This window comes from Wyeomyia smithii, chromosome 3 (genome assembly GCF_029784165.1).
Source record: "Wyeomyia smithii strain HCP4-BCI-WySm-NY-G18 chromosome 3, ASM2978416v1, whole genome shotgun sequence".
Lineage (NCBI taxonomy): Eukaryota > Metazoa > Arthropoda > Insecta > Diptera > Culicidae > Wyeomyia > Wyeomyia smithii.
The window spans coordinates 169,763,443-169,879,891 of record NC_073696.1 but is presented as its reverse complement, the minus strand read 5'-3'; the positions used below and the strand labels follow the sequence as shown (position 1 = coordinate 169,879,891).

Genomic DNA, 116,449 nt, shown 5'->3' with positions numbered 1-116,449 from the left:
AGAGGAGCGGTTATCATTGTATGGGGAACCCCAAGCCACGCCATGAGAGTTGAAGTCTCCCAAAATCAAACGTGGCGAGGGAAGAAGTTCTATTAAATCAAAGAGCAGCCGTTGCCCAACCTGTGCTCTGGGAGGAATATATATTGAGGCAATACAAAGCTCTTTACCTTGTATTGTCATTTGACATGCGACAACTTCGATGCCTGGAATCGAGGGGAGGTTAATACGATAGAAAGAATAGCACTTTTTAATCCCTAAAAGTACTCCTCCATATGGGGTGTCTCGATCAAGGCGAATAATATCAAAATCATGGAAGTTGAGATCAATATTTGAAGTAAGCCAAGTTTCACAAAGGGAAAATGCATCGCATTTGTTTTTATTTATCAAAACTTTAAACGAATCAATTTTTGGTAAAATACTTCTACAATTCCACTGTAAGACAGAGATAGAATCCTTCATATACGCAGTTGAATTAGGCATCGAAGGATACAATCGCTGCAAGGAGGGGCCATTGGGCAGTCAACTGCTTCAAAAATGATCTAACTGTTGGGAGGAATGCTGTAAGAAAAATTTTAATTGGATCGGGTATGTTGAAATTTTCAAAAATCCAGTCCACAATGTCAGAAAATTTCACTAATCCAGAGTTTGTTTCATCAACTGGATGTGCAAAAGGAACAACTGGGGTTTTAGATGTTCCTGGCAGTGCTGGGAACTCCTTCTGGGACTTTAAATTTGCAAGCCCAGGAGGAGTTTGCTTCGGTTTTTCCGCAGCACTGTTTGGTTTGTTCGTACTTTTCATTACACTTTGGGAAATCTTAGGACCTTTACGGGGAAGTTTAGGAGAAGAAACATTTTTCCTCTTCCTAGACTCCCCAGGATTGGCATAAGATGTTCCCGCTGATGAATCGTCAGTATCGGTTTCATCGGAGGGCAACAGATCAAAGGGGTTCGATGTTATGGTAGAAGTGGTCACGGTCTTCTTCAGCATCTCAGCGTAAGAACGCTTTGAACGCTCCTTAAGTGACCGCTTGATTTTATCTCTGCGCTGCATGTACACCGGGCATGTGGAGAGCTCATGCTGGTTTTCCCCACAGTGAATACATTTTTCAGCATTAACACTGCAAGAATCTTCCGCATGAGTCTCCCCACACTTGCTACATCGTGCCTTATTGCAGCAGTAGGCGGCTGTGTGGCCTAACTGCTTGCAATTGGTGCAATTCATAACACGGGGTACATACAATCGCACAGGCAGACGAACCCGGTCGATCGAGACGTGGCTAAGGAGTGCAGATCCGGCAAACGTAACGCGGAACGAGTCTGACGGAGTGTAAACTTTTTTACCGCCGACGAGAGACATGGACCGCAATTGCTTACAATCCAAAATCTTCGCCTGTGTTTCGGTATTTTTGAAGCAACCGGTTGCGCTTTTTAGGATACACTCGACAGACAGACTCGAATCGGTTATGACACCGTCGATCTCCACGTCTCGTGCGGGTATGTAAACGCGATACTCGCGTGTGAAGAGCTCAGAGCAAGCGATAGCATTGGCCTGTGCCAGATCACTGACCACGACACGGAGCTTGTTAGGTCGGACCTTGGAAATTTCGGTCACGGCCTTGTACCCCTTCGTCAGGTCTTTTGAAATTTGCAGTATGTTTAATCGCTTTGAATTCACTCCTGCCTTTGGACGAAAATAAACAGTATAGCTGCCCTGTTGAGATCCGTCCGGGTAAAGCCTGGGGCGAGGGGGGACTGGAGAATGAACAGGGGAGGGGGTAACAGAAGGGTCAGGGTCAGGGGGGTTCGGGGATGGTGGCACGGGAGGCGAGGGATCTATATCCATCGCGCTAAATGTAGCGCACTAGCGAACTAGCGCCGACAAGAACACGTATCTCTTTACTTCTTCCTTCCAGCAGTGGTTGTCCGATCGTTCGAAGCTGCACCCAAAGCAGCCAGCAGCACCAGTACAGCCACCAGCAGTGAGCCGGGTGTGAGATCACTCAGCACAGCGACACGGACTCGACTGTCAACTGATGGAGTATGTGTGTCTAATCACAAATGGTGACTTCTCAACACTGTTAGAAATTTGTAATTTTAATTGTTAGGATTTGTTTGCTTTCGCAATTAGGACTTATCATTCGTAGGGATTTAAACCTACTTGTCAGAAAAGGGGAAGTAAACTTACAACTAACTTAATTGCTAACTTATTGGCTATAAAGAGAGCTTATCGTAGCAATTGAGGATTGCAACGATTTTTGTCGAAAATTGTTAATAATTTTATTTGACATAGCTTCTAATGGTTCAACACCAGCAAGTCTATGTAATTCGAGTGTACCAAACCAAGGAGGACGCTTCAAAATCATTTTCAGAATTTTATTCTGAATCCTTTGGAGCGTTTTCTTCCTTGTTGAACAGCAACTTGACCAGATCGGTACAGCATAAAGCATTGCTGGTCTAAAAATTTGTTTGTAAATCAAAAGTTTGTTCTTTAAACAAAGTTTAGAATTCCTGTTAATGAGAGGATATAAACATCTCGTATATTTGATGCACTTGGCTTGTATACTCTCAATGTGCTCTTTGAAAATAAGTTTTTTATCATAAATTAGTCCCAAGTACTTAACCTTGTCGGACCAACTCAAAATAACCCCATTCATCTTGACAACGTGATTATTGTTTGGCTTGAGGAAAGAAGCCCTAGGCTTATGCGGAAAAATTATCATTTGAGTTTTAGAAGCATTGGGAGAGATTTTCCACTTTTGCAAGTAGGAAGAAAAAATATCTAAACTTTTCTGCAATCGACTGCATATGACACGAAGACTTTTTCCTTTTACGGAAATGCTTGTGTCATCGCAGAACAATGACTTTGTGCATCCTGGAGGCAAATCAGGAAGATCTGAAGTGAATATGTTGTACAGGACTGGACCCAAGACTGAACCTTGAGGTACACCTGCTCTGACAGGAAATCTATCAGATTTTGAATTCTGATAGACAACCTGCAGAGTTCGATCAGTAAGATAATTTTTTAAAATTTTGATTAGGAAAATTGGAAAATTAAAAGTTTGCAATTTCGCAATCAAACCTTTATGCCAAACACTGTCGAATGCTTTTTCTATGTCTAAAAGAGCAGCTCCAGTGGAATAACCTTCAGATTTGTTAGCTCGTATCATATTAGTAACTCTGAGCAATTGATGAGTTGTGGAATGCCCATGGCGAAATCCAAACTGTTCATTTGCAAAAATTGAATTTTCGTTGATGTGTGACATCATTCTGTTAAGAATAATTCTCTCAAACAGTTTACTTATTGAAGAAAGCAAACTGATTGGTCGATAACTTGAAACTTCAGCTGGGTTCTTATCCGGTTTTAAAATGGGAGTAATTTTTGCATTTTTCCATAATTTGGGAAAATATGCAATTTTGAAGCAGCAATTGAAAATTTTCACTAAAAATTCCATTGTGCTCTCAGGGAGATGTTTGATTAGTATATTAAAGATTCCATCGTCACCAGGTGCTTTCATATTTTTGAAATTTTCAATAATTGATTTAATCTCATTCAAGTTAGTTTCAATTATTTCTGCAGGTAAAAAATTCTGGGAAGAAATTAAATCAAATTGACGTGTGACTTCATTTTCAATTGGACTCACAAAATTCAAATTTGAGTTATGAACACTCTCAAACTGCTGAGCAAGTCTTTGAGCCTTTTGTTCATTGGATACAAGAAAACGTTCACCATCTTTTAAAACTGGAATAGGCTTTGAAGGTTTCTTAAGAATCTTCGACAGCTTCCAAAATGGTTTTGAATATGGTTTCAATTTTTCAACTTTAGTCTCAAAATTTTGATTTCTCAGAAGAGTAAATCTATGTTTAATCTCTTTCTGTAAATCTTTATAAATAGTTTTAAAAACAGGGTCACGAGAACGTTGATATTGACGTCTGCGGACATTTTTCAAACGAATTAGAAGTTGAAGATTTTCGTCAATTATTGATGAATCAAATTTCACTTGAGCCTTTGGAACAGAATAATTCCTGGCATCAACAATTGCACATTTTAATGCTTCCAAAGCGGAATCAATATTCACTTCGTTTTGCAAATCAAGCTCATTATTGAAATTTCTCTCAATATGAGTTTTGTATCTTTCCCAATTAGCCTTGTTATAATTAAAAACAGAGCTCATAGGGTTTAAAACTGATTCATGTGATAAAGAAAAAGTTATTGGAAGATGGTCAGAATCAAAGTCAGCATGTGTGATCAAATCACTACATACATGACTTTGATCTGTCAGCACCAAATCAATTGTTGAAGGGTTTCTTACAGAAGAAAAGCATGTAGGACTATTCGGAGACAAAATAGAATAGTATCCTGAAGAACAATCATTGAATAAAATTTTGCCATTGGAATTACTTTGAGAATTATTCCATGAACGATGTTTAGCGTTAAAATCGCCGATTATAAAAAATTTAGAACGATTTCTGGTGAGTTTTTGTAAATCACCTTTAAAATAATTTTTGAGCTCGCGTGTGCATTGAAATGGTAAATATGCTGCGGCAATAAATAAAATCCCAAGTTCAGTTTGAACTTCAATTCCCAAAGTTTCAATAGCTTTCGTCTCAAGATGGGGAAGAGCACGATGTTTGATTCGGCGATGAATAACAATTGCAACTCCACCGCCGGAACCCTGAATCCTATCATATCTATGAACCACGTAATTGGGATCATGTTTTAATTTTATGTTAGGTTTCAAAAATGTTTCAGTAATTATTGCAATATGCACATTATTTACTGTTAAAAAATTAAAAAGCTCATTCTCATTGGCCTTCAATGAGCAAGCATTCCAATTTAATATTTTAATTGTTTTATTTAAAATCATTGCTAAATTTTAAATTAGAAACAATTTTAATAGTAAAATTTGTGCCTATTTGAATGGCTTCAAACATTGATTTTGCCTGCAACATGGCGTTCATAAGATCGAACATTGCCTGTTGCAAAAAAGAAAGTTTACCTGCCGTAATAGGCCCCAGGCAGTTGACATTAGAAAAAATATTTTCGGCAGCAATATTAGCTGGAGTAATAGGTGTACAATTATTTTCTAGCGTGTTTTGCTTACCCATATTAACGGTCATTTTCGAACTACCAACACTAGGCGGTATAATGTTCGAACTACCTGTAACCTGTGCATAAGTTAAACGGGTATGCAAAGGAGTAGGTAAACTATGCGTCACTGGTACGCTTGGAGAATTTTGTTTTGAAGTTAGTTTTAATTGAGAAATTGAATTTTGTTTACCTTGCCTTGCCTTAACAATTGCTAAACGGACTGGGCATTGATAAAAATTTGACATATGGTTGCCGTTACAATTCGCCCAGCGAAAATTTTTACTCTCTTTCACAGGACATGTGTCCTTTTTGTGAGAAGAGTCTCCACAATTAAGACATTTTTGGTCCATGTTACAGAATTTGGAACCATGGCCATAACGTTGGCAAGTACGGCATTGGGTGATATGCTTTTCACCTCCGCCATACTTCCTATAAATTTCCCACTTTACACGCACATTATACAAAGCATGTGCTTTTTCAAAAAAGTTTAAGTTGTTAACCTCATTGCGGTTAAAATGAATTAAATAATTAACAAGGGAAATTCCAGTTCTCTGACTGTTTTCGCCTCGTGATTTTTGTTTCATTAGAATTACTTGGGTAGTGGCTATGCCAAGTAATTCTGTTAAAGTAAGTTTGATCTCATCAACGGTTTGATCGTTGGTGAGACCTTTCAAGACAACCTTGAACGGCTTGGCGTTCTTGGTGTCATATGTAAAAAATTTGTACATCTTGTCAGTTAAATACTGAACAAGACGATCACGACCCTTTACTGAGTCGGCTAATAAGCGGCATTCACCTCTACGGCCAATTTGATAGGTAACTTTAACGTCAGAAACAAACGTTGAAAGTTCCTTTTTGAATATATTAAATTCAGAAGAAATAGTTACCACAATAGGTGGAACTTTCTCCTTTTTTAAAGATTTTATATTGTGTATAGTTTCATTATTGGTAACTTCCATTTCACCAGCTTCTTGCTCAGGCAAAATATCAAAAGGATTGTCACTACAGACACTCGAAGTGTCAGAAAGAGATGCCTCTCTTTTCCTCCCCGCAGCGATGCGAGGTTTCTTTTTCCGTCCAGCCATTTCAGGTGATACGAAAAAAGTTAAAACAAATATTAAATTCAAAAGTAGGTAGTCTTGAGAAAGACTGATGGGAAATAACTTTCAGGTAGTCTTTAAAAGACACACTGACAAAACACAAACTTTGAAGCTATAGGCAGTCAAAGACCAGTCCACAAGCAACCGAAAAAACGTCTGATCTGTAGGACAGTTCAAGACGCACTGACTGATGGCCTTGAATAATACACTCTTTTGTTTGGCTATTCGTACACACGGACCGGATTGTAATAGAACGACCACTTTGCACGTCCGTTTCTGTCGAGTGTTCGACGCGGAATGAATTAACAATTTATAACAATATAAATTAATTTCACTCTAGTTTGTGTCTCTCAGCACAGAAATACTTACTTTACCATCTGGGAGATTGGTCTCGAGGTACGATGCTGGCCTAACAAGTCAGTCGTCGTAGGTTCGAGTCTCGGCTTGAGAGAGACTGTTAGTGTCAGTAGGATCGTAGCGCTAGCCCTGCAATTGTCCTGTAGCACCAAGGCTTTGCTTTTTTACTTACCAAACAGTCCCAAACCGGGGTGTGGCCTTTACTGTACCTAAGAGTCGTCTCCATTCCACTCGGTCCATGGCTGCAGTTCGCCAGCTCAGCAGTGTGCGTAGGGTCCGTAGATAGTCTTTCACCTGATCGATCCACCTGTCACGCTGTGCACCTCACCGTCTCATCCCAGAAACCATCTTTACCGATTTGTCATTCGAAATATCTACGACTTGTAGAGATGGTCGGGTTTGATGTTTTTCAAACCCGTACCCGACCCGAACCCGAATTTTTTTTTTCGGTCTAAACCCGAGCCCGACCCGAACCCGAAACTTTTTTTTTTCGTTCAAACCCGAACCCGACCCGAACCCGAAAATTTTATTTCTTCGAAACCCGAACCCGAAATTGTGAAACCCGAACCCGACCCAAACCCGAGATTTCATAGATTTTATAGTCGGGTTTCGGGTTTTCATACCCAAACTTGACTTGAACCCGACATTTTCAAACCCGAACCCGAAAATATTTTTTTCACAAAACCCGAACCCGACCCGTACCCGACACTTTCAGAAATTTTCAAACCCGAACCCGACCCAAACCCGTCGGGTACGGGTCGGGCTCGGGTTTCGGGTTTGAAAACCTAAAACCCGACCATCTCTAACGACTTGCCCAGCCCACCGCAACCTCCAAGTCCATGTCTCACGGCCGTAGAAGACTAGCGGTCTAATCAGTGTCCTGTAGATAGTTAACTTGGTGCGGCGACGAATTCTACTTGATCGGAGCGTTCTCCGGAGACAATACATTCGCGATTTCCCGCCATAATGCGCCGAAGAATTTCTTTGCTGGTATCGTTGTCGGCAGTGACCAGTGCGCCCAGATACAAGTACTTGAGCTCCTCGATTTTATCACCACCAATTTGAACTTCTCGATGAACCCCTTCCTTTCATGTACTTCACCATACTAATCCGCGTATCTGCCATCTTCACAAAGGTCCGAGATACAATGTCGATATCATCGGCGAAGCTAAATAGTGGAACCGATTTTTGGAACATCGTGCCACTCGTGTTAATCCCCGCTTTTCTAATCACACATTCCAGGTCATCCAGAGATCCAGAGATCATTGATCATTGAAAGGACTCGAGAGTGCAACAACTGTGGTAGAAAGTAGACACTCAGGGCCAGGCTTGTAAACGGTCACTATTTCCATTTCATCTCGCTTCCTTAGCGTGCGTCACAGTCGGCTTTCGCTCGTAAATGTAAAACAACCAAACCATCGCCGCTCAGCTCACAGAAAGAAAAGGATAGTCAAACGCAGCGTTGCCAGGTATCCAGATTTAGCTGGATTATCCAGATTTTTGAACATGTATCCAGGTAAACTTAGGCTTTGATGTCCAATTATCCAGATTTTTCATGGATGATCCAGATTTTATCCAGATTTTATTTACTCTGTTCCGCAAAAAGGTCATCGCTTAAATTTTGGCGCGAAAATTTGCAATTTCGTCACCTCAAATTTTGTGTACCCCAAGACTTTTATCCGAAAAATTACCCTTCACCCCACGAAATGACTGCCAGATTTTTTCCAGATTTTTATTTTGCCTTTTCCAGATTTTTAAAAAAATGACCTGGCAACCCTGGTCAAACGACACTCGCGTATCACAGAGATGCACACCGTCAATCGTTTAGCGATGTTATTTCGGTCTATTTCTGTCTACTTCGTTCATTTATGTTGAGAAATATAATTACAAGATCAATGATATAAATAATTTCCAGAATACACGCACTCAACGTGCGTAATTCTCATTTCTAGAAAAAATGTCAAAATATGTTTGAGGAAAATAACGTCGTGATGGCGATACTCATTTGACATGTTTGTTCAAGATTGTATTCAGACAGCGAGCCTTGGTAGCGTCAGAGGAAGAAAAACACGATTATCGCAGTGAAAAGTGGTTCTACCGTGACCATTTCGAAGCCTGCTCAGGGCACACTACTTCCAAAGCTGCAAAAACGTGATCGAAATTATTTTGACCCAAAAAAAAAAGATTTTAGAGTCGCAGTGTCTTCAGTAAAGTTGTTCCATTTGTTATTCTTCATATTTTAGAAGTTGCAATTTTGTGATTAATCCACTCATCAGTGAGAAACGAATTTTATTGCTCTCATTTTGCAATACTTAAATCCGCTTTGTTCGGCAAAGTTAAAGCACATTTTTAAAGAAACAATTTTGTTGAAGATGTCATACGTTTATCTACGTATTAAAATGGACTTTTGTGGAGTTTTCCATAGATCAATTGTTTTTAATTCAACTTTTTATAGTGATTTTCTACAATTTTTCATATTTTTACGGACCAAATAACTTCTTTGAAAAAGTTTATTTTTTAAATAATGCACTTATTTACACTAATTACTTTTTACTTTTTCAGCAAAGTTATTTTATTAATTATTCTTTTTTTTATAAAAGCTAGAGTTCTGTGATTAATCCACCTAAAACCTAGAAGCGGATCTTATTTTTCTCATTTTTGCATATTAAAATCAACTTCGCTGAGTAAACTTGTAGCACATTTTGTAAAAAACAACTTTGTCGAAGGCACCATACTTCTATCTGCCAATTCAACTAAACTATTATGAAATTTTCTTCAGAATGCCCTTTAAAATATTTTTTTAAATATAACTTTTTATTGTGATTTTCCAAAATTATCCAATGTTCTACAATGTTGTTTACTATGATAAAACACACAAGTTCACCGAAGAAAGTTTGTTTTTATCCTGTATATTCATTTAGTTATTGAAGATTTTTATAAGAAAAATGATGCTGTTGGTAATAAAAAATCGATAGAAGTGTTTCCGAATTCGCAACAGAATATATTTCTTGCAGCTCAGAATGCTGGTCGACTAATTTTTCATTGCGCCTCACGTCTAGTACTGCTATTTTCACTGCGGGCCTTTCATACACCCCCTTTGCCGTATGAACACAAAACTTCCGCACGTGACCATCACGATTGGTAACTCCAATGGCACGGCCTTTCGGCCAGCAGCTTCTAGGATGTTCCGGATCTGCAATCATCACAATGTCCCCTTGTTCGATTGGCTTAACATGTTTATACCACTTTAAACGACTAGTTATTTCTGGTAAATAGTCTCGAAGCCATCTCTTCCAGAATTGATTCGCCAGCATCTGTGATGCATGTATCACCCGTGCCTTAATGCTATAGAGCTATTGTCTAATGAAATCAGCGGTTTAAATCCTCCGGAGCTACCTATCAACCAATGATTTGGAGTGAGAACAGGGGCGGACTCATCATCTACAGGGACGTAGGTTAGCGGCCGTGCATTAAGTATCCCTTGATTTCAATCAGAGAATTTCTAAGTTCCTTTTCATTGATCGTCTTGGCTGCTGAAGCTCTACTAGATTCAGCTGGAGGATTGAAACTCCACGAGGTTGATGTCGAGAGCTCTGCGGCCATCCTGTCTTGATCCAGCTGTTGTAAAACTTGCCTCAGTTCTTTCTGTGCGCTGATGAAGTTCGTCCCTCTATCACTGTAAAACACTTCAGGTGTTCCACGTCGGGCAATAAAGTTGCGCAGAGCCATTATGCATTAGCTTGTGTTCAGAGAGCTAACTAGTTCAATATGTATTGCGCGAATAGTAAGACATGTTAGCAAGACCCCCATCTTTTCTCAACCCGCTTTCTAACCGAAATTTCGAAAGGGACGAAATAATCAACGCCAGTATGAGTGAAAGGACGTTTACACTTAAACGCATTTCCTCTGTAGTAGCATTAATTTTCTGTGGAATCTGTGGCCAATCGGATTCGTTGTTCCAAAAAATGTGGACCTTTGTACCATCTACTATCGATCGTCAATAATGGTTGCCGTATCCATTTAGTACCATTATCAGCAACTTCCATTTAGTTGGAAACCATCTCCAATCTGACAAATCGGACAGTTCCAAAATTTCACCCACCCGTGCAGCCACGTATTGGTTGTATCTGCGATGGTCTGCACTCAGCCACGAGAGCGTGTTTTTTTAATCAGATCAGAAAACTCAACGATTTATTTCGATTGACAATCTCATGCTAACGGTGTTGGCAAGCCTAGCTTCTATAACGGCGGCTTGAAGCTCAAGTCTGGGGATAGGAACGTATTTGAGTGGCGAGAGACGGGTTTTTGCGCACACGAGCGCACATTCTACTGTGTCACCTTCAACGTAGCGCAGGTATACTACAGCCGCCATTCCGCCCTCGCTTGCATCTACAGAGGTATGTAATTGTATTTCTGTCTGCTCTCCAACCTTTATCTGCTGTCTATAACAGCGTGGTATCTTAAGATTTTCAATCTTATACAGTAGTTGTAACCAATTTACCCACTTTTCAAACGACAAAAACGGCTGGTTCCGTTTGATTTATTTCACTTCTCCACAGAAATCTCTGACAGTGTTGGTCCTCTGCACGTATTCGAATTTGATGAAGCATTTCGCGAATGTCGCCGCATATTGTGAAGCGACACTCACGAAATTTGTATAAAATGGCTGGTAAGGAGGTTGAGAGATTTGGACCCGTAAGTAAAGTAAAGTTCAAAGAGACCCCACGAGAAACGGCTGCAGCATCCCAGACTAGTTTAACCTTGCTCGGCTTATTGGGATTCGTAAACGGAAAGATTGGTAAGTACCATACGCGTTCGTAGTTGACAGTAAGTTCTTCGCTTGTCAGTTTCCGTATTTCGCGATATAATCGTCTTATTTTTCGTCTAGCACTCGGGCTAAGTCGGGATCTTTTTCCAATCGTTTCGCCAGACTATAGTATCGCTTTAGCGCCATTTTTTTGCTTCCTGGCAGTTTTATACGATCATGCTTCCAGAGCAGTCCGTCCTCGTACCGCGTACGGGTGACTTCTCTGAGCAGTTCAAGGGTGCGTTCGTCGTCGGGCTATGACATTACGTTTGTTTGCTTAAAAATGCCGAGACTTTCAATAGAAAAAAAAAATCCTTTACAGCGAGATCTATCGAAGTTTTATCTTCGCATTTACACCCGCATACGTGATACGTATAGTGAACCATATTCATTTGCTGATTTTCTGGCACTTCACCGTATACAGTCCATCCTCAACGGGTTTTTATAGCGGTAGGTTGACCGACCTCGCCTTCGCGGCTTTTTCTCACCAACATAATACTAGCGTTCTGTACTCCGATTGATAAACGTGGTCGTACGTTTTCATAGGATGTCACCGGAATTTTATTTAAGTAGTTTTCCTTTCCTTTTTCCTTTTATTTCGAAGTTGATCCATATTCAGCGATTGATATGGAAGCTGCAATTCTTTCACGGTACGAACATTGGGGCTTATTACGGGAGTCACTTCACGGTGAAATGACAATCGTAATAGGCACAGTGAAAGTGATTCCCACGCGTCTTTTTTCACCGTGACATTTTTTCCCTTCGTTCTCACAGTGAGGTGACATCCGTAATAAGCCCCATTATCTAGTGCAAATCGTTTTCTTCTCTACCTGAAATTTCTAGTCTAACTTTACGTGATTCGTTTTCAGCACGATGTGTACCACCTGTCCATTTCAGACGTAGCAGGAATGGCTCTCCGGCCAGACTTAGCTCGTCAGCAAGTGATTGATCCATATGGGTGAGCGAGGATCCATCATCAAGGAACGCGAAGCAGTGAATTGATACGCCAGAGCCATATACCACCACAGACACATATCGAAATAATACTGGACTCGATTCGCTTTGGTGGGTGTTGCATGGCTGTTCGTAGCATTGCGGCTTCGGGCATACCTCAGCATTCATATTTTTATGAAGCAAGGGGTGGTGTTTGATTGTGTATCCTTGTACTCCACACGTTTTAGGCTCGCATGTTCTTTTATGTTGTTCCAAGCATTTTCGACACACTTTCGCTTCTCATACAACAGACCACCTTGCGTCATAGGGAAGTTCACGGAAGTGTGTGCATTTTTCGATGAGTTTGCAAGTTCCTTTGCAAACGACGCAAGTTTTCACGAAAATGTTTGCTGTCAAGAATGACGAGTCATTGCATTCGAAACTTTTTGTCACCTTAGCAAACTCCTCCACGTTATTTTGCGATTCTGCATGTGTATGCACGAATGCTTTCGACCTCTTTTGATTTGATGCACTCTCATAGTGGGATGATAGTTCTGCAACGGCACAAGCATCCTCGACAATGAATAGATCCAGTTGCTAAAGCATCGTGAATCGATTTTTTGCAAATCTCTGGAGTATCTAGCCCATTCCATGCTTTCCTACTAATTCGGATAACATTGACACATCTCGCGTGTACTCCTCCGCCCACAGGTATCAATGGTCAAAGGTTTTGTACTGCTGAAGCATAGTCGATCATTTTGTTTATTGAACCTGCTCTAACAGGCGGCATAGCCAGAACTTTTTCCTTGAGTGAGTGAATCACGTATTGCGGTTGATCGAAACGCATTTTTAAAACGCCCTCGCCCTATCTATCGTTAAGGGGTTATATACCTTTTTGGTCAAGAAAAATGAGGGAAGTTTAAATTTAATGCACCATTTTCATTGCATCAAAGTGGTATTTTTCTGAAAGTACAGTTTATCAACAACAAAAAAATACATTCGATTTTGAGATATACTAATTATTACTGGAGTAATGGCCGTTTCCCCGAAACGTTATTTTTTTGCAGAGGCTTGCGGTGATCCTGATAGAGGCTCAACAGGTCAACCGAAATAAAAAATCTCATATTATTTCATTAGTTTAGAAGTGTGCCGGGTCCTTGAACGATCGCTTTTATGAGTATTTTGTTTTCAGTGCAAACGGGAACGTTTTTCCCAAAAAATGCACGTTTTGAGCGCTAAAAATTGCATTAAATCTTTTTTTGCGGCAAAATGTAACTATATGTTTCAAAAAGCGATCGTTCAAGGACCGGCGAATTTAATAACGAAAATTAAAAAAAAAAAAGATGAAGGAAATCGGTTCTGTAGTTTTCCCGCAATCAGGATCACGGCAAAGTCATTTTTCGGAAAACACTATTCCGAGATAATCGCGTGTAAAGTTTCGAGTTTAGCTTATGCGGCCGTGGCGAGGCGCGCTGCAAATCGCTCTTTCTTCCTATTGCTCAGATCTTTATGAAAATTTGTGAAAATTTTCTCAAGCTGTTGTATTTGAAGATAATGCAATAAAATTTTTTTCGGTTTTTTGAAAACGAAAAAGGTATATAACCCCTTAATGGATGTAAAAGTAGGCTCTGAACTGCTGCGAACGCGTCTCCTCTCAGGCAGTTTCTTAGTCGTGCCATGTTCTCGTCTTATGTGTAACCGCACATTCTCGATGTGCTCTCGTAAGTCGAAAAAAGTAGCGGCCATTCCTCAGGATTCTCGTTGAACGTTGGGAGATCTCTAGCGACGACTTGTCGAGCAGCTAGTTGATTACGAGTCAGGCTGCAGGCAGGCTGGCTGCTGAATGTAGCGTGGAGCTTTTATTGGGAACAAACTTTCAGTTGTCAAATGTTCCCGAACTGCTGTCATCATCCGATGATTCCTCCGAAACAAATTTATCACTGTGAATATTATTACAATTGATTTGATTGTCCACTTCCTGGTTACTGAGCCACCCATATTTTTCAGAGGGAATATTTTCTTCAGAATCCGTTTCTGATAGGCCGTCACACATGTTTTATCTAGCAAAGATTATTCGGTATCAATTTTTTGCAACTTCAGCTTTAGTATAGCCTTGGCTGAGCTTCTTGATGTGATTGAAGCACCCGAAGCCTTCCTAGTAGCGCGTATAGAGGTTTTCGTATCGTTTTTGCCTTTCTCCTAGAAAGGTATAGCAATCACTGAAAAAACTAAAGGTATAAAAGTGCTCAAAAGGGCCGAATGTCGTATATCACTCGACTCAGTTCGACGAGCTGAGCATTTTCTGTATGTGTGTGTGTGTAACGCTCTCCCAATCTCACTTGATTTTCTCAGAGATGGCTGGACCGACTTTCATGAAATTAATTGCAAATGAAAGGTCTATTTGCCCCATAAGACCCTATTGAATTTTATTGTAATCGGATTTCTAGTTTAGAGGTTATGTATCAAAATGTAAAAATCACGAAACATCAATATCTCTAAAACTACACAACCGATTTGAACAAAATTAATTTCAAATGAACGGGCTACCTAAAAACCCTTAACTTTTGAATTTCATTAAGATTGAACATGTGGTTCAAAAGTTATGGAAAGAAACGTATTCTCGAGACTATTTAATCTCACTCATGTTTCTCAGAGATAGCTGGACCGATTTTCATAAAAACGGTGTCAAATGGAAGGTCTAGTTGTCCCATAAGACCCTATTGATTTCTTTTGCAATCGGACTATTACTTTGCCTGTTATGTTTAAAAATGTGAAATCCAGCTATGAAAAGTAAAATATTTACAAGACTACTTAAACTCACTCACTTTTCTCAGAGATGGCTGAACCGATTTTCACTAAATTAGTGCCAAATGAGAGGTCCAGCTGCCTCATAACACCCTATTGAATTTAACTGTAATCGGACTGTAACTTCGTCTATAATGTATCGAAATGTGAAAATCACGAAACTTCATTATCTCAGAAACTACACAACCAATTTGAACAATATTGATATCAGATGAACGGGCTAGTTAAGGGTTAACTGATGAACTATGATTGAACAAGTGGTTTCATAATTCGGCTGCTCTATACGTTCCCATTTCATTCGATTATAATCGAACTTAAGCAACCGTTATATATAAAATTGTTAAAACAACGAGTCTATTATCTCAAAGATTACACGACTTATTCAACATAACTAGCGTCATACGAATGAGTTATCTCTTAAACTTACAAACAACTAACTTCACAACAACTTGATATGTGGTTCAAAAGTTATGGAACGAAAAAAATTCAAAGACTATTTAAAACTATACCTGCTTTGATCAATATACGTGGACTCAACTTAATTCTAATGCGGTTTCGTACTATTTGAACGTTCCCGATATCGCTTCGTGAAATTGTTCGAAATTAAGTCATTTCTCTTATTTCGCTATTTCTTAAGCACTAACATTACGTTAAGTTTCATATTTTATACTTCAATTACAACATCAATATTTTAGAACCCAAAGAGTGTATGTACTTTCATTGGATTGAAGCGTCCATGTAAATTTATTTCTACAAATAATAAATTTGAATGAGAAAGGCTGGGTCTGACCGCTAGGTGGATAATTTAGGTTTTTTTAGCTCTGGATCTGCTGTGCTACACCCACACAACTAAAATGGTGCCAGTCGTCACAAGCGTCGCATTGCACCATTCTGCTGTGATCTATAGAGTTACACGTTCGACAATTGTGTCCGGTATTGTGAATAGACTCTTCTTCGTCACGCCGAGAAGTTTTAAATGAGCAACCTCGCAGCTTCCGACCGGTTGGGTTTGGGAGCAGCGCGACATTTAAAAGACTTGAACTTTTTTTTTCTGTGTGGACTCATCACTGTGACCAGTGCTTAGATCTATTGTGATATTGCCCAGGAGTATTCTGTACTCCGCACTTCATATTATTAGCAGTAACACTATTGAAGTAAGTGATACGCTTATCATTCATATCAGTGCCTGTGTGTAATTACCTTTCCTTTTCAAGCTTACTGCTCTACTATACCGAGCCTCTGTCCATCCCAACAATATCACCTAGTTACAATTCCCTGGAGAGAACTTTCATATGTTACTCACACCAGTTTTATTATAATGGGACTTATTTTTGTTAGAAGGAGTCAACATGGGTCTGTAGAATCCAGATTGAAGGAAGGGTACGTGGTGGGGAGCCTGAGAATAAACCCATGCTTAAAGTCCTTTGACAAGCAAATGGCCTGATTCTACTAAGATTCGAACCCACGACCACCCGCTTACCAAAGCGGACTCTGTAACCTTGCGGCTACGGAGCTCCCCAAGACTTGAACTTAATCTAGCATGTTTCTTATTTTAGTTAGTTGAGAAGAAGGTTTGTGTGCGGGTCGATTCGCGCACTAGCATTAGCATGAACATCAGAGCTCTTACCTGGTTTCGCGGTACTAGGTGAGTCCTTCACTGAATCGGACATCCTTTCGTTAGACGAATTTAAAAGATGAAATAATAATCATAACTAATACCCTACACACTTAGATATTATCACCGAGTATGGTAAAATAAATTACCGAGATTTCAACAGCTGAGATCTCGGTAAAAATCTCGGTAATACATCAAAACACCGAGATTCTGTAAAAGCAAAAATCAAAAACCTGTCAAACTTTAACGAGTTTCTCGGTAATGTAAAATTCACTAAGGTACGTATTTTGCGATTTTTTTTAGATAACCCAGAATATGATTTAAACGATTAAATATACAATTTAATTTATTAATTACTAAGTCAACTGATTCAATTAAATACAGCATTGTTAAACACTAAAGAGTTTTATTGCTTCCAAGAAATAAACAAACATCTATCACTCTGCAACTTCCATCCTGCGAAGAGAGTTGATAACCTGCGAAATTGAGTGAAGAAATAATTAATCGTCGAATTTTCTTTGTAGCAAAAAAAAAGATCTGAGAAAAAATAGTGTATACTCACTCAATATTTTAGTTAATCAGATCATTGCAGATTTCTTTATATAATAATAATCAGCCGCAAAATCCGCTCCTTTTTTACTAAACCCGGACACGAAAAACCTGTTAGTGTGTGTCCTGAAACACGCGTTATTCCTGTTAATTTATAAGAAGCGGTGGTTTTGGAAATCATTTAGAATAAATAGCGAGAAATACATATTGTGGCGCCAGCACTAAATTGAAGTTCGGAAGTCAGACTTCCGAACTTTCTTCCGACTTTACAAACACATAGAACAACTGCGTGTTCACACAACAAGAAATGCGGAATGATTTCAATGTATTTGTTTTTATAAACTGGACTGACAGCGCAGTGGCGGCTGAGATGGTTGCAGTGTTGCGAGAACACCAAAAATAAACATCGGAAGTAAGCCTGACTGCCAGTTTATCAGCGACATTTTTATAATTTTTATTTAAATGCACAATACTGAAGTGCGAACGAACGGAAACACGTTTTTATTGTGAAAACAAGGTAACAGTAGATAATTTCAGGTGTAGGTAAACTGTAATAAAACAGGTAGCGCAAAGGTGGTAATAACTAATGACGTCATCAAACTTCAATACTCCTCCTTTATTTCCACCGTCGCATCAAGAAACTGCGCGTCCATAAGCCCCATTTTTCTTGAATGCTTGCGAATCTCAACCGCCCCCAACGGTTTTGTTAATGCATGTGCAATCATTTCCTCCGAGCATAGGTATTTTAGTTGAATAATACTTTTCTCGCATAGATCTTTTACAAACATTTCTTTTGTTGCAATGTGTTTTGAACGTTGATTTATTCGCTCCGAACCCACAAACATAATACAAGATTGGTTGTCTTCCTGTAGAAGAGTTGCCTCCGTCTGATGAATACCGAAGTCATCAAGTAAACGTCTCAACCAAAGAGTTTCTTGAGCAGCCTCGCTGAGCACTACCCGATCAGAAAGAAAAAACAAAAATGTAACAAAAGCTGTTAGTTTGTTACGGAAAAACCCTTACAGGCTGTGTTTTCAATTTAATCCCGTTAGGTGTTAAAATAACAAAAATTATAACAAAAATGATTCTACCAGTATCAAATCAAACACATATCAAAATTTGTTACTAATGTATCAGCTTTCTAACAGAATAAGATAGGATATAGAACAGTATAATAACAGGGTGGCCACTCAATCGGGAAAACGGGAAATGCGGGAAAAAGTCGGGAATTGAATTACATCGGGAAAAATGCGGGAGAAAGTCGGGAATTTTTTTATTTAATCGGGATTTTGTTACCAAGATTTTTCCAAAGTATTGTTATGATGCAATTACAAATGATGGAGAAGTTAGAAGTGCAGGACTGCAAGTTGGTCCCTTGAAAGTCACATTTTTCTTCAGCAGTCAATTTTTTAACCAATGTGTATGTGTACTCTCTCACCTTAGCCTTTTACTCACACACATGAATCATAGGATATTACATCTACATAGGCTGATTACTATACTACATTACTTTTCCTGTTTCATTTTTTTTATTTTAATATATATATATATATGATTATTAGATTATTATAATATTAGTATACGATAGCAATTAAGTATGGTGAATATAATCCTGCAAATACGTTGGCTGGCGTGTTGTCCGCTTGGTTCTTGGCTCAGAGCTTGTTGTAGATTCACATGTCTGTTTTTCACTGCTTGGGGTTGGTCCTGATGATGATGATGGCTGGTTCGTATCCGGTTCAATGGTTGAGGTTTCAGTATCGATGTTGATGCGCTGTAAATGAGAAACGTGCCTGCGATATTCGACTCCAGACTCTTCTGAGGCAACCACGACATCTCCGCCTTTTCTTTTGATTACTCTAAATACCTCAGGATCAAAATTCGATGACAACTTGTTGGCCTTCGTCATCCTTTTCAACAATACTGTATCTCCTTCAGCAATATGATTCGGTCTAGCATTACGTCGCTCATCGGCATATGTTTTTCCCTTATCTTTTTTCTCCTTGTCTCTATCAACAACTTCCTCATCAATATCCTTCGGTTGAATGGATGGAACCTTATCACGGATATTGTAACCAAGGAGCATTTCCGATGGCGTTTTTCCAGTTGTTGAGTGGGGGGTGGAACGATACATCAGTAAATACTTATTCAGTTCCACTTCCCAATCAGCATTGGTTGCCTGGCTGATCGTAAGCCTCTTCAGAATGGATCGATTTTGTCGCTCCACTTCACCGTTTTGTTGCGGCCAATATGGAGTTGTATGAATTAGCTTGATGTCCTTCGAAACACAATAGTCTTTGAACTCCTCGCTTATAAATTGTCGACCATTGTCCGCTGTGATGGAAAATGGGTTACCGAAACGAGCAAATATCGGGTCCAACCGCTTGATGGTCTCAGCAGAATCTGTTTTCTTCGTAACCTCAACCTCAATATAACGGCTGAAATAATCCACCACCACTAATAAATAATGCCCCGAAGGTAGTGGGCCCAGATAATCAATTGCCAAGTGATGCCAAGGTGCAGATGGAAGCTCTCTACGCTTCATCGGCTCAGGAGCAGCAGGGGCCGCTACTAGTATACATCCTCGGCAGTTTTTGACGTATGCTTCAACTTGTGTATCTAGTTTTGGCCACCATACCTTTGCTCGAAGTCGTTGCTTCATCAATGAGATGCCCGGATGACCCTCATGCGCCAAGTCAAGTGTTTGCCTTCTCATGCTCTGTGGCATAACCATTCTTGTTCCACGCAATAATATTTTTCCAGCGAAGCATAGCTCAGTCTCAAACACTTTGAAGGGAGTGGCATCGTTACTCCATACACCCTGTTGCAAAGCAATCTTGACAGCTTTGATTGAGCTATCCGTTTCCGACTCTCGCTCAATATCGGTCATTTTCAAAGCAACTGGCGCAGCATTTAAAGTTACCCAATGTATGTAATGGTCCGTATATGTATCTAGAGTTTTACCGTCCAACTTAGTTGTGACCGCTAACCGTGATAGGGGGTCAGCTATATTGTAATTGCCTGGCCGATAAATAACTCTTACTTTATACGCCTGCAACCGGACCACCCATCTCTCGATCCTCGCACAGGGTTTCGATCGCGGTCTGAAGATAGTTTCTAATGGTTTATGGTCTGTGATCAACTCAAATGAACGGCCATACAAATAGAAATGAAACCGTTCAACCGCCCAAACTAATGCAAGGGCTTCTTTTTCTATTTGAGCGTACCGCTTTCCAACGTCTGTCAAACTTCGACTGGCGTATGAGATAATTCTTGGGCCTCGGTTGTTAATTTGGATAAGGACTGCCCCAAGACCAACTGGGCTTGCGTCAGCGATCAACTGAGTGCGATCACAATGTCAAAGTAACCCAAAGTTGTAGGGTTTACCATGGAATGTTTCAGAGCATCAAAAGCTTTCTGATGCTCCTGGTTCCAAACGAACTTCTGTTGCTTAGTCAATTGCCGGAGAGGATTAGTTAAGGTCGCTAAATTCGGGATAAACTTGCCTATATAATTGACTAAGCCCAAGAAACTTCGAGTTTCTTCTTTAGAACTTGGTTCACGGAATTTACGAATTGATTCTAATTTATCTGTAGCGGGTCTAATTCCATTTGAAGATAAAATATGTCCCAAAAACATCAGCTCAGATACTCCATACACACATTTGGCATCATTAAGCTTAACATTCATCTCTCGTAGTTCGGGCATTGAGTATTAAGCTGCTAAAATTTTCTTAGTTGTACCTTTTCCAAACGTGTATCGTGTTCCTGTCTGTCAGATCCGTGTACGATTACATCGTCGATGAAGTTTACGCAACCTTCAGACCCACTCAAGACCTGTTCCATAATTTTCTGGAATAGCTCAGGGGCGCAACTGATGCCAAACATTAGGCGAGTATACCTGTATAAGCCTCTGCGTGTGATAAAAGTTGTTATTTCTCTGGACCTTGGGGATATTTCCACCTAAAAATAAAACTCAATGTTTCCAAGAATCGTTTTTATTCATTGAGAATTTACACCAAATTGACAGTTGGCCACGTCTCTATTTTTTTTTTTTTTTGTATCCAAATAAAACTTTCCTATATTTAGTAAATGTTTGAAACTCATTTCTCCCTAACGTAAATCTTAAGTCTTCACATCGCGCGATTTAGAAACACTGTCAATTTGATTTCAATTAATCGTCGTTAGCCCACCTGATGAAAAGCGTTTTCTACATCAAGTCTTGAGAAAACTTTTGCCTTTGCGAGATCCGGAAGAAAATCCTCAATCGTCGGCAATGGATGATTCTCCCTCTCCACCGCTTCATTAGCCCGCCGCATGTCGACGCATATGCGCACGTCGTCTCCTTTAGGAACGACGACAACCGGAGAAACCCATTTGGAAGGTTCGTTCACTTTTTCGATAATTCCTTTGCTCAGCAATTCATCAAGTTTAGTATCCACCAGTTTTTCTAATGCGACAGGAATGCGTCGATATGGCTGGATGACTGGTACAACATCTGTCTTGACGGGGATATCGATGATCACGTCCTTAATGGTGCCTAAAGGACTGGTTTTGTCTTCTGCATCAATCTCATTGATCGTAGCATCTATTTTTAAGATTTCCATAACCGTTGCCGTATCGCGACCAATCAGGATCTTTCCACTTCCTTTCACCACATAAAACACAGCCGAAGTGATCCGTTCACCCACTTTGAGGGTAGCAGTAAAAGCTCCGAGCACTGACAATTCCTGTCCGCCATAAACTTTAAAGATCTTGGATACTTCCCGTGTCTGGTTACTAACAACCACCTTTTTGAACTTCATTTGCTCCCAAATGACTTCGCTCAACAGATTAAACTTTGAACCCGAGTCGATTACCGCTGAAACAGTAACACCTCCTATTTCACATTGCACTTTGCCATCGTTGTCGGTGGTCGTCACGTTAAATACATATTACGTCTCAGTATTGACAATTTGGTTAACCGTACTGGAACCTTGATTCCTGGCCTCATCATTGACACTGTCAGCCACCTTCGAGATAACATCACGCTTAACAACGGGTGGCATCGAATGCTTCCGTTTGCGGCACTTTCTCGCGAAGTGATCACGTCCATTACACTTATTGCATGATTTACCCTTCGCCGGGCACTTTTCATCCCGTGCAATGTGTCCAAAATATCCACATCGATGACATTCCACTTGCGTCGTTTCCGTAGAGCGCTTTTTGTAACCGTAGGATGATTTTACTTCAATTTTGTTCACTTCATTAGGTTGGGGTTTTAGAGCTTCTCTGTTGAAAGATTTTTCTTGAAAGGCCACCGTCTCGAAAATTTTCGCTATTTTCAAAACTTCCTGTAAGTCAGCATCGCCCCGTTTAAGTAGCTCTCTACGTAAAGCGGCCGACTGGCAATTTTCGATGATTTGATCTTTCACATTTTCCTCGACTCTATCGCCGAAGCCACACCGCTCGGCTTGGACACGCAATCGAATTGTGAATGCATCAATACTTTCCTCAGCCTTCTGTTTTATTTGGCGTAATAAGTGTCGTTCGTAAGTCGAGTTTTCCTTCGGAAGGAAAAATGCATTCAGCTTTCCAACCGCCTCTTCGTAGCACGTCATGTTCGGTGTATAATTGTTTACGTTTATCAACAGGCCGCGCATGTCATCGCCCGGCAAGTCTGGCAACGTATCGAAGAGCTGCTGAACTGTCGAGCCGGCGTAATGCAACAGTAAGTCTTTTTTCCACTCATCGTCGTTGATTCGGCTCGCTCGTGCCATCGTTTCAAACGACTTCAACCATTTACGCCACTCGATACCAACGTCGTCGGCAGCGATGGAAGAAAATCGTTTCTAGCGATTTTTGAATACATATAAATCTCCTTTGTGATGCATTAACATCTCTGTCAGTGTGCGATACACATTTACTCTTCTCACATTTGCAAGCAGATCTATGTGTAAGACGAGTTACGAGGATTGCAAAGTGCACCATGTATATAGTATCCCTGCTGGCGTACTCTCTTTCTCTTCCTTCGCACTATTCGCCTCTTGTCGTGACTGCTAACAACAACATTTGTATCTAAATGTGCACAGCTGAGTATATGGGGTTAGTCGCAATATCATTCAGCCAATGATTGAGATTTTTGTCAAAAAGAGAGTGAAAAAAAAGTGTGTTGTCTCCTACTCCCATAATGAGATTGTTTTGGTGGCAGGTTCAAGTTCCCAGTTGGTTTAGAGATCTTGCTTGTATAAAACGTGTGTCAGGATGGACAAAAAGGTAGAAAAGGTTAACATATCCGCAAAAAGTTCGGCAAGTTTTCGCAGTAGAGAATGGCGGTTTCAGATGCGAAAGGCGGAGTTCAAAATATTAAGAAATTATTTAATGAAATTGATCGCTAGTCTTTCGAAATAACCTGTATAATGATATACACTATAACTAGCATCGAAAACATTATGTTTCATTAGGGTGGTTCATTTATTTGACATAGAGTGGTTTATAATATTGTGTAAAAATGAGTATAAAAAGAAAAAAATCACTTTTCACTCAATACCAATAGAAAAATTCCTGAAAATATAATATTTGCTACATCATTGTCGTTAGGGTGGCAATGTTTAATTGGAAAAAAATACCATGTAAAATGGCAAGATATTTCAAAACAAATTTACAAAATGTTTCAAAAAACTACTCTGTGCAAAAAAATATAACTCAACCAAAATAAAGATTGTGTCTCGCGGAAAATGTTGAATGCTTCCATGTCATTTACAAAATCACACACGGGAGGTGCACGGAATTTGAATAATGTTTTCTATTCCAAGTGTCTTGAAAGTACATGAAACGGTGGATACTGATGGAATATGTTTTTTTGATTTTGTTTGAAAAATATACTCTCTAGGACACTTGTACTTGTTTATGCGAATGCTGTACCAGTCAATTTATTCGTTTTATTTAGGGGCCGTCCACATACCACGTGGACAGATTTTTAACAATTTTGACCCCCCCCCTCCCCCCGTGGACAAATGCCCATATGAATTATAAAATTTTTGTAAGGACCGTGGACATCACACAAAGCTGTCCACGTGGTATGTGGACAGCCCCTTACCACAATAATGTCCTTCGCCAGGGATAGGGATCTCAATCAATAAGCAACACAATTGACTCGTTGTTTCTGAGTTTGCGTCGTTTTGACAGTTCAACCATACATTTTCTGTCAAGTTTACATCATCAGAACATGAACGTGCCCATTGGCTGAAACTTTGCATAGTCGTTTTCATAGGCAAAAAATGCCCTTTTGTGCTATAGGTTCAATTTTTTGAAACACAAGTCATATTGAAAAACTATTGAAAAATGCTGTTATGATGGTATTGATGATTACCAATACTTTTAGAGCCAACACGGTTCGTTTGAGCGGTGTGACGTCTTCGGCAAAGTTGTAACTCATAGTTTTGTTTTCCATAAAAATGTAGACTGTAAAAACATATTATTGATTTTTTAAAAACAAATTAAAAGAAAATTAAAAATTAATTATCCAAAACAGCCCATTTGAAAAAAATCGATTTTTTTTATAAAAACTTCGAAAGATTACCTGAACAACGAAACCGGTCATGGAGGAATCAGAAAAAGGCTATTTTTTTTTCACGGGGTACATCTTTTTTGGAAGTACAAAGTTATTATTTACAACTTTGCCAGGTACACTATGACAATCAAATAAACCTTTTTGACCGTAAAAATATTCTTAATTCCTCATACAGTGCTCTATTGGAAATTAAAAATATGTCTACAGTCGAAACGGTTTGTTTGATTGACATAGTGTCTTCGGCAAAGTTGTAGATAATATTTTGTCCTTTCAAAAGAAAAAAAAATTTTTTTTTTCAAAAGACGATAACTTTTTTTTCTTAACTTCTAAATGGTCGGACTGGTTTCATTGTTTTGGCAATCTTTTGTAGGTTTTATTAAAAAATCAGATTTTTAAAAAATGAGCTCATTTGAATACATGATTGTTTTTTAATTTTTCGTCTTATTTTATTTTTCAATAAATGATTTTTTTAAATGTATTTTTTTGGAAAGACAGAATTATTATCTACAACTTTGTCGAAGACGTCACACCAATCAAACGAACCGAAGTGCTTTTTTATTTTATACTCATTTTTCACAATATTATGAATTATGATGTATTCGATGCTACTTATAGTATATATCATTATACAGGCTATTTCGAGAGACTAGCAATCAATTTCATTAAATAAATTCTAAATGTTTTAAACTCCGCCTTCCACAATTGAAAAAACGAATAAGTCCCAGAGAGTCGATTTTTGCAATTTTTTTTTCAGATGACACCAATTCTCGACGTTTCATGCGTTTCTAAGTCATTTGGCATCAAAAACCATCGAAAACCGATTTTTTTTTTGGCTATGAAAATACAGTAATCACCCGATTATATCAGTATCCGATTTTATCTGCCCCCGATTTTATCACCTTTTTCGCCCAATTTTATCATCATATAACATTGTATGTCCACCATCTCCGAATCTCGCAATCATTTACAAGTGCCAGTTCCACTGTCAATTAAGATACAAACTTTCGTCTTTTAATGTCTGTAGACAGTATCCTCGATTAATTTTTATTTTTAAAATCATTGGTGTTGTTTCAACTACTTCATCGATTTTTTTCCCTCTCTAGTTTTGCTCAGGCCTATCGGTCCAAAAAGCCAGGGATTGTGACTGTTAGATACGTTACGTACGTCATCGATTTGTTTCTGCTTCTGGGTGAATGAAGAAAAAGTACAAAAAGTCTCAATTTTCATGTGTTTTGAAATGTACTGAAGAGATATTTTGTGAAAGGGCTATCAGTAAACCACATAAACACATTTTGGGTCATTTCTGATCCCTCTTCCGTAACCTTAGAAAATAGCTGAAACTAATTTTTTGAGCTGCTTGAGATATGTATGACACTAAGAGAACAACTTCACAGCTTTATGCAAACACTAGTACCTATCCTACGAACTAGTAGTGAAATTTATGTTTTACTTATATGAGAGCCCTCCCTCTTCCAGAGGAGGGAGGGGTGTCAAGTGACCATTGACATATTTCTTACTCCTAATAACCTCACCATGTCAAATTTGGTTCCATTTGCTTGATTAGTTTTTAAGTTACGTAGAAGTTTGTGTTATATTTGTATGGAAGCCCTCCCTTTAAGAAGAGGAAGGGGTCTCGAGCTACTCTAATAACCTTTTCCGGACTCAAAAACCCCTACATAAAAATTTTCACGCCGATTAGTACAGTAGTTCCCACGTCTATAAGGATCAGAGAAGCAGACAGACGGATAGAACTGCTTTTTCATATGATTTGATTTCTTGTAGTAATCAAAATCGCTGATTTTACGTGTTAAATTATTGGTTTACCATCTTTTATAACAAAATAATAATAAAAAAAAAATTCCCGATTTTATCACTTTCCCTATTTTATCACTCCAAACATCATCAAGGGGGTGATATAATCGGGTGATCACTGTATTTGCAATGGTCGACTAAATTGATTGCCCGGTTTTGTGATGGAATTGCTCTGATATGAAACATGATGGTGCAACATCGACGTGTTATATTACAAATTACGTAACGCTGAAAATCTAGATTTCAGACCCCCCCCCCTCCTATGTAACGATAGGTAGCGTTCGACATGACTCCCCCCCCCCCCTAAAATTACTTACCACTAATCAGTCTGACTCCTCTCCGAAATTTTCAATTTCGAGCAAACATGATAGTTACGTAACTGTCTCTACTACCCCCCCCCCCCTCCCTCCCTCCTACGTAACAATAAGTAACGAAGTGATTCTTTGTAAAAAGTCAATCCGAAAGGAAACGATAAAAAAATAAAATATTACACGTAGGTACCCTGAAACTTATTGTTGCTTGAAAAGAATTATTGTTATGTTTACTAAAAATCTTAGTTCAATACGACTAAAAAGAATTTAGCTTTAAGAGATAGGTTCAAGCATTTGAGTGTCTACTATTAATCACGCAAACTATGCCAAGCTTGCGTTTTTTAAATTTATTTATATCAGGTAGCCACCTTCTCTCTCTCTCCTCTTAGCACTACCTCTGAAATTAATATGAGGAAAATGTTCCATTCACCAAACCATAACCAAAACGAGAGGTAGATAAATTTTTCGGCATAACCGCAAGCTTAACGTAGGTTAATTCGGTTAATTGAATAATAGCAAAGTTTGGTACCTATTAATTTCTGCATTACCTGCTTAAGCAGCCTTTTTTTTAAATGAATAAAACAAAAAAATATTATATAATATCATGTTTCACACTACTCCAGCAGTTTTTCATTAATTGGTGTAGCAAACCTGCTGAAAACAATCGTTGCCCAAGTAGTCCGATAGCCTAAAATAACTCTCCCTCCCGCCGTCACCGTACCACAGCATTGCTATTGCGTCACTGTGATGCGAAGGGGACAAGTCAAGTTTATTATTCTCTTTTGCTATCGTTTTTCCTCGTGCGACGAGCCACGTACGGAGAAAAAAACACAACGAGTTGCGCGGATCATTCTCTTCTAAGAGCTGTATATAGTCTAGTTATGTATTTATTATTTCCGAGTGAGCAATGCATCAACATTTTGTTACGTACTGAGAGGATTCAAGTTTATTCATTACTTGAACACATCGCAATCTGTACAGTTTGGGACAAAACGACAATCGGGTCATAATCGTTTCGTTTCCATCGCTGGTCGTCGGTATGAGTTGCGTAATCGAAAGCTTGCAATTGCAATCCAAGAGAGCGGATCATGTCTGTAAATAATAAAAACACATAGACAAGAATTACCGCTCTGTACACATCCCAAACTTTTTTTTTTCTTCTTAAATCGACGATACTGGTGAGTGTGGGCGAGAATGGAGAGCAGTGAAGAGTAGTACAAAACATCACTGGTAGCCGAGTTGAACCGAAACGAAGGTTTTGACATCAGTCTCAGGGAGAAACAAGAATAAAAAAAACCGCTTGCCTCGTTCAGCGTGGTGGTAGTTGTAGAACTGTACTTTTTCTTTTGTCTCTCTCACGATTTCAACTCCGTCGCTCACTCACTCTCCTGCCATTTTTCGACGATTATATTTAATGTTCATCATACACACACTCTCTGCCTTTGCAGAATGGACTGGTTACCGTCATATGCAAAGCCATTTTTTTTTCCTTCTATCTTGAAGTCTCACTGGCGTTGGAAATTAATCTCATTTTTTTTCCGCCGTCTATTTCAGGCATTATTATCCCGTTCACATTTAAGCGATGGTTCCGTCTTGACATTTTCCTGCTATTTTGCAGAATAGAACTAGACTTCCAATTTTCCGCATTTAAGCGACAGTTCTATTTCGACTCAATTTCCTGCCTCTACGCAGAATGGAATCAGACTCAATTTTACCGCATTCAAGCGACTGATCCATTTCATATACGTTTCCTGCTATTACGCAGAATGGAGTCAGACTCAATTTTTTTTACCGCATTCAAGCGACTGATCCATTTCATTATCATTATGTCGTGATATTATAAATTTGTACACCTTTTTTTTCCTATACTCACCAAATGAATTCGCCATTTTAAATCCTCGTCGCCAAATGTAGTATCGAGGTCAGTCAGAGAGGAAATCAAACACGTCGTTACCGATTGCTGTCTAAATCACTACTCCCCTTTATTATGTGTACTCTCTCACCTTAGCCTTTTACTCACACACATGAATCATAGGATATTACATCTACATAGGCTGATTACTATACTACAAGCATAAAACGTCGAAATCTGGTGTTATCTATAAAAATTGAATTGACTCTGTGGCATTTCTCAAAATGGCAAAGCGAATTGAAACCGGGGTCGAAAATCGGCCCGGAGTCTGGGAATGGAAGTTGCCAGTTTATCGAGAAAACGTTTTTAGTGAGAGAATCAATCATAAATTCTCATATGTACAATAGAAATTGTTTCAATTTCTAACAGCAATGCAAAACAAGATTCACTGTACAATCTTACTAACATTACTAGTTATTAGTAGTTATTTGAATAAACAAATTGAGGATGTGACACACAGTTCTGATTCTCCAGTTTTTCAAATAGATTTTTATTTCAGCTAGTCTTTTTGAAGAAATATTTGGCGAACTCTAGCGAAACTAGCTACCATTTCCGTTTAGAAACTCAATGCTGGTGAAAAATTGGGTTTGGGACGAACTTGCTATGCGGGGCAGTTAATTGTGAAAAAACATTACAAACTTGCCCTAAACTTGAACATTATTACATTATTTTGGAATTTTTTGAAAAACTAATTTTTGGACACATTTCAAATTCGTATATTTTTCTGTAAATTATACAATTTGACTCAAAAAAACCTGAATTAATCCACCTAGTGGTGCAGAAACCTTTATTATACTAACTATTACTTTATACATATTAGGCCAGTCAATTACAAATCGTATACCAACGTAAGTCCAATTTCAATAATGAATGAAATGAATTTAAAAATTAGTTTTCAGAACGTTAACCAAAGACGATCATTGAATTAATGCTTGACGTGGTTTTCGAAATAATATGAATGTTATCACTGGAGTACATGAATCTTATTTTTTCGATCACAAACCAATTTTTAAATGCTGGCTAGAAGCAATTAAATTTTTTTTGAGATAATCGAACGTGGGGAAACAGTAATAGATGCTGATTTCACACTAGAACAGCAAGCATGTATGCTAGTTTAATGCGGTTCTGCTTATTCGCTTTATTTTCAGAAATCGCAGAACCTAGATTCATGAATCAGCATCAAGTTTTTTTTACGAATTGAAGCAAACTTCTACAAACCTGCTTTCAAAATATAGTTCAGAATTATACAGGAAAAAAATATAGCTATTGATGAAAGTTGTCAATTTAATTCTATCTCAAATGCATTATCTGAAAATGAAGGCTCTCCACGATAATTGAGAATTTTGGATTTTCAGAGTGTAGGCGAGAACATTATTCTTTTCGAAGGCCTAGGCTGTATGAAAAAATCCGGAATAAAGACTTTTCAAATCTTGCTGCGATAACGAGAAGTGGAATAACATGGATACTTTGTTTGTACTTAGTCTTGAATTAGAAAGCAATATTTATATCTTACATGAGCATATTGTATCATTCATAGAGATAAGTGACTTTTCACCTGCGCACACTAGTAAACGTGTAGAGCCATGTAGAGTTGCTTCAACACTTTTTCCTTATTTTGCCGATTACGTTCATCAACTAAAATAGATTCCTGGTCACAAATTTAAAACATAAAATAAGTGTTCAATTGAAGAATTTTACAACTAATTGTTTTACATTTGCACACTGTGGGATCAGATTTTACTACAATGCTTGGCTCCCGAAAGCTGTAAATGTTTCTTACTCTTCGCAAATCTAGGTTCAACCTAAGACAAGACGCGACAGCTGGCTTCTTCTTTTTCTTTTCGTAACGGCCGTCATCCCCGTCGAAATTTTTTTGAACGTTCCATACCGTTGATGCCAGAATGATTATTTTTAACAACTTCTGCAGGTCAATGAAAATATATAGGCGAATAATACTCAATTCTTATTTATTGTTTTATGTTCAATGAAGCATACTTCTATTATCAAATTTTTTCTTCCTAAGTTTCTTGGTACCCAAACTTTTTCTTTCTAAGTTCTTGGACTTCAACCGAAATAGTAATAAACGATTAATCAATGCATTTTTAAAGTTATAACAGTGAAATACATTACTCGGTAATATCATGTATCTACCTTGCATACTTTTGCATCATTATTTATGAACAATTAAAATAGCTAAATTCTGACTCTCCAGCATCACTACTTTAAAGTGAAAAGTAACCTCGTTGTATTTTCTACGTGATGATTGCGTTATCGAATTCAGCCAATAAGCAGCCGGTTCAAATTGGTTGAATGTAACGGTGACCAGCTGTCACGTCTTGTCTTAGGGTTCAACGTACAATTTAGTATATATTTTATAAGAAGTGAGCACGGAAGCTTTGGAAGATAAGGAGCTAAGTAAGCATTGCAGTTTCTTCTAGATTCTGGTTCAAATTTTCAAGATAAAGCTAAAGGGTAATTTATTTACACCAGTTATGACGCACTATGAAGAGTGTAAAGATTATGAAAAGTTGTCGATGATAGTTGGTTTCCTTTGAGAAATAAATAGCGATACGAAAATAAGAGGGATACAGAAGAAGAAAGAGCAGTGAGAAAGAAAAATTATACTGGAAGTAAAATATCCCATGTCTAAAATATACTTTGGTCAAAACTCTACAGTTCAAGCAACCAATAAAAGATCGCACTCAGTATGATTTTCAAAGAGCTCTGGGGTTTTCATTTAAGCATGCGAACATCAAAATCGGAATAAACGTTCTGTAAAAAGAGTGTTTTTTTATTATTTTTCTTTTTTTGGGTCGATTTTAATATACTACACATATAAACAACATATTTACACATACATACGTACAGGCACACAAACACAAACATGCATAAATTGTTCAATTCGTCGATCTAAGTAAACTGGTATGTTGTATACCCTCCGGTGGCTCTCCGTGCCATTAATTTTACCTTAAAAGTTAAATGTCTCTTATAAAAAATACTCTTTGATCAATATTTTAAAATCTAAGCCACTAATCAAAAATCCACTCGGTAGCATTCTGGGGGAGCACAGTAGCTTTCGTTTGCGTATAAGATCATTAAAATCGGATATTGCGTTCTGTAAGAAAGGTGCGTTAGTATTTTGCGGCACATACATACAGACAACATACATACATACACACACACATACACACACACACACATACACACGAACAGACATTGCTCAGTTCGTCGAGCTGAGTCGAATGGTATATACGATTCGGCCCTCCGGATCATGGATCTATTTTGCGTTTTTCGACCGATTTTATAACCTTTGTTTAGTATAATGTTTAGTATAACAAAGGTAAAAAACTATTTTAGATGTAAATACAATCAGAAAGGTTCTTAGAAAACAGCATAATCGTTTGCGAGGTTTTTCAAGAAAACATTTTATTTATTTTATTTGTTGCTGCATACGACTTTTTACATGCTTTTTGTTTTGCAACTGATCTTAGGGTACGATGCTGGCCTAACTAGTCAATCGTCGTAGGTTTGTGTCTCAGCTCGAGAGAGACTGTCAGTGTCTGCAGGATCGTAGCGCTAGCCCCGCAATCGCCCCGTACACTAAACAGTTGGCTGCTAAATCTGTGGCCAATAAACAAAAATACTTTAAATATTCTAAAAGCCAAAATAATTGATTGGTGTGATGTTTCAGGCAAAGTTGTAGATGGTAGTTCTATTTGAAAAATTGATTGAATATCTCAAAAGGCTTATTTTTTTAATTCTAAGTTGCCAAATGTTACAACGTTGATTATTTGAACACGGAAGGATTTGTTTGATTGGTGCGATGTTTTCGGCAAAGTTGTTGGTAGTAGTTGAGTATTAAAAATATTCTAAATTAAACATTTCAAAGAGCTGATTTTTGAAAAATATTATATTTTTTAAAAACTGCATACTTTAAACTGAACATTGATGATCATGGAGAAATAAAAACTAAAAATTCTTTAGAAAAAAATCCTAATAAAAGGATTTGGGAAAATTTCAGGAAATTTTTTTTTTTCTTGAAAAGTTTAAAAGAAATTAAAAATAAATTTGTCGATTTCCAACCCCAGATTCTTCGACCCCATTTGTAGAAAACACCCGTTTTGAATCCGTGACAGACTGCGTAGCCGAAACCCAACCCAGAAAGCAAAAAATATATTTAACCTGTTTACCATGGAAAGACAAAAGTTGCATTTTATGTGACTAATCAACTGTTTGTGTAGAATGTCCCGAGCAAATTCGGTAGAAGTGATATGCGCTATTACTTCCAATTTAAGGTTCAAAAATTGGCGTTCAATTGTCGATAGAACATAACCTAGTTACTTTTTTTGACAATCGGGAATTTCTTGCAATCATGCGGGAAAAAGTCGGGAAAAATGCGGGAACTCGATAATGTAAAATGAGTGGCCACCCTGTAGTATAATAACAAACATTGTTAGAAACAACAGGTTTTGATAAAAACGAAAAATTAGTGAGACTTGTTACAGAACTACTTCATTTCAGGTTTTGTTATTATAACTCATTCAGATTCAATTTTGTTATCAAAATTATATGGAAAAATAAAAAATTGTATCAAGATATGTTATTTGTATCTTGCGTTGATAGTATTTTGTAATTTTTTAGTTATGCTCTCCTGATCGGGTATGTACTCTGATTCCAAAGAGGAAAGTGCTACTGTGCTCTGCTGGCGACTTCTCCAGGAAATTGCTGCTCCAGCTAAAATGAACACATATCCGGATGTTGACTTTCGGGTACCGCGATTTTCTGCCCAATTCGCGTCTGAATATCCATAAACGGAAAACGATGATCCATCGAAAGATAACTTCCAGTTCATAGTTCCGCGTAAATACCTTACCACTCGTTTGGCGGCAATCCAGTCAGCCTCGGTAGGCTGATTTAATTTCCGTCCTAAAATGGAAACTGCAGCAGCAATGTCTGGCCGTGTGTTGACCGCGACATATAGAAAAGCTCCTACCAAACTCCTATAAGCGATGTTGTCAGCTAACGGTACGCTTTCTGATTCGCCTCTAGCGTAAAGCTCGTCCATAGGTGTACGTACAGATTTTGCCTCACCCAAACCAGGAAATGGTCCAACACTACAAAAGGTAGATGGACGAAACGACTCATTCCAGAGTTAGCATGCTGGATTAATAGACGCCATGGGGAAGTAACCTTCAATCTGACACAGATCCTGTCAGGCCATGGCTGCTTTAGGCAGTACCTGCATAGGTTCGGGTACGCCGAGTCCCCTATGTGCCCCGCTTGTACGGGTGCGGAAGAAAACGCGGAGCATGTGTTCTTCACATGTCCGCGTTTCGAGCGGGAACGGTTCGAAATGCTGGCAATAAGTGGGATGGACACCACGCCAGAGAACATCGTGCGTAGGATGTGCGAAAATAGGGAAATCTGGGATGCGGTCATCACGGCCACATCACAGATCGTTAGTATTTTGCAGGGCTCCAATCGACGGGAAACCATCGATGTGCCCCAGTTAGTTAACAGTTAACTAACTGGCCTGTATAGGCTGCTCTGCTACCCATAGAGGTAAGTGCGAAAAGCACGACGGGCCCTCTCCCTGAAGTAATGCCTAACGGCGGTCCCGGGGAGACCAAGGGCTTTAGCTGTTCAGCTTAAGGTTGCTCAGCATGGGTAAAAGCACCTAAACCAACTCTTTCGGACATTAACTGTATGTATCCTCCTAACGAAATGCTATATTTCCCGGCTAGGCGCTCGATTTCCAACCCCAGAAAGTATCTAATTTGACCAAGACATGTTATATCAAAATGTTTACTGAGCTCTTCCCAAACTCTATCTGTCTCTTTTTCATCCCCACAGCTGATTACTATATCATCGACGTACAATATGATATAGATTTTCTTTTTATTCCTCTCGCCAACAAACAGGCAAGGGTCAGCCGAGCTTGCCTTGAATCCGATGTTTCTGAATACATGTTCTATCGTCTGGTTCCAGCAACGAGCGGACTGTTTTAGCCCATATATACTTTTGCGTAGACGACACACTTTTGTTTCCTCTCCAGCAGCTATAAAACCGGGGGGCTGCTTCATATATACTTCTTCGTTGAGGTGACCGTTCAAATAAGCAGTTTTAACGTCAATATGCTTTAAAATCATTCCAATATGCCTAGCAATCGCGTGTTCTGAAAGTAGTTTGCTTCGCAACTGGTGCGTATACGTCCTCGAAGTCCAAGCCTAGTTTTTGACGAAAGCCCTGCGCCACCAATCGCGCCTTGTGCTTAATTACTTTGCCATCCGCATTTCGCTTAACTTTGTATATCCATGGACTTCCTATTGCTTTTCGACCTTCTGGAAGATCAACAAGCTCCCAAGTATTCAGTTTCTCATGCGCTTGAAGCTCTTCTTTCATTGCACTCAGCCACTGTTGCTTTTGATCACACAATGTTGCTTCTTTGTACGACTAAGGTTCGCTCTTCTCCTGTACCTGCACTGTATTTATTTCTTCGATCAGTCGTTGAGGACGCGTAGTTTTATTTACACGCTTTGATCGTCGTAGAAAATCGTCACAAGGAAACCCTTCGAAATCTGATTCATTAGGGTCACTGTCTTCAGCAAATTCATTATGCACTAGCGGTAATAAAATTTCTTCTTCATTTGGATCAGCCTCATCCACCTTTCGGACGCCATCAGTATTAATTTCTGTGAAAACAGCAACCCGTTGTTTTACCAAAGCCAGGATCTGAGTTGTCAAGGATATCTCATAAATAACAACCAGGCTGACGGCTTCTTCTGTAGTACATGAGCGTCGTTACTTTGGTAACATATAAACATCCTGGGAGGGTATAAAAGCAAGAATTTTCACCCAGGAATAGTTAGTTCATTTTCAACTGTACCAAGATACAGATAAAATAAATCTGTCATTTGTAAACCGGTCTTTTCTTTCTGTTCGAGTATTACCAACAAGAGGTTATGGGCACCCCGAAAGAAGCTGCACACAGAATTCCCCAATATTCCGGTGGACCTGGATTTGAGAATTGGAGTTTTCGCGTCAAAATGTACCTGAATGCGGCTGCCGTACTGCAGGTGCTGACGGAAGACGTTCCAGCGGCGGAAGCGGAGAGAAAGATTTTTCTGGAAGTGGACCGCAAGGCAAAGAGCTTGATCGTCGGGTTCCTGGCTGATGATGTTCTGGAGGTTGTCCGGGACAAGACTACCGCCAAGGAAATGTGGACGAGCCTCAACGAAGTTTTCGCCAAGAAGTCGGTGGCCAGCCAAACCCTACTAAGAAAACAGCTCGGACGTTTGCGAATGAAGGAAGGGACATCAATGCGATCCCACCTTCTAGCGTTTGATGATTTGTTCCGGCAACTAAAAACGGCCGGTGCAACGCTTGTGACTGGAGATCTCGTGTCCCAGCTTTTCTTGAGCCTACCGGACTCGTACGATACATTAGTGACAGCGCTGAAAAACATGAAGGAGGACGAACTTACCCTGGACGTGGTCAAGCAGAGGCTTTTGGCGGAAGAGCAGAAACGTGCTGATCGAACAAGCGATTCAACGAGTAAAAAACCAGCAGCGTTTACAGGCAAGCAGCAACGCAAGCGTGATGGAAATAGTAGAAAATTCAATGGGAAATGCCACAAATGCGGGAAACCAGGTCACATGCAGAGAGATTGCAAGCAGAAGGAAGCGCATGTTACTACAGGGCAAAATGCGGTTAGTTTCATGGTGAATCGGGCAGGTGCGGCGAAATAAAATGGTGAAACGATCAATTTCAAATTGGATTCCGGAGCTACGGACCATTTGGTGAATGTCAAGACGTTTTTCGACTCGGTTGACAATCTGTATCCCCCGGTTGTGATTAACGTGGCGAAGGATGGCCAAAATCTGGTGGCGAGGCAAGAAGGCGAGAAGAATGGATACAGCAACCATGGCGTGCTTCTTAACGTACGAAGAGTGCTGTTTGTACCAGATCTTCGTGACAACCTGCTATCGGTGAAGAAATTGGCGGCTGGTGGTGTGGAGGTGCTGTTCTTGCAGAACAAGGCGGTTCTGAAGAAAAACGGCGTTGTCATAACAACGGCGCCGATGAAAGGTAACCTCTACGAGCTTGACATCAAGGTGATTGGATCCACTGCAAATGTTTGCCAAGTAGACCAAAACGAATTGTGGCATCGCCGCCTGGGGCATCTCGGTCAAGGTGGAATGGCCAAGCTAGTGCAGAATGAAATGGTAACCGGTGTGAATTTCAAGCCGGGACTGGATCGATTCTGCGACGCCTGTGCCCAGGGCAAGCAATGTCGGGACACTTTCGATGGAACAAGGAAAAGAGCAAAGCGACCCCTCGAGCGGATTCATTCCGATGTCTGCGGTCCAATCGATCCTCCAGTCTGGAATGGTTCCAGGTATTTCGTGTCATTCATCGACGACAAGACACATTTTGCCATGATTTACCTTATGAAGAGGAAGTCGGAGGTCTTCGAGAAGTTTCTGGAGTACGAAGCGCTGGTGACTGCGCAATTCGGTTTGCGAATCTCGAAGTTGACGGTAGACCAAGGCCGAGAATACTGTTCGACAGCACAAAAGAAGTTTTACAAAGCTAAGGGTATCCAGGTTGAAGCTACCATCGCATACACGCCTCAACAAAATGGCGTTGCTGAGCGATTCAACAGGACGCTTGTGGAAAAAGTACGAACCATGTTAATTGATTCGCCAATGCCAAAGCAAATGTGGAGTGAAGCAGCTCTAGCAGCAGTTTATTTGATCAACCGTAGCCCGACAGCAGCAGTAATGGAAGGTACTACGCCGGCCGAGTGTTGGACGGGATTCAAGCCGGATCTATCAAAGCTTCGGATTTTCGGATGCATGGGTCCCCGAGCAACTCCGGAAGAAGTTAAACGCCAAAAGCCAAGAAGCAATCATGATTGGATATGCTCCAAATGGTTACCGCCTTTGGAATCGTCAAAGTAGAAAGATAATTATTGCTCGTGACGTTCGTTTCGACGAAAAATGTTTTCCGTATGCCTCTGAGCTTAGAAAAGAGGAGAAACCGTTACTGATGTTGCCGTCGTACGAGCAAGAGGGGGATGTTGAATCAGAAGTTCCTGAAACCGAACAGTCAGAAAATGAAAATGATGGCTCAGGTGAAGAATCAGCCGAGGATCCTGAGTGGAACGAACCAACCGAACAGCAAACTGAACAGTCCGACGCGCTCCCTTCACCATCAGAAAGACACAATGCTAATGGCGAGTTGTCGAGGCACAGTGAACGAGAGCGCAGGTTTCCGGGTAAGTTGATAGATTATATCACTGGTTTCCGAGAAACCTCTGCCTCGTTGTCTTCCCCCCTAGACGTTCCTCAAACCTTCCAAGATGTGCTTACCCGAGAGGATCGCGACGAGTGGCTGAAAGCCATTCAGGATGAGCTGGACGCAATGGTACGCAAACAAGTGTGGAAGCTGGTACCATGCCCCTCAAATGCCAAACCGTTACAGATCAAGTGGGTTTTCCGAGTGAAGGAGGACGAGCAAGGACGGGCAGTGCGCTACAAGGCCCGACTCGTTGCGAAAGGTTTTCTTCAGAAACCAGGACTTGACTACGATGAAACGTACGCTCCGGTGGCAAAGCTCGCAACAATCAGAATCATTCTCGCAATAGGCGTACACGAAGGCTTCTTCTTCCACCAGATGGATGTGAAGACAGCTTTCCTTCATGGCGAGCTGAAGGAGAAAATCTACATGTGTTCCACGCAGATCGACTTGAACTGTCCTACAGTACGGTCGCATTTTACCAACAGCTCGAGGCTAAGTCTTAGACTACCGAGAGATATTAAAATATTGTTTTTCGCTTTCAACAGGCAATCTTTTTAAAAGACTACCTGTTGAAAGGCAAAGTAATAAATTTGTTTTTAAAGTTAACGAGTGTTTAGTGAATTAATTTGGTTTGAGATATTTCTACTCAAATTCTATAGTGAAGTGAAAGTGTAGTGAAGTTGTCCAGTTATGCCTGGAAAAAATAAAAAAGCCCGCTTTGATGCGGCATCAAGGAAACGTGAGGCATCTCCCCCAAGTGACACTGAAATTTCGACTAACAGGTATGATATTCTTTCTTCTGTTGGGGATCTAGAATTCAAAACTTCTCATACTGAGCATAAAGCCGTTATGAAAAAGGTTAAAGTTCCACCTGGTATTTGTAGCAAACTTTAAAGCATTTCGATCAGAACTTTCATCATTTCTATCGAATGTGAAAGTTAATTTTTAAATTGGTCGCCAAGGCGAAATTCGTATTTTGGCCGAATCTTTTGATGGTAATAAACATCTTTTACAGTATTTGACTGAAAAGATGTATAAATTTTACTCTTTTGATGCCAAAAACGAGAGACCGTTTAAGGCTGTGTTGAAAGGTCTCTCAAATGATCAAAGTATTGATGAAATCCAAGATTGTTTGTCAGAATCACTTGGTTTTGCCTCCAACCAAGTAATTTTGATGAAACGAAAGGCAAATGCCAAAATTTTTCAAACTGGAATACACCAGGAAAATTACTTAGTACATTTTGATCGTACTAAAGTACATAATTAAAAATGTTTAGAAAAAGCACGTGTTTTATTCAACGTGCGAATAAAGTGGGAAAATTTCAAGAGACATGGAGGAATCCATAATCTTACGCAATGTCGGAATTGTCAAGCCTATGGTCATGGAACTCGAAACTGTCATATGGCTGCAAAATGTATGATTTGTGGTGACACTAGTCACACGAAAGATATCTGCCCCGTGAAAGAGATCACTAATAGTTTCAAATGTGTAAATTGTGGGGGAAATCACAAATCTAATTTCTTTAATTGTCCTGTAAGGTCAAAAATTATTGCTTATAGACAACGTAGGAATTCTAAACAACCTGTTGTCAATGTGGGTAATCAAAAGACTTTCAGTACTGTTCAGGCATCACCAGCACTTTTATTAGCAGGTGTGTCTGTAGGTAATAATTTAAATTCAGATAACAAATTTCAGAAAAATAATCAACACCAGGCTGTTCATATGTGAGTGTCCTTTCAGGTAATATTTCAAATTCAAACAGTAACAAACCATTCGTGTTTGGTGCTGAAAAGTCAGCCAGTATTGATTTAGGTAATCCAACTCCCGAAAAGATTGAATACCTACAACAATTCATGCTGCAGCTAATGTCCGTTTTGTTGAACTGTAACTCGATGTACGAGGCTGTTCAAGAAGGTATAAAATTTACAACTAATATTGTTATGAAATTGAAATTCAGCAATGATTTTAAATAATGCTGTAAATTTTCTAAATTGGAATGCTCGCTCTTTAAAAGCGAAAGAGGACGAATTTTTCAATTTTTCAACAGTCCACGATGTGCATATTGCAGTTGTGACTGAAACGCTTTTAAAGCCAAATATTAAACTAAAAGAGAACCCAAATTTTATAGTTCATAGGTTTGATAGAATTGATATTGCCGGTGGTGGAGTTGCAATAGTTATCCACCGTCGAATAAAACATCGTGTTTTACCCCATCTTGAAACCAAAGTTATCGAGAGTTTGGGAATTGAAATAGAAACAAGTATTGGCATTTTATTTATAGCCGCAGTGTATTTGCCTTTTCAATGCACTGTTAAGCGAAAAAATTGTTTCAAGGGAGATTTGCAAAAATTCACAAGAAATAAATCTAAATTTTTAATCATCGGTGATTTTAATGCGAAACATCGATCTTGGAATAATGCTCAAAGCAATTCCAATGGAAAAATATTGTTTAATGATTGCTCGGCTGGATTTTATTCAGTTTTATTTCCAAATGATCCTACATGTTATTCTTCTATTAGGAATCCATCTACAATTGATTTGGTACTAACAAATCAAAGCCATTCATGCAGTGATTTATTAACTCATCGATTCTGATCATCTTCCCATAACATTTTCTATTTCCCATGAAACTATTTTAAATCCCACTAGATCTGTGTTAAATTATCACAAGACTAATTGAGATAGATATCGTTCTACGATCGAGGAAAATTTGAATGATGATATTATTTTACAAAGTAGTGCTGACATTGACAGAGACTAAGAAAATTTTAGCAGCTTAATACTCAATGCCCGGAATTTATCAGTTCCTAAGGCAAGAGTGAAATTTAATGCACCAATTATTGACAGTGAACTTCAACTTCTTATACGTTTGAAGAACATACGGAGACGTCAATACCAAAGATCTCGTGATCCTGCTTTGAAAATTATTTTTCAAGAATTACAAAAGGAAATTAAACATAGATTCACTCTCTTGCGAAATGAGAGTTTCATGAGAGAAGTTGAACAACTAAAACCTCATTCAAAACCTTTCTGGAAGCTTTCGAAGGTTCTTAAGAAACCCTCGAAGCCAATTCCAGTCCTTAAAGATGGTGATTGCATTTTTCTAACGAATGAACAAAAATCTCAAAAACTTGCTCAGCAGTTAGAGAGTGTTCATAACTCCAATTTGAACGTAGTAAGTCCTATTGAAAATGAAATAAACCAAAAGTATGTTCAGATCACCACCCAAGAATTTCTTTTCGAAGAGGTATTGGAGACAAACTTGAATGAGGTGCGAACCATTCTCAAAAAATTCAAAAACATGAAAGCACCAGGAGATGATGGGATTTTCTATATCCTCATCAAAAGACTTCCCGAAAACTCTTTAAATTTCTTAGTAAAAATTTTTAACAGATGCTTTGCACTAGCACATTTTCCTACGAAATGGAAAAATGCCAAAGTCACTCCAATTTTAAAAAAAAAAAAAAGAATCCAGCTGAGGCATCAAGTTATCGACCAATTAGTTTACTTTCCTCTATTAGCAAACTTTTTGAAAGAATAATTCTTAATAGAATGATAACACATATTAATGAGAACTCATTTTTTGCAAATGAGCAGTTTGGTTTTCGCCATGGGCATTCTACTACTCATCAGTTACTTAGAGTAACAAATATGATTCGAACTAATAAATCTGAAGGCTATTCGACTGGAGCTGCTCTTCTAGATATAGAAAAGGCATTCGACAGTGTTTGGCATAAAGGTTTAATAGCTAAAATGTCAAATTTCAGTTTTCCGCTTTACCTCACAAAAATGATACAAAGTTATTTAACTGACCGCACTCTTTAGGTTATCTATCTAAATGGTAAATCTAATAGATTGCCTGTTAGAGCTGGTGTGCCTCAGGGGAGAATCTCGGGCCCAATCTTATATAACATTTTACTTTTGATCTTCCTGATTTACCACCAGGTTGTGAGAAATCTCTGTTTTGTGACGATACAAGCATTTCCGCAAAAGGAAAAAGCCTTCGTGTTATATGCAGTCGGCTTCAAAAAAGTCATACTTACAAAAATGGAAGATTTCCCCTAATGCTTCAAAAACACAGTTAATTATTTTTCCTCATAAGCCAAGAGTTTCATTTCTCAAACCCACCCATAACCACGCTATTAATATGAACGGTGTGGTCTTAAATTGGTCTGATCAAGTTAAATACTTAGGGCTAATTTATGATAAGAATCTTACTTTCAAGGAGCACATTGAAAATATCCAGTCAAAGTGCAATAAGTATATCAAATGTTTATATCCTCTTATCAACAGGAATTCTAGACTTTGTCTCAAGAATAAACTGTTAATTTACAAACAAATATTTAGACCAACAATGTTATATGCAGTTCCCATCTGGACAAGTTGTTGTGCAACCAGGAAGAAGACACTTCAAAGGATTCAGAATAAACTTTGAAAATGATTTTGAAGCGTCCTCCCTGGTTTAGCACGAACGAGCTCACTAATGTAGAAACATTAGAAAATATGTCAAGCCAAATTATCAACAAATTCCGACAAAAATCGTTGCAATCCTCAATTGCAACGATAAGCTCACTTTATAGTCAGTAAGATAGTTTTAAGTTTATTTTAAGTTTCGTTTTATTCCTTTTATTCCTTTTTTTTCTTGACAAGTAGGTTTAATAATTTTCCTACAATTACATTATCTTAACTGCGAAAGCTAATAACATTCAATAATACTAAAAAGCGTACAAATATATATAATAGTGTTGAAATGACACCATTTGTGGCAGAACACACAATACTAATTCTGAATAGATATTTTAGTACATAAATAAATCATTACAAACTCCCCCCCCTATAAAAAAAAATACATGTGTTCCAGACGGAGTGAAATCTGCATCGGGAATGGCGTGCCTATTGCAAAAGTCGCTTTACGGACTGAAGCAATCACCGCGATGCTGGAATCAGAAGTTCACCGCTAAAATTGAAAAGATGGGATTTGTCCGGTCGAAGCGAGACTACTGCTTGTATGTCAGATACCGTGACAAGGACGAGCTGTTTATTATCCTGTACATTGATGATCTTCTGATTGCGGGACGAAAATTGGCTTCCATCATCCAACTAAAAAAGAAGCTGTCATCCGTATTTGCCATGACGGATTGTGGCGAACTGCGGCATTTTCTTGAAATGCGCATCGACTACAACCATACTAAGGGGTTTTTGAGACTATCGCAAGCAGCCAGCATCATGAAGGTTTTTGATAGTTTTGGCATTAGTAAATGCAATCCGACTAGAACTCCGATGGAAAAAGGTATCCAACTGCCTACTGGAGGACCCAATGCTGGTGAACCGTTCCGAGAGCTACTGGGCAGCCTGATGTATATCATGCTCTGTGCCAGGCCGGATATCTGTTGATATCTTGGTCGATTCCAGCAGCAGCCTTCAACCGTACACTGGAATGCGTTGAAGCGAGTGGTACGATACCTGAACGGGACCAAATCCTTAAATCTCGTTTATCGAAGGAACACCGAAGGAAAAGCTCTCGTCGGTTATGCTGATGCCGATTGGGCGACCGACCTTCAGGACCGGAAGTCGGTGAGCGGCTTTATCTTTACGGTGTATGGGTGCACCGTATCCTGGAGTAGCAAAAAGCAGTCCACCGTGTCGCTTTCGTCGAGCGAAGCCGAATACGTCGCTCTCAGCGCTGCAGCAACCGAGGCTGTGTGGATCAGCGGGGTCCTGGAAGATCTTCATATGACTGCAAAACCTGTGACAATATATGAGGACAATCATGGATGCGTTTGCATGGCCAAGAACCTGGAGAGTAAGAGGACGAAGCACATTGACGTGAAACATCACTTTATCCGGGATCTAGTGGCAAGTGGAACCCTGAATATCGAGCCAATCGGAACCCATGACCAACTGGTGGATCTATTCACGAAACCGCTGGAAGGCACCCGTTTCAAGTTACTTACGTCGAACCTAGGCATGTCGGATTGGGAGGGGGTGTGAAAACAGCAACCCGTTGTTTTACCAAAGACAGGATCTGAGTTGTCAAGGATATCTCATAAATAACAACCAGGCTGACGGCTTCTACTGTAGTACATAAGCGTCGTTACTTTGGTAACATATAAACATCCTGGGAGGGTATAAAAGCAAGAATTTTCAGCCAGGAATAGTTGGTTCATTTTCAACTGCTCCAAGATACAGATTAAATAAATCTGTCATTTGTAAACCGGTCTTTTCTTTCTGTTCGAGTATTACCAACAAGAATTTCGCTCAATGATGGTGCTAATCCTTTGTTGTTTCTATACCAGCAACCTCCTCTAGAAACCTAGCATCTCTGCTAATTGTTATACTGTCTGTCGCAGGGTCGAGAAATCGATATGCTTTTCAACCTTCAGCATAACCGACAAAAATCATACGAACGCTTTTCTGATCCAGCTTTTTGCGTCGTTCTTTTGGCACGTGCACATATGCAATCGATCCGAAGATGCGTAGGTAACTGTAAACTGGTTTCTCACCAAACCACAGCTCGTAAGGTGTTTTTCCAGTGGCCGACGCAGGCAGACGATTAAGAAAATAGTTGGCTGTACATACTGCTTCGCCCCAGTATTTCTTCTCCATAACTGCACTCATGAGCAAACAACGAGTCATTTCAATCAACGATCTGTTTTTTCTCTCCGCCTGACCATTTTGCTGAGGACTGCACGGTGCAGTTTGCTGCAAGATTATTCCTTCTGCATTAAGTAAAGATTTGAGAGAATGACTCGAGTATTCTCCTCCACCATCAGTTCTAATGACTTTCGGAACTTTTCCAAACTGTGTTCGAGCCATGTTGATAAAATCCCTTATTTTATCTTCAGCCTGTGATTTTGTCTTCAGCAAATAGATCGTCGTGTAGCGACTAAAATCATCTATCATAGTCATAACATAACGGTTGCCACTTGGCGTCATGACTTCAATCTGGCCGCACAAATCAGAATGCACAAATCTAAAATTGCTTTCCAATTTGATTGCGATGCTTCAGGAAAAGGTATTCGTGAGAGCTTACCTTCACAGCACGTAGCACACACTGAACGAATTCCGCAATCCGTAAGATCCAAACCTCTCCCAAGACCCTCTCGAACAATTTTAACGATGTCCTGGTGATTTCTATGTCCCAAACGAAGATGCCAAATATGTTGCCATTCCTTTCGATGACCAACATCCACTTGCAATGATCGCTCACCGTGAACTTTCAGCTGATAAAGATTTCCCGTTCTTATTCCTGTGACAGTAACATTTCCATCCTTAACGATTCTACATCCAGTTTTATCAAATATTACTTCGTATCCTTCATCGGCGATTTTGCTGACAGACAAAAGATTGTTTTTCAATACCGGAACATGTAGGACATTCTTGATTGTCAAATGTACACGGTCACCCGTATCGTTGACAGCACCCAACTTGCTAATGCCCACACCGCCTGAAAACACTTTCTCCCCACCCGCGAGACAAACATTTTCTTGATGTGATGTGTCGACTAACGTTAACATGTTTACATTTTCCGTCATATGTGATGTGCATCCAGAATCTATATACCAGACTTAACATATCGATTTGTGACCCATACTAAAACAAGCTTCCTGATCATTGTTCGATTCCACTTTGTTTACTTTGTACGATTGGGCACCTTCTTTCTGAAAAAAACCTATTTTTTCTGATCGTTCTTCAATTTTCGACAGTCGCGCTTGAAGTGCCCCTCATTTCCGCAATGAAAGCACACCTTAGGCTTAAATTTACTGTTAATCTGCAGCGCCTTTTCCGGAGCTGGAAGCAGTTGTTCCTCGTTCCGCCGTCGCTATTCGTCGTGCAGTCGACCCTTCACAAAATTAAGTGATAACTCCTCCTCCGGACGCGACTCAAGTGACATTATGAGCATATCGTATGACTCCGGGAGGCTAGACAGTATAATGGCAACTAACCAGTGATCATCCATTGTAGTTCCTATTCCAGCCAAACGATTCACCAACATAGTGATTTGAAAGAGATGCTCAGCCATGAGATAAACCTTTCTGCACATAGATTTTCGTTCGTGGTACTGCAGCAAAGAATTCCACATTTCATTGGTCGTGGCCTTTCCCATGACTTGACACAGCTGGGTATCTTCCAACGCCAGTCCAATTACAAATTGTGCAATTCCATCTTGCAGTAACCATTCCTTCGTGGGATTTTTTGGTATCTCTCCTTCCAAAACGTCTGCTAAACCTTTTTCACCGATAATTAATCCGATTTTATATTTACACAGGGGCCAGTTATGATCCACCAATTTTTCTATTCAAGCTTTCTCCGCCATTTTGTTACCCGAAAATAGAAAACGTATTGCCGCGACGACCGAGAACGTTCGACCAAAATGCTAACTTTTTTTTCGTTTAGTATTTCTACCGCTTACTAAATCAACTTCCTTCGCTACTTGTGTCCGGGCCCAAAACCTGTTGATTTATAAGAAGCGGTGGTTTTGGAAATCATTTAGATTAAATAGCGAGAAATACATATTAAAGTGCGAACGAACGGAAACACGCTTTTATTGTGAAAACAAGGTTACAGTAGATAATTTCATGTGTAGGTAAAAGTGTAATGAAACAGGTAGCGCAAAGGTGGTAATAACTAATGTCGTCATCAAACTTCAATAATTCTGACAGCTCAGTTGTCAGAAATCTCGGTAAGAGTGTTTTTGTTCGACGAAATCTCGGTTAAATAATGTCTGGTTTCCGAGATTCGGTATTTTAGTTTACTGAACTCGGAAGTTTTCGGTTTTACGGATTTTTTTCGGTAAACAATTTTACGATATTGCGGTAAACATGTTGAGTTTCCGATTTCTCAGCAATTTTTTACCGAACAACGGTAAACTAAAATATTTTCAAGTAGTTCTGTATTTTACTTTACCGAGAAAGCATTACGCAGTTAAGTATGTATACCTTGAGTTATTCTACAAAACTTTAAATAATTATAATACGCAAAAAATACTATTTCAAGAACTTAGAACAGATGCAATAATTTACTTACATACATCACACAGGAGACAAATGCCTATATCTGGATTGAATGATGTTTTACTTAAACTTCAATATATAAATGGTTTAGTCTGCAGAAATATGCAGGTTTTGAAGATAGCTGTTAGTAAATTAGTGCATTGTTTTAACAAAAATCATCAATAACCAAAGCAATATGAGAGATACAAATAAACTTTGCTTGGTAATAATGTTTGTTTCGTTATAGCAAACAACATTGTAGAACACTGAAAAACTGTATAAAATCACTACTGAATGTTATATTTAAAAGGAGGGTTTTCAGGAGTAAAAATCCATTTAAATAGGCAGATAGCGTTATGGTGTCTTTGACAAAGTTGTTTATTATTAAATGCTACAAATTTGGCCAGCAAATTGAATTTTTATTTTTTTAAATAAAACAAGTGAAATTAGTTTCAAACTCTAAAGGAGAATAATTCATGGATCAACTTTGTTGAAGGCACCACGGCTCTGAAATCTTTTTTTTTTTTTTTTGGAAACAGTGTGCGGAGCCCGCATTTCGATACCTTCTATCCTGTCCAACAAAGTCCATGCAGCGCTTCAGCTCCGAAGATGCGTGGATATAGCTCATCGTAAATTATCCTATCGCATCCTGGGAAGCAGAGTGCTTTAAAGTAACATGTTCAATGTTTCCAATAGTAGTGCTTATTTTGTTGCCTAGGTTCATGAGCATTGTTTCGATTTGTATTATCTCTTGTGCAGATCTGTCTTTCCACCTCAGAAAATCTCTAGAGTGCAGAAGAATATTTTGCACTGCGGAAACAACTGCTTTCACACTGAAGAGTAAATCAACGCACATTCTAGAAGAGAACGAGCTTCCAGAAAGCACCGCGGTGAATTCTGAAATCTCTCTCTTGCGAGACAATGAACTATAGTGTACTTTCTCACACGTATGGACATTACGCACAATAATTACACAGCAGAACTATCAGCGGTGCTTTTACAGTTTGTTTCTTGAGCATGGCAGAAGAGGAAAAGAGGTCGGGAGAAAAAAAAATTGACTGCGTTGCTCGTGCCGGTCGAGTTTACTTATGTTTCCGGACTACTCGCCAGTGTACACTGTGGTGTACTTCTGCGAATTCTCTTTAGAGTGGTTCACCCCTCTTGTTCCTCTTAGATGTGAGGTGAGCTGGAAGTTTGTTTGTCCCTCTGTAAGTGGTTGAGACACTTTGGAGTGCAAAAAGAAGCAGAGTGGTGAAACTGTGAAAGCATTGCTACACGCAGCACATACTGAAAGGCAAGTGCGCGGTGTTTTTTTCTCCTCTCTTCCCACACACTGAGGAGAATGACAAGCATGCTCTTATGGTGTTTGTAACCAGGGGCCCATAAACGTCAACATGTTGCCAACCAATCATATATTTATCACGGCGGTAATATTTCATTTCAAATACTTACAATACTTATCTTATTCATTGAAAGTGCACATTGTACTGAAAACAAATGTTGAGCTCTTGTTTTTTCCATCTAAAACGACATTTACTCGAAAATAAGTCTACCGAAAAAATGGGACGTTTACTCTATTTCACTTGTTTTAGGGCAAACCAACCAAAACGTGGGTACCAGAAACGCTGGTACCAGAATCTGTTAAGAGTGTATTTCGGTTCTGCCCAATTGGCAATTCTAGTGTAAACGTGTAATACAAACGTCAAATATATTTTCTCTCTTGTTCTTGATTTCATACGGTACGCACGTGTCGAGTTAGTTGTCCGAAACCCAAAAGGTTATGTAGCTCAGTTAACGCGGTAAAAACTTTTTCGAGATTCGCATAAGATATCGGTCAGTAGTGCGCGATGGAAGAGGAAGCCAAGATCCTCAGGATCAGGCCGTTTGACGGAAAGGGCTTCAACAATTGGAGCTTCCGGATGCGAGCATACCTCCAGCAGCTCGAGGTACTGCATTGCGTGGAAAAAGCGGCGGAAGAAGAAGATTTTTAGGAAATTCCAGTCGGTGCTGAGGCTGCCGAGGTAGCAGCGAAGGAAGTAAAAAGGACAGTGCGCATAAGGCAGGACAACAAATGTCGTTCGGTTTTAATTTAAGCGGTGGCTGATAGCCATCTTGAATATGTGAAAGACAAAGAGAGCCCAAAGCAAATATGGAATGGATTGCATCACGTTTTTGAGCGTAAAAGCATAACCAATCGTTTTCTGCTAAAGCGACGCCTGCTTTCGATGCGATTCAAGGAAAACGAAAATATGCAAGACCATTTTCTGCGTTTCGATCAATTAGTGCGTGAAATCAAAGGTGCTGGCGCTAAAATGGATGAAGAAGACGTGATTTGTCATCTTATGTTAACCATGCCAGAATCCTACGATGCAGTTACCACTGCTATGGAAGCTGTCTCGGAAAATCTTACGATGGATTCAGTACGGCAGAAATACCTGGATGTTGAAGCCAAACGCAAAGGACAGAGAAGTGCAGCAGACACGGAAGAGGCTGCATTCGCTGTAAAATCTAAAAGAAAGTTGAAATGCTTTGGTTGTGGTGAACTTGGCCATAAAAGAGCGCAGTGTTCAAAATCGATTTCGGCCAATAACAGAGCTGATAGTCAAAGGCAAATGAAACACGTTGCACAAAAGGCCAACGTCGGGGCAAAAACTGTTTCGTTTGTAGCTGCGGATGATCGGCAAGAAATCGCAGCGGCTAGTAATGTAACTGATAGTAGGTGGTTTTTAGACAGCGGTGCCTCTGAGCACATGGCCAATAACAAGCTATTGTTCGAGAGCTTGGAGAAATTGGACCAACCGATGGTCATCCAGACAGCAAAAAGCGGTGTTAATTTACTTGCGCACTATAAAGGTAAAATTATTGCCAATGCTTTAGTGAATAATGAGACAATCCAAGTTAGCATGAACGATGTTCTGTATATACCGGAACTGTCACTAAATCTACTATCGCTTTGACGATTGGAAAATACCGGTAAAAAGGTGTTTTTTTATGGGCGCGTGATCGTTGAGAATGATGGCGAAATGGTGGCAAGCGGCAGACAATTAGGCCGATTGTATTGTATGGATCTTGTTTGTGTGCATGGGAGCGTAAATGAAAAGGAGCTAATAACGGGCAAGGTGAGCAGGAAAATGGAGCTTTGGCATCACAGGTTTGGCCATCTTGGAAATGACAACCTGTTGAAGCTTGTCAAAAACAAAATGGTTCATGGTATGTTAATGGGAAATGATACTGACGAGTCGGTGAAATTTCTTTGTGAGCCGTGTATTAGTGCGAAGCAAACACGAGAGCCGTTTCAAACCAGAACCGGAAAGCGTACCACTAGGCCATTACAAATCGTTCACAGTGATGTTTGCGGTCCTGTTACGCCAGTGTCGTGGGATGGAAATGCGTATTTTGTTACATTTACGGACGATTTCACACATGTTTCGGTGGCTTATCTGCTTAAGTCGAAAGATGAGGTCTTGGGCCGTCTAAAGGAATTTGAGGCAATGGAGAAAAATAAAAAGATATCGGTCAGTAGTGCGCGATGGAAGAGGAAGCCAAGATCCTCAGGATCAGGCCGTTTGACGGAAAGGGCTTCAACAATTGGAGCTTCCGGATGCGAGCATACCTCCAGCAGCTCGAGGTACTGCATTGCGTGGAAAAAGCGGCGGAAGAAGAAGATTTTTAGGAAATTCCAGTCGGTGCTGAGGCTGCCGAGGTAGCAGCGAAGGAAGTAAAAAGGACAGTGCGCATAAGGCAGGACAACAAATGTCGTTCGGTTTTAATTTAAGCGGTGGCTGATAGCCATCTTGAATATGTGAAAGACAAAGAGAGCCCAAAGCAAATATGGAATGGATTGCATCACGTTTTTGAGCGTAAAAGCATAACCAATCGTTTTCTGCTAAAGCGACGCCTGCTTTCGATGCGATTCAAGGAAAACGAAAATATGCAAGACCATTTTCTGCGTTTCGATCAATTAGTGCGTGAAATCAAAGGTGCTGGCGCTATCGTTCACAGTGATGTTTGCGGTCCTGTTACGCCAGTGTCGTGGGATGGAAATGCGTATTTTGTTACATTTACGGACGATTTCACACATGTTTCGGTGGCTTATCTGCTTAAGTCGAAAGATGAGGTCTTGGGCCGTCTAAAGGAATTTGAGGCAATGGCGACTTCCCACTTTGGAACAAAAATTGCTTGTTTGCGGTGCGATAATGGTGGCGAATACACCGGTAACAGCGTGAGAAATTTTTGCAAAACTAAAGGAATTCGGCTTGAGTACACGGTGCCGTATTCACCCGAACAGAATGGTGTTAGCGAGAGACTAAATCGTACCATAGTGGAAAAAGTGCGCGCGATGCAAGAAGCATGTCGTTTACCGAAAAATATGTGGGGCGAAGCAGTGTATACCGCGGTGTATGTTTTGAATAGAAGTCCCAGTGTTGCGATTGATGGTGACATAACACCTTATGAAGCATGGAACGGGCGGAAACCGGATGTCGGAAATCTTCGTGTGTTCGGAAGCGTTTGTTACGTGCATGTTTCAAAGGTGTTGCGAAAGAAATTAGATTCCAAAAGTGAAAAAGTAGTCTTTGTAGGATACGCTCCGAATGGTTATCGTTGCTGGAACGGGAAGAAAATCTTTGTTGCTCGTGATGTGATTTTTGATGAAGGCAAGTTTGGGTCGATGCAAGACACAAAATGTGAATCTAATAGTGAAAAAGTGCTGGTTGAGTACTGTCCCGTAACGGCTACGAAGGATACGGTGGAGCTGGAAAGTGCCAGTGAATCTAATGGTCTGGAAGAATCGGATTCAGAAGACATGCAGTTTGAAGAAGCAAGTGGAGAAGCAGCTGAGGAGAGTGACGTGCCTAGAAGCCGAAGAGCGGTGGTCCCACCGGCTTGGCACAGTGACTATGATATGACGATATTTGCTCTCAGTGCTGAAGAGTTTCTAGAAGATATACCATCAGACGTCGAAATATTAAAACAACGTAGTGATTGGCCTATGTGGAAGAAAGCAATCGAGAATGAGCTTGATTCATTGGAGAAAAATAAAACGTGGAGCTTGGTTGAGTTACCTGAAGGGAGAAGGGTAGTTGATAACAAATGGGTTTTCAAAGTGAAGAGAAATAGTGAGGGTGAAATCGAACGATACAAAGCCAGACTTGTTGCTCGCGGCTTCTCTCAACGTCAAGGTTTTGACTATTCAGAAACCTATTCCCCAGTAGTTAAAATGACCACTTTGCGTACTTTGCTGTCTCTTGCTAATCAAGCTGATTGGGATATTCACCAAATGGACGTTAAGTGTGCGTTTCTGAACGGGGTTTTGGACAAAGAAGTGTTCATGCGCCAGCCGTCTGGCTTTGAGCAGAGTGGATCGTTAGTTTGTCGGCTGAATAAGGCAATTTACGGTTTGAAGCAGGCCTGGCGGAGATGGAATCAGCGATTTCATGAATTTATGATTCATCTTGAGTTCAAACGAAGCGAACATGATTTCTGCCTGTATAGTTTATCGTCGATGGATGGCATGATAACGCATGTACTAATTTATGTTGACGACATTCTTATCATCGGGAACGCGAAGCAAGTGATCGTCGATTTAAAGCGGAAACTATCGGCGGAGTTTGAGATGCGAGATCTTAAAGAAGTCAAGTGCTTCCTCGGTCTAACCATACAACGCCGTCGAAATGAGGGATCGATGACCATCGATCAGAAGACATACATCAAGAGTGTTCTCGAGCGATTCGGAATGAGTGAATGCAAACCATCTGCTATTCCAATGATGCCACACTTGAAACTCACGAAAGAGGAGGATTCTAAGAAGTTTACCAGTAAGCCATACAAAGAACTGGTGGGCTGCCTCATGTATTTAATGATAACGTCAAGGCCGGACATTTGCATAGCAGTAAATTATTTTGCTGGGTTCCAGTGTTGTGCAACTGAGGAACACTGGGTACATTTGAAGCGTGTTCTACGTTACCTACGTAAAACAATTGACTATCAACTTGTGTATTCTCGACAAAACTCGTGTACGACTCTCGAAGGTTATACGGATGCTGATTGGGGCAACGACCCTAATGATCGTCGCTCAGTATCGGGATTTGTAATCAAATTATACGGTTCAACAGTAGCATGGGCGACCAAGAAACAGTCTTCGGTAGCCCTGTCGACTACAGAAGCAGAACTAATGGCGCTCTGCCTTGCCAGTTGTGAGCTGATGTGGATTGCTAATTTGCTGGGATCAATTGGTCGCATGATTCAAGAGCCAATTACAGTTTTTGAAGACAACCAACCTTGCATTGCCTTAACAATGGAGCCTCGAAAACAGAAAAGGATGAAACACGTCGAAATTCAGTATTTCTTTGTAAGAGAGCTCGTTGAAAAGGGTAAGCTGCAGCTAAAGTACGTGCCTACACAACAACAAACAGCAGATATAATGACCAAAGGTTTAGCATCACCAAGGTTCAAAATGCTCCGTGATCAACTAGGATTGTTCTATTGAAAGGGGATGTTAAGAGTGTATTTCGGTTCTGCCCAATTGGCAATTACAGTGTAAACGTGTAATACAAACGTCAAATATATTTTCTCTCTTGTTCTTGATTTCATACGGTACGCACGTGTCGAGTTAGTTGTCCGAAACCCAAAAGAATCAATGAGTGGTAGATGGAAAATGTATGGAGTTTGACATCCACAAGAGCCCCCTGTTTGTAACATATTGTTTCCTGGGGTGGCTTGTTGGGCCTCCCCTATCCCCCTGTCTCGCCGAAGGACCATCTTATCTTTATAGTCCCACGCTGACACCAGGACGTAGATCAACCGTTCCTAACATTGAGATCAGACGCTGATTTGAGCTGCACCTTTCTTGGTGAATAGACGCTCGGGTTGGCGTAGCATTTTCTCTACCGCCGAAATACGGTTTACGCGTTAACAATCGCAGTAAGATTCAATGTTGTTCGATTTTTCGGAGTTGAACAAGGCAGACAATAATAATCGAGCTTTTGGTTGTATCATTTATTTTGAACAAAATATGAATATATTTAGGCTACTGTTACTACTACATTTTACAAGCATGACAATACTGGAAATTGAAATACACTAGTATTAGAGTAGAATCATAAGCTAATATGTAATTTGGAACAGTAAGTTTTAAGTGATTTATTATAGTAGAATATATACATATAAAATAATCAATAACTGTAGATCAGATAACATGATGTTTGCATATATTTTTGGAGCAAACTATAATTATTTAATTCCAAATAAAATAACACCTAACCTCACGTTATTGATTGAAACGTTTGGACCGCAGCAAGCAAAGAAACATTTTGTATGTAACGTTGCGGCTAATGATAGCAGATTTGTATAACATTTCCTCTACACAGTGGCTTTTTTCTAAGAATAAAATCAGTTGGAAAAAATATTGCACTTGCTCATAGCATATAACGAGGCATATTATGTACTGTGACTGCGGGTAATTCCGCGCAGCGCATTTTTCCGCGCACTCATCTAAAAAAACTGTTTTTCAACAGTAAATTTTACTAATACATACCTAATTTCTGTTATATCATAGCAGGCTATGCTATGCACATAGTAGAGCATACAAATTAGTTGTGTTTCAGTGAAATTTACTGTTGAAAAATATTTTTTCAAGATGAGTGCACGGAAAAATGTGCTGCGCGGAATTACCCGCAGTCACGGTATTCACAAAGAGAAACAATACGAATTCCTAATTTCAAAGATAAGTCGGTTTAATACTAACCCAAAACAAAAAAAATCGTGTTTGACTTCATAATAGCAATCAGGTTTTCATGTACTTCTATTATTACTATTAGGTACTATAAAATGATTCTGTACTTTGTGATGTATCAATTGAAAATCATTTTTATGTTTGACAATAAGAAATCAGCAATCATGTTGTTGTGTAAATTAGAAAAAAAAAATACAATGAGCATGAACTTCGCTCATTAACCATTAGTGACCATTTCATTACGTTGGCATATTAAAAAACTTCAATGAATTACTATTCACAGCTTTATTCTAAATTTCGACCAAGAGCAAACTGATCAGAATTGATATTCTGAACAAACTGAGTTTTTTTATTCAGTTTGATTCCGTTCGAACTAACATACATTTCTTTATTTATTTATTTAGTTCAGACACCTCTTTCTACTGCATGCTGTTGAAAACTACATATTTAACTCATTTTAAAGTATGTGGAACACTTTTGATTAGATACTTTGGTACTAATCAAACTAGCAATTTTATTTAGACTGCTGCTGACCAAAATGTAGAATAGAAGTTTTTATTTAGCAATGAGTTTGTTTGTAATTCAAACACGTATATTACAGCGCGTGAAAGCCACTGTTGTTCTGTACAATGTATGTTTGAACAATCTGTGGCGGTTCTGTAAACTCAACGGTACGTTTAATTAGTTTACTTCTCTCATGATCATCAATTTTATTCTTTGTTTAAAGATCCGAGGTCACTAAGGAATGTTTCAGGAGTTAAAATATGTGAGGATCCGATGTAAACTTCCCAATTTTTGACAGCTGAAGTAACTTCATATGCGCAGCGTATTTCTGAGTAGCTCACTCCTCCAACAACGAACACGATTAGACGAGGAACGTTTTTTACTGCTGTTTGTGATTTATCTTTGTGCCAATGACCATATCGTGCACTAGAAGTAAAAAAGAAATCGTTTGAAAAAGATTGTTTATGTTTATTTAGTATTATTCTTATTTTCGATCATCAAATTAAATTGACCTATTTTTGTGCTGTACCAATTTTTTTTTCGTTATACTCAGTCGAGATCTTTAATACCGTTCTTTAAACCATTCGAAGCGATTGATTCAGCCGTAAACGAGAATAAAGATGAGCAGTGGCGTAGCGTGACCGGATGACACCCGGGGCGGAAATATGGGTGTCACCATATGTTGCCACATTTTCATCTGTACTGGAAGCTGTAAAAATCTTTCTTATCTGTACTTTTTCCGGAAAAAATCTGTACCAAAATCTGTACCGCTGGTCCATAATTTTTATTTTGTAAATTTTTGAAAAAACGATGTTTGTTCATTGTTTTAAGAAAACCGTGATTGCATTGCACAGTGGCCCAGATCGTCGATGTAGCGGTATTTAATTTTTTGTGCAAAAACAGCTGTTGTTAGGTTTGTAGTGCATTTGCGAAATATTTCGTGTTTGGAAAGGCGCTTATTTTTAGAAAATAAAAATTAGGGTAGCTCGATTTTTATCAAAAATAGCAAAACTAACTTTTTTGCTGATAAAGATACGGTTCTTCTTAGTTCAGAGGAGTTGTAGATCCATTTATTCTAAACAACTTTGCCGAAGAAAGCTAGTCTCTATCTTGCATACTTTTTGCGGTATGATGAATTTAATATAACAAGTTAGGGTGTCGCTGAAAAATCTAGTTTGTACGATGTAACTTTTTTATTTTTGATTCTATCAAAACTTGGTCTTCAAACAGTTTTTAGGTTTTTTTAAGGTGCATATTTTCTCTGAATACTTGAAAGTGCTATCTCAATCAGAAGAAAAGTTATTAGGTTTTTCCCTTTCAAAATACGCCATTTTCAAATGTTTGTATCTAGTTAAATAGCAAACACAAACTAACACTATTGATTGCGTTTGAAAGGTCGTACTTTTCTGTATAAGCCTTGGTGCTACATTCCGATTCGGAACTTGACCTTCTGTTTATTTATACACAGACTTCGCAGTCAACTGTTTAGTGTACAGGACAAGCGGGGCTAGCGCTACGATCCTACTGACACTAACAGTCACTCCCAAGCCGAGACTCGAACCTACGACGACTGGCTTGTTAGACCAGCATCGTAGCTCGAGATCATCTGGGAGATGAGATAGAAAAATATCCACCCTCCAGATTTTAGATATTATCTACAAAAAAGTACGACCTTCCAAACGCAATCCATAGTTTTAGTTTGTGTTTGCTATTTAACTAGATACAAACATTTGAAAAAGGGCGTATTTTAAAAGGGAAAAACCTAATAACTTTTCTTGTGATTGAGATAACGCTTTCAAGTATTCAGAGAAAATATGCACCTCAAAAAGATCGAAAAATTGTTTGAAGACCAAGTCTTGATAAAATCAAAAATCAAAAAGTTACATCGAAAAAACTAGATTTTTCCGCGACACCCTAACTTGCTATCTTAAATTCATCATACCGCGAAAAGTATGCAAGATAGAGACTAGCTTTCTTCGGCAAAGTTGTTTAGAATAAATGGATCTACAACTCCTCTGAACTAAAAAGAACCGTATCTTCATCAGCAAAAAGTTAGTTTTGCTATTTTTGATAAAAATGGAGCCACGCTAATTTTTATTTAAAAAAAAGCGCCTTTTTAAACACAAAATAACCTAACAGCAGCTGTTTTTGCACAAAAAATTAAATTCCGATAAATCGACGATCTGGACCACTGTGAATAGACTCTGTTAATATTAATTTTGAACTACTAGCTCGATTGTCAACAAAACTTTTGCACACTTAAGAATGGTTTTCGAGCTCGGTAATGCAACATAAATATTTCAGAAATTTTGTGCCAAAGTTTTAGTTAGGTTGAACCGAGATTTACGAAATCATGTAACAGCTGTCGTTTTTGAACCGAGTAGTATCTTTCTCGGCAGCAAATTATCGAGATTTGATAGTAGATTCTAAATAAGTGGATTGCAAGATCGCATTCATTGTATCGTTGCAGAGTCTGTCAAAAAGTATTGCCTAATCTCAACTATTTAAAAAATCTGTACTTATCTGTACTTTTTCTCGAAAATCTGTAATCTGTACGGTACAGAATCTGCACCGAAAAAACGAGAAAATCTGTATATTTCCAGATAAATCTGTACAGTTGGCAACAGTGGTATCACCCCTTCCCCCTGGGTGTCACTCCCACCCGGTTGCAGTGAAATCATTTTACTATCAAAAATTGTGAGATTTAGCACGTTCGTTTTGAATTGCACTAAATCTACTCATTTTTGAAAGATTGGTTGAGATTTCACTCTTAGAAACAAATTTTTCATAGTTTTCGAGAGTTTCACCGCGACCTACACCCTAATGGATAGTTAATCTCGCAGATATCACTCTTTAAGGTGACACGTATGAAAATTTTTCTCATGGGTGTCACCCCCTAGAGGGTGACACCCGGGGCGAACCGACCCCCCCCCCCCCCCGTCACTTAAGGGGTAATATCCACCAAATGCCCAAAAAAAACAAGGCTTTTTTCAAAAATTTTTGTAAAGGACATTTGAGATGTAAGGTATATAAACAATATTTCGTTGGATTAAGCAACTCTTGGAGAATAGAAAAAAAGTTCGTTGCTACTTATTTTACGAAATGGCGGCTGTGCAGCGATTGCCGTGAACCGCTTTTTTTAAAAGTTCTTCCGCGGCGAGCAGTATAAGTCGTGCCCAACGCCACTTATAACCAAAACAAAAAAATTTTCGTTATCTACATAAATATCGCTAGTGAAGTACACATGATTATATTTTTAGAATTTTTCTTCGCAAAATGGCAACGGTTTTAGAAAAAAAATGCTTTTCGACAAAAAAAAATCGACTTTAATTGTTTATAACTTTTGTTGTTGTTAATCAATCGCTAAAATCGTGTGTACTTCATTAGATAATCTAATGAAGAAGCTACAGTTAAAATTTCAAGTCAATTGAATGTAAACAATTTCAGTTTTACTGCTCGCCGATTTTGAAAACATGGTTTTGAGAAAAACGCGTTTAAAATTTTAAAATGCTATAAGTCTTAACAATCGCAATAATAAAGCCCCTAATAATTTTTTACCTTCAGTCAGCTATCCCTGCACAGTAAAGTTGTCCTTCCTGGGCTTTATTTTCCTCTTCTTCCTTTCTTTTACCTGATGTAAGGCTGCGCCTACCCTCTTTCGCGGTATCAGACATGCGACGCTCAGCGACTTCGACGCGGTTGGCGTCCGATCCCACGCAAAACTCCAACTTGTCACTCATACTTAAGTACTTTTGAGTATAACTCACAGTTAAAAAGTATAGAAAAACTCAAACAACGAACGTACACAACGAGAACGGCTGATCACGTGGGTAAACACGTGCTGTAGAGACGCTGTAACGGTCGAAACTTGATGCAGCGACCTCTATACTTTACTTTCTTTGATACTACAATTTCCAGTTCATGAGTTATAGAGCAGAAAATAAAATAAAAGCAAAAGTAACATGAGATTTCTAAGCTTTGAACAAGTTTCTCTTTAGTTATTTCAAGAAAAATCCAATCAAATCAAATAAATTCGAAGCATTTTTAACAAGCAAACATCTCAGCGTTACGATGCTTCAAGTAGACGAGATTTTTGGTAGAAAATAATCTTTCCCTAATAACAACACTCGCAGGCGCCGACAGATGCTGCAAGTTTCCTTTTCTTTTTTCGCTTGTAGCCTTGTGAACTGCACTGTATATTTCCAGATAAATCTGTACAGTTGGCAACAGTGGTATCACCCCTTCCCCCTGGGTGTCACTCCCACCCGGTTGCAGTGAAATCATTTTACTATCAAAAATTGTGAGATTTAGCACGTTCGTTTTGAATTGCACTAAATCTACTCATTTTTGAAAGATTGGTTGAGATTTCACTCTTAGAAACAAATTTTTCATAGTTTTCGAGAGTTTCACCGCGACCTACACCCTAATGGATAGTTAATCTCGCAGATATCACTCTTTAAGGTGACACGTATGAAAATTTTTCTCATGGGTGTCACCCCCTAGAGGGTGACACCCGGGGCGAACCGCTCCCCCCCCCCCCCCCCCCCCCGTCACTGAAGGGGTAATATCCACCAAATGCCCAAAAAAAACAAGGCTTTTTTCAAAAATTTTTGTAAAGGACATTTGAGATGTAAGGTATATAAACAATATTTCGTTGGATTAAGCAACTCTTGGAGAATAGAAAAAAAGTTCGTTGCTACTTATTTTACGAAATGGCGGCTGTGCAGCGATTGCCGTGAACCGCTTTTTTTAAAAGTTCTTCCGCGGCGAGCAGTACAAGTCGTGCCCAACGCCACTTATAACCAAAACAAAAAAATTTTCGTTATCTACATAAATATCGCTAGTGAAGTACACATGATTATAATTTTAGAATTTTTCTTCGCAAAATGGCAACGGTTTTAGAAAAAAAATGCTTTTCGACAAAAAAAAATCGACTTTAATTGTTTATAACTTTTGTTGTTGTTAATCAATCGCTAAAATCGTGTGTACTTCATTAGATAATCTAATGAAGAAGCTACAGTTAAAATTTCAAGTCAATTGAATGTAAACAATTTCAGTTTTACTGCTCGCCGATTTTGAAAACATGGTTTTGAGAAAAACGCGTTTAAAATTTTAAAATGCTATAAGTCTTAACAATCGCAATAATAAAGCCCCTAATAATTTTTTACCTTCAGTCAGCTATCCCTGCACAGTAAAGTTGTCCTTCCTGGGCTTTATTTTCCTCTTCTTCCTTTCTTTTACCTGATGTAAGGCTGCGCCTACCCTCTTTCGCGGTATCAGACATGCGACGCTCAGCGACTTCGACGCGGTTGGCGTCCGATCCCACGCAAAACTCCAACTTGTCACTCATACTTAAGTACTTTTGAGTATAACTCACAGTTAAAAAGTATAGAAAAACTCAAACAACGAACGTACACAACGAGAACGGCTGATCACGTGGGTAAACACGTGCTGTAGAGACGCTGTAACGGTCGAAACTTGATGCAGCGACCTCTATACTTTACTTTCTTTGATACTACAATTTCCAGTTCATGAGTTATAGAGCAGAAAATAAAATAAAAGCAAAAGTAACATGAGATTTCTAAGCTTTGAACAAGTTTCTCTTTAGTTATTTCAAGAAAAATCCAATCAAATCAAATAAATTCGAAGCATTTTTAACAAGCAAACATCTCAGCGTTACGATGCTTCAAGTAGACGAGATTTTTGGTAGAAAATAATCTTTCCCTAATAACAACACTCGCAGGCGCCGACAGATGCTGCAAGTTTCCTTTTCTTTTTTCGCTTGTAGCCTTGTGAACTGCACTGTTTCGCCATCAATTCAAATCAATCAAATAATAACATCTTAAAAATCTATTCAGCCGTTCAGCCGAATATTAAGCGCGTCGAATGAAATATTAGGGGGATTAGGGGCATAATGAGCACACGGGGCGAAATGGGCACCCCTCTTTTATGCGAAACTACGCATATATAATACAATATGGTATGTGGAACTCCTCCGTAGTTACTACAGTATCTCTTAATGTAGAACAAAAGTGGTCTGTCTGTTTAAAATAGGGAAATATATTGAGAAAATCAACTTGGTTCCTGGATGTTGGAAAAATTGTTATTATTGCGCACTACAAAATAAGTTTCTACGGTCGTTTAAATGGCTCAATCAAGTATGTAGACACATCAATATAACATATGGGTCGTACCCCAAATTTCACCATCATTGAAGTTTTGATTTTAAGCTATAATTAGTATTAAAATCTCATGTTAACTTTAACTTATTCGATAGGGGCGTAATGGTCACCTTTAGGTGGGGTGAAATGAGCACACCTTGTCACATAAATTTACTCGAAATTCATCTCAGTATAGACTTGTGAGTTTGTCTGTTTCCATAGTCAGTGTTTGTTTACAGTGATGGTGCGAGCATATATTAGAAAATCCTTGAGACCGACTCGGCCAGAAAAAGAACTGCAGGCAGAATTGGCATTCACGAAACAAGCCGCCAAGTATCACGGCATCCCGCGACAAACGTTGACCCATTAGTTGTACTTCTACACAGTTTCAAGATATGTTCTATAAGAGTGTTCGGTATACCCCGTGGGTGCTCATTATACCCCGTGGGTGCTCATTATGCCCCAGTGGGGTGCTCATTGTGCCCCACACATCGACTGATTGCTAATTTTTGATGCATGAATCTAATTTGTTCTTCACCATTATACGATAATTTTTTCAATTTGTAAATAGTGTACCTTTAATTATAGATAGGTAATTCAAGTTCTGCACTGAAGACAGCTTAAAATTTTTGTCGTTTTCCATGCTTAAATCAGCAACCAAGTTAGGGTGCTCATTATGCCCCTATTCCCCCTAATTATCCTTTATTAGGAGAAGAGTGAAGAGTACTATACTAGGTGAATCTATACTATTGAGGACTTCGTATCACAACTTCGACAAATCTTAGATGAGCGCCCATCTGATTTTGATGGCATTTTCTAGCAGGGTGTCTAGTCAACTTCACAAATAAAATTACATGATCTTTTCAGGATTTTTCAGAAGGGTAAATTTTTCCACAGCCTCGCCAAAAATGGTGCTAGGGAATTGATCTCAAATCCAAAGAGGTGATACAGAACCCCGATTTTTCAGACAAAATTCTGTCTAAAAAGTAAAGTCCTCAAATTGTTTTAAAAAAATCATTGACTTTTTATAGATTTTCCCAAATAAAATCAACTCCCTGATGATTTCAGATTTTTCTAGAAGCTAGATACCCTGCCTAGAATACAATCACCATTTGATAAAAAATCAATACTTTATATTCAGCTTAAAGTCTGCTTCGCTGGTTTTGACGTTAGTGATGGTGGAAGTGTCAAAATATTTTCAATGTGTAAATAGTAATATTAGAATTAAACTCACCTTGTGGGTGCATGGAAACCCGCTGTTTTTCTACCACCCAGAAACGGAAAGTGACGTTCGTCCAATTTATTGTCAATAGAATCCTCCATTATATCCTTTATGACAGGTGTCCATCTAGACATTTGGTATGTATGTTCATTTATACGTTCTTTACGTGGTACAGTGTAAGTTTTCTTTCGATTACCCTGAAAGTCAAATAGTAATTAAATAATAATATAGAGATTATATGCAAAAACGTTCCAATAAGAACAACGTCTTTTTTCTGAAAAACAATGTCTGCAAGGCAAAAGCGGTACTTATAAAACGCAAATTGCGAATTAATTTATATGAATAAATTAGGGGCCGTTCACATTCCACGCGAACCGAAAAACCGTCGTTTTAGACCCTCCCCCCGTCCCCCCTCGTTGACAATCGTGTACATTGATGAACCCCCCCCCTCCTCTCTCCTCTTTGTCAACGTGGACATTTTTTTTACAAAAATACAAATAAATATCAAAAAACGCTTGTTTTTGTGGTTTATTTAGGGACATGAATCATATTGCAAAAAAATAACAAAAATAATTTCAAATTCAGCTCCTTAGACCAGAAAAGCCATGAATGAAATTAATTGATTCACAATTTAGCCTAAAAGGGCTGAGAAATGCACTAGAAAAAATAGACTCTTAATTATGCTGTAAATGGTTCCGAAGCTGGAAGAGACTAAGAACAAAAAAAAAACATTAATGCTGCTGGAAATTTTTGGAAACAAATAGCTGAAATATTGATCTTTTATTAGTTGATGCAAAATATTTAATAACTTCTCTTGAAGCCAGTGAAGAAATCCAAATACTTGCCAACGTCTTTATAGGTTAGAAGACTCTATAAGTAATATATGCACAATTTATGTTTTGACAGATTGAACACTTCTAACGCGAGAAAAATACACAATATTGAGATCTACTCCAGGGGTCACGTGTTGGCCACGGCTGTGACTCGTCACAGCAAGGGAGATATCGAGATGCAAGAGCCGCTGAAAAGAGACTCCATCGCCGGAAGCAACGATAACATTGGGAGCGCATTCTTGCGGAGGCGGAAGGTTGCTTCTCCAGGCACGATGCGAGGAGCTTCTACAAGAAGGTCAACGGTCAGGAATCGAAACGTGTCAGCCCCTGTCATGTGCAACGATAGGGAGGGGAACCTGATAACCGATAAAACAGAGGTGGCCAGGCGTTGGAAGGAACACTTCAGTGTGCTGTTGAACGGTGAGGGAAACAGTGGAGTCGAAAGGAGCAGGATGACTATTGAGAATGATGGTCAAGCTGTGGATCCACCATCCATGGACGAGGTGAAGAAAGCAGTGAAAGAGCTGAGAAACTGCAAGGCAGCCGGGAAGGACGGCATTCCTGCCGAACTCTCCAAAGTCGGGAGCGAACAGTTGTATCGTGCCATCCATCGGATCATGCTGAGAGTGTGGTCTGATGAAGAATTGCCCTCGGACTGGTTGGAGGGTCTCATATGCCCGATCTACAAAAAAGGTCATCGCCTGGACTGTAGCAATTATCGGAGCATAACTCTTCTCAATACCGTGTACAGAATTCTCTCCCGCATCCTATTCCACAGACTGAGGCCGTTGCAGGAGACCTTTGTTGGCGAGTACCAATGCGGTTTTCGAGGGGGACGCTCCACGACGGACCAAATGTTTACCTTGCGACAAATCCTCGATAAATTTCGAGAATACAACTTGCAGACGCACCATCTGTTCATAGACTTCAGGGCAGCGTACGATTCAGTCAAGAGAAATGAGTTATGGCAGATTATGATTGAACATGGCTTCCCAACAAAGCTGATTAGGCTGATACGTGCCACCCTTGAAGGTTCTACATCAAGCGTCAGGATAGCCGGTGAGATATCGGACTCGTTCGTGACGTTAGATGGTTTGAAGCAGGGTGACGGGCTGACGAACTTATTGTTCAACATCGCATTGGAAGGTGCTATACGGAGGCCTGGTGTGCAGAGAAGCGGCACCATAATTACGAAGTCGCACATGCTCCTCGGTTTTGCGGACGATATCGACATCATTGGTATCAACCGTAGAGCTGTGGAAGAGGCCTTCGGACCTCTCAGAAGGGAAGCTGCGAGATTAGGGCTTGTCATAAACTCTGCCAAAACGAAATACATGGTGGCTGGCAGAGTGCGTGGTAGTCCGTCGGAGGTTGGTGCTGCGGTGGTGCTAGATGGGGGAAAATTTTAAGTAGTCGACGAATTTATTTACCTGAGAACATTAGTGACATGTGACAACGAGGTTAGCCGTGAGATAAAGAGGCGGATAGCAGCCGCAAACAGGGCCTTTTACGGACTACGTAACCAGCTAAGGTCCCGCGGTCTGCAAATCCGTACTAAACTTGCGTTCTATAAAACACTATTTCTTCCAGTGGCTCTCTACGGCCATGAATCATGGACGCTGAAAGAGGTTGATCGGCGAGCTCTCGGTGTTTTTGAGCGTAGGATTTTGCGTTCAATCCTTGGCGGCAAACTAGAAAATGGTGTTTGGCGCAGACGCATGAACCATAAAGTGTACCAGGCATTCAAATTGGCGGATATAGTCAAGCGGATAGAACACGGCAGGCTTCAGTGGGCTGGGCATGTAGCGAGAATGCCGGATGAGCGTCAAGCGGAGGCTATATTTAGCAGGAATCCCGATAGAGGTCGACTTCGGGGTAGACCCCGCACTCGTTGGATGTGTGCTGTCGACGAGGATACACGCGAAATAGGTGTTAGGGGCGATTGGAGGATAGCAGCCCAAGACCGAGGGACATGGCGACGTATTCTGGATTCGGCACTGGATCGATAATCGGTCTGTCGCCTTAAAAGTAAAAAGTAAAGAGATCTACTCTATAATGACTTCTAGTGAAACAAAATTAAAAGCCAAACAGAAAATAGTCAAAACATAATTCAAAAAATTCGTGAAACCATGAAATAGTCAAAACAGAAATAATTTCTAAAAAACCGCTAATGTAAGCCGCATGAGTTTTTTTAACAAGTTAGAATAAAATTATAATATAACACATAAACGAAAATTAACTGAAAATACATGAAATGTTTTGACTTAAACCATGATAAACAGAAAGTAAAAAAAAATATTTTCAGTTTCAGTTCAACAAGTTCTAAGGAAACATGAAAATCCAAAAAATCAGCAGCATCAGAAAAAAGCCAAAAACTACTGTCGAAAATGTATCCCAAACTAACCTGAAAAAAATTTAAACATCTCTAAAAGAAAGAAAGAAAGCATACAAAAGTTGAGGGAGAAAAACTTTCCTAAAAACCGGCAGTCGAAAAGAATAAAAATATTCATATAAAAAGGAAATCACTTTAAACCAGTTGGAACCAAAAATAAAAATGATTATAAATTAGGTTCAAATTGATAACGTGGGCAATTCTTGGAAAAGTCCAAATAGAAAATGATTCAAATTTAGCCTAATAAATAAATAAATTTAGCCTAATAATAATAATTTTCTAAATAAAATAAAAGACCAAAACAAAGCAAAGCCTTGGTGCTACATTCCGATTGGGAACTTGACCTTCTGTTTATTTATACACAGACTTCGCAGCCGACTGTTCAGTGTACAGGACAATAGCGGGGCTAGTGCTACGATCCCACGACACTAACAGTCTCTCCCGAGCCGAGACTCGAACCTACAACGACTGGCTTGTTAGGCCAGCATCGTACCTCGAGACCATCTGGGAGCAGACCAAAATTGGTACCAAATTTAGTTAAAAGTGGTTTTTAGATAGGTGAGATTTATGACGAAACTTAATCCAAACTGAGCTGTGTGCTTAGTTGAAAGTGCCTGGAAGAGTTAAAACAAAGTTTATGGAAAATGATTTCGAATTTATCTTATAAAAACTTCAAAGTACCTCTGCTAATTAGACAAAAAAAAATCCACTAAAACGAAAAGGTCACAAATAAAATGATTTCCAATTTATCTCAAATATAGTTGACAATGACTCCAAAAACCAGAATATCTGTAGAAATTTTTTATAAGCTAATAATGTATTTTTTGGCAGATTTTCATTTTTTTTGAAAAAAAAAAAACGTGTCCACGTGGACATCGTTATTACCTCGTCCGCCCTTCCGTGAACGAGCGTGGACGTTTGCGTACTTCCTACCCCCCATAACCCTTTCCGACCGAGCCCATACAATTGTGTAGGTGAAAAATGATGGATAACAAAACCTAAATCGAAGCATTACCTGTATAAAACCTCTTGCTTACTCCGGTTTTCTATTTTTCGTAGCAGCTGCGATGTTGACACTAGCGTTGATTCTACCTACGCAATTATATGGGCCCGGTCGGAAAGGGGATAAGTTTTCCACGTGGAATGTGGACGGCCTCTTTGGTACCGTGGAATGGGGTGAAATTGATCACCTGAAAATTCGTGATAAAAATACTAATCAAAAGATATTGCTTTTACAACACTAGGCAATGTTAACGTGTCCTTAAATGCAACTTTTGCATGATTCACATACCTGTCAAAGTTAACCCTTGCATGCCCGATGCAATTTTTCATGTTTTCGAAAAATTCTTCTAACTCAGTGAAAACTCAATCAAATTTGATCAAACAACTTTCCAAATAACAAAAAAAAATATTGAATTTGCTTAAAGAAATCTTAGTTGAGGGTTAATTACGTTAAATTTGGAGAAGTGAGTAAAGTTTGATAAAAGCTCAAAAATGTAATTTTCAACAACGATCATTCCATACCATTGAAGAAATACTGATGAATTCGCAGGAAACCACAAAGATTTTATTTTCAGAGCTAGTTTTTGAGCAACAAACCGAATTGAAATCGGTCTAACGACGATCAAATAAGAGCAACTTTAGCAACTAGCAGCTCGTGAACCAAAATAAACAAATTTTAACCTGAAATATCGTTATTTTTGTTTCCAAACTAACTGTAAATGATATTTTTCAGTACAGAAATCACCATTTATCTTTAGCATATCGAAAAAAAATCACATTGCCAAAAGAACGTATGGATTTCAATGGTGATCAATTTCACCCCAATTTACCTCATAGTACCTTATAGAATTATCACATTTATTCCATGAAGTAGACGATAGAAATTTCACCAATAGCCATAGAGGTTTCCTGAAGCAAATACCAGTACTTGTTTTAAAATTATACTATTTTGGGAAAAATGTCCATGAAGCTAGTTAATTGGAAATTGTTATAAAAATTGATCAATTTCACCCCGTTTCATGATATAAACTTTTTAACTTGTCCGCTTGAAAAGTAGTTGTAATATAAACAAATTTTAACCTGAAATTGTAGGGGCGAAAAAAAAACTACTTTACGGGACAACTTTTATTTATTACAGCTTCTCACAAAAAACGTATTAGTTCTGAAGAAAAACCGTTTTCTTTGTTCTCTTATTTTTAAACTGCTGTAACTGCTAGAATATAGCTACTGCGACATAACAGGGTTGTAATTATATTTGATTAAGTCTGTTCTATAACAGGGTTATTATTTTTTTTCCTCTACTACAGTTCGACCATCCTGACCATTTTATTGACCTCAATAAAAGAAGTTTTCAACTTGCTCATCTTAAATACGTTTAACTAGATTCGTCAGTGCTACTCTCAACCAAAGAACTGTCAGCCAAAGTAGCTTTCTGGTATAGTTTCATATTACTCGGGTCGGAAATTCCTAAAAACGGGCGATTTGTTACTTGGAAGCCTTCCACATCGGATAACACGTATCTATTGCGATCTAGAACTTTTCTGACTATATATGGTCCCTTGTATTTTGGTTTTAATTATTGGTTTTCTCCCACTGATCCTACATTTCTAATAACGACCAAATCATCTTCTTTATAAATCGTATTATTCGTAACTCTGCTATCGTAATATTGTTTGTTGTATTCCTGAACACGCTTCACGTTAGCCGCTGCATTTTGTCGAATTTCGAGTAGATTACGTTCGTCCTCATCATTCAGTTCAGCCATGTACTCAAGATACCGTTTCTCTACAGATAATCGTTGAACTTCACCAAAAAGTAGACGAGATGGAACTTTTTGGTGAAGTTCAACGATTATCTGTAGAGAAACGGTATCTTGAGTACATGGCTGAACTGAATGATGAGGACGAACGTAATCTACTCGAAATTCGACAACATGCAGCGGCTAACGTGAAGCGTGTTCAGGAATACAACAATCGCGTTAATCGCGCGGTTATATGTGTTGTTTAATAGAAATTCTGCCTTATATAGGATATTATCCCATTGTATTTTATTCTCTTCTGTTAATTTAGCCAGTAGTGGAATCAATGTTCGGTTATACCGCTCCATCTGACCGTTGGACTTAGGACAAGCCGTGGCTACTTGGACGTGATAGAATCCGTGGTCGTTAGCGAATGATTTGAAATCTTTCGACGTAAATGCTGACCCACGGTCAGACACTATTACTTTTGGAACTGAATATGCAAGAAAGTAGGATTTGAGGCATTTCATTACTTCCTTTGCGTTAGTTGTCTTTACGGCATACAATTTAATGAACTTTGTGCAACCATCGCAGATAGCAAAAATATGCATGTTTTTTCCCTTTGACTTTTCTAATGGACCGAGATGGTCTACATGTACCGTTTGAAAAGGCTTATTCGGTTTCTCATAAATTTGCAGATAACCATCAAGTTTTCGTTATTTAGGATTGTATTCAATACACGTTATGCACTGAGATATATGATTTTTTAGTTTATCGTGTAATCCTGTAATGTAAAAGTTTCGATTTATCATGTGAGCAACCTTTTCGATTCCGAAATGTCCTAGCTCATTATGGTATTTAAATAGAATCGAGTTTTCCATATTTTTTGGCACAAACAACAAACGTCTCTTTCCGCTTATTCTATACAAAATACCATCGATAATTTCATGCGTAGCGCTCGGTTCATTCTCTAAAGATTTCTTTAGTTTCTGGATGTTAGCATCCCTCAGCTGATTGACGAATAGCGCACTATCTTCTGTGTCAAACTTAACGTTTTTATCACTTTCAATAGCATGAATAAAGACTCTAGACAAAGCATCAACGTGTTTCATTTTTTCCCCTGCTCGGTGGACGATCTCATAATCAAATTGATCGATAAACATGGCCCATCGGGCAATTTTGGGGTTTAGCTTTTTCTTGTTGAGGGTCATTTGCAATGCGATACAGTCCGTTACTATTTGAAATCGAAGCCCAAATAAGTAATTACGAAAACGTTTTAGACTATTGACTATTGCCAATGTCTCGAGTTCAATCGAATTTAGTTTACTTTCAGCTAATATTTTGCTAATTAACCGGACGAAAATTTCAGGGGCGTTGCAATAACCAAAGGGCATCCTGGTATATTCATATTGACCGTCTTCCACCACGAAGGAAAAATATTTTCGCGACTCTTCCTCTATTTCGATGTGGTGAAAACCATTTTTCAAGTCAAGCGACGTAAAGTAACGTTTGTCCGCCAACTTCATAATCTGATCTTCAATTACGGGGATCGGATAATGATCACGTTCCACCAACTTATTTAAGGCTCGAAAATTTACACATAAACGAAAAGCACCGTTTTTTTTTCGCGTTAAAACAACTCTGCTAGAATATGGAGAATTACTCTCGCGAATAACTCCTGAGCTAAGAAGTTCCGCCAACATCTTATTCAATTCTGTGCGTTCAAACATGGACAAACGTTGCGGTTTGGCGTGGTAAACTTTATCCTCCCTCAACCTAACTTTAAGCCTATATTGAACTACTGGTCGTTCAGGTCTTTTTCGTGTCAAATATTCGGTATGAAATAGGCCATTCAGGCTTTCGGTACATGCAAAGGTTGCATTGTTGTTCCCAACATCCAATTCGATATTGTCATTTATAAACAAGTCGCAATCACTCCCGCACACTTCTGACATAAGAAGAACATCAAAACTATTTACATTAGGTTCATCAATCTGGTATTTACCACCGCCCACTCTAATGAGCTCAACATTGTTCATTCTTAGAAATTTACGTCCAACTAGGCCACTTATTTTCATTGTGTCATTAGGAACAATCAAAAAACCCACTTTGTAACTAATGATTCCACAGTTCAATTTCGTTTCGAAAACACCGCTAGTTTTAACTGGTGCATTATTCAACCCTACCAAACTGAATTTATCACTAACTGGATGTAAATGAGTACCGATTGGGACGAATTTCTCTTTCAAGAGGCTCACTTCACTTCCTGTGTCAAGAAGAAATATTACCTCAGTCTTGTCGTCCTGATCCAGGTGCCCAAGGAATTGTCCATTTTCATCTACATCGAGATCGGCTTCCGTTGTACATTCAACTAGGTTCGTAATTTGTTTTGCCGGGCGCTGTCGTTGTAGTTGTGGCTTCGGGTTACTGGGCTGCTGGAACTGCTGGATGCACTGCCTCTCTTCATGCCCTGTGCGATGACATTTTAAGCAGCGAGGTAAGCGCTGCGGTAATTTGCAGTCAACTGAAACGTGTCCCAACGCGTTGCAATTGAAGCATTGGTGTTTTGTTGCTTCGATGCTCCTTCAGTAGTTGTTGTTAATGCTGAGCGCTTTCGCCAAATGGTATTATTTGATTCACACCAGCGTATTCGATTAAGCAACTCGAGGCAACTTCCGAAACGGTTGGAAGATATCTGATCGTATATTGGATCCAATGAAAGCCCTCTAATAATATACGTAACCTTGGCCTGTTCACTCATATGGCCTCTAGCAGCTAGTGCTTCCGCTCTGAAGACGTAGTGTTCGTAGCTTTCTGTTTTCTGCTTGCAAATGTCTGACATAACCAAATAGATTTCCGCTTCATTGTCGTCATCTGGAAACGCTGTTTGGATACTCATCTGGAATTGGGTCCATGTTGCAATTTTCGTTTGAACGCTTTTATACCATTCTCTTGCGGCTCCTTCTAGTTGGCAGCTAGCGTAGAGTAACGTAGTCTGATCAGTCCAATTATACATCATCTTAAAATGATTCACGTTTGCGCACCACTTTTTCACGTCCTTTCCACTGGCAAATGTTGGCAAGAGCTTTTTAACCTCTTCGGGATGGAGACTGCGTTCTCGGCGTTCTTCATTCGTTTCGAGACCAAGCACTCGTTCCGTCATCAATTTGCGCATCAACCTGGCTAACAGACGATCCTCTTCCTCATCGTTGGGTAGAGCCCGAGCCCCATCTGCTTCCTCGTCGAAACCGTGAAATTCATCATCCGACATTCGAAACGTTTTGTCCCAGTTCCAAAGACCGTTTGTCTCGAACACCGTAGGACCGTATCCCACTTCTGAGAAAATTGTAGGGGCGATAAAAAAAACTACTTTACGGGACAACTTTTATTTATTACAGCTTCTCACAAAAAACGTATTAGTTCTGAAGAAAAACCGTTTTCTTTGTTCTCTTATTTTTAAACTGCTGTAACTGCTAGAATATAGCTACTGCGACATAACAGGGTTGTAATTATATTTGATTAAGTTTGTTCTATAACAGGGTTATTTTTTTTTTCCTCTACTACAAAATATCGTTATTTTCGTTTCCAAACTAACTGTAAATGATATTTTTCAGTACAGAAATCACCATTTATCTTTAGCATATCGAAAAAAAATCACATTGCCAAAAGAATGTATGGATTTCAATGGTGATCAATTTCACCCCAATTTACCTCATAGTACCTTGTAGAATTATCACATTTATTCCATGAAGTAGACGATAGCAATTTCACCAATAGCCATAAAGGTTTCCTGAAGCAAATACCAGTACTTGTTTTGAAATAATACTATTTCGGGAAAAATGTCCATGAAGCTAGTTAATTGAAAATTGTTATAAAAATTGATCAATTTCACCCCGTTCCATGATATAAACTTTTTAACTTGTCCGCTTGAAAAGTAGTTGTAATTGCTAGTAGTTTAAATTTTATTCACGTAGACAAATGTAGTCTGATAAATCAATAAACAAATAATTAAGTGCATATGCACTGCGCTTAACTTTTTTTATTGCTTTATTAAGGTGGCTTTCAGCCACAGGCTGGTTCGCCACCATTACCCCCCTAACTGTGCTTAGCACTTTGCATTAGGTATTCACACAACTTGTATATTCTATTGCAACTTTCCGAATGTCGAATGGTTTGAAAGCCCTTTTGCCAACACATGAGAACACACTAAGGCCTTTTTTTGGCGGATTTCGGAATTTACGCTGATTTTTCAGAAAAGTCGTTTTTTACGCGATAGGGGGTATAGGGGCATAATGAGCACCTTAACTTGGTTGGTAATTTAAGCATGAAAAACGCGAAAATTTAAGCTGTCTTCGGTGCAAAACTTGAATTAAATATCTATAATTAAAGGTTCACTATTCACAAATTGAAAAGTTTATCGTATAATGGGTGAAAAACACAAATTAGATTCATGCATCAAAAACTAGCAATCAGTCGATGTGTGGGGCACGATGAGCACCACACTGGGGCATAATGAGAACCCACGGGGTATAATGAGCACTCTAATAGAACATATCTTGAAACTGTGTAGAAGTACAACAAATAGGCCAACGTTTGTCGCGGGATGCCGTGATACTTAGCGGCTTGTTTCGCGAATGTCCCGTCGCGCCTTATGGTGGCCTATTCTGCCTGCAGTCTCCTTCTCTGACCGATCCGGTCTCAGAGACTTTCTAATATATGTTCGCACCATCACTGTAAACAAACACTGACTATAGGGACAGACAAACTCACAAGTCTACTGAGATGAATTTCAAGTAAGTTTATGTGGCAAGGTGTGCTCATTTCACCCCACCTAAAAGTGACCATTTCACCCCTATCGTATTAGTTGAAGTTAATATGAGATTTTTATACTAATTATAGCTTGTAATCAAAACTTCAATGATGGTGAAATTTGGGGTACGACCCATACGTCATATTGATGTGTCTACACTACATACTTGATTGAGCCATTTAAACGACCGTAGAAGCTTATTTTGTAGTGTGCAATAATCATAATTTTTCCAGCATCCGGGAACCAAGTTGATTTTTTCAATATATATCCATATATTAAACTGTAGTAACTACGGAAGAGTTCCACATACCATATTGTATTAAAAAACGCGTAGTTTCGCATAAAAGAAGGGTACCCATTTCGCCCCGTGTGCTTATTATGCCCCTAATCCCCCTACGTTTTAATTGATTTTTCATTTGCAATTCGTTTATTTAGAGTGTCAGATGAGTTTACTTAATCCAATTACTGAATAGAACATTCACTGATTTGACCTAAACTTTTTATAAATTTTTTTAATTTCAGCTCGATTAGTATGCGAAAATAACACTGCTGTTGATTCTTTTTCGCAAGAATTCAACAGAAGTGATTAAAAACGTTTAGCTATTGAAATTATTATGCAGATTTCAAAATTTACGCGGTATTTTACGCGTATTTCGCGCAAGAGGGAAGGGGGGTTGTATTCAGGGAAGTGTCACACTACGTGAGGCCACCATGCAAAACTGAGTTACGTTACGTGAGAGTGAAAGGGTATTGAAATTTGTCAAATTCCGCGAATGTTCCCCAATACTGTGAACACTGGAAATTAAGATTATACTTACATCGGCAATAACATTTATTCCAAGAAGATTTAAATTCGTTATCATTTCTCTTTCTTTTGGTTCGATCTGAGCATGAGTGACAAGCTTGGTCAAATTTTCTTCAGAAATTCCGTTTTTAATCATAACATATAATGCAATAATTCGCACTTTATCATAGTTAGATACCGCTTGATCTAGAAGTATGGGAACAATATTGCGCATATGGTCCTTGATTTTTTCTCCTTCAGCATCGGTGCCCATTGCCAAATCTTGCTCTACTCGACATAATTTATCAACATATCCTTGGTATGATTTCATGCAGTCTTCAGCAAGGTGTAAATGTGTTGAATATTTTGACAATTGCTTTTGGTATTGGGGCATCTTTTTAATCATTTGTGAGAGATCTTTCATAGACTGTTTTTCTGTTTGCGTAAGTTTCTTTGATTCAGTGAATGTTTTCAAATACTGCGTTACACTCTGTGATACAACTGCAATATGCTGATGTCGCAAATCAACCCAAAGATCATCATTTTCATCAAGCAAAACTTCTTTCTCGGCCGCGTTTGGGGATGGAATAAATTTATATACATCATTTACAATGGGTAATAAATCGTATGCCATTGCTTGAAGCGTTAGTTCGTGTAGTAATGGAGAAACACAATCGAAGCCGCGATCCAGAATTAAAAGCTGTGATCTTGCCTTTTCCGGACCCTCGCCCATGGTTGGTTCATCAGCTTTGTAAGCATCCAGCTTTTGTTGTACCATTTGCGCCAACTCAACGTTGCCGTCCCACTCACTGTAAGATAAAGATAAATTGATGTTTCACTTAGAGCACAACCTTTCGGTAGCTGAAAAATAAATGGTACAAAAAATCTTGACATTCACATGGTCCCATTTTCTGTTACTTCGAGGTGTAAAATGAATAGGGTAAAAGGGGGCAAGATGGGTCAGTGCTGTTTTAGAGCGTGAAACAACTTTTTACGTGGTAACACTAATTTTGTGTGATGCGTAACATATTTTTGACTGAACGTTATATATTCATAGTTTCTATTTGCATAAATTTTGAGCTTAAATAAATAAAATGTTTTTCCGCTAAGTTTCTTAGCCGATTCACACTATCGAAAAAACGTGTTCGCTCATCACTCACTATATAAACTACCGTAAACTTTTATCGCAGAAGTAGTTTTGCTTATGATGTACCTAATCATATACTTTTTAGAATAAATTTATGCGAAATACACATAACTATTACAATCTTGCATTGAACTAATCAATGGGGCAGCATGGGTCACCAAGAACGGGGCAGCATGGGTCACCAAGAACGGGGCAGCATGGGTCGCTATGACAGATGGTTTTTTATTGTTTACTTCTTAGTTTTAAGGTTAGATTCGACGCAAGCGTTGTGTTTTTTGTCGTGTTTCTTTTCAGTTTTTCAGAGTAAAATCGTTTAAATGGTTCGCGTGTACAAAAAAAAGTCTAACCGCGGTTTGTGGACGGTTCCAGATTTGGAAAGAGCATTGGCGCTAGTGCGAAGGGGCCTATTGTCCATTCGGGAAGCAGCCACCACCTTTGACATACCTCGCGAAACTCTTCGCCGACGAAAAGGTCAATTAGAAAAGGGCATCACTGTAGCGAAACGGCTAGGCCGTTTCGATACAGTTTTCCCAAGGAAATGGAGGACGAGCTAGCGGAACATCTGCTTCTGTTGGAGAGTCGACTCTTTGGATTGAATTGCTTAGACGTGAGACGCTTAGCCTTTCAGTTAGCAGAAAAAATGGTTTACCGGCTACCTTTTGCAAGGAGACAGGAATCGCAGGTAAATGCTGGCTTGTAGGATTCCGTAAACGCCATCCGCAATTGACACTTTGCACTCCGGAAAGAACTTCCATTGCTAGGACCCGATGCTTCAATAAGCCGACGGTGGAGAAATTTTTCAAAATGCTGACGGAAGTAATCGACGAAATAAAAATTCCCTCTCACCGGCAGTATAACATGGACGAGACAGCTGTCACATCCGTAAGTTTAATTTAATAGAAAATATCCTTTCCTTACTTCATTGCAGTCTTTAACTCAGATCCAATTCCGTCCGTCACGGATACTAGCGAAGAAAGGAAAGAAGCAAATTGGAACTATTACATCTGCAGAGAGAGGAGTACTAAATACTGCTGTTATCTGCATGTCCGCCACCGGAAACTTCGTACCTCCGATGCTTATCTATCCGCGCGTTCGTATGAACGAGGAACTGGAATGCGGAGCTCCGAATGGAACCATCTTCAGGGCTCATCCTAGCGGCTGGATGCAGTCGGATCTGTTTGTAGATTGGTCAAACACTTTTTTTTTTGGCTCGGGATAATTATGTAACAGTTTATCCCTACCACCTCATTGTACACATCGTCTACAACCGCTGGATGTATCCTTCATGGGACCACTGAAGACATACTACAGCGAGGCTATTGCAAAATTCCATCGGATTACGAATGGACAGTCAGTGCGTCAGGCGAATATTGCGGCACTCTTCGGTGAAGCGTACAAGAAGGCTGCTGTGGTGGCAACTGCCGAGAACGGATTTCGTCAATGTGGCATATATCCCCTAAACATGTCTATATTCAGGGATGAAGATTTCAGTCCTTCTGAAACCACGAATGTGCCACTAGAAACACCGGATAAGCAACCCCTTGAAATGAAGCAAATGGAAATTTCGACAGTTTCAAAATCCAATGCATCGGTCGATCCGCCGACTACAGTGGAGCAAATGAATATTTCAACATCGGACAGCCAGTCCTGCAAACCAGAGGATCAGCGTACTACAACGGAAAGGCATAAAATTCTACCACCCACACCGGTTTCACAAACTCCGGAAGACGACGACTCTGATTTCGAGTTCGTTGGATTTGAAGAAGGATCATTTACTCCGAAATTTTCAAAACTGTTCCGCACATGCAATCTCAACAAATCGACCTTCCAAGGAAATGTCTCATTTGACCTAGAGATATTATGCCAGTTCCCCAGTTAAAAGAACGAGCCGTTCAAAAGCGAGGAAGAGCTCCGGAGAAAGCAGCGGTTTTGACGAGCGATGAGTCCACTAACAATCTTCGGCTTAAAAGAATGAAGAAGGAGCAAGCACCTGCAAAGCGCAAGAAGGAGAAAGCACGTAATAAGCGCGAAATATCGAAATCCGGATTTGCTACAGAAAATAAGAATGTTGAGAATCTTCCTTCGTTTATGAAGACAGCTCGTCCCAAGCGTTAGAAATTGATTAATTGATTAATAATGTACAACTTGTTCTTTCAAAACTTCGAAAAAGTATCATTGAGGCCCACTCAACTTTCACAATTTTCTATAGACCATAAACATGAACCAGCACATTCCCGTTATTTTTTTATTTTGTGCATGACCCCTTACGGTTGTTGCTTTTGCAGAGTAGACATTTTTCTTGCTATCCGTACAATTCTTATTGAGATTTAAACATGCTTTTGTGCTGTTTGAGGGGGTGACCCATCTTGCCCCGCTACTCTTCACAGTGCAGAAAATAACCCTTTTTTTAAAATTCTGTAAAATCGACCCGAAACTCGATTCTTATTATTTTTTGCCGTAATTATATTAAATACACATGAAATCAATAAAATCATCTAAAAAGCAAACGAAAACTAATTTCAGTTTCGAGATATTGAAAATATGCCTTAGGTGACCCATCTTGGACACCCCCCCCCCCCTACCCTATGTGCTATATTGAATCAGAGGAAATTAAATTTATTTGATTCGATTATTCAATTACTGAGAGCCACTAATTTTAATTAAAAACATTCTTAACGGTTTAATCATTTACTAATATTTATTGAGATTTAATATTGTGCTTGCCAAAACAGACGGTGACAAATCAACACTATTAGGAGAAGGGCGGCTATAACCGGCCAGCAGGGTAAAACCGGACGAAGGCTGTTTGCTTCGAAAACGATAATTTTTTCATCAAATTTTATTTAATTTACATTTCACTCAGTACGTCGATCATTTTGAACCAGCCTGTGCTACTTCACCCCGAGAAACGTCAAAATAAATCGCATAAACAAACATCTCACTAGTCGTATATTTGGATAAATTTTTTTGTCAATGATTTTGGTGTTTTTTTTTTCGTTTTTTCAAATAAAAACGAACCTTCGTGTTAAAAGTGGTATAACAAGGTTTTGTGGTAGGTACTATTTTACTCTCTTCTGGGCGATAAAAAGGTAATGTTTTTATGGAGGGATGGGAATACAAATCAAATAAAAAAATGGTACTTGTGGGGTGAACCGGACGTTTAACCGGCAGAGTAAGTAGATATGAATAATCGACAGCCGTAAAGCTTGTCTGTGTGCCTACGTTTTTTCCTAATGTGCGTGAGTGTTTCTGCAACCAGGTCAAGTAGGAATAACTAGTATTATTGGTTTTAATCTTGATTAGATGGACGTTTCCTAAAAGTAAGGATTATAACCTATTTACGGTTTTATATTCTCAGGAAAAATAATGTAGAATAAGCTAAGAAATGAAAATTTGGAAGTAGAATTTTCTCTAAGCAGACAAGCAGCATGTCAGTTTTACCCCACTGGTGGCCGGTTTGAACCAGTATGGTTTATGTAGTGTGGAAGAAGTGTATGTTAGATTGTGTTGGTTAGTCGAACAATCAAAGCAACGACCTAACGAACAGCTGTGACGTCATACCGCAAAGGTTTTGACTTGTGAACAGGCCTTCCAAGAAATTAATAAGCATTTTTGATTCTCATAAACTCTTGCATTACATTCCCATGGACAGGAATATTCTTGTCCATGCATGTTTCTTGAATTAGGAATAAATCGCGACATTCCGTTCTCACAGACAGGTTCTGAAATAATAGCCGCGCATGTATGATTAATAAGCATTTCTTAAAGCACTCAGCAATTCTACTAATTTCAAGAGAACGATACTTTATTATTTTTCTATAGCATTCGAAGTCGAAATGCGACGCTCCGTTTCCGATGAGAACGAAACGATGACGGCCACATGGCAAATAACCTAAAATAATAATAATAATAATAATGAATACCGAACGATTTTCGATTGAGTAAGAGACGCCTGTCCGCGAGTAAATTGAGCGAGACGGAAGATACAAATGCATAACTAACTAATTAAAAGTGTTAGGATTAACAAGGACAGGACGAAGAATCGGACAAGAGAATTGTTTCTCTCCGGCTCTTCTTGGTAGGGTAGAATTAAGTTTGAAGTTAATTAATAAAACATTCGATTTCCAAAGTAGAATCAGTGCGGATGTTTTAATTCCCTGCACTTACAGGGACTCATCGTGCTTATCACAAGTCCCTGGCAAAGCTAAGTCTTTGCATTTTATGGTGTCAGAAGTGGGGTGTAACCACTCTCTGAAGTTCACTCAACAGTCAGTTATTTAATCAATTGTTATTATGTGTGCGCGTTGAGTGTTCTGTGTTTGAATAATAGTGATCAGTGGTTTCTTAACGAACAAACAAAGAAAAAAATTTATAAACTGAGTGACATTCCTAAGTGACAAAAAGATGACGCAGCTAATTTGGTGAGTACTTTAAACGTTTTGCTTTTGCTTGGCTTGAATTTATCACTAGCAGCCTTCTTGTCCGTGGCATGTTAGAGAAATCTTACGCGCGAACATTCCGACGAGTGTTTGTTGGCATATTTCGTAGAATTATTTCTCGCAGCGCGGTAGCAGCGCCGCGAGCGAAGGTGTTATTTTTCACCAACGGTAGCGGTGAATAAACTAAACCAACAAAACACCCGCCGTACGGCAAGTGCAAGTGTACCTACGTTTATGCAGTGTCAGCTGTTGTAACGTTGTACGGCCGTGAATGTTTTGCATGATTTTCAGATTATTTATGAAACATTTGAAACATTAATATTAAATAATTTTATTTAAACCGCACGGCAGATTCAATTTTTCTTGGTCTTTGGTTTGCTAACAGCGGTTGGCCAACAGCGGAGAAAAAGTCGAAACAATAATAACAATTATTGGTTTTTCGGCAGTTTTCATTCTTTTTATGATTGTTCAGCCAATTACATTTAGCAGCTTGCTTTTAAAAACTAATTGCTTGCATTTAATACTAACCCTTTTTTTTGACATTATATTATACTGTTTTTTTTTTTTTTTAAATAAAACGACACCGCTTGCAGTTAGTGTCGAATCTTATAAACCGTACTAATAGCACAGCGGCAAGCCCGGACCATCCGTAAGCGACCCGCTAAAATATCACAGATAGGCGCGAATACTAACACAAATCTAAATAACCGATAAATCAAATTAAACAAAAACCTGAATATTGAGGAAAAAAATTTTAAATTCTAGATGCATTTTGTTTCTCTTTCTTAATTTTTTTAGGATACCAGAACGTTTGTTCGAATGTTATTTCGCTTTCATATGCATTTTCTTTTAATTGCACGGATACTATATCATTTTGAGTGGGTTCCCGCTCGTTCGAGTGTATTGAACTTCGTTCATATTGGTGAATCAGGTCCGCAAGGCAAAGGGGCATAGGAAATTTTCCCGAGTGATTTTGTTTCATTTTCTTTTTTTTTTACAATAACAGCTATAATAGCAAACAGATGCGCTATTAACCATAACATTATTAATGACCGACCGAGTGATTCAATTGCGCGGACGTGAGATTAGGTTTACTGAACCGGCATTTGACGCCGTGCGTAGGAACCGATTTTACAAAGGATTGCAAAGGAGATCAAATTCAGTCACTGATACTGATTTTCTCACCCTTAATCAATCACGGATTCAAAGAACCGTACCGTCAGCTTTCATTAACGCAGAATTAAGAGCACCAAGTTCGGTAAGCAGTTCACGCACCAACCAAGTGCTATCGTCAACACGATTTGGCGAGACAGAGGAGGCAGAGATCTCTAGAGAACAGCAAAGATTAATTTACGTAAGAAATAGTTTAGGAAATTTTGACAGCGGGTCAGATAGCAGTGACGAGGACCCAAACGAGACAGCAGCTCAGGAACAATTACAAGTACTAAAACAAAGCTTTCTAGAAGCGAGTCGAGAATTTGAGGAGACACTTAGAAAACTCAAATTTGGCGAAAACATCCCAGACGATATGGCTTATGAATTTCCAAAAGCCGATGCATTGCAATGCATCCCCGAATTTAATGGGTCTAAGGACGAGCCAGAGGCGTTCCTCTACCACGTTCAACATTTCGCAGACGAGATTCCCGAGAATGAACCTCAGACTGCATTAATATATGTAGTTTTATTAAAATTAAAAGGCAAGGCTGCAGCAGCATTGCCACGAATTAGGGCAGTAACCTGGCCAGCAGTCAAGCGAAATCTGATAAAAGAATTCGGGACTGTGCAGGCGATAGAAGTTGTGATAAAGCAAATTGAGACGTTACGACAGGAGCCAAACGAAGAATTTAACTCATACAAAAGACGCGCTTCAGATATAAAAGAGTTATTAGATGTATATGAAGACGGTGGAGGTAACTCCGCCATGGAAAAAAGTCTCCGATTGCACTTCATAGGAGGTTTAAGAAATAATCACTTGAAACAGATGGCCCGTGGCAAGCGAAATTTGAGCTTGGATGGACTTATGGAATTTTTAGAAGAACAGTGCGAGGAATGTGAGCAGCTCGCTGACATAGAAAACAGAATGCGTGGTCTCGATTTACTCGAGCGGCAGCAAGGCGCGCAAGGAAGACGGTGGCCATCTAGCCCGCCGAACAATAACGCTCGCCAAAGAGAAAATTCGAATGGTAATTGACCTTATCAAAACAATTTCAATAGCCAGAACAACAACAATCAACGGCGAGACAATAATTTTCGCCGCGAAAATTATCAAGGGGCTAATTACGCAACAAATGCTCGCGATAACGGTGGGCGACAAAATTTTGAAAATAATGAGCGTTCTTGGAGACAAAATTCAGAAAATTATCCAGGACCGCCACCGGCAAATAGAAATAGCAGAAATCAAAATAGAGACAGCCCGAGGTATGACCATTACGACCAAAATAATCAGAGAAACAACAACTATTCTCGAGACAATCAAAGACAAAATAATGGGTGGAACCGCAACACACGCGGGTCGCCACCGTGGAACGGGATAGTCAACAATCGCGCGTCACAGGATTGGCGATACGAGCCAGGGTACGCATCAAATCGGGAACATAATAATAGCAACAATGTGAATGGTCCCAGAGCAGGAACATCTGGTACCAATAATTACCATACTAACAGTCACGGCTACAATGGCGGTTATAATCAGTCAGGCCAATATTATAATCAACATCAGCAACCAAAAAACTAAATAGTGGGGGCCTCGTCAGCAATGCAAACCGAGCGCCCCAAAGAGCATTAGGAATAAGTAATTTTAATAAGATTGACACCGGACTACAAAGTCATGGTATCATGAATCCATTCGCGAAAGAATATTTTAATGATGATTTCGCAGAAATATGCGAGAATGTTGACTGGCGGAGATGTACCAATGAACCCAGCAACATAGAAATTTCCGACTGGGAGACAGCGTGTAACCACATACGAGACAATAGTGTCTGTGTGGTTAAACGAATTTATTTTGATGTCAGCCGACACCTTATGATTACATTGCTGGCACGGCAAAATGTGCAGCAAACATTAAATTTTATCCTAGATACGGGCGCATGTGCGAATATGTTAAGTGCACATGTAGTAAGACGATTCAATGTATCAATTAACACGCGAAACACTAATACTTTTGAGGGTATCGGACGTGAAGTCGTAAAGACTTTAGGAACCGTCATCCTAGATTTAATCGTCGGAGATTTTCTAATCCCGACCGAATTTCACATATTAAATGATTTGCCATCTGACGGAATAATCGGCGTTGAATTTTTGAAGAAGCATACCCTACAAGTAGGAAATAATTTCGATTACATCGTTTTCAAAAAGTATGGAAATACAGGTCCAGACGATATGAGCCCATGGAGCGTGCCAAAGGAAGAAGTCCTTAGCCGGCATGTTTATTTAGCAGCTCGAAATAGGGTGCTAGTACAAAATGAATTGCGAGACATTTTCACTATAGACGGAGAGAAATCAATTAAATCAAACGACATGAGTTGTGAAGAGCACCTCACCCGCCGTGACGAAATACCAGAAGACAATGTATTAAATCCAGAGAACATACTAATGCGCGAAGTAAACCTAGACTCAAGGCTCGATTGTGACCTATTGGAGCACAAGTTGACACCGGAGTCAAGAGGCATGGAACGTATCAGAAAATTACGACAGGTGTTAGACTTAGCCCATTTATCTGACTCAGAATTCGAAATAATCAAAACAATTGTGGAAAATTATGCAGATGTTTTCTTTTTTGAGGGCGACAGGCTAACTATTACTGACGCCGCGACACATAGGATTGAAACTTCATCTGAGATTCCAATTAATAAGCGGCAATACCGATTTCCTGAGGCTACGAAAAGGCACATAAATAAAGAAATCGAAGAAATGAAGGCGCAAGGCATAATAAAACCTAGCACAAGTCCTTGGAATGCACCGGTACTATGCGTACCAAAAAAAACAGATACCGACGGCAACAAAAAGTATCGCATCGTGGTTGATTTTAGAGCTTTGAATGAGGTGACTAAACCTTTTGTATATCCGATACCGCTTATCAACGAGATATTGGATAATGTGGGGAAAGCGAAATATTTTTCTTCCATCGATTTAAAATCGGGCTTTTACCAAGTCCCAATAGACCGCCGTGATGCGGCAAAAACGGCTTTTTCTACGCCAAAAGGCCATTTTGAATTTCGCGAATGCCAATGGGGTTGAAGAACAGTCCTTCAACTTTTCAAAAGCTAATGAATACTGTTTTGTTTGAGATCGGGGATGTAAAAGCATTTGTATACCTCGATGATATTATAGTTTTTGGCGACACAATCGCCGATCACAATGTTCATCTGCGTAAGATACTGCAAGCATTGCGTAAACATAATTTGAAAATTGAACCATCGAAATGCCAATTTCTAAAGAGAGAAATAGAATATTTGGGTCATGTCATTAATGAAAACGGCATTAAGCCCACAAATGCAAATATACAGGCCATACAAAGCCTTAAGCCGCCCACTAACGTAAAAGGTATAAGATCGTTCTTGGGCACAGTAAATTTTTACGGTAAATTTATCCCTAACATCGCGGAAAACGCAAACCGCTCAATGATTTGTTGAAGAAAGACGCTAAATTTGTGTGGGGAAAGGAATGCCAGGAAGCGTTCGAATTCCTTAGAAACGCGCTGATAACAGAGCCTGTTTTAGTCCGGCCAGATTATAAGGACACTTTTGTTATTACGACGGACGCTAGCAATTATGCTATTGGTGCCGTCTTGTCGAATGAAAAATCCATGCACCGGCCGATCGCATTCGCGAGTCGGGCACTTGTAGGTGCAGAAACAAGGTATCATATAATAGAAAAGGAACTTCTGGCAATTGTATGGGCTGTAGAATATTTCAGACACTACATTTTTGGTCAAAAGTTTATCGTTTACACGGATCATCGACCTCTTATAGCGATTTGGAGGCTTAAAGAGACGTCTCCAACGCTAACAAGACTGAGACTGAAGCTGCAAGGTTTGGAATGCAGCATCAGATATAAACAAGGAAGCGAGAATATAGTCGCAGATTTTTTATCAAGACTGTCTGACGGGACATGTCAGGGGCAAGAAAGTGCACCCAGGAGGCAAATAGCTATGATTACGCGTCAACAGAAGCGCCTATTAGAGCAGCAAAAAACCACATTAGATGATTTGAATGGCACAATTAAAGATTTGGGTGCTATAGACATTGCAGATGTCGTAGAAGATTAGGATAAGCAACGGCTCGTTGACATTTCATATGAGGATTTTTCACAGGCATTATCAAATGACCTGATACCAAGCGAGACAGTGGAAGTCTCGAAAAGAATATTGAACGAGAGAAATATCGAAGCTCGTATCGTCATTTTAAACAGTCGGACAGCATACAGGGAACTTAAGACACTGTATCAGCTATCACATGGACTGAACGAATACGTAAAAGATGGGATACTGAATTTAAAAGATAAGAATGTAGGCGGCTTCATCTTAGACGGTAGTGGAAATTCATTAATCGACTGCCGTAAATTCTTTTCATTATTTTTGGAAAGTTTCAAAATAAAGCCCCACGGCCGTGAAAGCTGCCGGGGTTATTCATTTAATTTCTTTTAGAAAAATAAAACAACAAGAGATTCCCCAAATGATTCAATTTCTGGCAAGTAAGCTAGAAAAGCAAATTATTTTATACAATGCTGATAGCGAGCGTACACTAGTAGCGCCGGATCAGGTAGAAACGATTTTGACAGAATTTCACGACGCGCCTTTAGGAGGACATATTGGAGCACGGCGTATGCGCCAAAGAATTGGCACATTATTTACTTGGCCTAATATGAGGCGCGATATTGAGAATTATGTCCGGCAGTGCGACTCCTGCCAAAAGAATAAAATTTGCAGAGCAAACAAGATTCCGATGCAGATCACTACGACTGCGTCAGAGCCATTTGAAAAATTATATATGGATATCGTGGTGTTACCCGAATCCGATAATGGAAACCGATATGGTCTAGTCATGCAAGATGACTTGACTAGATACTTAGTTGTTGCACCAATGCAAAATCAAGAGAGCCATACAGTAGCGGAAACTTTCGTCAAAAATTATATATGTAAATTTGGTGCGCCGTTAGTACTAGTTACAGATAACGGCACAAATTTTGTAAGCGCACTAATGAAAGACGTGTGCAAAATTTTGAAGATTAAAAAGATTACAACTAGTCCGTACCACCCACAGGCTAATTTAGTAGAAAGATCAAATCGCGAACTGAAAACATATTTAAGACAGTTTGTCGGCGGAAAGCCTAGCACATGGGATCAATTTCTCCCATTTTTTATGTTCGAGTATAACACAACCGTGAATTCATCCACGGGCTATACTCCATTCCACCTATTATATGGACGTGCGGCACGCATACCGACCTCCATATACAAACGAAAAAACCTTGATGACATTAGCTACAAAACGTATGCTGAAGAGATGGAAAAGATCTTCTATGACCTGCATGCGAATGCGAAAGCCAATTTAATCAAAAGTAAAGAAGGTCGCAAGCTAATCTACGACAAGACTTCCAACGACTTTAAGCCTATGTGGGGAGATCTTGTTTTAGTAAAACATGTTTTGACTGGTCCAGGTCAAAAGCTCCAAAATATGTGGAGAGGACCTTATGAAGTGGTCGAAATTCCAAGCGAAATGACCACAGTAATAAAAAACGGCAATCGCCTTGAGAAAGTTCATAATAACCGATTAAAGCGTTACTATGACTAGATTTACGAATTTGCATTTGTCTTATTTTTTAAAGAAATCACAGCCGACTATAAATTTGACGACATGTCACGACATGAGTTTTAAAGACGCACCACAGCGTGATACAATATACAGTAAATAAACGACACCGACAGAAGTTTGAAAAAAAAAAAACGAAGAATTTAAAAAAAAAAAAAAAAAAAAGATTATTATCAAAAAAAAAGAGATAATAATTTTATAAAGAATTATTTTATAATTTTTTTTATGTGAAGAATAAATTGTAGCGAAGCATAACCATTAATTTTAAATAAAACAAAATAAGCATGTGCAAGCGCAATTTAATTTGCCTCCTCGGGAGCGCCATACAATTCAGCGGCAAACCCGCTGGCAAGTGTAAAATTCGCAATATCAGCATGCGCGGGCCCGAAAAACAGCAATGTATAATAATATTAATTCTTAGTCGGTCAAATATGCATATCAAGTTGAAGTTACTCGAGATGCAACATTGAATTTGTTTATATCGTTTAGGATTAGATTCCTACACATTTAGAGTTCATTGCCGAGAGCTCAACAGCTGATAAATTCAGCGAAATGTTCTACAAGTAAAACATTAGGTACATAGTAAAACCCGATAGTAAACAAAAAAAAAACATGAATGAAACAGTGGTGACATGGCTAGCAAAAAGTTAACCACCGTAAGGGAGAAAAATAAAGACAGAAATTTGATGCGCACACGCAAGCGACGAGCGCCTATCAGCAGAGCATCGTAGTGCATTCGACACTAATTTTTATTATTGCAAGTGCAAAACGCGCATAATCAACTCATATGACGTTGACCAAAGAATTTTGTCAACGATGTATAAAGTGGACGAATCGACTGGCTTAAATGTGACAATGATGACAATTACATTAATCGTAAAGAAAATTCTCTTTTAACAAGTTCTCAATAGAAAAAAAAACCAACCGGCAAGACGAATAAAAACATATTTTAATATTAGAGAGCGAAAACGCAGCATATGGTCGGCGTTGGGAGCAATGGACTCAAATGACAGAACTAGATTAGACTATGACATGGACCAACTTAGAGGCAACGAAGAAAAATTAAAAAACGGTTTAATCCACCAGGCAAACGTGCTGCAAAGCACATATAATTTTGTGAATACTTCGGTTTTGAACATGGATACACATTTGATGGCCATGAAGGATAAAGTTGAAAAACTAAAATTTGAAGTGGTCAAGTACGCAAACTTCACCCAAAATATCGAAAATATTATCAACCTAGAAACCAGACTATTAGAAATGGGTTTATGGTTAAATAGTCTCAGCAGCAAGCTGGAGAAAAAGTTAGATACACTCGTTGCGGCTTTAACACAGCATACATCAGCAAATAATATTTTGAGAGGTCTAGTTGCACCGGGTGCTCTAATAGACAAGTTAAAACTATTAGAAACCACTATAGACGGAGGATTATCATTTCCGCATGACAAAGACGGACGAATTACGATTGATATGCTGAACAATATCAATTATGAGCATGAGCTTACAGACAAAGAACGAATAAATTTCAAGTTCTACGTACCGCTTGTAGGAACAGAATATTTCGAAACACGCCGAGTTGCAATTATGCCTCAATTGACAAATTTTACAGTCCTCATTAGACATATAGAGGAAAATATAGTCATGTTTAAATATGAGAGTGATTGGGGGTACACTCTAACAAGCGACGAATACACTAAATGTACTAAATTAAAAGGCGTCACAATATGTGACATTAGCACGGCCCAGGAAAATTTGAAAAGGGCCCAAAAATGTGCGACTGGATTATTTTAGAGAAAAATACGGTGCGGTGCCAACCAAAAGCAGTGGTGACTAACCACACTATGTGGTTCGCGACTAGATCTAGAAATAATTGGAAATACCTTGCACCAATGAAAACAAACATTACAATTGAAATAAACGGAAACATGACACAGCAAACCGTAGACGGTGCGGGCATTATAAGATTGACCCCGCATATGGTAGTACACACTGATTTTATACGACTAGAATACTACGAGACAAATTATGAATGGGACACAAACGTTACATTACTACCAGACAACATAAACAGAATAGAAACACAGGACGTGGACTTAAGAGAAGTCCCAATTTGGAATGGAATTGAAAAAGTATATTCCTATATAAATCAAAAAACCTTATTTGACCTCGGGGTTGATGTACAAGACATTAAAACAAAAGGCTACGGTTTAAAGAATCTAACTTATGCCCCATTGAAAAATCCGTGGACAAGCATACCAGTAGTGATAGGGATCACTATAACTTTTATAATAACCCTGTGCCTATACAAAGGTAGAATTTCATGCTGCGTACGCAGAACAACGATAGAAAATTTAACAAATAAACGAACGGAAGAGAGAGAAAAAGTATCACGGCCAAGGATTAATGACCGTGCAAGTACAACTAAACAAGACATATTTAAAATGGACAAACAAGACATTGAGGGTAGCGATCACAGTGAGCGGGAAAAAAACGTTGAAAGGGAAACAGAGCCTCACAAAATAGTGATGGAAAAATTGGGAATGTCCCAGGAAATAAATACACCAGTTAGTAAGGTGATTTGTGAAAATGAAAATATTAAAGACGCCAAGACGACTAGAGCAAAAGCCACCGTCGCAGAGAAAGAAGGACGACACTTTTCATTACACAAAATAATAAGTAACAGCAAGGAAAGTAACAAAGCTCCGAAAAGGCCCATACGGCTCGGTATCATAACAAAGTGAAAAAAAAATAAACACGAGACATAAAAAGGGAAAGATGAAAAAAATGACATACAACTATTAATTAGACGACAAATAAGACAAGGAATGACATTTTCAAATAGAAAGTTTAACCTTCCAGAAGTAGGGATACCAAGACACGACTTTTCTATATTGTTATGTATGAGAAACAAGGGCCGCCCGCCCGGAACGTACAAACGAATAAATCAGGTGCAATAGCTGAGGGAGTGGGCACTCCCGGTATGAATGAGATGAAAGTGAGAAATTTTCCCACCTTTTTCCTTAACCTTCTTATCTTACAGGTATTTCTAAAACGGGTGTACGCACCTTCGGACGGAAGGGGGAGAGGCATATGCAGCAAACTGCATAATAGGAGATGTGTAAGTAGAATGTAAGTATGACAAAAATACACACGGACCGAGACAGCAGTATAACTAAAGAGTTTTTTGCAAATCTCCCAGTAAAGGAGTGACATAATTAAAGTGGCCTAAAGAATTGTTTGTAAATCGGATAAAATAGTTGTGAATCCGATAACAGAAAAGAAAAGTCGCAATGAGAAAAAGAAATGTTTAAATGAAAAGAAAAGAGCCACGACGGGCAACAAAGATTAACAGAGAAAAAGAGATAAAAAAATAATTTGATAGCGGAATGTACTCTGCACGAGAATTAGAAAAAGAATTGTTTGTAAATCGGATTGAGTTCAAGCATAAAAAAAAAATGAATTGTGAAGTAAAAATTCGTTGAGAATGAATAATGCAAACGTTAGTTAACCAATAGCATCCGATAAATTAAAAAAAAAAATATAAAAAAATGAAAAAAAAATATATATATATTGTGCACTTTAGTAGGAAAAGAAAAATTATGTTAACCGAAGAAAAAGAAAAACGGGCATAGTGTTTAAGTAAAAGATTAGGAGAAATAATAGAACATAAGAGCCCGTTCGCGAGTGTAATTTATATTAAACAGCAAGTTGGCCTACAAAAAAAAAAAAAAAAAAGAATTTAAGCAAAAAAAAAAAATATAACAGCTTGCTTAGTAGGAGTAGAAACTAAGAAGTGATACCATTCTGAATTCAATAATCGAGACGGAGCGAGTTATCCAGGAAGCAGCCGAGAGGGTTCCCTACAAAACTCTCATATATCACAAAGAACGAGGAGTCGGGTACGGGGAGTTGGACGGTCGGGTGTCGAAGGCTGAACGGTTTGAACAGCATGACGAGGAGAGAAGGATGACCAATACCGAGATGGATGACGCATATCGAGGAAGCGAATTGTGACGAGAAGGAAGTCAACCACGACATGGCCAGAATCAACACAGCCCACGGTCGGGCTAGATATACACCAAATTTTGAGGCAAAGCCTAATGAGTGAAATGCGAGCACATACCTATCAAAACATGGGCCGCAATCACTAAAAACCCAACGAGCAAAACATCGTACACAGTTTTGCATCGTTTTAACGACAATGTTTTTTTCCTTTCGCGCTGCTAATCAAGATGCGCGCATGAATGGAAGCTAGTTATTCTACAAGCAAGTCATTTGCAACCCCGTATAGTCGGCCAAGTCAAGCCAGCTGACTATCACCATATAACGAAACCTGTGGCAATCAAGAAACGATTTTTGCCACTTGGTTTAGGAGAATGTTTTTTCGGCGGGCGTAATACGATTATATAGCCAATACACTTTGGAGAGAAGTCCGCCAGCCAACAAAGTTCATAACATACGAGGTTTGGACGATATAAGGAGCAAATAAGACGACTCCACTACCAGGCGCAAATAAGACGACTCCACTACCAGGCGCAATAAGACGATTTCACCACCAGGAGCAATAAGACGATTCTACCACCAGCTGATGAGAACCTTGTAGGCCAGACACGCCCCTCCCGTTTAATTTCTCCGGCACCCCAACTCGATGCATCGATTCGACGACGAGACCCTGCAAGCATTTTCACGAACTCCACAAACGACGATATGATGGGAAACCAGGAAGGATGGCGAAATCATTCCTTTTAAATTTTGTATTATACATAAGCCAGCAGCAGACCGACGTAAGTCATCTCTTCTAGATGACTCACGGCTCTTTGAGTGGGAGGAGATGAACAGGCCTTCCAAGAAATTAATAAGCATTTTTGATTCTCATAAACTCTTGCATTACATTCCCATGGACAGGAATATTCTTGTCCATGCATGTTTCTTGAATTAGGAATAAATCGCGACATTCCGTTCTCACAGACAGGTTCTGAAATAATAGCCGCGCATGTATGATTAATAAGCATTTCTTAAAGCACTCAGCAATTCTACTAATTTCAAGAGAACGATACTTTATTATTTTTCTATAGCATTCGAAGTCGAAATGCGACGCTCCGTTTCCGATGAGAACGAAACGATGACGGCCACATGGCAAATAACCTAAAATAATAATAATAATAATAATGAATACCGAACGATTTTCGATTGAGTAAGAGACGCCTGTCCGCGAGTAAATTGAGCGAGACGGAAGATACAAATGCATAACTAACTAATTAAAAGTGTTAGGATTAACAAGGACAGGACGAAGAATCGGACAAGAGAATTGTTTTTCTCCGGCTCTTCTTGGTAGGGTAGAATTAAGTTTGAAGTTAATTAATAAAACATTCGATTTCCAAAGTAGAATCAGTGCGGATGTTTTAATTCCCTGCACTTACAGGGACTCATCGTGCTTATCACAAGTCCCTGGCAAAGCTAAGTCTTTGCACTTGCTCTTATGGAGATAACTCATAAGTTATAACATTTATGCTTATTTTGATAATATTTTTCACGAAAATCATTTTTTGAATAGTCTAGAGAAAAGTACTGTAATCGTACTGTACTGCTAATTTTTATTGAATTTTGATAAAAATTACCTGCTTTTTGCGATGAATACTGTACTCTAGCCGCAATATCATTTTGAAACTTTTAATGTCACATATTATTTTTGAATATATCTAATGTCGAATATATCTAATAACAGTTTGATAACATGATGACATCATATTATTTTTATTCATTAAAAAAATGCTAAATTTGTTTTTTTGTTTTGTTTGTTTTTGCTTCTATCTTTGATATTCATTCTTTTATGTTACAGCATTCAGTATCAGATGCATCGATTTGCGCAGAAGTTTTGCTGCCTGTTTAAAGGTCTGCTATAAACCACATAATTTTTTAAGTGGTAAAAAATGCGGTACGCAATCTAAATCTATGTTTCTTACTTGGTATTTTCCGTTCAATTGAATTGAACTAAGAAACGATCATAGAGCGTTTCACGTTGGTTGGCCAGATGTTTTTTTATGCGGAGGTCTTCGAATAGTTGAGGAGGCTAGAATTATTCTGTTTTAAAGAAGCAAACATTATTCAAACAATGCAGCTGGCAATGTTTTGAAAATGCATCTTTCGCATCTTTAAGAGCGCAAAACTTTTGTTATTGTTTCTTCGGGATTCAACGCAAACTATAGGCAGAACACTATAGGCAGAAATACCACAGCAGGACACCGTACACTTGGGCTCTTCCGAAAATCTTAATTTTCGTACCACAATATTCAAGTTTCCTTATCACTACACTACAGTAATGCAGGAAAATAAAATTAAAAAATCACAGGAGAGTTGTGTGCAAAGCCACGACCGCAAGGTTGAAGTAGAATACTTTTACACAGCTCTACCTACGGCCGGCGAATCGGTTCACGCCGCTTTTCGCGTTTAGCCTGGCAGAGGCCTAATGCGCACGGCCAACACAAAAAAAGGTGTTTTCACATTGAAAATTAGACACGGCTTTACTGGAGTAAGTGTTGGCAAATGCATCTACCCCTTATACCGCCGCTATCGTACGAAAGCGCGTCGTTTCATGTGGGGAATAATATCAACAACGAAAAATGACGTGCGTCTAAGCACACCCGAACTGTTTCGCCGTGCCGCTTCCATTTACTTCCTTATAACATCGGCCTTAGGGAAGAACGGCTGCACCTACCGCTGAGGCTGTTACCATACTGCTACTGGTACCCAAAGCTATTAACTCTTCAAATTAAGTGTTTTATTTGTCCTCAAAAGAACAATTGTTCAATTCCGTATCGGATATGATGCAATCGCATCTGTGTAATATTACCGACAGTAATGTTCTTCTGAACAAAATGATCCAATTTTTCCATTAGAGGAAGTGCCGGCTGATGTACCGCAAAAATCTCGCCCGATCGCTCGCGTTGGCGTTCAGCCTGGCAGAGGCCTGAGACGTGGTGACCAACCACAGGGCAAGTGATTTGTTTAATTTGAAGGCAGCCACAGGCGCAACCCGCTGCTATTTTCTGTTACTGCTGAGTGCCGATATCTGCTGCTACTGCTGTCAACGTTGTGGACGGTCCATCCAGCTCATCTTCCGACTAATGAATGTATCTAGTTTTCCCAGAAACACTTTTTTATAGCCGAAGGGTGCTACGAAATAGGCCACGTCTTTCTTGTCAGTTGTACCATTTTCTAATGTTCTTCAGACGAATAATTCCACAATTCGCATTTGATTTTTGTATCCAGCGAACAAACACCGATGGTGCTCTCACACACGCAACGATTTTACCCCTAACCGTATTGCGACTTGTAACATCAAGTGATTACGTTTGCTCGCTGTTGCGTGTTGCATCATGTTGCAACTTGGCAGCTGGGAGACGACGAAATTCTGTTTATGCTGATTGATTGAATCGACTAACAGGGCAGTTTGTTATTCAAAGTCGGTTATGCTGATCGCAGCCTTTGCGCTTCCCTTACAGTGGGGGGTTACTAAATAAAGTAAAAATTAGACAACTACAACAGAATTTGATTGCATCCCGCACAGAATGTCTGCTTGTGTTGATGCCAGAAAGTTATTAACCTGCAATTACTTGTTTATTTGCCGTGAAAAAGGCAATTTGTGGTTCAAAATCGGTTGCTGATCGCAACCTTTGAGATGCCCTAACAGTGGGGGAATTAAGATGCACGGACAACATGCACTGTGTGAATGCACTGTGACGGGCGCGACAGATTTAAATTGCTAGGATCCAACACAGAATGCTTGCTTGCGTTGTCAAAAATTATTAACTTTCAATGACTTGTTTATTTGCCTTGAAAAAGGCATTTTGATGTTTAAAATTGGATTTCCTGATGGCAATCTTCATGCTGCCCCAACACGGGGGGAATAATGGCAGTTTGGCGACACATGCTGAGAAGAACCGCGCTGCTCCTGAGACGTGGTGACCAACCACAGAGCTAGTGCTGCTGCTAAGAAAGGACGACTGCTGTTGTCGCTGTCTAGAACTATTATGAGCGGCTTCGGCTGAAACAGGCTCTTATATAGGCCAAATAGGATGTTTTCAATTGCAAGGTATATGATTCTGTCGACCGTGCTTGGGAAGCAATCATATAACGACCAATCAGAGGTCGAATTTTTCGTTTTGACAAGACTTGACTATTTTCAATAGTACAATAGTGTGAATAATAAAATTACAATTATCTTCTTTTGGGAAGGATCTTAGACGATTTTCCAATCTATTGCTACATGAACGAAGGAAATCCATCGAATAATAACCGATTTATTAGCATTTGAAATTGGACATATTTTTCACTTTTTTCGGTTTTAGATTTTCATTTCACATCCCTATGTAGCCGAACTTCCTGAGAGAAGTATTCTACTTTAAAACATTGGTATGACATAGTGCCTTTCCTAGCAACGGTAGTGTAAATACAATCATAGCAGTTTTACACATGTATCAGTACAACTATAATATCATTGCCACACCCTGTATAGACCATACTGGGTTTGAGAGCCCGCCCAGTGGCGTAGCGTGACTGGGTGACACCCAGGGCGGAAAATTTGAGTGTCACTCCTTCCCGCTTGGTTGTCACCCCAAGCAGGTTGCAGTGTTTCCTTTTTGTTATTAAAAATTGTGAGTGTTAGAACATTCGTTTTCAACTGCACTAAATCTACCCATTTTCGAAAAATTGGTTGAAATAATACTCTTAGGAGCAAATTTATATAATATCGACACGTATCAAAATTTTCCTCATGGGTGTCACCCCCTCGAGGGTGATATATTATAAATTCTACGGATTCTAGGAATGGTCTCCGACTGCTGTAATCGGATATGTTTTATCAACGTTAGATATGTCAATGGGAGCTTTTACATATCCATGTTTTTTTATGCATTAACTAAAGCTCACTGTTACTGGTAAATTTTTGTGAAAAGTACAAACAAGTACCGATTTTTCAAATTGCTAGAAAAGATTAGACTAAACTTTGTAACAGACTCAGTAACGACACAATGAACGCGATCTCGCAATCTAAAAGTTTCATTGACAAACGAGCTAGTAGTTCAGAACTAATATTATCAGAGTCACAAAACAATGAACGAACGTCGATGAGACAATTATCACAGGTTTACAAATTAAACAACTATGTTCCAATGGAACAGATTTTTGACGGAAATAGTACAAATGAACAGGATTTTTGCAGCTCCCAGTACAGATGAAAATATGACAACACTGCGTCAGACCCATTTGAAGAATCAGGACTTTCACTGATGGCTTGGAGCAAAGAATTACTTATGCTGTAATTGTATGTGACTAATTAGCTTCAGTTTGAATATTAATCAAAAGCTTGTGGATATAATACTACACCTCTTTTATATCCTAAACCATTTTTCTAGTCAATTTTCTTTTTTTAAATATTTTTTATGTGACGTCACACAACGTTATACCCCCTCCCTCCTACGTCACATATCGTCACGATTTCCTTAACCCCCTCTTCCCACTACATACGTGACGTACTTTATGGATGTCGCCAAACAATATAAAAATATAAAAACAGCAACATTTTATGTTATTCATTAATGGATCTCCCGCAGCGTCAGCGCCAACGCCAAAATATGACTTAAGACTTTTTGAAACAATTACCGAATACATACTAAATTAATATTACTTGTTTTTACCAAAAACACTTATCTAGTATTACCGAAAAAAAAAATGTTCACCATGAAATTGCGACAAATTTAAATATTTTCTATTTTGCCACCCGCGACTTTTTTACTTTTTTGCCGTGAACTAACACTGTCTCAAGTTCAACCTACAACAAGCAAGCAAACTTCTACAGAGAATTTTTGATATACAAATATCGTTATGAACATGATAGGCAGGGGGTCATGTCAAATTTCTAGAACCGACCATGTACATTTTGTTCATTGACCCGAAAAAAATTATCCGTGCAAAATTTCAGCTTTATCGGACTTGATTTAGGGGTGCCTCAAAGCGCTCAAAGTTGCGATTTTTTTACCTTCGAAAAACTACCAAGGGGGGAAGAAACAGGAAATTGGGAAAATCGAGTTTTTTTTTCAATGCCAAATGTCTTAAAAATGCATAAAACGTCTAGATTTAGTGTTACCTCGAAAAAAAATTGTTGACCGAAAATCGACCTTCTGGGATTTAGCCGTTTTCTGGGCAACCGAAGACATAATATAGAATATTTTAAAACGGATTTCTAAAATGACCCACAACTCGTTCCAAACCAGATGTAAATTATTTTAATATTCATTAGGTATCTCAAACTCGATTTTCATTAGGGTGGTTCATTTATTATTATGCTGTCAAAATGAACTTGATATTTCTGCTGGTTCAATCTCAGTACGGCCATCTCCGAATGAGCGCGAAAGAAAGCAAGAAAAAAATAAGAGTGAGATGTGACGCAAAGAACATCATTGTAGTTTGCAGATTCTGGTGTTGCATCATTCTGGCGCAATGTCAGTAGTGATATTGACTTTCCGCAGCTCTGGCTTCTACTTTGATTCGAACTCATGACCAATCGCATGTCAAGGCGGACTCTGTAACTTTGAGGCTACGAATTCCCCTACCTAAACTTTAAGCTATTTTACTGACTACAAAGTGAGCTAATGGTTGTTAGTGAGGATTCTGAAGATTGGCGCCAAATTTGTTATAATTTGATTTGACATGCTTTCTCATGTTATGACATGTGTAAGATAACAGTGCAGGTCACGCTCAGTGTTTTTATGTTGTAAATATAAAATAGAATAAATGTATAGAGGTACACTCTGGTCTTTTTACGCCGCAGAAACTCGTTCTAAATAATAGGAGGTTGTATCCAAAACACGACCGCATAACTGACATAGAACGATCTACGCGCACTATCAAAAAATGCATTGTTCAGAGTGTTTCATTGATAAGTCATGAAGTCTACTTTTGCTTGCTTAAATCAAGAAACTCTCCATTACTCGTTTAGTTACCCTAAAGAGGGCAGTTTCCTGTTCAAAATCGAAATGCTGATAGTAACCTTCGAAGGCACTCTGTCAACACACTGAAATAGCTGTTTTCACATTTGGAAAGTTAGACGGTCACGGCAGATTTCAATTGCTAGGATCCAGCACAGAATGCTTGCTTGTGTTGTTGCCAAAAAAAGGCAAAGCTTCATCGCGGGAAGGAAGGCAAAACCTCAACCGGCAAATAGAAACGTTTGCTGCTGATATATTTGACCAACCGGCAAATGATTTGTTTAAGCCAAAAGCATATTCGAGAAGCCGGCTGATACTGGCGCAATCCGTTATGCTACAGCTAACTCGGTATACTATTCTGTACGTTTTTTTGGGCAAAACCAGCCAGCGACCAATCAGAGGACGTAATTTTCGTTTCAACAAGGCTTGAAAATTTTTAATAGTAAAATGGTTTGCATAATCAAACAACATGTTTATGCATTTGGGCGGATGCATGAATATTTTTCCAATCAATTGAAAACTAACCGACTTATAAGCATTTAAAATGGAACAAATTTTGTTCCCATTCTGTTGACAAATTTTGAATGTACACACCTATGCTGCCGGTACCCGCATAACTGTCCCATACTGATTTTGGTCACTTTTGAGTTAACATCGGGAATCGACTTAATTGTTATCATATTTTCTGGAAAAAAATTCAAATTGATACTTCTGTATGGAAAAACATGGAAAAAATACCAAGTTGTTTTTGTCCCATATTAAAAGTACCCGCATTACAGTCCCACTGCATAGTGGTACAAACTGCAAACATATAATTTTGCTCCAGATTAGTGTATATCGGATAATTTTAGGCATATAGAAGTATGTCATTTAATTACCTAGACTGTTGTTTTTCTGTAGTACAATCTACGTTGCCAATGATAGTGCCGGTTGCTGGTTGAATTTATATGTGATGGGACAAAATATGCGAGTACTTTTGAAATGTACCCGCATATTTTGTCCCATTTTGTCTTTTTTACAAGTTATATAACGTAAAACCAATTCCATCCATGGTTTTTTGTTCTCAACAATAAACTTGTGGTGCTATGAAACTGTTATGGTCATTGGTTCTGGATGTAATTGCTGGAAACCCGAAAATTCACGGATAATATTAAATCGCCGTTTTCTCAACATGTTGTTTTTCATTATGGGACAGTTATTCGGGTACCGGCAGTATGTGATATGCTAAAGAAAAACATAGTTCTACGTCAAAAGTTTTACTTCATTTGAATATGGTAGCAGTCAGTATAACGGCCGAAACGCAAGTCTTTTTAATTTCAGTATTAACACCAAAAATTGTGTTTTCAAAATGATTATATGATTACTCTTGTGGTTAAACGGAAAACGTGATTAGAATTAAGTCGATATTTTGTACCGTTTTGAGTAATGAAACAAAGCTACAACAAAATAATGTAACAGAATGATTCCGGATACAAGCCCGAGAAGAACGCAAAACTTACAAAACGATACTGAAACCGCGTCGCCTTCTATGATTTTTGGGCCGGAAGTATCCTGTACACCGTGAATCGGCAGAGAAGGGGACACAGTCCCAAATGCTAAACCAAAACGGAACTCAACGGAAAATGTGAGACCGCCCTTCTGACCTAAACAACCTCGACCAATACCCTAAGTAAAATGTTACAAATCCGCTTAAGCGCCAACACGCCTTGCAGCGTGATGCGGAATTGCGTTTTATGAGGCCTGCCCGGCTGACCTACTCAGGGCGGGTCTATCAATCGCGGGATTAATCTAAAAACACTCGAAGATAAATCTGACGTTACCAAAAGAGGGTTCAAATCCTTACTAACGAACTATTCAACACGATATGTGCAGCTTAAAAACGAAACATCGACTTGTATTGATCATATTCTTATTCGGTTGTTTGATGTTTAGTTAGGTTAGTAGTGTGTACGATACATATTGTGTGAATTAATTATAATAGTTTTCTCTGATCTTGACTCGCAACATCAGTTGCTTGTTTCGACGGAATCGACGACAGGAGACGCTGGCGCATGTTATTTAAGGTGCGTTTACGCTGACGCAGCAATGGCCGATAGTTCCACTACCGGGCCCGAATTCTAACTAAGCCGATTACACGACGTGAACGCCAAAGGTGTTGAAAACGCGTTCGACAAACCTGTCTTTGGTTCTGAGTAACCGCTCGCCGCACTGCGTGTTCGAGCCGATAGCAGTGGAAGCTAGCGCGATGGCGCCAAAGGTAGGGTTTATGATCGTTGGATTATCTCAAACTTTTTTCCATTAATTGAGCCGTTGCGGAACAGAGTGGTCTATGTGCCATCGAGCAAATTTGTCAGGAGAAGCAATTTTCGAAAAATCTCTGAATAAAATTCTGTTCAACGGATTCTTTCAAACAAAATGTTCCAATACAAAAAGGTTATGAAGTGGTTTAACATGTGAATACATAAAATTACCATTTTTTTGGCGAAATAAGTGAATTCACCATACCAATGTACATAGACCACTATGACTTCATATATATTTTACTGGAATCCTCGTATCGTTTCGGAACAGAGTGGTTTATGTACATAAACATGACGTTAACTCGTACACAATAGCTAGTGTCACATGTTATATGATGTACATTGCATGTCACATGTAACATGTGACGTGTAACATTACATGTAACACAAAATGTTACATTTCCATGATATTCGACATGTTACATTTTTCGTGTTACATTACATGTAACATGTTACAAACCACGTGTGACATGTTACAGGACTAGTGACAAGTTACATATCACATGTAATATGTTACATGATGGTATTACCTCGATTTATGTACATAGACCACTCTGTTCCGAAACAGAATGGCCGTTCTGTTTCGAACGAAATTTCAACATAGTATAAATCAGCTTTCGATTTTTCGAAATTTTTCTAGTCTCCTAACTTCAGTTTCTTGAGTAGATGCGGATTATGTAAAAAACTCATTTTTGAAAAAAAATGGTCTGTTCCGCAACGGCTCAATTGCACCTTGTACTTATAATCTTCTCTTGTTAGCGTTACTTGTAATCACGCTATCTAACTTAGAGTTGGCTGGATCAGATTATCGCATTGAGAGGTCTTGAGAGGAATTCTTTGTTCACGGCAAAGGATCAACCGGTTCGCATGGATTGGTTGTTTTCTAGACTAAAAGTCGACCTACATTAGGGGTGTCGAATTAAACTTAAGCGTTTCGAGTTTAGTTTGAAACTTTTCCAACGCTTCGTTATGCGAGCGGTTACAATAGTATAGATTTGTGTTGCATATGGAGACGGTCTTTCTCTGAACTTCACTTACCCGCTGTCATATCAATGGACAAAAACTAAACCTCATAGGGCCCTTTACCGTGCGCGATCGTATACTTATCTAGTATATTTGAAATTAGAACTGGTAAGTGAAATTTAAATTAAACTCAAAAACTTTAAACTGGAAATCAGTAGGTATCTAAAAACAATGTTGTCGTGACGATAGACGAACTCAACAATTTTGTACAGGAAACCATTGGAAATACTTCCAAGCTTATTGTCTCATCTCATAAAAAGCAATGATATGGAGTTAATTTAAAACACGCTTTTCTCGCTTCCTGGTGCATGTAAAGGGACAAGCTTACCACTAGCGGCAGTATATGTATAAGTGGAAACTAGTGCAGAGAAGGGAAACTATAAACTATCGGAACTCTAAGTGTCAAAGGTAATAAACTTACTTTCTATAACGAACTGATGGATATTCTCCCAATGTAGCACAAAGTGTAGCAATTTGCTCAGCGATACGCTCCATATTGGCGTTACGTGCACCAGCAAGACCTGGTGAATAGGCGCATTGGAAAGTAACAGGAGAATCAAGAGAATACACCTAGAACAAACGTTTATTTTATATATTTTAGTGAACTTGAAGTGTATAAGAATATTACTTGCTCAAATAAATAAATCATACTTAACACAACACATATGGGGTGATTTGTAGTGACGAATTTACATATGGTTTAATAAGTTGGTGGAAACTGGTTGATTAAGTAAGCTGACGTGAATGCATGGGTTATTGTTGAATTTTGTTGTAAATTGATTACTTATTCAAAAATTATTTTAGCTATTTGTACATTATTCGTATTTTTTACTTTCTATTTCATACTACATTTGTACGTTTCGGGTTTTCGAGATTCGGTCAAAAAAAGTTTCGGTCTTTTGAGATTCGGTCGTTCGTGAATGTTCGTATAATTCGGCCATTTATAATTCACGATTGGACCATTCGTTCTGATTTGTAAAATTTCATTTGAAAATGAATACTAAATAGTTATGTACCAAAACTAAAATACACGAAATTCGTTGCCCATTGGACTTACCTGTGACTCGTATGGAAGAAAAGCAATATTAATTTCTTTTAACGTTTTTATTTTTCTGGAAACCACTGATTTACAAATATCGTTGAACAGCTCTTCTGGACAAACTAAAATTATTAAAATATGTTGTAGTCTAATTTTATAAGTGTTATTTTATGTTTGAACGTTTTATTTCAAATAATCTAATAGATATAATGTTTAAAGTGTTCACTACCAATCAATAATTTTCAGTTCATTTCCAAAATTGTTAATGAGTAATTCATGTTGAGACCGGCCCCCTATGATATAAAGGTGTTGAAAACTATTGAAGTTAGTTTTGTTTGAAAGCCCATGTGAACCAAATGAATGAACCTCTCGTTAACTGGAGGTTGACAGATATTTTTTGGATCCTTCGTTTTTCGTTTAAACTTGGTTCACCAAAATTGCTCTAACTCCTTAATTTCTTTGTAGAATTACCTAAACCAACATATTGATGGAAACGGAAAAGAAACATCAAATGGGGTGGTCACCATATTGAAGTTTTTCAGAGAAATAGATTAGGAATTAGACTTGAAAATTTTTATGCAATTCGAAAGTTTATATTTTTTACATAAAACATGATTAAATCAGAGATGTATGTCGTCTAAAATAAAACTCATATTGAAGTTAGCAAAACATGTTCTACTCGACCGTTTGTTTTATGTCAAATTTTACCTCATTAAAACTACTGTAACAAATGATAATCTCCATTGAACATTTCAAACCGACCCATCATCAGAAAGGGAATGAAAAAGATATTCTTTTGCATACTGCAGTCCCTGGCAGTCATTTATTGAAAACCATCAGGCGACAGTGACTTCGCTTTAAATTAACCTTAGAAAGATAGTCTGCGTAAATTTGACTCTTCGTGAGTCAGAAAATAAACACATGCGTAAAAGTCCCTTTGACACCGCACGGCCTGATTCTACTAAGATTTAAACTCATGATGAATCGCATGTCAAATCGGACTCTGTAACCTTGTGGTCAAGATGGGGAAATGTACTGGTACGCTACAGTATCCACACGACAGTAGTTTTTCAAACCCGTACCCGAGTTTTTTTTTTCGGATGAAACCCGAACCCGAAGCTGTTTTTTTCGATCAAACCCAAACCCAACTCGAACCCGAAAATTTTATTTTTGTGAAACCCGAACCCGAAACTGTGAAACCCGAACCCGAGATTTTTATTTGGGGGGAAAATTTTTTTTACCAATTTGAGACTGCCCTGAAGCTTCGAGCCTCGAATGGTATTGAAATGTTAGTGATTTTTACAGTTGCATGAAATTAGACATCGTTATCTTACAAAAATGCTTATTTGATTAAGTCGGGTCTCGGGTTTTCAGACCTAAACCCGACCTTTTTTTAACCCTAACCCGAAATTTTTTTTCCCACCAAACCCGAACCCGACACCTTCCAAAATTTTCAAACCCGAACCCGACACTTTCAAAAATTTACAAACTCAAACCCGACCATCTCTAAAACACTACGCGACAGTAGCCGCTACCGAAGTTTCATACGATCTGCTTTATCTCTTGCTTTTTGTCACGAATTCAATATGAACAACAATTCTCTCGCTCACTTCTCTTTATATTGTTGTCATTGTACAGACAATCTCTGGCTCGTGTGTTATTGACTGTAGCTGTCTGTCTATTTATTGCATTTTTTATTGCATTGCATTGAAGTGGAATCAATTTACTTAGCATCGATTTTTATTTGGGTCCGAGGACGTTAATTGAATTTGTAAGATTCATGCTTTTATTGTCCTGGTTTTGCTTAAATATGCTAAATTTGTATGAGACTTTCGCTACAGCGAACTATTTTCGGATGAAAAAGTTTAGAAGTTGGGATTCAAGTCTTCTGGTGTACACGATTGATATTGATATTTATTTTTTATTACTGTACTAAACTGTCGCATGATTGCCTATTATTGCCTAAGGGGATTCAACTGAGTATAGTTTTGCATTCACTTGGGGAACCACTTGCTGATTGGTTGAAACCCCGAGTGCGTTAAAGTTTATCATCAGGCTTGCTGGCAGTGTTGCTGAACAACATGTTTCGTTTTGATTTATGTTTTTTTATGATGTCACCTGTTATAATTTGAAATATTTTCAAGTGAACATTCAAAATAAAGCACAAAGCGTACAAATACGGGTGTAGTAAGAGATCCGACTTGGATCATCACTTATATCAATTACCAAAAGATCTAAAGATGCGCAAGGAGTTAATACGGTTTTGCGTGAAGCATAAGAACGGCATACCGCTGCTCAATGTCGGAAGTAAATAGTGTAGTGTAAGCTTATTTCTACTTTTGAATCCGTTCTGTATTAAGTTTGGAACATATTTGTTGAGGCATATTGCTTGTGCGGAGAGTACAATTCCGATGGGTCAATAAATGAATCATAATCTTTGATGGATGACACGTTGGATTTTAAGGATATTAAAGATGCAGATTCTCCGGTAACCAGGGCCGGATTTAGACGCTGTGGGGCCCGGGGCAAATTTGTTTGTGAGGCCCTCTTTCCTTAAAAGATTTAGAGGTATCGTTCTGAAAGGTGACGAGCAAAAAAAATGGTCGCCCTAGGACTAGGGGGGCCCCTTCAATCGGGAGGCCCGGGGCATTTGCCCCCTTTGCCCCCTCTCAAATCCGGGCCTGCCGGTAACCCTTAGACGGTAACACTATCGCCTGCAGGAGGAATTGTGCATAGTGCTGATAAAAAGCATTAAAAACATTCAAGTATTTTCCGAGTGAATGGCATCACTTACGAAAAATACAACAGGGATCATCGAGGTGGGTGAGTAAGAAGAGTAAGAAGCCAGATGTCTCCCCTTAGATTATTGCCATTCGCACAATGCGACAGTCGAGATATCGAAGCAGCCGGAGATCGGCACATAAGAGAATCGTTAACCATCCGTGTTGGCTTCTGGTCACACGATTCTCTCAAATAAAGAAGCGTACAGTTGAACGCTGCTGTCGCAGTCTGCAAGAGAGGAAACAGTACTTTTCGATACGGTGTCTTCAGGGATGCCAGGTCATTTTTCCAAATGTCTTCACGTTCCAATAAAAATGTCTTCGCATGTCTTCCAACTCGAGATGGCTCGTTAGAACCGACCAAAGACTGAAAAAATTACCGGCAAATCGAAAACTGTCGAGCAAAAAAAAGGTCACCATCTGTGCCTTTGTAGTGCGAATCCGTTCTCATTGCAATAAAAAACTTAATTCTGGTAATAACCACCCATTAAAATTTAATAAATAAGTCCTGCATTTAATTGATTTAAAAGTCATGCCTTAATTTAACATAAAAATATGATTATTTTCCCAGCGGTAAAAATCATTTGCTTCATTTTTCACAGCCCTTTTTTAGTACTTTCACGCCGAAGAGATTGCATACTAGTATTCTAGTACAACGTAATAGTGCCAAAATATACGATTTGTGTTTGCGAGCTTGTAGAACGTTACCAATAGTGAAAAATTCATCAGTAACTGCACTGGTACGAATTCATCTGGTTTGGTCGGGAATAACGCCAGACTGCTTTTTCTTGAGACATGAAAACTGCTTTTGCTTAAATAAATTCGTCAACAGTGAAAACACTTGAACGCTTGAATTTTTGAAATGCAAATACCAATTTTGAGTGGGTATTATTAATTGATTCAATTGACTAATTGATTTTTCTTTTTTTTTTAGATGAGTTTGTTGCAAATTTTTAAGTCATCTAAAAAACTTTTTACCTCATTATTACACAACAGCGAACTTCTATCGCTACCAATGAAGTTATGGTGTATGCTGATTTTGCAGAAAACTATAAAGTTACGGTGTCACATGCAACAAAGATTGTAACAGTACATCCAGTTGTAATCTATTTTCCAGTGAATGGAGAATTACTACATCGAACCCTAGTGGTTGTATTACCGGTATTGGAATACAAATTTCTCGTAGTATATTACTGTTTGCAGAAGCTTTTCCATTTTATATCAACCCATCTACCCCACATTAGGAAAATCTACATGTAAACATACGGAGCAGACCAGAAATATATGAAAAAAAAAAGATCACCGATGTCAAATCGTTTTTTGATAGGATCCAGAACATCAGTCAAATGTCATGAGTTTGTAAGCGATCTAGACTTTGAAGAAATTGCAGGCCCACTGAAACCAAGAGTGGAGCATGTCAAGACGATTCATGACGGTTTAAGTAGATTTATAAAGGAATTCAAGAGTTAAAACAATTTTGATGAGCCAAATTTTGACGAAAAACGAAGGGTGCAAAAAAAGGTATTAAAAGTTATTTATCACTGCGACCAGAAGGTCAAACTGGACAAAATAACGTCCAGGTTTCTGAAGTTTATTTTTTCGGTAAAATATATACTATGGAAAAACAAAAACAAATAAAATAAAAAACAAAAAAACTCTCAATAACCTCATTTTAAAAATTAAATATTTTTAAAAAAAAACTGCTAATCTCTTGCTAAACATTGATGGTCATAGAGAAATTAGAAATTAAAAAGTTAAGGTTTAAAAAAAAGGAAAAAATAAAAGGCAGAACGTTTTGTTTGATTGGTATAACATCTTTGGTTAAGTTGTCAACAGTATTTTTTTTTCCTAGAAAAAATATACACCGAGACAAAAGATTCTAAATTGAAAATTAAATTACGAATTAAAAATATTTTTATCATTAAGGCACTCGGGTTAGTCAATTGGAATTATAGGTATGTTCTTTTTGTTAACAATAAATCTAAACAGGCTTCTAAATACTCTTCTTCTTGAGTAGATCAAACAACCCTTGAGGGCCCTGCAATTGCCGAAGGGTTGTTTCCATTTTTTGACAAAACATCATTTTTCATGTTTTCCACTTGTTTTTTTCCTCAGTCATTCGTAACTTTTCAGATAACATTCAGTAAATTAATGAAACAGAACCAATTAAACCATAGGTCAGATAGCTGAAAAATACGTTAAGACCAGAGTGATTAATATTAGTCGAGTGTGTGTATTCGTGAGATCGTATAGCGTTTTATAGTCGATACCTTCCAAGAGGTCAAGTTATCTACGGATAGATTAACAACGCTCAACAGATTACTATATAAAGAGAGTCACTTTACGTGGAGGTAATATGAGTGGCGAGGCGTCAGCGAGGATAGAATTAAGATTGTGTAGTCGACTGAAATAAATAAATAATATTTCTCGGAAGTAGTATAATGAACTCGCGCGGAGATGTCCGAATATTTGAGTTTGTTCCAAATTGGCAATATGTCCCGTAACCTCGCGTGCACTTTATTTTTGCGGTGGTACATTAATTAGCAAACAGAATAAGTTAGGATCACATTACGACTTTCGCGGCCGATATAACGAACTTACAGGCGCGATATGTGTTTCTATGAACCCGGTACTCGAACTCATTGCGCCGTTTACCAAAACGAACCCTGCTGCAAACCTTTCCCTTATCTCCAACATCCCAGTGATTTTTCGTGGAAGTGCAGAGGTGTTCTCGGTTCAGAATATCACGTCAACATATTCTCATACACAATACTTCATTGACCTGCATTCGGATGCGGCCGGCGCTGGTATTGCCCAATATAAAGATTGAGGTCATCAGTTTTTACACATTGAGGATGCATGTTAGTCCCAAGCAGTGATGCCACATATTCAGATTTATCTGCATTTATACAGATTTTTTACGTATTTTTCATACAGATATCTGCATATACAGATTGCAGATTTTCTGTAAAAAATACAGATTTATACATATTTTTTTGGTTTTCATAGGGTCGTCAATTAAACTTATTGATATAGTTGAAAAACAAAAATTAACTCAAATGCGGCTCAGCGTGTCGGAGGTTTTACTATATTCATATGCTACGCATAAACGTGTGCATGAATAAGCCACGGGATAAATGTTAAACAAGCTATAATGTAATTTTTTTCGAGAAGGATAGCTCCAGTACATATGCAGATTTTTATACAGATTTTCTGAAATTTTACCAAGGTGACAAGATTTTTTGAGCTCCGAAATACAGACGAAAATGTGGCATGACTGGTCCCAAGCATCATCTGTTGGTTCTCTGTGTAATTACACCTGATCTGGCAATAACGGAGTAGCAACCGCGGGCGGTCAATCATGCTCATGCTCATGCTCAAAACATCATTTTGCATGTTTTGAATCAACATATGTCAGAGACATTAAGAGCATTGTAAGACAAGGTACACAGAAAAAAAACATTAACTTACACATTTCCGATTGCGTGAGCACTGATTACGGCTACTCAGTTCTCGACGGAGTGAAAACTAAAATAAAAAAATACAGTTGCAGTTTTGGGACGAAATGTGACGAGGGGAAGGGTGCGAGTTCAAGCCAAGCTACGTAGCAAATATGACACTAAGAAAAAAAAATTGGGTTTTTTCTAATTGTTCTTTTATATCACTGTTTTGTCTGTTTAGGGTAATTTTTAATGCATTCTTGTTTTTTCTTGTTCATTTATGATACAAGGTATGTTTTTGATAATAAAATTTGCAAAAAGTGGATTATTATAAAGCTACGTAATTATCTAGAGGGGGTCTGACTTTGTAACGAAATGCTACAATGGTGGTGGGTTAAAAAAAAAACTAAAAAAAGCACTACGACTAAATGTGGGCAGTTACCACCTCAATGTGAGAGAAAGTCTAGTGTTCCCATGCGTTTAACAGGTAGAGGAGAATATGTCACCAAAAATCATAAAATGGAAGAAGCTTCGTTGTAGACAATAGTTTTGTCCTTAATTATAGGTACTGAAAAGATTTAAAAAATATTTAATTGGCAATTTAGTTTCATTTTTCCAAGATCAGTCAAAGTTCGAAAAATATGTGTTTTTGACTACGTCTTTCTTCACTATACTAAGGTATATTCTGTGAAAACTGGATTGAACATGTAAAGTTTTTGGTTGGCGGAATGGAAGATTTTAAATGCTTATAGCGCTCAAACAACTGTTCCGATTTCAATAGCTAATATACCGTTGGAAAGCTAAAATATACAAGATTTGTATGACATGATAATTTTAGTTACCATTTTCTTATTACTCCGTGAAAATTGCAGAAAAGTTTGAAGGTCGAATATCCACATACATTTTTCATACGATTGGTATATTTCCCTAACGAAGACTTCAAAAATATAGACGAAATGATAACACGCATTCAGTCATTGGCTAGCAATGCCAGCCAATTGGCATCGCATTCATCACCCAACGTAAGCGACAAAGAAAGAAAGCAAAGATGCTTCCACGTGATTGGTTCTTCCCCCAATCACTCAAGTTCCCTACACTGAGTGACGCTATAAGAGGACATTCCGTGTTGAGAGAAGATCATTCCCTGGTCGACCATCAAGGCGAACAGTTCGGCTTCCCTTCGATCTGAGTTGGACCCCACCAGTGGTAATCTAATTCAGATATCGTTGTTGGAATACAGCACGAAATTGGAGGTGAACGGTACTGGGGATCATTGGAAGACTTGGAAGCCGTTTGGGTGCTGCCGATAGTGTAGGTATAGTGTGTCGTATATCAAGCGTGTGTGTCTGAGTAGCGTGTGGGTGTGTGAATAGCGTGTGTGTATGTGTAAGTAACGTGTGTGTATGTGTAAGTAACGTATGTGTGTATGTGTAAGTAACGTGTGTATATGTGTAAGTAACGTGTGTGTATGTGTAACTAACGTGTGTGTGTATGTGTAACTAACGTGTGTGTGTATGTGTAACTAACGTGTGTGTGTATGTGTAAGTAACGTGTGTGTGTATGTGTAAGTAACGTGTGTGTGTATGTGTAAGTAACGTGTGTGTATGTATAAGTAACGTGTGTGTGTACGTGTACGAAACGTGTGTGTGTATGTATATGTAAGTAACGTGTGTGTGTATGTGTAAGTAACGTGTGTGTGTATGTGTAGGTAACGTGTGTGTGTATGTGTAAGTAACGTGTGTGTGTGTATGTGTGAGTAACGTGTGTGTGTCTGTGTGTGGTGACCATAATTTTATGCTAGTTATTTTCAGTAATGAGCTTGTTTTGCGTTCATTTGTAACATGGGACTGACCAAAATTCATATTTTTCTAATCAATTTAGCAACAAAAAGCTTTTCATTGCGGTTTTTTTGAGAGCACCGAAGAAGTTTTTGAGGTTTAAGCAAAAAGTGATGAGAAATTACATGGGACTGTTATGCATTTATGGGCAGTTCATGTGGGTATTGGTATTTGTATGCTGTGGTTTATGACAGGTGTATGTGGTTTTCTGTGAAATGTTCATGGATTATTGTGTATGGTATTTGTACGTTTGGTGTGTGTTATATATTATGGCTACGGCAGAATTAAATCTTTACATCCACCATAGTCCCACGGCAAGCCTACGTTTGTGCACTCAAGCGCATACCCTTTAATTTTTTTTTATTTTTATTTCATCAGGTTCAGTTGAAAAACATTGTATAGCTTACAGTGTGCAGTTTTGGTGAAAAAAATCAGACTCCTTAAAGTGAGTTTTTTGAGATTTTAATTTAATTTTAATTTGTATTTGTGTATTTGTTTGCTTTTTTTCCTTGTTTTGCCTCAAAGTGTATATTTTTCTGGAAGAACGAAATTTATATCTACAGCTATGCCGGAGATATTATACCAAACAAATCGTTCTGGCATTTTTTCTGTTTTTGATCGAATCGTCTAAAATCTGTCCACTTGGTATGTGGATGACCCCTTACGAAGATTTGCTTTTTTCGCTCTAATATTTGCCTCGGGCCCCCAGTGCCTAAATCCGCCCATGCAAATTGGTATATACAAAATTCAATACAAGATGCAAGTGTCTTTATTTTTCACAATATCATTTTCCATGGAAAAAATGAAAAAGTGTGATAAATTAAATATGGCTTTGCGAAGTAATATGAAAAAAAAAATCTGTTAGGTACGCAGGCAACATCATGCGCACATTTCTTAGACATTCAATTGATGGATCGATACATCGTATTCAATAACAGGACCGTTAAACTTACCAGAGAAATTTCATGTTTCAGTTGAATGTTCATTAAGACTAACTCTGGATAGGCCATAAATGAGATGCTTATGTATTGGGATCACATACCTTCAGTAAAGAATACATGTGCAGCTTTGTATGTTGGTTTAGCGGGATTTTCAAAATCTCTCATCAATAATCGTATAGAATCCTCCGATGGCGTAATCAAATAAACCGCTTCGATGGCTGGTAACGGTTCCCTTTTTTTATTTATATCTTCAACAACTGAAAAGATGTTAAGTGAATAGTGAATTTTGAAAACCGTACTCATTTCTCTTGAATCTTGTACGATTCATTATTACGTGATTTCCAGAATTTAGCCCTTTTTTCGTTTGTTTTAGGCGGCTTTTCTTGAAAATCAATTTTTATTTTATTAGTTCGATTATTCGCCAAATTTCCAAAATCAAGTTTTAGAATATTTATATTGGGGCCTATTACAAAAGACGAGGTGAGCGGCGAGTCACTCATCCGACCAATTTTGGTATTAAAGATAGTGAGTCTCCTAAATTCTAGATGAGTAGCTCGTCTGCGAAACTGCACGACCCAATCGTGACTAAGCTGGCATCAATAAAATTTCACTCGCGTTTCGCAATACATTTTGCTCGCCTCGTCTTCTGTAAAGCCTGTATTACAGTCTTTGACCAATGGTCAAATATTTGACCTTCTGACATAATGGTCAAATTTATTTGACATCATGATTGTTGTTTGTCCGTGTTTGCCACATGTAAAAATTGGACAAAAATTGACAAACAATTATCTTTGACCAAATTTTTATCTGTCGAAAAGAGACAAATATTTGACGCTTGGTCAAAGAGTGTAATCCAGCCTTAAGAAGGCCCTATGATTCGCAGGCGGAAATCACGGACTATAAACGAATGCCTTAAATACAAACACCCAAATCACGAACGAACGATATAACAAATGGCAGAGTCTATCGAATGACCGCATCATATATTACATACACTTCTGATTTTCGGTTTCCGGTCGTGAATTTGCTGCGTGGTTTATTGTTTGGCGTGGTGTGATTCGGTTTGGTTTAACTAAGGGATAACCTCTAGGTTCGAGAAATACATTAGTCTTTTTTATGTGGGTTACTTTGCTTCATTTCTGAAAACGGTACAAGATATCGAGCTCATTTCAATCACGTTTTCCGTTTTAGGCAAAAAGTGATCATATATTTGTTTGAAAAAATCAATTTTCGGTGTAAATACTAAACATGTTTTTAACTTGAAGGTTTTTTATGGCGGCCCATACAAATTTTGAACGCATCCCCCGCGTCAAAAAAAAATCTCAGTGTAGTGTAGTGATAGTTAGTAATTAGTAGAGTTCGTTGCCACCAGGCTGTTTTCGAAATGGAGCAAAGTTTCGATTAATCGAATAAGTTTACATAGTTAGGCAGATTGAAATTTCGCAATTCGTGAGTCGGCCATTTGCTTAGGGCCTGGAAATCCTTCTATTTTTATTTTATTTTCGAAAGCTAGACTGCCGCACCAGGCTGTTTTCGAAATGGAGCAAAGTTTCGATTAATCGAATAAGTTTACATAGTTAGGCAGATTGAAATTTCGCAATTCGTGAGTCGGCCATTTGCTTAGGGCCTGGAAATCCTTCTATTTTTTTTTTATTTTCGAAAGCTAGACTGCCGCACATAGCATGTCAGTCTCATTTGCATTTTCAGCAAGCCGAGAAAAACGCGTTTTTATATAATTTCTTACCATGACTTCTCACGATATGAGACAATATGTTTGGATGTTTTCCCGAAGTTTTTCAGAACAAAGGTGTTGAGTTTATCTATTGTTATGAATCTTTGCATAGTTAGCTACCATTTCCGCTTATTAACTCAATTTTATTGAAAATGTAAATGGGGCGGACTTGCTATGCGCGGCAGTAGACATCATGATACACTTTCAACAAGTAAAGTTTTTTACGCGAATTTTTTTATGTGAGTTTCAAATTTTATGCGTTTTTGGTGTGATTTTCGAGATTTTTACGCGTATCTATGATTGTTTTTGAGGTTTTTAGACGGTATAGTGATGCGTAAACGCCGACTTTAGTGTATATACTTACGTGTGACCCCTTCGGCACTTATTTCATGCATTTTTGTACACGCTGATACCATTCTCATAGCAAGTTGATCTACTATCAAAATTCTCCATTCAGTACCTGGTTTTCCATTGGCTTGAGAAGCAGGATTCTTATAACGAACTACCTCGTTCATTATTTCTAAAAAAAAAGAAAGATTGACGTAGTTCTAAACCAGATTTGGCAGGCATATATTACTGTGAAAATTGTTGTCATAATAGATTTTTGCGCAGTTCTGATTACCTTATTTAACATTTTAAATAGATCTGAATAAAACGTGAAATGAAAAACAAACGAATTAATTGTTCTATCAACAAAAATAGGCGTGATGAAATAAATAACCGTGAACCATCCTGATTTTAATGTAGTTTGTTTTATTTCAAACGTTTATTTATTCAATTCATTTAGGGACCATACTTGAATGACGTAGTATTCATGGGGTGAGGGGGGATATTATCGTTTTGTGACCAGCTGTGACAAGGGGGAGATTAAAATCGGCGTAGCCAAGACCGATTTTTTTACAGGAAAAATGTATACTAAAAACACACTAGAACATTGCCCAAAGTTTTGCATCGAGAGTTGTCCAAATATTTTTATTTGTGGCAATCTTCTGAAAGCTCTGCTTCATAAACAATCGCTTGGATTTCCAAACACACAATCTGTTTTGAAAACAAAAATCGTTGTTTCTTTGTGGCTTTTAAAAGTAAACTACAAGATACTCGTTTCTTTTCAGAGCTGGTAAGTGCAGGGATGTTTTTTCTTTGTTGCTAATTCCGGAACATTTTCTGTGTTTTCTACAGACATGAATCACGTGAAATTGTATAAACGTCTTTCCATCTCGTATCAAAACACAAACCCTTCGAAGCAGAAGACATTAATCCAGAGCGAAGATAACATCATATAAAATGTTGTCACAAGCGTAAGTGTGATAAATAAATTTAAGCAGACATGTTGATTTTTTTCTCATCGAATGCTACGTTTTTTTTCAGGGGAGGGGTTAAAGTTTTGCGACCAAATGCTACGAGGGGGGAAGGGGGTTTTGAAGATCATGAAAAAATGCTACGTCAGTTAAGTTCCCTCATTGAACATTTGAGTTGGAAACTGTTTTGCTCCATTTCAAAATACATATCGGTATATTTTTCATGAAAATGTTGACTTTTTTCTTCTACATCCCTATTACTTTGCCTAAAAATAAACCACTTTAAAATTATCGCTTCAATATTTCAAATCAAACATTTAACTTAAACTACTAGAATATAAGTTACAAAGTGCGTTTTTTAACATTGATAAATATAGCAACGCTCTTTGCGCAAGACAGAAAGTGAAAAATCAATATACACGTATTGAACAAATATGGCTTTTAATAAGTTACAATCTCATTATTTTAAAAATAGGTCGAATCTTATCATCACACAAATAACTTATAGTGAAATCTTCTTAAAATCCTTTTTTAAATAAAATCTATTATCATCATTTAACAAACATGTAAACATAGAACATCCGTTCGATTTTTTTGAACAGCTTAGATGATGAAGTGAATGACGGTACAAACAAACTTTATATTCGAAATTAGAAAAACAATAATGCTGTTATTTTGTTTAAAGTAACATTCAATGAACAAATAAACTTACTTTGACCCACAAGTAATTTTAACGCCATCGCGAATTTATATTATGCTTTGTTGACTGAGATAGATAACTAAAATATATTTGATCAATCCAGAGATGCCAGATGTTTTTGAAAAATGTCTACGACTGCTCGAAAAACCGGAAAAATCTACTCGAAATCTGAAAAAAAATCTATTCCTGATTCGAAAAAAAAATCGTTCGCGAAGGCAAAAGTCTGCAAAAATCTGCACACATTTTGAGATAATCTGTGAAAATATAAGGAGACTCTGACAAAAATCTGCACAAAATATATAAAATATTGAAAATCTGCAAATATCTGCAAATCAACAAAAATCTGCACGCTCGTCAAAATTAACTCTAAACTGAGTGAGATGTCACTCACTTTCGTTAAAAGTGAACCTACTCTGAACAGAGTTTTTATGATATTACTCATTTATGGGTAGAGTCACCATGTGTCAGAAATTGAGTAGGAATTACGCTTTTCTTAGAAAACCGCTTTGAAATGAAACTGAGTAAAAGCTACTCAGTTTGCTCGTTTTGACTTTTGATCCCATTGATGAATGAAACTGCCAGAGGATTGTTGCATACAATTATAACAAAATCACAAGTTTTTTTTAAATCTGTATTTTGCATATACATATTTGTAATAAAAAAAACATACCTCATTAAATCAGTAGTGTATTCTCTGCCTTAGCAGCTTCATAAAAAACCGCAGCAATACGGTTCTCTGTTACCCGGGAATTGTGACTTGAGGTTTTAAATAGTACACATGCCAAAAAATCCATAACCATTCTTATATCTGGAGGAACTTTAATACACAAATAAAAAAACACTTTTTTCAAACAACAATACAACACGTTTTTCCAAACAACAACTTATTTTTAGCGAAACGTTTTTAAATGTTTTCAATACCACTCAAAAAAAAAAAGAGTAAAGCAGAAAATTATGACAATCTGAGTAACTGTTACTCAGTTCGGTAAACGAAACTTACTCAATTTTTGACGTTTTATTAGACAATGTAAAACTGAGTCAAAGATGCTCAATTTAGAGTAAAATTAAAGGAGCGTGTGCACACGGGCTTTAAATATCTGCGTTTTGCAGACAAATCGGCACATCTGGTATCCCTGGATCAATCTGACACTTTTACTTACACGCCTGTTTGTTTTCACTCTAAATAGAGTAAAAAACAGCGATGCCAGATACGCCTATGGCATCGCGCCATGTTTTAAGGGCATCCTTAACAGTGCGCTACTATTAAATACCCCGTTCACACTACACCGCATATCACCTGATATCAGGCGATTCGTGCTATCGAGGCCATATCACCATCCATATTACCTGATATCCCATACAATCGAGCTGTCAACGGATATCACCTTGGCTACATGCTATCGCGGATATCATGTTCGAAAACCAATAATAACCACAATTCAAGCAGTTGGCAACACGGCCAACAGACATTTGACGCAACCCTACAAATTTCGAACTTCGCGCTGCATGCGAGAAAAAAGGAAGGAAATATTTTTGCTATTTTCATCCCGCACATGTTGACAATTGCATATGAGAGTTCGCGTTAGTGCGAGCCAACTCGCTGACATCTCTATCCTAATCCCATTGCTCTTGTTGTCTTGTTTTAGCTTTGACCTGTTT

At 38.6% G+C, this 116,449-nt stretch overlaps 3 protein-coding genes across 3 annotated transcripts; all 3 read right to left on the bottom strand.

The window, feature by feature from the left end:
* Positions 1-18,846: 18,846 nt before the first annotated feature.
* LOC129728836 (uncharacterized protein K02A2.6-like) lies at positions 18,847-20,145 on the bottom strand. The gene has a single exon (XM_055687302.1). The coding sequence runs from the start codon at positions 20,143-20,145 to the stop codon at positions 18,847-18,849; it is 1,299 nt and encodes a 432-aa protein (XP_055543277.1).
* A 2,043-nt stretch (positions 20,146-22,188) lies between these two features.
* Positions 22,189-23,013, bottom strand: LOC129728835 (uncharacterized). The gene has a single exon (XM_055687301.1). It carries the CDS (start codon positions 23,011-23,013, stop codon positions 22,189-22,191), a length of 825 nt encoding a protein of 274 aa, XP_055543276.1.
* A 31,106-nt stretch (positions 23,014-54,119) lies between these two features.
* LOC129733016 (protein ROP) lies at positions 54,120-114,951 on the bottom strand. Its single transcript, XM_055694554.1, has 8 exons — positions 114,803-114,951; positions 113,157-113,312; positions 111,162-111,317; positions 102,080-102,183; positions 101,444-101,592; positions 74,351-75,125; positions 62,770-62,954; positions 54,120-55,800 (listed from the first exon to the last, which is right to left on the bottom strand). The coding sequence occupies exons 1-8, from the start codon at positions 114,828-114,830 to the stop codon at positions 55,581-55,583; spliced, it is 1,773 nt and encodes a 590-aa protein (XP_055550529.1). The 5' UTR covers positions 114,831-114,951; the 3' UTR covers positions 54,120-55,580.
* Between the last annotated feature and the right edge of the window lie 1,498 nt (positions 114,952-116,449).

Bases quoted from the DNA above. Each gene is read 5' to 3' on its own strand.
- LOC129733016 (XM_055694554.1), bottom strand. From the start codon at position 114,830: ATGGCGTTAAAATTACTTGTGGGTCAAA. The intron at 111,318-113,156 runs GTAAGTATATAC...ACATCTTTTCAG, and splicing joins AAGTGCCGAAGGGGTCACAC to TTGTTGAAGATATAAATAAA. The intron at 62,955-74,350 runs GTAAGTATAATC...TTTGACTTTCAG, and splicing joins GAATAAATGTTATTGCCGAT to GGTAATCGAAAGAAAACTTA.
- LOC129728836 (XM_055687302.1), bottom strand. From the start codon at position 20,145: ATGACCGATATTGAGCGAGAGTCGGAAACGGATAGCTCAATCAAAGCT.
- LOC129728835 (XM_055687301.1), bottom strand. From the start codon at position 23,013: ATGGCACGAGCGAGCCGAATCAACGACGATGAGTGGAAAAAAGACTTA.